General features: G+C 42.3%; 1 protein-coding gene and 1 non-coding gene across 3 annotated transcripts; both read right to left on the bottom strand.

The window, feature by feature from the left end:
- Window positions 1-30,142: 30,142 nt before the first annotated feature.
- Window positions 30,143-89,119, bottom strand: LOC126262597 (uncharacterized). Of its 2 annotated transcripts, XM_049959339.1 has the most exons (4): window positions 88,923-89,119; window positions 64,119-64,200; window positions 49,588-49,682; window positions 30,143-32,514 (listed from the first exon to the last, which is right to left on the bottom strand). In XM_049959339.1, the coding sequence occupies exons 1-4, from the start codon at window positions 89,096-89,098 to the stop codon at window positions 32,448-32,450; spliced, it is 420 nt and encodes a 139-aa protein (XP_049815296.1). In that variant the 5' UTR covers window positions 89,099-89,119; the 3' UTR covers window positions 30,143-32,447. The 2 variants fall into 2 exon arrangements, with proteins under 2 accessions (XP_049815296.1, XP_049815297.1); XM_049959340.1 differs by lacking the exon at window positions 49,588-49,682.
- An 11,537-nt stretch (window positions 89,120-100,656) lies between these two features.
- On the bottom strand, window positions 100,657-100,728 carry Trnat-cgu (transfer RNA threonine (anticodon CGU)). The gene has a single exon. It is a non-coding gene; the product is annotated as a tRNA-Thr (tRNA).
- Between the last annotated feature and the right edge of the window lie 21,454 nt (window positions 100,729-122,182).

The following is a 122,182-nucleotide window of genomic DNA, read 5'->3' as shown; positions in this document are numbered from 1 at the left end:
GTTGCAAGGGCAGCAGTCTGGATGTTTGACTGGTCAGTCATCATTGGCCAACATGCGCTAGCTGCGATGGTGCTGCTGACAACTGACTGAAAGGAAAAACTACAGCCATTATTTTTCTTGAGGAAATTCAACACTGCTGTGTGGTTTATTGATGAGAGAATCCTCTCGGGTAAAGTATTCCCGCATTCGAATTTCCGCGTGAGGACAACTAAAGGACACCATTTAGATGACTTGTGTCCCAGCAATGATGAAATGATGATGAGGATAACATCTATTCTCCGAGGGGAAGAGCAAAGAATCTACTCGACGTGGCCGAGAGTCGAGCCCGGGCCGCATTGGTTGGTATCCAACCACGCTAGCCCAACAGCTACCGGGGCAGATAGAGGTTAGAATGTTAGATCCTTTAAGTGGGTTGTTAAGAGAGAGAATTTAAAAAGGGCAAAGGACAGGCCTAAGTTAGATATAGTGGGATTTAGTGAAGTGCTGTGGCAGGAGAAATACAACGCCTGATTAGGTGAGTAGAGGGTTATAAATTCAGAATGAAATAGGAGTAACGCAAGAGCAGGTTCAATAAGAAAAAAAGAATGCGGGTAAACTACTCTGAACAGTATAGCGTGTGCGGTATAGTTGCCAAGATAGGCACAAAGCCAATGACCGTCACAATGGTGCGTGTTAACATGCCAACTGCCTCCGCAGATGATCGAGAGATTAAAACAATATATGATTAGATAAAATAAATTATTCTGACAGTTAAGTGAAAGGAGAATTCAATGGAGATGGGAACTGGAATTCGATGGTAAGAAAAGGAAGGAAAGGAAAAATAGTAGGGGAACATAGAATGACTGAATGTATTGAAAGAAGAAACCGCCTTGCCTAAAACGAAATTCAGTAATTGATAACCCTGTATTTAAGGATCATGAAATAAGGTTGTATATATGCAAGAGACCTGGTGATACCAGAAGCCTTCAGATAGATTATATAGTGATAAGACAAACATTTCGAAACTAGATTTTAAATTGCAAAATATTTCCAAGGGCAGATGTGAACTCTGACCATAATTTATTGTAGTGCATTGCAGATTAACATAGGAGATGGGACATGTACAGGGTGATTATAAGTAAAGTTAAACTTTCAAACCACTGTAGAAATAACACCAGAATGACGTCAAATTGCAACGGAATGTCATCCGAGAAGTGGGAAAACGTATGGCAGAAGAAAAATAAATAGTTACAAAATGTAGCAATAGATGGCGCTGTAAGCATCATAATTTAATATGACAAATGAATCATACAACATTGCCAAAGGTGTACGTTTAATAGTAAACAAACTGTACTACCCAGTGTGCATGGGTGTACAGGTGTGAAATAGGATTTTAGTTGTACTGAGGCCAAAAACCGCATAAAAAGCGTAAACCACATCTGTTTTTAATTGTCCCTAAGTCAAAAACCGCTTAAAAGCATTAAATCGGATTTATTAATTTCCATGTGGCTGGCGCAAAATATGTTCAATATGCTGTCCACCGTTTTCTGCAACGAGTTGAAATCGAGAAACAGCATGTTCCACAACTGATCGAATTGTTTCCGCCGTCACGTTCAGATTGTGTTGCGCAATGCGTGCCTTCAATGCAGCTAAGTTAGCAATCGGAACACTGAACACAACATCTTTCAGGTAGCCCCACAGCCAGAAGTCACACGGATTAAGATGAGGTGATCGGGACGGCCAGGCTGTAGGGAAATGACGGCTGATAATTCTGCCATTTCCGAAATAGCGCTTCAGCAGCTGCTTAACTGGATTTGCAATGTGCGGAGATGCGCCATCTTGCATAAAAATGATCCCATCCACACTTCCACGCTGTTGGAGAGCTGGAATGACTTGGTTGCGCAAAATACACTCACAGCGCTTACCAGTGACGGTACAGGTAATAGGATAGGAAGCACCTGTCTCTTCGAAAAAATGTGGCCCAATGATAAATGATGCCGTAGACCCGCACCACACAGTGACCTTTTTAGGATGAAGTGGTACTGGTTGATTATAAAGCAAAGGTCTCTCTTGCTGGCAGGTCAGGTCAACAGGAAGCAACTCGTGCACATGGATAATTTTGAATGGATAGAAACGAAGGATGTTTCGTAGGATTTTATGCACATTGCTCACGGCTATGACCAATGTTCGGGCAATTCTCCGTGCACTAAACGTTCGCATACCACCACTCGTCTCCTCCTGCATTGCTGTGGCCACTGCTTCCACTGACGTCGAATCAATTCGTTCTTTTCGAATTTCCGAATCATTTTCTCCAGACCCACTGCAGTCATCGGACCAACGCCTTTTTTCAAACCCTTCAGTACCCGGAACTTCTGCAGAGTGGCGTGTTCCCAGACATCAATCTTGTAATACAGCTATACAAGCAGATCTCGCCTTGAGACAGTCCCGGCGAATGTCGCAGAGGCTAAAGGAGGTAAAGTCGTGTACCCGGCTTGTTTATACCAACATCCATGGGTTGTGCGCATGACAGGTGTTTTCATTTACGTACTCCGACATATAGACTATTCTTTTCTTCTGCCATACGTTTTCCCCCTTCTGCGATAATACTCCGTAGCAATTTGACATCATTCTGACCAATGGTGTTATTTCTACAGCGTTTTGAAAGTTTAACTTTAATTATAATCGTCCTGTATATATTGAAAGAACCGGAAGGTGTTGAGAGTTTCAAAGGTAGGCAGTGATTAACGAAGACGAGGAAAGGAAATACAGTGAAGAAAAACTGGTCAGGTGCGGACAGGACTCGAGCTCTTAGGGTTCCGTAAAAACTTAATTATGTGTATAGTTAGTTCATCTCTACGTGAGTTTGCAGGTATCAAAATATGTAACACAAATTGCAGTATGTTTTGATCGCGTTGACTTTCATTGCGTATCAGTGAGTTTATTATGTAAAGAACAATAAATTTTTAGACGCTGAATTGGAAAATGACAATAATGCATGTTTTTTAGCTCCCGTTTTCTTGCTTTATGAAGTTTGTTACAGCCTTATTTCTGTTTTTTTTAGCTCTGTTTTCTTACTGTGTCTGGAATGCCACAGAAATCACAAGGTGAGTATACTAAGTAGTGTAGCTCCTTTAGTGAGTGGGTTAGTCGTGCTAAGGACGTAGATTACAGACTAAAGGACTGGCCACGATTTAAATCATTATTGCATGGGAAGAAAACTGTTTCACAGGAGCCACTTGTAAATCCCAGTAAAGTCCACTTAGCACAATTGCATGTGAACCTGATGAAGTCATTTGCACAAAAGAAGTGTATGGGACAAACGAAGGAGTATTTGAATACTTGCCTCGAAAGTTCCCCTGGGTGAGTGCTGAGATCAAGAAGGAAGTATTCATTGGTCCACAAGTACGTAAGGTATTGTATTCTGTCCTGATGAGCAAAATGTGTCGCAATACTTTCAGAAAGTTACGTATTGGTCTTGAGCAAAAAACTAAAAATTATATTGAACTTGTGAATGACCTTATTTGTGCTTATGACGAACATATATGCAACGTATCACTCAAAATGCACTTCATTCACTCACATATCGTCGTTTTCCGTGAATATTGTGGGTAAATTTAGCGAAGAACATGGTAAGTGACTTCACCAACAAATCTCTGTAACGGTACATCGATACCAAGGAAGATTCAATGTTTCTATCTTGGCAGATTTTCGTTGCACTTCGGAAAAACACTCGCATCTTCTCCAGAAGCGGCAGGCGAAGAGGGAATGTGTGTTGTAAACAAGGTAGGTCTTAATAGGGTATCTTTAATTGAACTAAATTACCTGTAGCTTTTCACGTACTGAGTCTAAAGTATTTTGATTTACTGTTCCGCTTGATTTGTGAATAGGCTAAACTTTACGATTTTGCATTGCTCATATGTTTCAGTGACATAGCATACCAAACTTTAAAAAAACGAGAGCCTATCTGACAAAAAACTAGAGCCGTTATGTAAAAACTGATTCCATATTTGTGATCAGTGTATCGAATTAAGCCCAAAGCCATTGCCAAAAGTTCTCTGCGTAAATGTATGTTGGGAAGTGCTACACTTGTTAGACTATGGCCTATTGTAATTCGTGAATAACATAAAAGTTTGTCATTTCCAAAATTGAGCTAATCTAGATTTTAAATTGACATTTTGAACTTCACCACATTCAAATCCATGTAAATCAACTATTTTGGACTTTGTAAAAAACAGGAAGTTAAAATTTGTTGTCTAATGTTAGAAGCTTAAATTTTTGACACTGCCAAGGGAGCATGTATCTTAGTATCTAACATTAATTTCAGCTTGATACCTTTACGTGTTCCTGAGAAAAGGGGTCTTAACAGACAGACAACAAACTTATCCTATAAGCGTTCCGTTTTTACCGAATGAGGTAGGGAACCCCAAAAATGGGCATCTTTGAGAAATGAAATAATCAAGGCAGCAGACCATCAATTAGATCAGGGCTTAACAACTGGCCGGTTTTGAGCGCGAGTACTCGCGTTTGCTCAGGCACGTGCTCGCGAGCAGCTGCAAGGTCGCGGAATACGGAGGGCGGGGAGGGAGGGGAAATGCGCGCGCACGTTTGAATAGGGCCGCAGCGTGCCTATTGAATTCGCGCCGACTGTGTAACGTTTAAAGTACTACGATCAGCTCTTAACAGTCACTTCGCTGGTTAAGAATCATGTGAAGTCGCCGTTGTGTAACCCCAACCATGCTTTCGCAGTTCAACCCCCATTGGGAGGAATTTTATCTGTTTACTGAAAAAGATGGTGTTGCAAAATGTTTAGTATGTCACAAAACGGTGAATTATTTTACGAAATTTAATTTGCAGCGACATTATATGTCGTACCATGCGAAAGACTACGGACGTGGAAAATGTGATTGACCAGACCGTGCACAGGAAGTTATTAAACATAAAAGGAAGCTATCCGAAGAAGATCTGGACGACAAAGAAAAATCAACTGAGGCAGCTCTCAGAGTGGGTTACAAAATTGCTTTGCTTTTAGCAAAATCCCTGCGCCCCTTAACTGATGGCGATTTAATAAAAGAATGTTTGGTAGTTGCAGCGGAACATTTGTGTCCATCTCAAGTTGAGCAGTTTCGGATTTTGCCATTATCTAACATGACCATTATGCGTCGCATACAGGACATGGCAGACGACGTCCAGAGCCAGCTTGCAAATATCTGTTAAGATTTTATGGCGTATTCTCCAGCTCTGGACGAAAGTGTTGATATCACTGGAACAGCGCAGCTTGCCATATTTATTAGAGGTGTTAACAGAGACCTTCAGGTGAGGGAGGAGCTCCTCGGTGTTGTAGCCATGAAGAACACTACAACCGGACGTGATATTTTAAGTAGTGTTGAAGAAAGTGTTGAAAATATAGGATTGTCGTGGAATTCTTTAGTTTCAGTGTCTACAGATGGTAGAGGCATACACTAAGCTAATAAAATTATGTGGCACGTGTACATTCTCCTTTATTTGTTTCATTTGTCGCAGTAATAATTCGTGAGTGATATCCCTGCAGCTGGCCGCGGATTTACATCGACTGGCGGCAGCTGTTGTGTACCCCACGTGACTCTCCCCACTCTCCGCTGTGGTCCGGTAGTGGGGGTAGCGTGCTCGCGCTGCTCCGTGCTCGCGCCTTGCTGCTCACAGTTTGCTCCGCGAGCACGTATGTTGTGAAGCCCTGAATTAGATGAAAAGTCAAGACCCAATAGAAATTCTTGGATAATACGAGACACATTGAATTAAACAGACGAAAGGAGAAAACACTTGTACAAGCATTGAGGAAAGCGAAAGCGAATACATAGTCTAAAAATAAGTTTAGATAGAAAGAACACGATGTCTAAGCAGGAAGGGCTAGAAGACAAATTCAAGGCTGTAGAAGTACGACTATAAGAAAGGCAGATGCCGCCTAAAGTCAAATTTAGAGAGACCTTCCTAGAAAAGCGAAAGCAGCTGTATGAAAATCAAGAGATCTTAGATGGCAACCCAACACTAAGCAAAGAATGGAAAGTTGGAAGATGGAATAAATATATAGGAGGAATGTACAAGGGAAATGAAGAGAACGTTAAAGAAACGAGAGAGGAAGTAAACAAAGATCAGGTGGTAGAGCTGATACTGCGAGAAGCATTTGACAGAGCAGTGGGAGTTCGAGGGTTATAACAAAGCTCTAGGAACAGACGACATTCGCACCGAATTATTGTGATTGCTGGGAGAAGGTACCGTAACAGAATTATTCCACCAGCCCGAAATATATCTGAAACAGGCGAAATAATGAAAAACTTCAAGACGAATGTAATAACCCCAACTCCCCCATCTCCAAACAAGCGAGATACTGGCGGGTGCGAATACTACCCAAATATCAGTTTAATATGCTGTGATTGCAAAATATTCACACGACTTATTTACGGAAGAATGGAAAGCTTGTATAAGCCGACCTCGGGAAATATGATAATAGGAACATGCGATGCAATACTGACTTAGAAGGTATCGAAGAAGATATATTAGAGAAAGGTTAAAGAAAGGCAAACCTACGTTTATATAACCTGTACATATTGAGAAAGCTTTTGAAGTACAGTCTTTCAAGTTCTGAAATTATCAGGGACCAAATACAGGAAGCGAAAAGTTATTCACTACTTGTACATAAACAAGATTACAGTCCTAAGAGCCGAAAGACATGAAAGAAAAGCAGTGACTGTTGCAGCCTATTCACAACGTTATTCAGTCCATGCATTGAGCAAGCAGTAGATGATACCAAGTAGAAGGCGAAGTAAAGTTCAGGGAGAAGAAATAAAAACATTGAGGTCTAATTTTTGGTAATATGCTGGGAGACAAAACAGGGATCTGTTGCAAATTATCACTCACTGAAACGGTCAAGATTGCACACAATCATTTTTTTCAAAACGATGACCGGTTTCGGCCGTTATGATGGCCATCTTTGTGGTGTCACTGCCAGACACCACACTTGCTAGGTGGTAGCTTAAATCGGCCGCGGTCCATTAGTACATGTCGGACCCGCGTGTCGCCACTGTGTGATCGCAGACCGAGCGCCACCACACGGCAGGTCTCGAGAGACGTACGAGAACTCGCCCCAGTTGTACGACGACGTTGCTAGCGACTATACTGACGAAGCCTTTGCTCTCATTTGCCGAGAGACAGTTAGAATAGCCTTCAGCTAAGTTAATGGCTACAACCTAGCAAGGCGCCAATTGTAACAGTGCATGTATCTTACGAGTCTCATTTGTATAGTCAAGAGAGATGTATCACAAGGAGTGATTAAAATTTAAGTATATTCTAAAGCTACGTATTTTCTTTATAGCAGTCATAACGTATCCTGTTCCAGACTTGACGCCAGTCGGCGTGTGTGTACGCGTGCCTTTCGGCTCCCTTCTCAGTGTGGCGTAGCTAGCTTGTTACGCCACAACAATCTTCATATCAGGGCAGAACCGCTCACAAGGGATTGTTTTTGAACACTATGGAAGAAACGGAAATATTCATGTACTGTAAGAACAATCCTTCAGCTCTTCCGCATGAAAAGTTAGCCTTCTGTGAAGAAACTCTTTTCGATCTATTTCCAGGTCTTGTTTAATAAGGAGGATAGCTACTTTTTCTTTTAATTCGTTTTTTACATGATCTTTTACTCTATTGTGTTTCATGAATTTTCCCATTTTTTACTGACGGCTATGATGCGGTAGCGAATTGCCCTAACAACCCTTTGTCTTAATTTCCTCGTTACTGTGAAGAAATGTTCTTATTTCACCTATAGTTTAATTGTTCTTTTGAATGGTGATAAAAGCCGTATTTTCACCAAGTTTAATGATCACATCTCCTAATTCCCATTTACTCTTATGAAAACTTCAACTGTTAATATTTCTGTTTTTCTGTTTTTAAGCGTTTTCAATATTTTATATCTGCCGTTATCATCTGTTAGTTATCTTTATGATATTATGAACTAATATGATTTAAAACTAAAGTAAACTAAACTTCGCCCGAACACGCCATGATGACCCAACGGTACCGACCGGCCGCTGTATTATCCTCAACCCACAGGCATCACTGGGTGCTGACATGGGGGGGCATGTGCTCAGTACACCGCTATCCCAGCCGTATGTCAGTTTACGAGACCCGAGCCGCTACTTCTCGATCAAGTAGCTCCTCAGTTTTCCTCACAGGGGCTGAGTGCTTGCGAATAGCGTTCGGCAGTCTGGATGGTCACCTATCCAAGTGCTAGCCCAGCCCGACAGCGCTTAACTTCGGTGATATGACGGGGCCCTCGTACTTCCTTTGGCCACATTTTATCAGAGGTTTTATTGATTTTAATATGTATTTAGAATTGCTTTTACTATTTTTTATGTTCGCATTATAATATAATTACTGTACTGATCGACCTTCTGGCTTCGTTTTGGACATCCAGCAAACGTCTTGGCCTGGCGACAGCAGTGAAACAGTACAGCCATCTTGAGGACGATTCTCTATGGAAACCAGAGATGGCCACCCTGCTCCTGAATTGAGCCGGCCGCGGTGGCCGAGCGGTTCTAGGAGTTTCAGTCAGGAACCGCGCGACTGCTACGGTCGCAGGTTCGAATCCTGCCTCGGGCATGGATGTGTGTGATGTCCTTAGGTTAGTTAGATTTAAGTAGTTCTAAGTTCTAGGGGACTGATGACCTCAGATGTTAAGTCCCATAGTGCTCAGAGCCATTTGAACCATATGAACCTGAATTGATTCAGAGAACCAGATCTTTCTAAAGAGTGGATAAGGGATGATTCGGAATAAATGAATGGTAGCTCATCTCATTTCAAAATGCGTTTCTGGTGGCTGTAATGAGCGGGAAGAAAATTCTGCGTTAGACTGCTGCAACGGCGCGCAAGTCACATCCTTAAGAAAACGTTTCCCATACTACAACAAAAAATGTGTTATAGACCATGTGCACATGTGGATTTGCAAACATTATTAGTACATGAAGCTTTTCTCATGCATGAAAATAAAAAATAAAGAAAGCTCCGTTTTTATTGTCAATTTATTGGCTGTCGGTGAGTATCCATTCAGCCATTTCAATATTAATGCCAATTATGACGATACAAAAGCAAGCAAGACACAACACCCACTGTGTGAATGGAAAAAAATTTCGACTTTGATGGGATTCGAACCTGGGAATCTCCATTTCGTATTCAGCCGCGCTGACCACGCAGCTACCGAGGCAAACAAAAATCGACTTCTTCAGAACGATACATTAATGTCGAAAACACTTCCAGCATGTTTCTGTTCTTGATTTCGAAAGAATATCTCAGATTTCAGGAGCTCAATAAACGTTTACATGCTTCTGAGCGAGTTGTTACTTCTTACCCTTTGACTTAGCATCGCACTCGTAATGTGTTGTAAGCGATCATAAAAGCTGCGGCCTTCAGGCACCGCGCGGTCGGAGAGTGTCGCAAAGCGATCCACGCATCACTCCCTCCCAACAGCTCAGCGCTTGCCACCACTCTCACCGATCGGACCGTAGGCTGTCTCACTAGCTCACCAACACTCTTAGGGATCAGCTTGCAAGGCAGCTCACTGCTCCCCACCATTCTTAAGGATTGGATTGCAGACTAGCTCAATGCTCCCCAAACTAGCTCTCACAGATGAAATCGCACAGAGCAAACCGCATAGCGATTTGAGGCGTCACTTCGTTCTCTGATCTCTTAGCACAGTGAAATAGCTTGGAACTCGCTTTCATGACTGAGCACGTCTTCACCCGAGTTCAGCTTTTAATTCTTTGTACCCTTATTTGATCTGTTCTAATCGTCATCTTCTTGTGTTGTTTTTCTTCTGTTTTCTTGTTGTGTGAGTGGTATGGTTAGGTGTACTATTACCTTTTCTTCTGTGTCTGTTGCATCTATAATTGCTTTTGTTGGTGTGTCAGTAGTCTTCATGCACCTTTTAATTACTTTAGGCGGATAGGATACTAAATGTAACGGTAATTTAAAATACACGATAGTCCATGTATACAGGTTGTCTCAGGAGGAACGGTCAATATTCAGAAATATGACAGGAGCGATCATCTTGAAGCAAAAAACTAAGTATGGACATATGCCCTATTCCAAATCATTTCTGAGACGAAACATATTTAAAGTTACTTTCGCATGTTTTTCTTGAGTAACACGAAATCCGCGGCCTCTAGCGAAAACTTGTCGCAGTAGAAATTTAAACGACATTGAATTTCCTTCAAAAGGGTCCTATTCATTTTTTCTCAAGGTTGCATGAAGAGAGTGAGGGAATATGGAAGTTCTTGCGCAACGCGCATGCATTGAGGTGTAGGTAAGCCACTTTGAGCTAGTTTCTCGACTTGATAGACCACGTGTCCTATATCAAATTATTCGTCTAGAATGGGTCTACACTTTTATGGTAGATTGTAAGCAATGACAATGTACTGAATAATAGAGAAACTAAGTAACAGTGTACATTAAATACACGTTCTGTCTCGGAAACCATTCAGAAGAGTGCATATGTCCACACAAAGTTTTTTGCCTCAAATGATCGTTCCTTACTGTAGCGGCACCACCGTTTAGGATAGGGAAAGTTAGTTATGTGCAATATTCTGAGCACAAGTTACAGCCAAGTGCGAGCCGTATTGCAGTGAGTTACGCATACCAACAGTTCCAAAGTACAGTAGAAGGCACAGGGCCGTCACATTGCTGACAGAGTATATGTAAGCAGTTTTGCATGTCACAAATCAGTCAGAAGGGGCCCACTGGCCAGCCTAGCGTGTTATGAGTACGTGACTTGAAACGGTGCGTATGGCAAAACAGAGGCGCACAGCCACATGTAAATAGGTGCAAGTTTCTAATGAGATTCATTCAAGTGTGACAGCTCTGCTGGATGGCGGGGCGAGTCACACCACCAGCTACACGCAGCAGAAGATGGAGCGCCAGCGTTCCAGTCCACAGCGGGTCGCTGGTTCGACCCTTTGAGGCTGACGCAGGGTCTGTAGCCAGCCAGCGGCGGGCCACTCTGTGGCTCGCTACTGCGGGCAGTCGTCCTGGTTTCCAACACATGCTGGAGGCATCCCAAGGCGAGGGCCGCAGATTCAGACTCTAGATCGCGGGCGCTTGTCGTCGCCACGATATTAGCCATGCTGGCGAGAAGCACGCAGCTGGCCGCCTACAGCTCACACTGAGCGGCGCTCAGTCGGCATGAACGCAGACTGTCGGCGTCCTGACGACGCCGCAACTCCGCTGGCATACAAGGCCGACACACAGTGTGTGTACGGGTTGCTGAGGCAGCCATTCCGCGCCAAGCCATTTAGCAGGCAGCAAAGTGGTGTCCTCAGCATTGTGGGACCCAGTGACGCAGATAAAGAGGAACGGGGCCACTGTAGTTTGAAACAACAAACTGCTTGGAAAGCTTGGACGAGTCTTAATACGGTGCCTTCTACCTCTTCCCACTACATTTGGTGTTGTTGTTACATTCGGTGGCAGAAATATTGACAACTCATCCTCGGACAACATGCATATTATGTTTAATTTTTTATTTATTCATTTAACCTGAGCAGATTAATGCTCTCACGAGTCCTCTTACATCAAATCAGAGTTTTATATGTAATTACAAAACTTATTAAAATCACAGTTACCTAAAAAAAGCATAATATTTTTAATATGATGGCTCTTCTTCTTCTCTCTGCATGTAGTAGGCATTTACCTGTTAGCCCTCTTGGCTGAAACTGTTGATTTTCTTCAGTCTTCCTAAATATCTTCTATTCACTGGGTAATAATTAGCATCAATTTTGGAAATTTGTCGTCTTCCATTCTTTTGACATAATTCTTCCAGTCGTTTCTGTATTCTCTAATCTGCTCATTTAAGTTGTTCACTCTCAGCTGTTTTCTGATGTCTGCATTCACTCTCGCCTCAGACAGAATGTACCCAGCTACTCTTCTTAGCAATTGGCTCTCTAGTGTTTGTACTTTGATCGGAACGAGAGTTTCTACTGTGTTGTTCAGGAAAGAGCTTCAAGGTCTATGGAACAGTAGTTATTATGAGCAGCAGCGAATCAACAATAGGCCTGAGTATTTGGATTGCGACGCCGTCCTGTACAGTAAATGCTGAGCTGATTTTTCGTCAGCATTGTCAGCTCAAGAAAGAATTTTTCGCAGCTTCCGTTATTTACCTCTGCGAAATAATTTGTAAGTCTATGTTTTGTTTACGGTTCAAAAGTTAAGTACTGGTGTAGTTCCTTGGTTGGGGCAATGGAATCAGCTGTAGATTCTACTTTGCTTATTCTTCCCTATATCACACAAGCTTTTCCATAGAGTATCTGGTCTTTATGATTTATATTAATGCACTGCCATGTTTTAGTTATCGTTTCTTTCAGTTTGATTGATTCTGTTTACTTTCTGCATGTAATCAATTTTACTTACAAGGGTAGGCGGCCATTTGTGAGACCAACGTGCAATGTCTCTGAGATTCATGGACTGTTTTAGCTCTTCTGTTAGCTAAGCTGCAGGTTTTCCCTTCAGGTTTCTAGTCTTTTGGGGGAGAATATTTATTATGTAACAGAGTTAATTTTGTGATGATGATGTAAGCTGTTATTCCAGGTATGAATTTCTTTGCTTGTGGATTTCGTGGCAAATGTATGTATGAAGACATGACTATAGGTTGCATTATGGGTAGGTGCAAGCTGAAATACCGTTGCATGTGAAGAAGAAACTGCACATTTGAATTTCACAGTGAAGTGGCAGAATATTTATGTTAGAGTTCCTAGCATTATTTGTATGATCCTAAGTCGAATCGAATTTTGAGAGGTCAGTTTTGAAACAGGCTATCCCGCCTACTTTCGGAGGTCTGTAGAGGACACACACTAGGCAAACTTTTTTTTAAAAGGGATTTGATATTTACAAACATATATTTGTCTTGAAACTTCCTGGCAGATCAAAACTGTGTGCCCGACTGAGACTCGAACTCTGGACCTTTGCCTTTCGCGGGCAAGTGCTCTACCAACTGAGCTACCGGAGCACGACTCACGCCCGGTACTCACAGCTTTACTTCTGCCAGTACCTCGTCTCCTACCCTCCAAACTTTACAGAAGCTCTCCTGCGAACCTTGCAGAACTAGCCCAAATTCGGGTATTACATTATTAAAAATTTTTATCTTTCAACAGTGAAATCCTCGCATATTGTCAGGCTTGTGTTTTGCGTGTTTCTTAATCTCTATGACCGTTTCAGAACTTTTCGTATGTGATATGAACTTCACGATTGTGGCTCTAGGTTTCGCAGATCACAACTTCCCACATCCTACTCTGTAACTTCTGATTATAGAATTTGCTGCATGTATATTTGTTCTCATTTTAAGTTTTTACAGTGTAAAATGGCTATATTAATAGCAAATACTTTAATTTTACCAGTGTACTTTCAGTGCTGCCCAACAATATGTTATCCACATTGCCTTCGCCTAGAAGAGTTACGACCGATGTTCGGTACCCTTTTACCAAAATGGAAGAAATAGGAAAATGCCACTACTGTGAGCACATAATTTTCATGGCTTCTGGCTCATCATCAAACCTGAAAAGACATCTAAAATCGAAGCATCATACAGTACCTCTGGAACAATGTGGGTCAGGAAGCCAATCAAGGTCGCCATCAGTCGATGCAGAAATTCGAAAAATCATTTCTCGTGAACTGTCCTCATTGACGTCTGCTTCCACCTCGGCTGAAGGTATCCTCCCAAAAAGGCAAATCGAGTCTCAAGCAGTGTCCAGCCCACTGGTACCGTCAGGTTCTGGACCAAGCCCTGATTTATCTCCTTTGTGGTGCCCGCATCTTCAACTGCTTTTCATTTACAGCAACCAATAAGTAATTTTTAATATATTATAAATCCGTTCGCATTAAGTAAATGTGTGCCATTAGATGTACAGCTTTTAAAAAGGATTTGCAGTAAAATTAAAAATTTTTCGCCCACCGAACAGGCAGTCTGCCGTACATCTGATGCGTGGACGAGTGTAAGTAACATTAGTTTGAGAAGAGTGAACTAAAGTCATACCTACTAGAGCGCTCACAATTCGAAGACAAACAGATTGCAGAAAACATCTCAAACTGGGTAAAGTCTGTTTTCCCAAACACAATATCAATTTTAAAATCACTTCCAGAATAACAGAAAATGGTTCAAACACTAAATTAACTGCATGGCTTTTAAAACTTCCACATATCCATGCTTTGAACATTCTTTAAGCCCCACTGTACAACACGCAATTCAAAAGTCTATACAGAAATCCGTTGATAAGTTTCTTAACAAGAAAACCTTTGGTTGAAGAAGACTTGCTGAAACAGAAGGAAATTAAAAAAAAAAGACTGACTGAAATTGAAACAAGAAGACACAACCAGATGGAACCGATTACGAAATATTGGAAAGATTTACTTTAAATAAAGATCCCAACAATTTCTTACCTCGCTATTTTAGATGGAAAATCGATCACCTTAAGCTTGAAAGATACAGACTGGCAGATAATTCAGCAGGCTTTACAGATTTTGAAAGTTTTTGATGAGGTAACCGAAGAGCTGTCCTCAGAGAAATAAGTCTCAGTTTCAATAATCAAAATCTTGCCAAAGTTAATGGAATGGCAACTAAACCTTTTCAAGACAAAAATAAAGAATATCTTCAAGATATAGTGTCATTGGTTGATAATTTGCCTAATGGGTAATCATAGTGGTTTGGTGTTATCTCTCGCCGCACGAAATGATGATTAGTCAGGCAACATTACTGGACCCCCCCCCCCTCCCCCTGATTAAAGGCAAGGATTTTCAGATGACAAAACATTTCAAGATTGCTACAAGAAGGCTGTTGCAAAAATTAATGCATTGATTGAAACTTCCTGGCAGATTAAAACTGTGTGCCCGACCGAGACTCGAACTCGGGAACTTTGCCTTTCGCGGGCAAGTGCCCGCGAAAGGCAAAATTCCCGAGTTCGAGTCTCGGTCGGGCACACAGTTTTAATCTGCCAGGAAGTTTCATATCAGCGCACACTCCGCTGCAGAGTGAAAATCTCATTCTGGAATGCATTGATTGTTCAATAAGAAAAGAAAAACAGAGCTCATGTCTCAACCAGTTTACACCATTACACATGAGACTTCTTCAATCTGGTAGGAGTTCAATGAAACTATTAGTCAACTTCTAGCAAGTCCCAACCCAGAAAATGCAGCAATTGTCGAATTAGATAAATGTTTAGTGGAGGGATATTTGCCTAGAAACAGCGATCCCTTAAACTGGTGGGAAACAAAAAAATTGCTGTGGCCAACGCTGTATCAATTGGTTCTAAAAAGTATTATATATCACAGCAACATCATAGGCCTGCGAACGAATATTTTCAAAAGCAGGACTAATATGTAATGAGAACAGAAAGAGACTCACATCGACTAAAATAGGTCAAATTATATTAATAAATGACAATATTGATTAATTTTTTTATGGGAATATATATGATAATTCTGAGTGTAAATGATGACTGCACATACACTTCAAATACAGTTGTGGTAGTTCTTTTATTGTGTTTCCTCCAATAGAAATATCAAAATACAACAAGGCTCAGTCTTCATTCTTAAACGTTTTCCACTTGATTAAAAATATTTTGGATTTTGTTTTAATATTTATAACTTTTGCAGTAGACGAAATTTGAAACTTTTGTTTTTGAAAATTAATAGGGACATAACACAAAATTATTGCTCCTCTTCATATGTTCTTTCAAAATAGGGCCAAATCAGATAAAAATAAAGGTTTAGTGACCTGAAGTAAAAAGGCAATGTACCTTCCTTTTACTTATTTTTGTGAGTGAATGGTGAGTTGTAATATTTAGTGCCAGAATCCTGACCATAGCAACAGCCCATAACAATCCATGCTAATTTGGGAAAATAATGGACAGGCATTTTATGTGCCTGATGTAGACTGCACACAAAGAAAGAAAATTCATCAGCGAATTAGTTACTAAATGTGTGACACAAACTGATGCCAAAAAGTATTTCAAGCAGGTATCATAAAACATTTGTTACTCCATTTCCACGTGTTGTGAAGGAGCCTCACAACCATTCTGTGGATGAACCTTCAGGCACTCATCGTTAGCCACATCATTGCTTCAGTCTTTCAGTACCCATCTCAACTTTCCAGATTCAATTGGTGTTATATCCAAGTGTGTAGGTTTGGGTCCTAACCCAACAGACACTTCTAATCTGCCACAAGGGTGCATGACAACTGATAATCCTCTATGGAAAGAAAGATGTGTACTGAAGAATAGTTTTTGCTGTCATCTCTGCTGCAGTATTTGTCCTCAGCCAGCATTTGAAAAATGACTTATATGGTTTGACACAAAATTTAAAAAAGAGATAATAATAAATAAATATAGTTAATGCACATGTGAATTGCCGTTTCTGGCAACGTGTTACAAGGATGTCTACTATAGTTATGATTTGAATTGTTATTAAAATTTTTTATTTTCTTCCTTAACAATTTTTCTGATGCACTGTGTCACATAATGTAACACCTAATGAAAAAGTAATACTTCTGTTTAGTTTTCATTTAATTATAAGATTGTTGGCGCTTTAGATATAAAAGCAGTTTTCACAAACTTCAAATTTATTATTGATGTTAATCTGAGGAACAGTTTTCAGTTCGTATTAAAGTATCGCACTGTGATTCAAACAATTTACATGATGATTTGTTGCCATCACATATGCTTAAGGGGAGATGTAATGGAAAATGTAAACATTTATTTAAAAATAATTGTTTTGTAAATGAAACTGCCTTTTCCTGCTGCCACTTAATTTATTTATTCCACACGCGTTCCGACTTTTTCTTATCCTAAGGTATCGCTAGTGGGATCTATAACAATACACTTTTGTTATTTTTAGATTATTAAACAGTTCACATCACGATTTTTTATGGAAAGAGTAATTACTTACGATTTGCTGATCTGTGTTTTCTCTCATCTTATCTAGAGGTCGCACTAAAACTTTATTACTGATAAATAACCACAACTTCGCGTTCTGACCTTCACTCTGTTCACCATGTTTCTTCTTCTTTTTTGTGTGTTGTACAATTGTTCTTCTGCCGCTCGATATAACTATTTCGTCGGACACTGCTTGTAACAATGTAAATATTGCAACTCCACTACGTGTTTCCTCCTCTTTGGCGTATTTACCTACTTGTTGCCAAGCTAATAAGCATATGTTCAAGACTAACTTCTATTCATGATGTTTATAATGTGTGTGTGTGTGTGTGTGTGTGTGTGTGTGTGTGTGAGAGAGAGAGAGAGAGAGAGAGAGAGAGAGAGAGAGAGATGGATGAAGAGAGTTTTTTTTGGGGGTTTGGGGAGGCTGGTGGTTTGAATTGTATGGTGTTGACTATGAATGTATGAATGTACTAGCTGTTAGCGAGTGGTTGAAAGCTTTGATGACAGCTGATTTGACTTTTCGTTTCAATATTTTGTGGATGGGTTCATGGATAAGTGAGTGAAAAGATGGTATTATTATTACATATGGTGGATTATTGTATTCATTCTCTTTGGGAGCATTATTATATTGTTTTATCTATTAGTGTGAATAATGAATTGCTTGGCATGTGTACTTGATCATTCAAAAATGGTGCAATGGCTCTGAGCACTATGGGACTTAACATCTGAGGTCATCAGTCCCCTAGAACTTAGAACTACTTAAACCTAACTAACCTAAGGACATCACACACATCCATGCCCGAGGCAGGATTCGAACCTGCGACCGTAGCGGTCGCGAAGCTCCAGACTGTAGCGCCTAGAACCGCTCGGCCACTCCGGCCGGCACTTGATCATTCAACAGGGTTTTCCTTTCTGCTTTGGTTTTCTGTTTGTGGTAATTTTCTTGCAGGGTTAGTAGGTGTTTTTATTGTTGATTCTAATTATTTTCATGTTATCTTCTCTGGTGGTTGGTTTGTTTTCGTATTCTCTTAGGTGTTCTGCAAATGTGGAGTGCTTTGCCCCATATTTCCAGGTTCTCATGTGCTCTTTGTATCTGCCTGTATTTGCAGGTAAGACAGCGATCTGTTAGCTTTCTTGACCTTGCTCTCGTCGATGGTGAGAAATGCTTTTGTCGTAAACACACCATAATCTATGCCAATTCTCTTCAGCACTTCAGTTCTGCCATTATTTTCGTTATTGTAACACAAAGCTGCATCATAGACACCTACTTTGAGTACTTCAAGTCCACAGAATGCCCTTTTTGAACCTCTAATCCAAATTAAATTATTGAGCCATTTTGCGTCTTTCCGTGAAGACACTCTCTCAATAAAGCAGGGTTTGAAAGAAACCTGAATGCGGGCTTAATTGCATTCCTAACAGATTCTGGTAATGAGTGTTTGTGTGAATACGTCTAATCTCTGTTGTTGAACTTACACCAATCGATTTTCGGACACAGATTGTGCATTGGTGTTTGGTAAGTGATAAGTTTGTGGAAAAAAATTGCTCACACAGTATGCCTCATTGCCTCTAAATGATGTTTGTTTTTCCTGATAGCTCTCTCATAAAATAAGTGAAGAGAATCAATTTCTTTCAGAGTAGGCCTGCCTTTTCCTGCTAGTGGTTTTCCATCCTCAAGCACTTCACCTATCTTCTCTTTCAGCAAGCGACGAAGCCTACCACCAAGCCTCTTCTGGATGTGGCCAACACATTTTAACTTTTCTATTGTTGGCCGGCCAGAGTGGCCCAGCGGTTCTAGGCGCTACAGTCTGGAACCGTGCGACCGCTACGGTCGCAGGTTCGAATCTTGCCTCGGGCATGGCTGTGTGTGATGTCCTTAGGTTAGTTCTAGGGGACTGATGACCTTAGCAGTCCCATAGTGCTCAGAGCCATTTGAACCATTTTTTCTATTGTTGTATTGTACGGATTTTTATCTGTTACAGCTTTGAATGAAGAAGAGACCCTATCAGAAAGGTATTTAGTATATCTAACACCATACTGGTTCTAAGATCTGGAGGAAATCCTCACAACTGCAGCAGCCTCCATGCCCCCACCCGAGCCACTATAATTTTTAGAGCATGCTTCTCGTGCTTTTCTTGACAGTTTCTCACTGTCTTCATTGTTGGACATTGTCCTTGTTGCTCACTGGTGGCAGTATTTAGACATAATTTGTACATCTAAAACTTTACCTGAGTCAATACCAATAACAGATGCAGCTCCATACAGATATGTGTGACCCCTTTTCATCCAGGTCACATCTACAGACACACACAGGTCAGTAACATTTGTAGGAGATTCACTGCCATGAATATTTACCCCATGATATATTTCTTTTTGGCTTATTTCCAGCAGTTCATCCACTCATTTTTTTCATAGAAATTTTGGCAGTATCTCATACAGCATCAGACATTTCTTAATTTATTTTTTCAAGCCTTGCACAAGATGGAGGTATGTTCAGAAAGCCACACAATAAATTACCTCCTTCCCTGCCCTGTCCAAAGCATCTCAGAGCATATGCTAACCATAAATTTCTTTCATAGATACCAGTGTCAGTTCTTTTGGAAAATAAAAATGAAAATTCATACCCAAACGAATTACAGATTAATTTAAAATCACAAGCTATTCCCACTCTTCTTTCTTTAACAGCAATCATGCATTCCGTATTTTTACAGCTAACACATGTACATGAAAGCTTTATAGCTTGGCAGAGAAGCTCTAAATCAATAGGTCTGAATCCAGTGGAATCCATATCAGCATCATTCACGCACCTGTGCGATTCTCCTGTTTCAACTTTCGATGCTGAAGCTGAGAGCATATGTTCTTCATTTCGAGCTGCTTCTTCTTTTTTGTTGGTAAACCGATTTCCATGAAACCTCCATTTCCTAATCAGTTCTTCCACCACCCATTATGCGTAAATCTTGACTTCGAAGTAAAGGTTTGCGAATTTAACCTTCAACCTACTAACATATGTTAATATTTTTAAAACATAAATAAACGACTTGCAAGAAAGTTTTCAGGAAAATATATAGATGTCAGCCAGAGATACAGATGTCAGCCACAGATATCGAAAGAAAATAGCTTTCACACTGACAAAAATTTCGCTGAAGCAAGCAATTTCTTAATGTCAGAAAAGGAGGGAGTGGCCACAAGTGCAGAGTTAATCAGTTTAATTTAAAGGCATTTATAAAGCTGCTATCACGATAAAATTCACTCACAACATAGATTAAACTGAGTAGATCAAGAAAATAATGTTTCTGAAATATCGATTTTGTGGACCAAACTCCATTACATCCCCCCTTAAAATATTTGATTCCATGGAAAACATGTTTTATCTTTAAAAGAACTAATGGAATCTATCAAATGTCTTAATATAAACACCTTAAAATCAAAGTTTTCAACATGCTGCATGAGATTGTGGAGTGATAAATTGTAATTAAATATTGGGTTGTGCCATAAAAGTTTCTTTTAAATTATAATTTCATAATACATAACTGAATTAGCTGTTGTTGTTGTGGTCTTCAGTCCTGAGACTGGTTTGATGCAGCTCTCCATGTTACTCTATCCTGTGCAAGCTTCTTCATCTCCCAGTACCTACTGCAACCTACATCCTTCTGAATCTGCTTAGTGTATTTATCTCTTGGTCTCCCTCTACGATTTTTACCCTCCACGCTGCCCTCCAATGCTAAATTTGTGATCCCTTGATGCCTCAAAACATGTCCTACCAACCGATCCCTTCTTCTAGTCAAGTTGTGCCACAAACTTCTCTTCTCCCCAATCCTATTCAATACCTCCTCATTAGTTACGTGATCTACCCACCTTATCTTCAGCATTCTTCTGTAGCACCACATTTCAAAAGCTTCTATTCTCTTCTTGTCCAAACTGGTTATCGTCCATGTTTCACTTCCATACATGGCTACACTCCATACAAATACTTTCAGAAACGACTTCCTGACACTTAAATCTATACTCGATGTTAACAAATTTCTCTTCTTCAGAAACGCTTTCCTTGCCATTGCCAGTCTACATTTTATATCCTCTCTACTTCGACCATCATCAGTTATTTTACTCCCTAAATAGCAAAACTCCTTTACTACTTTAAGTGTCTCATTTCCTAATCTAATCCCCTCAGCATCACCCGATTTAATTTGACTACATTCCATTATCCTCGTTTTGCTTTTGTTGATGTTCATCTTATATCCTCCTTTCAAGACACTGTCCATTCCGTTCAACTGCTCTTCCAAGTCCTTTGCTGTCTCTGACAGAATTACAATGTCATCGGCAAACCTCAAAGTTTTTACTTCTTCTCCATGAATTTTAATACCTACTCCGAATTTTTCTTTTGTTTCCTTTACTGCTTGCTCAATATACAGATTGAATAACATCGGGGAGAGGCTACAACCCTGTCTCACTCCTTTCCCAACCACTGCTTCCCTTTCATGCCCCTCGACTCTTATAACTGCCATCTGGTTTCTGTACAAATTGTAAATAGCCTTTCGCTCTCTGTATTTTACCCCTGCCACCTTCAGAATTTGAAAGAGAGTATTCCAGTTAACGTTGTCAAAAGCTTTCTCTAAGTCTACAAATGCTGGAAACGTAGGTTTGCCTTTTCTTAATCTTTCTTCTAAGATAAGTCGTAAGGTTAGTATTGCCTCACGTGTTCCAACATTTCTACGGAATCCAAACTGATCTTCCCCGAGGTCCGCTTCTACCAGTTTTTCCATTCGTCTGTAAAGAATTCGCGTTAGTATTTTGCAGTTGTGACTTATTAAACTGATAGTTCGGTAATTTTCACATCTGTCAACACCTGCTTTCTTTGGGATTGGAATTATTATATTCTTCTTGAAGTCTGTGGGTATTTCGCCTGTCTCATACATCTTGCTTACCAGATGGTAGAGTTTTGTCATGACTGGCTCTCCCAAGGCCATCAGTAATTCTAATGGAATGTTGTCTACTCCCGGGGCCTTGTTTCGACTCAGGTCTTTCAGTGCTCTGTCAAACTCTTCACGCAGTATCTTATCTCCCATTTCATCTTCATCTACATCCCCTTCCATTTCCATAATACTGTCCTGAAGTACATCGCCCTTGTATAAACCCTCTATATACTCCTTCCACCTTGCTGCCTTCCCTTCTTTGCTTAGAACTGGGTTGCCATCTGAGCTCTTGATATTCATACAAGTGGTTCTCTTCTCTCCAAAGGTCTCTTTAATTTTCCTGTAGGCAGTGTCTATCTTACCCCTAGTGAGACAAGCCTCTACATCCTTACATTTGTCCTCTAGCCATCCCTGCTTAGCCATTTTGCACTTCCTGTCGATCTCATTTTTGAGACGTTTGTATTCCCTTTTGCCTGTTTCATTTACTGCATTTTTATATTTTCTCCTTTCATCAATTAAATTCAATATATCTTCTGTTACCCAAGGATTTCTATTAGCCCTCGTCTTTTTACCTACTTGATCCTCTGCTGCCTTCACTACTTCATCCCTCAGAGCTACCCATTCTTCTTCTACTGTATTTCTTTCCCCCATTCCTGTCAATTGTTCCCTTATGCTCTCCCTGAAACTCTCTACAACCTCTGGTTCTTTCAGTTTATCCAGGTCCCATCTCCTTAAATTCCCACCTTTTTGCAGTTTCTTCAGTTTCAATCTGCAGCTCATAACCAATAGATTGTGGTCAGAATCCACATCTGCCCCTGGAAATGTCTTACAATTTAAAACCTGGTTCCTAAATCTCTGTCTTACCATAGCTATTAGAGTAAAAAAAATTAGCCAAGTAAAATTTTTTGTATGCACTTTAATGCTTTGCTTTGATAAATTTATGTTTTTAAGGATATGTCATAGACATACAGATGTGTGTCAATATTTTTACTGCATTTGAAGACAACTGATATTTTTGTAGCATTTTTACCTGAGTATTTTACAGTGTAATGTTCACCACCTGCATATTTAAAAATTGAATAAAACAACGAAAAAAGTAAGCTGACATTAACAGGAGAAAAGTTTTTGAATAAAATTATTTTGTCTTAGTATTTTGTGATTTAGTGTCAGCGACTATGGGAGTGCTGTTAATTCATAGTTAAAGTTAACTCATTCATAAAAACAGAAATTCTTCATCTAAAAAAAAGTCTTTCAATTACACAACTTACCTGTTTACTTACCCTTCATGTCATAAATCCTGTAAAGGAGAAAACTTGCCGTTCATTCAAAACTAGAGGGTTAATAACACATTTAGAAATACAGAAGTCATTAATTTTTTTGTCAACTTACATCTTTACTTACCCTTGAGATCTCAAAGTTTGTCAGGGAAAACGCCAACACTTGTCTGAAAATCAGGGAAATATCAAAGAATTTCACTTTGGGAAACTTGTGACAACCCTGAACGTGCTTTCATAGTGTCAGTCACCTGTTGAATGTAGTTTAATGTTGGAGACTACCTTCCTTGGAATGTTTCTTATATGAAATACCGCGCACACAAAATCTCAGTGGCCAATGCTTGTGACCCTACTAATTTAAACACTGACCACGAGTAGCGCTCACAGTCACAGTCTCACAGAGAGGCCATGCAGAATGAAAGTGACATTACATTACAGACGTTGCACCAACAGACCAATAAATACGATGTGTTGTTTTGTGCCAGTGTGCAGCTTGGAAGGAAGGGAATAAGTAAACATTCAGTAATACGTTCTCGTGATATAAATTTCATATTTTTTCCCATTATTTTGTAATGAATTCGTGTTAGCATTTTGCAACCATGACTTATTAAACTGATAGTTCCGCAATATTCTCATCTGTCAGCACCTGCTTTCTTTGCGATCGGATTTACTACATTATTCTTGAGGTCTACATCTACATCTACATTTATACTCCGCAAGCCACCCAACGGTGTGTGGCGGAGGGCACTTTACGTGCCATTGTCATTACCTCCCTTTCCTGTTCCAGTCGCGTATGGTTCGCGGGAAGAACGACTGTCTGAAAGCCTCCGTGCGCGCTCGAATCTCTCTAATTTTACATTCGTGATCTCCTCGGGAGGTATAAGTAGGGGGAAGCAATATATTCGATACCTCATCCAGAAACGCGCCCTCTCGAAACCTGGCGAGCAAGCTACACCGCGATGCAGAGCGCCTCTCTTGCAGAGTCTGCCACTTGAGTTTGCTAAACATCTCCGTAACGCTATCACGCTTATCAAATAACCCTGTGACGAAACGCGCCGCTCTTCTGTGGATCTTCTCTATCTCCTCCGTCAACCCGATCTGGTACGGATCCCACACTGTTGAGCAATACTCAAGTATAGGTCGAACGAGTGTTTTGTAAGCCACCTCCTTTGTTGATGGACTACATTTTCTAAGGACTCTCCCAATGAATCTCAACCTGGTACCCGCCTTACCAACAATTAATTTTATATGATCATTCCACTTCAAATCGTTCCGCACGCATACTCCCAGATATTTTACAGAAGTAACTGCTACCAGTGTTTGTTCCGCTATCATATAATCATACAGTAAAGGATCCTTCTTTCTATGTATTCGCAATACATTACATTTGTCTATGTTAAGGGTCAGTTGCCACTCCCTGCACCAAGTGCCTATCCGCTGCAGATCTTCCTGCATTTGGCTACAATTTTCTAATGCTGCAACTTCTCTGTATACTACAGCATCATCAAACTTAGAGAAAGCTTTTGACAGTTTGGATTGGAACACTCTTTGGAATTCTGGAAGCAGCAAGGCTAAAATAGACGGTGCAAAAGGCTATTTACAGCTTGAAACTCAGTGGCAGATTAAAACTGTATGCCGGACCGAGACTCGAACTCTGGACCTTTGCCTTTCGCGGGCAAGTGCTCACCATCTGAGCTGCCCGAGCACGACTCACGACCCGTCCTCACAGCTTCAGTTCTGCCAGTACCTCGACTCCTACCTTCCAAACTTCACAGAAGCTCTTCTGCGAAACCTGCAGAAAGGATATTGCGAAGACATGGCTTAGCCACAGCCTGGGGGATGTTTCCAGAATGAGATTTTCACTCTGCAGCGGAGTGTGCGCTGATATGAAACTTCTTGGCAGATTAAAACTGTGTGCCGGACCGAGACTCGAGTCCGAGTCAGTCCAGCACTCAGTTTGAATCTGCCAGGAAGTTCCATATCAGCGCACACTCCGCTGCAGAGTGAAAATCTCATTCTATTTACAGCTTGTACCGTAACCAGATGGTAGTTATAAGAATCGTGGGGCATGAAAAGGAAGCAGGTGGTTGAGAACGGAATTAGACAGAGTTGTAGCGTATCCCCATTGTTATTCGAACTGTACACTGAGTACGCAATAAAGGAAACCAGAGAAAAATCTGGAGCAGAAATTAAAGATCAAGAAACAAAATAAAAACTTTGAGATTTGCCGATGACAGTGTAATTTTGTCAGAGACAGCAAAGGACTTGGAAGAACAGCTGAACGGAATGGACAGCGTCTTTTAAGGAGGATATAAGACGAACATCAACAAAAGAAAAACAAAAATAATAGAAAGTAGTCGAATTAAACAAGGTGATGCTGAAGGAATTAAATTAAGACACGAGACTCTAAAAGTAGAATATGAGTTTTGCTATGTGGACAGCTAAATGACTGATGATGGCTGAATGAAGTGGAGAATATATAAAATGTAGACTGACAATGGCAAGGGAAGCCTTTCTGAAGAAGAGAAATTTGTTAACATCAAATGTAGATTTAAGTGTTAGGAAACTTTTTCATAGGGTATTTGTCTGGAGTACGTGGATGATAAACAGTTTAGGCAAGAGAGAATATGGGCTTCGAAATGTGGTGCTACAGAATAATGCTAAAGGTGAGATGAGTAGATCATGTAACTAATGAGGAGGTACTGAATAGAATTGGGGAGTAGAGAAATTTGCGGCACAACTTGACTAGAAGAAAGGATCGGTTAATAGGACACATTCTGAGAGATCAAGTGATCACCCGTTTAATACCGGAGGGAAGTGTTTGTGTGTGTGTGTGGGGGGGGGGGGGGCAAGGTGGGGGTAAAAATCGTAGAGAGAGACCAAAAGGCGAATACAATAATCAGATTGAGAAGGATGTAGGTTGCAGTAATTGTTTAAAGCTAAAGAGGATTTCAGAAGAAATAGTGGCATGCAGCCGAGTTGCGTCAAAACAACCTTAGGACTGAAGACCGCAAAAGCAACACCCTACATCTACATATATATTTCGCTAGCCACCAAGCGGTGTGTGGCGGAGGGCACAATTCGCGCCGAAGTCATATCCCCCCCCCCCCCCCCCCCCCCCTCTGTTTTAGATGCGGTTGGCGTGAGGTAAAAACTACTGTCTGAACGCTTCAGTACGAGCTCTAGTTTCCCTTATATTTGAATGGTGATCATTGCGCGATTTGAAAGTTGGTGGTAATAATATATGCTCTACATCCTCGGCGAAGATCGGATTTCGGAATTTAGCGAGCAGCCCCTTCCGTTTAGCGCGTCGTCTATCTGCAAGTCTGTCCCACTTCAAACTTTCTATGAGATTTGTGGAGTGGCGTTATAGACAGGAATGGCTGTATTGTATACCGCTGTAGTAACAATTGCCATAGATATTGAACGTGCTATTATAACACTGTGTTCCATTTCATCTTTACATCATTTGTAAACTCCCGTTGATGGAATATCGTTATTGGACATGGCGCTGTACAGTAAAAGAGAATTTCAGTACCGATAATAGGAAACCTTGAAGCATTTCAGCTCTGCCTTGACTGGTGCATGGGCATGGTGCCCGCATCGTGTGAGATTGATGAGCACTGCTGTGTTCACAGCAAACGTCCCCCGCAGTATGTTTTGTGCTGGAGGTAGCCGTCTAAAACTAGTTAGTTTCAGTGCGCACTGAATAGTGAAGCCTTGTAAATTTCAGATAGAGCAACATGTTACTTTCTACTCCTTGAGAAAAAATGACTAACATGTTTTTTTCAATGAATATTTGAGGGTATTTTTTCTTTAAAAAATTCTGACAGTTTTTCAGTATAGCGACTGAGTAGTTGCCTCTACACAGCTCGAGACATGTAAGTTGAGACATCGAAATACCTGGAGAACTATGCAACCGCTAAATAGCAGTAATGATCAATTCCGTATGAATGACAGCAACCAACAAGATGGCTCTACCCACTTTTTACTAGTTGATGAAAGAGAAAAGGAATTCTCTTTTTAATATTGGATACCCTATTTTAATTGCATATTAGTTTTCTATGAGAAACCATAAATAACTGTAGCTAAAACATCTTTTTTTCAAATGGAGGACGAAACCGAAGCTATAAACACTAACGCATATAAGGAGTTTATTGTGAGCAAGCACCATGCTGCTACCATGCTGTTTTGACGTACATGAAAACTAAGATCTTCAAATAACAACAGTAATTTTTTTCCAAAATATTTGCATGCTTTTTCAATCCAATATACCCCGCAAACAACGCAGATTAACAAGTCTGACACATATTATTGTACAGCAAATATTAACTGACCAACGATACTCACGTTCAACGTCAAGCAGCCAATGTCGCTTTACCAGGATCCAGTGATGCATGTTGCTCTTATTGACGTTATTACGATTTGGAACACTGATTTATCGTAAAACAATACATGTTGAAAACACTCTGGATTTGTTTCTATTTGGTCACTGACAAAAATTAAGGTAATCGAGATGATCTTCACTGTAAAGTTCCTCACGCATCGAAATACAATAGAGGTAGAATTTGTGAAGAGAAGGTTGTAATGGTCCAGAATCGTGAACAATATCCTAATAACTTATGCGAGGGCTTACAGCAACAGCAGCTAACTTAGAACCCTCACTGCGTAACAAAGGCCAGTGGCAGTTTGGACACAATACATCCCTAAACAGCAGGTATGTCACTGCATTTGTAGAAACGGTGAACTTCATTTTCTAACATAGCTGTGGAAGAGCAACAACATGCAAAAGTAAAAGAGGATCTTAAAATCCGGTGATTAGCCAGGCCTTCACGAACTTCACTGCCGACCAAACCATAACAGGGCAACAGATCAACAGCTCGAGAAAAAGAATTGTCTCCTGTGCCGGACTGGAGTTTTAGTTTAGTGTCGAACTCTTTGTCTGTTTGTGCATTTTAAAGGTGCTACATACAAATCAGGCGCCAAATAGCTCACCTAAGTTTCTTACAACACCTTTATATCGAAGTTTTAAAAGCTGCACATTGTACAGAATCCATTAAAGGTGTTTATTCCTATTGAAAGGCGCATATTATAGGTGCCATCTCCTTTCATAGGCGCTCAAGCGCGCCGTACATCAGTCAGTCGTCTGATTTATCACCAAAGTATAGCAGCACTGTATGCCTACAGTCATCTCTGTGTAGCCGCGAGTGGAACGTCTCGCGGAGTTGAAGGACTTTGGACAGCTGGGCCAATGAGGGGCTCCGAGTGAAAATTCAGATTTGAGACAACGTGGTCGAACAGGAAGCTTTTGATTGATGTTGACGCTCTGATCTTTGTTTTCAGACGGACGACGCGAATATGTAGTTTCTCCATGCTGATCACATGTTTGAATGAGATCACTGTATGCTTTTGTCTTAATATGAGCATTTAAGGCATTATAATTTTCTTTTTTTGCAAATCGGTTTTTTTTAGTCATGTTTCGACAGGATACTCTCTCGCGTCACATATATGTCCAAATTATAACGAAAACCAGATCCATGTCGCCGAACAGATAGCGATATCCAGATGCAATCATCACACCCATGAACACTGGTAACAATCAAATTCTCTGAGCCTCTCAACTAAAAGCAGGTAATGTTATATAGAAGCAGTACAGATGTATTTGAACCAAATTTTAATCAACTACTTGGGGTTATCTGTCCAGTACAGAATCTTATGGAGCTTTAGAATATCTTTCTAGCACCATTTGCGTTCATGTTTCCATTACTTCAAAGCGTTTCCTTTGTCTGTACTTGCAACCACGTAGCTTTATATGCTTGCATCAGAGCTGACTTTTCTTTATGGTAAATGTTCGCCTTTCTACAATTTCATTTCACTATAAATGCACATGCTTTATTTCGCCTCGCACACATCTGCTGTCTTTCGTAGCATTCACAACTCTCAGGTAAGTCGACGATTTACAGTTTGCTGAAGCTCGCAGAACGGAGCGGTGACACTGTCAGATCAGTCTCTTCATCATAAATTTCGCCATTATTTGTTATGATTTGAAACTTCATGTTCTTAGAGCTTAATTTCACAGTGTACAGATGGCGAATATATAGACTTGCATGGGTTTCGTTTCAAAGATGAAGCTCATTACATAGTCATGCCTGATTGTGGTTTTTGGGCGGATTTCCCCATTCGCTTAGGAAAATTCTAGGCTCGTCCCCAATCTCCGTCTTAGAAAATACTGTAAACCAAGAGCCAACGTATGTGAACACACAGAACAAAGTTTACACTGTTCTCAGACAAATAGCGCATGTGGCGTTCCTTCCTTGGGTTAACTGGAGCTGCAAAGTTAAAAAAAAAATTGTGGTAAGGACTATGGCACCAAACTGCTAAGGTCATCGGTCCCTAGGTTTACGCACTACTTAATCTAACTTAAACTAACTTATGCTAAGGACAACACACACACTCATTCCCGAGGGAGGACTAGAACCTCCGACGGGGAGAGCCGCGCGAACCGTGGCAAGAAGCCATCAGACCGCACGGCTACCCCGCGTGGCTAAAAATTAGAAGAAAATAATGTTACCAAATTATGGAAAACGGCAGGATAAATGCTAGAGATGAGAGAGAGGAAGAGAGAGAGACAGAGACAGAGAGAGAGAGAGAGAGAGAGAGAGAGAGAGTTCTCTTATGTGTACTTTGCTACGACTGTACACTTCCTCCATAACAGGTTCGTTCAAAACGCAGTAAAACGAAGCATAAGGCAGTATTCTTGCCGGAAAACATTTGCCATAAAGGATGTTAGCACTTGTGGTGTTTCATTTCCAATCGCCACAGATTAAAATCATTTGATCTTTTTAATGAACAGAATACATTTTATTCACTGTTTAAACTATCGATACCAGTCGAATCTATCGATACCTGTCAAATTAGATCACAAAATAAAAATTGGAATAAAGGACTATTGAAATTCTGTCGTATGGTAATGTTCTACAACACAGGATTAACATAAATACAAAAAAAAAAAAGAAACCACATAGACACACATCTTATTGATGAATGGGAACCCCCATAATAAACACACAGCACATGACAGTGTTACACAATACTGAAAATTGAATTGTAGTAAGACAAACACACAATAACGAGCTGTTTGATACTAGTATTTAAATAACCACAACTTTCTCCCCTACACAGTGGTGTCACAGCATATACAGGTTAAAATAGTGATTCCCCGAATGGAGTTACTCTCTGCTAATTTGACAACAGTCCCCTGCTGTAGAAAGTGAATATTTTAATTTTTTATACTCCTGTCATTCAGTAGGATTATCCTTTACTATTTTATTGTTTGTCGCATAGTCTCTCGACATATTTTGAAGTCTTAACTCAAATGAGTCCCTACGTATGGTCGCACATGGCAGCGCCTTTGAGAGACGTAAACTGCAAGTGATCTGAGGAGTCAATTCTCTCCTCTTAACTGTTGTAAGTAGCTCTCCTTGAAATTGCAGGCTGGTGCTGATCATCACATTCCTATTTGTACAACTAAATTCCTGACTGAAATATTTTAAGTGCATGGCAGGATGTTTGCATCGAAAGAGACCGATATTTTGGCATGCAAAAACGCTTCTACCAGTAGCGTTAATGTTTTGATTGGTGATGAGCGAGTGCGGGCCTTTTCCCACAGCGTTGTGCTTGACTGATGGTTCGTCGGACGCTAATCAGGGCGACAGTGCTATCATGATTGAATATACGGCGTGTTCGAAACTTCCCGTTCCAAACTTCTAGGACTTGTAGAGGAGAGTGAGTACATAATACTCGTATTATCATTGGGAACCCCTGTCCAGAAACGTACTGTTTGCGTTCTACGACGGTTTCACATCGGGTGCGCAACGCGTCCACGTCTGCTGAGGGAAAGAGAAAAGTCTCAGGGCTGGAATGCAATAGGATAGACAGGATGCTGTGTACTACGCCAGACGGCCACCTGATGTCACTTAAGAGTCTGCCTTCTACGAGACTCCTGTAGAGACAGAGGAAGATCTGCTAGCAGGAATTTTGGTCGCTGCGGTAGAAATTGAAGAGACACCAGATGGGACGGAGAGTGTGTAGCAGAAAGCGCTTCGTAGGTACAATGTCAGTAACGACGCTGGGCGTCGCCAGATCGAGCCGCTGGGGATCTTCTCTGCCTGGGGACTGGGTGTTTGTGTTGTCCTCATCATTTCATCGTCGTCATCACCAGCGGTCGTGACAATGGCTATCTTGGACTGTGTAAAAGAGAAGTGGACTGTATGAAAGCTGGGACTTTCATACGGGCTTTGATGACCGCGCAGTTGAGCGCCCCACAAACCAGACATCATCATCATCATCATCATCATCATCATCATCAACAACCACAACAACAACATCGAACCGCTGTTGTAATGCAGCAGTACTGTTCTGTACGTACAGTATGCTGGGTCCTTTTTCGCTCTGGTATAATGCAAACAGGTAATGTTTAAGTGTCAATACAAACAAATGTGCTTAGGTGAGAAATTGATTTTCCCTTATGTTTTCTTTCGAACTCTTATCTAACAACTGTACTACGTCACAGCTAATTCAGCTCCTCAAGCAGAAGTGGATGAGTTAAACATCTGTTAGGATGGAAACGGTACGTTTCCGGACATGGGTTCCTATTCAAAATATTATGTACTCACTCCCCTCTACAAGTCCTAGAAGTTTGTAACAGGAATTTCCTGATTTCCGAACACCCTGTATAGCGAACCTGCTGCTTCAATAACAGTTTCAACGAGTCACCAACCGACATATCGTCTCTAGACCCCACTCTGCGACTAACAAATCTTTGTCACTTTCATCTGTCCCGGGTGCGCTTGTCCAGCGATGAATGGAGAAGTAAAGTGAAGTTGTATGAACAGGGAGAAAACTATGTTCTTCATACAAACCTGAAGTTCGTTGGATAGCTCAAGTAATACTACGTTAAATATTAAAAACAAATGTATCGATTCAAATCCCAACATGGGACACAGTTTAACACTTTCAAGAAGTTCAAAGTCCATAAAACAGTTTGCTATGACTACACCAAAGTTCTCCACCTTGTTGTCCAAATAGCATTAGTCAATACCCTTCCCAAAGCGATGGTCTGCTTGAAATGCTCAAGTTATGGCTCCCGCGCACGGTTTTCTCTAGTTGATTTGTCGCCTCAGCAAGATTAACACTTCCTCCGTTATCCTCGACCTCCTTATGGTTCGTATGCAGAAATACATAGGCTTCACGACTTGCTGAGGCGAGACGATGTAGAGCTGATGTCCTGATGAGATCCATACGTCACACGGTGGTCGTGACTAAGTGGCGAGGTCTCCGTGCAGAGGTCGCCATCACCGCCTGTGGATGGTGTCGGAGTCGGAACGACGGCAGGTAACCTCAGTACTCGGTTGCTGGCATCTGGAACAACAGACATCATTCTGTGTCTTCCCTTAAATGGAACTGGTTGCTACACTTATATCAGTCTCTCAACACATACAAAATGCTGATTTGACCAGATACTGAATATTGCTTCAGAGCAGCCTGGAGTCTGCGAAACTGAATAACAGGGAAAAGAAAAAGCCAAGGAACAGCTGAGAACTTTGTCACAGGTACATATCATCTAAAGTTTTCCGGACACAAAAACGTGCAGTAAGAGTTACATGTGGTGTGAACTCAAGAACATCCTGCAGAAACCTGTTTAGGGAATTAGAGATACTAACTACTGCTTCCCAATATATTTATTCCTTAATGAAATTTGTCATTAAAAATATATCACTTTTTCAGACCAACAGCTCAATTCATGGAATCAATACTAGCAATAAGAATAATCTTCACAAGGATTTAAAGTCACTTAGACTTGTACAAAAAGGTGTGCATTATTCAGGAACACACATTTTCAACAACTTGCCAGCAGCCATAGAAAGCTTAACAACCAATGAAATTCAGTTTAACAGAAGCCTAAAGGATTTATTGGTGGCCAACTCCTTCTACTCCATTGATGAATTTCTCACAAGGGAACCTCCCCATCGCACCCCCCTCAGATTTAGTTATAAGTTGGCACAGTGGATAGGCCTTGAAAAACTGAACACAGATCAATCAAGAAAACAGGAAGAAGTTGTGTGGAACTATGAAAAAAATAAGCAAAATATACAAACTGAGTAGTCCATGTGCAAGATAGGCAACATCAAGGCCAATGTGAGTTCAGGAGCGCCGTGGTCCCGTGGTTAGCGTGAGCAACTGCGGAACTAGGGGTCCTAGGTTCAAGTCTTCCCTCGAGTGAAAAGTTTAATTTTTTATTTTCAGACAATTATCGAAGTTCTGGCACTCACACATAATCAACTTCGCTCTCTCCAAAATTCCAGGACATGTTCAGATTTACTTGGACATATGCAGGATTTGACGGTCTACACACGGAAAAATTTGAAAACGTTAAAAACATATGTTTTGACAGAGCACAGGGAAAACTGTGCGACTGTGAAACTGTTGCATTCATTTGTTGCAGTTTATGTGACAAACTCTTGCGTTTTCATCACTTTTTTGGGAGTGATTATCACATCCACAAGAAAACCTAAATCGGGCAAGGTAGAAGAATCTTTTTGCCCATTCGCCAAGTGTACAAGTTAGGTGGGTCGACAACATATTCCTGTCATGTGACGCACATGCCGTCACCAGTGTCGTATAGAATATAGCGGACGTGTTTTCCTGTGGAGGAATCGGTTGACCTATCACCTTGCGATCAAATATTTTCGGTTCCCATTGGAGAGGCACGTCCTTTCGTCTACTAATCGCACGGTTTTGCGGTGCGGTCGCAAAACACAGACACTAAACTTATTACAGTGAACAGAGACGCCAATGAACGAACGGACAGATCAAAACTTTGCGAAAATAAAGAAAGTAAACTTTTCACTCGAGGGAAGACTTGAACCTAGGACCTATCGTTCCGCAGATACTCACGGTAACCACGGGACCACGGCTCTCCTGAGGTTATATTATCCTTGATGTTGCTGATCTCGCATAGACTACTCAGTTTGTATATTTTGCTTATTTTTTTCATAGTTCCACACAACTTCTTTCTGTTTTCTCGATTGATCTGTGTTCAGTTTTTCAAGGCCTATCCACTGTGCCAACTTATAACTAAATCTGAGGGGGGTGCAATGGGGAGGTTCCGTTGTCAGTAGAACCAACTGTGTGTATATATATATGTAAGTACAATATAACTTCTGCACAATTTCAGTGCAGTAATGTGTTCATTGTAAATAAGTGTGTGTGTTTAAGTACAATCTAACTTCTGCACCATTTCAGTGCAGTAATGTGTTCATTGTAAATAAGTATTATAGTAGTTCTGTTACACGTTTATTACCTTATAAATAAATAAAAATCTTTTTTATTTTAAATTCAATGCATTAGTATTTGTAAAGTGATTCTTTCTAATAGTGTTCATTAAAAAATGACGATCACTCCCCTTGGGACCTGTGCAAAGGTACATTAGCTTATTTGTTTGAGTTGTAAATATTTGTCATGTATTGTTGTTTTTCTGACAGTTATACATGTAAGTAGGCTGTTTATGTTTTCTTATTGGCAACGCTACATAGCGCTCTATATGAAAATCACTGGCTGTGCTGTGTGCAGTCTGTGGCTAGTTTGCATTGTTGTCTGCCATTGTAGTGTTGGGCAGCGGCATGTGGATGTGAACAGCGCGTAGCGTTGCGCAGTTGGAGGTGAGCCGCCAGCAGTGGTGGATGTGGGGAGAGAAATGGCGGAGTTTTGATATTTGTAAGAATGGATGTTATGAACTCCTATATTTTTGATGACTATTAAGGTAAATACATTGTTTGTTCTCTATCAAACTCTTTCATTTGCTAACTATGCCTATCAGTAGTTAGTGCCTTCCGTAGTTTGAATCTTTTATTTAGCTGGCAGTAGTGGCGCTTGCCGTATTGCAGTAGTTCGAGTAACCAAGATTTTTGTGAGGTAAGCGATTTGTGAAACGCATAGGTTAATGTTAGTCAAGGCCATTTTTTTTGTAGGGATTTTTGGAAGTCAGATTGCGTTGCGCCAAAAATATTGTGTCAGTTTAAGCAGAGTTGTATATAAATTTTTAAACAGGGGACGTTTCATATGTCGACCCTTAGCCTAGGATACCTCACTGGAATCTTCTGATTTTTTTCTTGTAGTTTGTGTAATTAGTGTAGGTTTTGTTTATTGCTAGCGCATAATTGTAGAGAGAATTTCCTTTAAAGTGTAGTTTTTCCTTCTTGTACAGTAAAACAGTTGTGGCATGCATGTAGATTTGCAGCAAGTATTTCGCAGCTGCGCTTGCGATTAACTAGATATTATTTTCAGTACTATGTTAATGTGTTCTCTTATTTTTGCTCTTCAAATTGTGCTTTTCTGTGTTGTCGAGTGAAATATTGTGACAATAATGGCGTGTGAAAAACGTAATACTAGGCTCCAAAGTAAACTGAGAAATGACAGTGAAGACGAAAGCAGTGTGTTAGCGCCACCGTGTAATGAATTAACTAATGTTCAAAGTAGTAATTTGGTAATTGTGCATAGGGAAATGGAGCGGGCGGCAAATAATGGCGTAGACAGTGAAACAATTAGTGAACAGGGAAGCATTATCGATCGACCGGTCGGCAACAGCTCGCCTCAGGAATCCGAAATGACAGGACACAATCTCGCAAATACTGTAGATTCAGGTTTTGGGTCCTCACCGTTTTCTCAAATAAGTCAAGACACATTTTCTGCTTGTCAAAATGTGAATGTTGCCGGTGCAAAATCACTGCCGAAAAGCACTGAGGAACATGTTTCAGACACCAGTGCATTGTTATTACAATTAATGCAACAAATGGGACAAAAGCTTCAAAAGTTAGACACAATGGAACAACACCAGAGACAAACACAGCAACAGTTAGACACAGTGGAACAAAATCTTAAAACGTTAGGCACAATGGAACAAAATCTTCAAAAGTTAGACACCACGCTTGAACAAACACGTGAAGATTTAACTACTGAGTTACATAACATTGAATCGAAATGTCAAAAAGTCTGTAATGACGTAAAAACACAAATTTGTGAGCATTTTCAACCTATTTTTTCGCGGCATGCAAATGCATTACAGAATCACGAAGCAGCCATAAAAGAACTGCAAACTATTGTTCATGAAAATCATGAGACCTTGCAAGCTAAAATTGACTCAGTTGCATCTACCGATTTGGTTACGCAACTTGCAAAAACTCAAGAAAACTTAAAGGACACAGTAGATACTCTGAAAATTGGTTCAGAAAGACACATGGAGGAAATTAGTTCATTATCAGAGAAAGTAGTTGAACTTTTGGATCAGCTAAATAATTTATCTACTAAGGTAGATGATAATCTGAATGACACCAAACCGGTAGTCTTTAATGACACAGAAGAGTGTGAACAAATTAGAAAATTCAAACAAAATCAAAATCAAATCAATACACAGTACAAAAGAGGAATCCGGGAAGTACAAGATCAGCTGACACAGGTAATACAAGAATTACGTATTTTAGAGGACACTCGCGCCCCAATACGGGAAGAGGGACTTAGAAATACGGAACAACCACAAAATAATAACACAGGACACTTCGGAAATTATGAAAGAAATTGGCAATGTGCACCGAATTTTGAAACTGAACCGCCGACACGACGTAACAATGACCGACATGCGACTCGCCGACATGATGATTTTGACTATAAGCTGTTCATTACTACATGTAAATTCAAAACGTTTAAGAATTCTGGCACCGACATTCATCCACAAGCGTGGCTCCATCAATTCTCTCATTGTTTTCCTCCCAACTGGTCATTAGAGCACAGATTAGAATTTATGTGTGGCTATTTAGAGAATGAACCAGCTGTAAGAATGCGATCGGTCATTCACGATTGTCACAGTGAAGGAGAATTTTATCATGCCTTCCTCTCAGCATATTGGTCTCAAGCTACACAAGACCGAGTAAAACATAGCATCATAATGATGAAACATTTCGAACAATCTGAATTTTCCAGTCTTGTGAAATATTTTGAAGACATGTTGCACAAGAATCAGTACCTGTCAAACCCATACAGCCCCTCAGAACTCATCCGCATTTGCTTAATCAAATTGCCTGAACATTTAAGAAATATTTTGGCAGGACGTTGCAAAGACGACAGTGAAGCTTTTCAAGGACTGTTACAAGAACTGGAAATTGACACTGACAATTGCGGAACGCGAAAACAGGAGCACAACAATTACAGATCACATCCGTCAAAATTCCGCCATGAAAGAAATAATAACTGGACACGACAAGGCTATTCTTACAACGCAAATCGTGAACAAAAGAGACACCACCCATATGACAACCACTGGCAGAGTAATAGTTACAGAGAAAGATCGCATTTCCGTAGTAATGAATATGACAGAGACAATCATAGAAACAGACAATTTGGCAACCAGAACTATTATTATCACGGGAGACAGAATAACTTTAGACGCAATGGTCCAGCGCGCAGTTACGAGTCAGGGAGAAATTCTCCACCTCGTGACCGACAAGAAAGAAACTATGGAATCTACCGACATGACGACAGACGATATGATCGTAACGACAGACCTGAAGTGCATCAGAACTGGCGGGATTCAAACAGAGCAGGGTCCTCTCGACAAGGTGAATTTGTAGAAGTTAGGTCTCCAAATCCCAATAACGACACACGCCAACAAAGAAACAGACAATGACTCGCACCGCAGGCATCCACCTGCGCCGGCTGGCTCAGGGAAAAATAGCATACACGCTAACCTTGAGAAAAATTCCAGAATTCTTTACCGACGTATACCACATGATAATTGCGTTAAAGTTGAAACTCTGCGTACTAGGAAGAGTAAAGGTTTACACCACATTTCACATCTAAAACCGTTTATTGAAAGATAATCTGCTTTTTAACTTTGTCTTTGCCATAAAACTCTTCACTTCACATTTCTAGTATGCATTGTTAGACTTAGAAACTGTTATCATGCAACAGTGTTTGAAGTTAACTATCCAATCTAGAACCTAGGATACATATTTAGACAGTAGTTACGAGTGCATTGTTATAGTGAACAGACAACACAGTGTTACTGTGTGTGTACATTCTTGCTTGTTAGTTGCACGATCACTTAACGACTATAAGGCTCGCATACTTAGAACATATACTGGCACTGCTAATGAGATTTTCATGCAACATTTTGGTTTACTTGAAAATACATTCTGGATTTAAAGTACTTTCTGTGAGATACCAGATGACACAGTGGTTAGTTTATGTGACAGCTACACGATTTTATCACGACGCTACTAATGAGTGACAATATACAATGTTGCTTTTGCAGTGTTTCTGTTTTATTTCTGCACAGTTTTTCTGTATTATTCTGGAAAGTAAAACATGTTTTAGTAGTAACTTTTGTGGTATAGCTACAATGAGACAGCCTTTTCTGTAGCACAACAATACGTTACAGTACAGTACTTTCTTCATCACAACAATAAGCGTAATAACTACGATATCTATACACAAAGCATCTCACTTTTGTTTATCATGAGGTAAGTACATTGACTTCTGCAGAACTTAGCTTTCGGAGAACGATAACTACGACATTTCCACAGAATTATCTTACAGCAAGATGCACATTTAGCGCTACAGGACACGCATTTGAGGGATTAATTTTGTACTTAAGCCATTTATTTTTCAAGATTTTTGAATTACAAAGAAAGTTTTCCGTGATACATTTCATTCCATTGCTGTAATCTGTAACACCTGAGGGTATAATTACATTAATCCTCAGGGGGGTACACGCCTACTTTGTGTACCATGTGTTTGGCAAGCACAAGGAGCCCTAGCTAATATGGTATTTGCTCATACAACTTTACACATCGGTACCATATTTCTCTAACACACAATTACACAGCTATCTGATCATTTAACTGAGAGATAAACATCTTTTTTTACTATATCAGTGACACATGTTTACGCAATTACACAGTTGGGAAACTTCACACTTTTGGGTTTGTATTTTGTCTGTACTTTGTGAACTGTTCATATTTTTTCGGAACCATTGTGATACTATGAGAGCTTTGAATGATGTATTTGGCATGGGATCATGATTTTCAAAGTACGTTTGAGGTAGATGACACTATTGAAATGAGCAGAGAATTTTTTTTAGGTTTTGAAATTATTGGAGGAAGCTACGACGATTTTGAGAGTTGACTGAGGTGTTATGATGTTATTATTACAATGACTATGTGTATTATGCTGTTGCGGTATGTTTATGATCAATAAGCTGATGCTATATGAGTTATTTGAGTATGCTACGTATCTGTTATGATGAAATATTGAAGAAGTGTCGACGAATAAGGTAAGGAATAATGAGTAGTGGTTAGGGACTCTGGTTTGTGAAAAAGGTCGTTGCAAACCAAGAATCGTACTTTAAGAGTTATGAAATGTATGTAAATGCGTGAATGTATTACAATGCCGACGAAAAAGATTTGGACAGTGTTATATTCATAGGATTTTGTTTCTACACATTTGCAACGGAAATTCTTGACCTGTGAAATATTTTTATATGAGACTGCCACTGTAGCGGAAACTGCTGTCGTAAATATTTCCGTAAGAAAGTTAAGTGACCACCTGCACGTAATGAGTCGTGGGCATCCAGCTGTGTCAGACGCCTGGAGAAAAAGCCATTAGTGCGTGCCTTTTCAGAGGCACAGGTAGAAAAAAAAAAGGGAGGCCATTATCCTCGCTATCGACATTCCTCATTCCTTTGTAGAAAGCATTGTAAATACGACACCTTCAAACTTGAAAACATATGATTATACTGTGGAGCTCTTAATTTATGATATTTCCTAAAATGCCTAATGAAATGATGAGAAACATTTCACGGCTATTGTCTTGCTAGTTGAGAGAAATGCCATATGGCTTGCTTTATGTATTTATTTACTCATTTTGTGTAATATCTAGTTTCTAGCTGCACTGCAGCATTGTTTAAAATAAAATTTAATAGATGTACTAATATAAATATTTTATGCCTACAGATCCAGTAAATAGTAACTTTATGATAGAATTAAAAAAAAAAGAAAAACGAAGGAGCACAAAAAAAAACATTTCCCTTCACAGGAATTGCATACAGAATTTTCTTTCCAAGTACTTGGTAATTTCTTTTGTAGAATAAGTTGTGGTGCACCACTTTAATTACATAGATATTAAGATGTGAACAGACATTTCCCTTATCTGCATTGTTGTCTTTAATGTAATATTTTTTCTGCTTGAGCTATGTCATGTTTAGATATAAGTTATTTCATTTGCTGCTCCTGTTTGCCAGGCATAATGTTACTGAATTTGACTTTGTATTACGCTGTTAAGCCAGTTTTATTACGCATTTATTTTTCTTGTTTGCTGCACAGTGCCTTATATTAGTTGTAATATTGCAATTGCTTTGCCAATTTGAATTTTTTGTCATTGATGTTTGTGTTAATTGTTTTGTGCTGCTGCATTGCCTCGTCCCTTAGTTTACCATCTGAGCTCAGTAGATTTAAGTTAGCTTAAGATGGGGTAGGCCATATAAGAGAACAAGTTGTGATGAATTGGAAGAAATACATTGAGAAGCTATAAGAAAATGGTTTGGCCAAAACAGTATTTTGAAAGAGGATATGAACCAAAAAAAGTAGCGTTTAGGGACAACAGGTTTAGGTACGATTTTCTTGGAAATAAATCATGAAGTAAGATAATGGAAAATAAATAATGAGGTAAGAAATATGTGAACATATATATACAGAAAGCATGCTTGAATAGCATTTTTTTGGTGGAAACAAATGTGGAAATAAGACGAAAGATCTATGGAATGAAGTTTTGGGTTGGACTGCAGTACCAAATGTTACACTGAAAACAAACCCTGTCCTTTCCTTTTGTGTTACGCCACTATGTGTTTGTGTACCCTTGTGTATTTGTTTTCTTCCTGTCTCTGTGTAGTTTCATAGAATTTTTTCTTCTTCTAATACTAAGCTACATTTACTATGATGAGGAATACTGTTATCCTCAAATATAATTTGCATTAACAATATGTTATTTACTTTGTAAAGATGTTAGACATTATTAATTCTGTTCTGTTTTAATGCCCATGTGTGAAGTTGATGTTTGAATAATTATTCTGATCTTTTGTGTATTTACTTATGTCATAATTCCTGTAACACTGATGTATATGTTATTTCGATTCTTTTGTAAAGCCTGTACTACAAATGTTCTCTGTATTGTTATGTTCTTTTATGATGTATTTTGTACCTTTGTTATTGTATTCTTATGATATAAAATTGTAATTGACAGCAGTTCATCAAATTAAGTAACTTGTAAGTTCCATTTCACTGCACACGTTTCTGTTGGTCATAGTATATGGACAATATGTGAGAAGTAGGGACTGTTAGTGTTTGCACGTGTGTTAATAATTTAGCAAGGGACTGGATAACAGCATTGCTGGTTCTAAGGACAATTCCAAAAACTGTGTTAGTGCACAAGTGGTGGTTTATGGACTTGCTATATTCTCCGCAAGACGCTTCGATGGTGATTGTGCACCTGCACAGTCGCAGCAGATGGCTGCTGGCTATCTCTACAAGGACTACAGTGGGTCTGCATCTTTGATGACCCACCAGTACCGTTATTTCTACAAGGACTACAGTGGGTCTACACCTTTGATGACTCACCAATACCATTATTTCTACAAGGAATACAGTGGGCCTGCACCTCTGGTGGCCCACCAATACCATACTCTCTACCAGGACTACAGTGGGTCTACTCTGTGATGACCTACCTACCAATATTCTTCAAAACGTCGAATGACTCTGCTGTGGGTTTGCTCTGTTGTGGCCCATTATCTGTCAGCATGTCAAGAGTCAGCACTGTCTTTCCGTTGGAAGGACAACACTACTTCTTCAAGACTGCATGGAAATCCACTACTTCCGTGTGCATTTTCATTTACTGCTCAGACTTTGAGAAAAACACTGCAATGTTACTGTGATGAATGATCAGGACTGTCTTTATGGACTGTGAGAAAATTTAAGCTTTTGACCAACATTGTATCAACAGTGTGTGCATTTGATTTCTTTGTTATTGTAATTATGAAAAATTTTATCAAATCATTATTGGCCACTGCCCAAAACAATTTGTAAAATTTTTTGTGGGGAGCGTGGGGGCTATGTAAGTAGGCTGTTTATGTTTTCTTATTGGCAACGTTACGTAGCGCTCTGTATGAAAATTACTGGCTGTGCTGTGTGCAGTCTGTGGCTAGTTTGCATTGTTGTCTGCCATTGTAGTGTTGGGCAGCGGCATGTGGATGTGAACAGCGCGTAGCGTTGCGCAGTTGGAGGTGAGCCGCCAGCAGTTGTGGATGTGGGGAGAGAAATGGCGGAGTTTTGATATTTGTAAGAATGGATGTTATGAACTCCTATATTTTTGATGACTATTAAGGTAAATACATTGTTTGTTCTCTATCAAACTCTTTCATTTGCTAACTATGCCTATCAGTAGTTAGTGCCTTCCGTAGTTTGAATCTTTTATTTAGCTGGCAGTAGTGGCGCTTGCCGTATTGCAGTAGTTCGAGTAACCAAGATTTTTGTGAGGTAAGCGATTTGTGAAACGCATAGGTTAATGTTAGTCAAGGCCATTTTTTTTGTAGGGATTTTTGGAAGTCAGATTGCGTTGCGCCAAAAATATTGTGTCAGTTTAAGCAGAGTTGTATATAAATTTTTAAACAGGGGACGTTTCATATGTCGACCCTTAGCCTAGGATACCTCACTGGAATCTTCTGATTTTTTTCTTGTAGTTTGTGTAATTAGTGTAGGTTTTGTTTATTGCTAGCGCATAATTGTAGAGAGAATTTCCTTTAAAGTGTAGTTTTTCCTTCTTGTACAGTAAAACAGTTGTGGCATGCATGTAGATTTGCAGCAAGTATTTCGCAGCTGCGCTTGCGATTAACTAGATATTATTTTCAGTACTATGTTAATGTGTTCTCTCATTTTTGCTCTTCAAATTGTGCTTTTCTGTGTTGTCGTGTGAAATATTGTGACAATAATGGCGTGTGAAAAACGTAATACTAGGCTCCAAAGTAAACTGAGAAATGACAGTGAAGACGAAAGCAGTGTGTTAGCGCCACCGTGTAATGAATTAACTAATGTTCAAAGTAGTAATTTGGTAATTGTGCATAGGGAAATGGAGCGGGCGGCAAATAATGGCGTAGACAGTGAAACAATTAGTGAACAGGGAAGCATTATCGATCGACCGGTCGGCAACAGCTCGCCTCAGGAATCCGAAATGACAGGACACAATCTCGCAAATACTGTAGATTCAGGTTTTGGGTCCTCACCGTTTTCTCAAATAAGTCAAGACACATTTTCTGCTTGTCAAAATGTGAATGTTGCCGGTGCAAAATCACTGCCGAAAAGCACTGAGGAACATGTTTCAGACACCAGTGCATTGTTATTACAATTAATGCCTCAAATGGGACAAAAGCTTCAAAAGTTAGACACAATGGAACAACACCAGAGACAAACACAGCAACAGTTAGACACAATGGAACAAAATCTTCAAAAGTTAGACACAATGGAACAACACCAGAGACAAACACAGCAACAGTTAGACACAGTGGAACAAAATCTTAAAAAGTTAGGCACAATGGAACAAAACCTTCAAAAGTTCGTTTTGATATTTATAAGAATGGATGTTATGAACTCCTATATGTATTACGACTTTTGATGTCTATTAAGGTAAATACATTGTTTGTTCTCTATCAAAATCTTTCATTTGCTAACTATGCCTATCAGTAGTTAGTGCCTTCCGTAGTTTGAATCTTTTATTTAGCTGGCAGTAGTGGCGCTTGCTATATTGCAGTAGTTCGAGTAACCAAGATTTTTGTGAGGTAAGCGATTTGTGAAACGCATAGGTTAATGTTAGTCAGGGCCATTTTTTTGTAGGGATTTTTGAAAGTCAGATTGCGTTGCGCTAAAAATATTGTGTCAGTTTAAGCACAGTCGTATATAAATTTTTAAAAAGGGGACGTTTCATACATCCTGGAGGACCTCCTCACTACGGATCAATTGGAATGAAAGTTAATCTAATCTAATCTAATATAATATAAAGAGTGAGCCGCAGACATGCTCAATAGCTTGCGATGGCACGTCTTACACGAAAGAAGTTGTGCACTGCGAGAGCCCACGTTACGAAACTATTCAGCAAACGTATTTTTTTCTCGAACATGTACCTCGTGTAGAGTGCATAGAAAACAAGTTGGTCGCATATTTCTGCAGACAGTGAGGTAGAGGGATGGAAACGGCAGTGGTGGGGGCTCAGTTGTGATCAGCTAGTGTGCTGTAGGGTAGGTGCAGTTAGATAGCTGAAGCCTCCGCGCAGATGCATATCTCGCTTAACTTGTAAGCTACAACTAACGATTCTGTAAACGATTGTGTAAACAGGTTATGCCAATACGAGCAATAGTTTGATATATATAGACAATGAAAGTCAATAGTTTCCTACTAGAGTACAAGAAAACAGTTATAGCCGGCAGGGGTGGCCGAGCGGTTAAAGGCGATACAGTCTGGAATCGCGCGACCGCTGCGGTCGCAGGTTCGAATCCTGCCTCGGGCATGGATGTGTGTGATGTCCTTAGGTTAGTTAGGTTTAAGTAGTTCTAAGTTCTAGGGGACTGATGACCATAGAAGTTAAGTCCCATAGTGCTCAGAGCCATTTTTTGAAAACAGTTATATGTACGATGGGTCATCTGAAACAAAACCGACGGATCATAAGGCTCCAGAAGGAAGTCATCTACATCTACATACATACTCCGCAATCCACAATACGGTGCGTGGTGGAGGGTACCTCGTACCACAACTAGCATCTTCTCTCCCTGTTCCACTCCCAAACAGAACGAGGGGAAAATGACTGCCTATATGCCTCTGTACGAGCCCTAATCTCTCTTATCTTATCTTCGTGGTCTTTCCGCGAAGTATACGTTGGCGGCAGTAAAATTGTACTGCAGTCAGCCTCAAATGCTGGTTCTCTAAATTTCCTCAGTAGCGATTCACGAAAAGAACTCCTCCTTTCCTCTAGAGACTCCCACCCGAGATGCTGAAGCATTTCCGTAACATATTTTAACTAAAGTTCAGTCTTGATCACAACACTTATGTCTCAATAACATAGATGACCGGTTTCGGTTATATTTATTACCATCTTCAGACCCATGGCTTCCTTGGAGGATGGTAGGCGGAACTTTCCTCAGCTGCTACGAAGTCAACTGATGACTGTGATCATTGCATCTATGTCCTCCCTCAATCCGACCTGATATTCTCATCAAACGATAGTGACAATGTGAAATACAGTATCAGATTCGATAAAATTGTTCTCGGTTTTAGGCCACAGTATCAACTATAAAATTCCGACGTTCCGGCGACTATGGTAAGAGGCCTTCCTCAGAGTGTATTGCTAACTGCTGAATGAGCACTAGTTTGGTTACTTATGTACTATGGAGGATTTTTTTTATTGTTATTTAAACACCTTACATAAGGTGGGCTGGCAGCAGCATACTACGCTGCTCTTTAGCCACAAGGTTTACAATGAAAATACAAAGAGACACATAAGATACTGAACAAAGTGGGGGCAAAAAACAGTAGACACAGAAACAAATAACATGAAGCGGTTCACACTCGACGAAAAAACACTAAAAACTGTGGGCACGGTACACAAACGCTGACGACTTCGACGGTACAGGTGAACGAAGGAGCGTGACGGCGAAGAACACTAAACACAAACACGATGGCACACACACGAGAAACTGATGTCGATGATCTCCGGCGCGCGAATGTCCACGTAGTGTGTGCGAGTCCGGGGACCTGCCAAGAGAGGAAGAAGGTGGGGGGAGGGAGAGGGGAGAGCAAAGATGCCAAGGGCAGAGGAGATGGTGGGAGGAATGAAGGTATGGGGGTAGGGGAAGCCTGGGGGTGGAGGGGGGAGAGAGGGAGGAGGGAGGGAAAGGGGAGAGAAGGGAGAGAGGATGCCCATAGGAACAAACACAGGAAGAGGGAGGGAGGATCAAAGTTGGTAGGAGGGGTAGATGGAGGGTAGGAGGGCATCATCAGGGAGGGGGAGCTGGCGGAAGCCACCTTGGGAGAGGGTATGGAGAGTGGAGAGATGGAGAGCAGGTGGGACGTGGAAATACAGGCACAGCAGCGGACGGGGGCGGGAGAGGATGGGAGAGACCAGCGGGTGAGGAGGATCAAGTTTATGGGAGTTGTAGAGGATCCGTATCCATTCGAGGAAAAGGAGGAGGTGGGGAAACGGAATAAGGTCGTACAGGATCCGCATGGGGGAGGGGAGATGGATGCGATAGGCGAGGCGAAAAGCATGGCGTTCTAGGATCTGAAGGGATTTGTAAAAGATAGGGGGAGCGGAGATCCAGGCAGGGTGGGCGTAGCAAAGGATAGGGCGGATGAGGGATTTATAGGTATGGAGGATGGTGGAGGGGTCCAGACCGCATGTACTGCCAGAAAGGAGCTTGAGGAGACCGAGTCGGGAGCGTGCCTTGGCTTGTCCGGCGGTGGGGACTATGGAGGAGTGCTGTCATTGATTATGAGAGTGAGGAGGAAGCGTATTAGATGTTCTTTTATTGGTCTTTGCATTGCGTGTTGCCATTGGCGGAAACAGGAGTTTTCAATTGGAGTTTCCTCTATTGTTTGCCATTGGTGGAAATCGGCGAATAGGAAACTGAGCGGCGACTGCAGCGTAGCGCTGTTGACTATCTGCCTAGTATCGACTAGGGCGCGTCAGTGCCAAGTGTACCCTCCGCCGCAGTGGCCTGCAGCACTCCTGTTGCTTTGCGAGAGCTGTCCTTCCGCAAAGCTGTCACTGCTGGCAGCAAAGACGCTGGGAGTCGGTACCCATCTTCTCTATTCATATTGTGCGGTCGCTTGGCTATTCCTATAGCCTCTCTAATCTTGCTCCTCAAACTAAACGACTGGTTTGCCAGTACGCGGCCCTCTCGAAATGCGATCTTCATCCTGCACTGTTCTTAATGTTCTACCACTGCTGATATGTTGTATTGTTTGAGACGGATATATCTCTCGTGTTCATGAATTTCGGCGGCATGAAACTTGTCAATTGTATCTTTCATCGAGTCCAGAGCGCCTTTTATTTTGTTGTTGCTACGAAGTGGAAGTTTACCGTAAGGCAGAGGGGAAGTTTGGACACAGAGTTTATAGGAAGCCTACCAAGACGGACAGGTACCTGCATGCATCCTCCCACCACCATCCTACGCAAAAGAAATCGGCGCTGCGAACTTTAACTAAGAGAGCCTACAGGGTCAGCAATGAACGCAATCTCAAAGCTGAACTACAGAATCTCAGGTCCATTTTTGGAGCTAATGGCTACGACATGAGGATGGTACATAAAACTTTGGAGCCGAAGTGCGAGGGCAAAAGGAAAATGCAGAACGAATCACGGAACACCATCCTGCTACCATACGTACAAGGGGTTACCGAACGTCTGTGCAAAATTCTCCGTCGGGCAAGTATTAAGTCGATTTTTCGTGTTATTCTGATTATAATTCAGCGTATTACTCCTACTTCCTTTTTTGGGTACTGGTTTGATATGTACAACTACCCATTACTCAACGAGCGATCGGGTTGGGTTGTTGGGTTGTTTGTGGGAAGAGACCAAACTGCGAGGTCATCTGTCTCGTCGGGTCAGGGAAGAACGGGGAAGGAAGTCGGCCGGGCCCTTTCAGAGGAACCATCCCGGCATTTGCCTGGAGTTATTTAGGGAAATCACGGAAAACCTAAATCAGGATGGCCGGACGGGGGATTGAACCGTCGTCCTCCCGAATGCGAGTCCAGTGTAACGAGCGATCGGTTTTCTTTCTTTTTTTTTTGAGTCATCAACCTTCTGACTGCTTTGATGCTGCCCGCCCCGAATTTCTCTCCTGTGCCAACGAAACTCTTCATCTCAGAATAGCACTTGTGATCTACGTCCTCAATTATTTGCTGGCTGTATTCCAATCTCTGTCTTCCTCTACCGTCCTTGCCTCTACAGTTCACTCTATTACCATGGAAGTCATCCCCTGATGTGTTAACAGGTGTCCTATCGTCCTGTTCCTTCTCCTTGTCAGTATTTGCCACATATTCCTTTCCTTCCCAATTCTGCACAGAATCTCGTCATTCCTCACCTTATCAGTTCACCTAATGTTCAACATTCGTCTGTAGCTTCACATCTAAAATGCTTCGATTCTCTTCTGTTCCATTTTTCCCACAGTCCATGTTTCACTTTCATACAATGTTGCGCTCCAAATGTACGGTTCCGAAAACGAGAGATGACACGACCAGGAAATGGCTCACGTAAGGTCGTCGATGTTTCATGGGCAGTATGGCAAGTGACACCGTCCTGGTGAAATCACATGTCTTCAAGAACAATTGGAAGTAACTGAGGCACAAATAACTGGGTTATCACGTTAAGACAATGTTCAGCGTTTACCGTTAATGCATTCATCCAGATCACAATGGACACCAATCAGTGACACGTTGGGCACGCATTTTCTTCTGATCAGTCATTCGTTCATTGTATGAATCTCAAATTCGACAGTTGTGCCTATAATGAAGCCATCAAAATGTAAGTGAGATTTGTCGCTGATGATGACTTTGCCCACAAAATGAGCATTCACTTCTTGTTCGGGAATACAGCTGACAAACTCCCTTCTGTGTGCATGGTCTGTTGGCGGAGTTGTTGAGTCAGTTGGATTTTGTAGGATTAAAACATTTAATGAGCATATGGGGAAGTGTCCAGTTCCTGCGCATGGTGAAGAATCGAGATCCATGGACTCTTCGTCATACTCTCGCAGAATTTTACTATCATTCTTTTCACAGTTGAGCCTGAAACATTATTTCCATCGAAAATTGCGCGCACTTTTCAAGTAGTAGGAATCAGTGTTGAACCATTTTGGCATTAACAGCCGGCCGGGGTGGCCGAGCGGTTCTAGGCGCTACAGTCTGGAACCGCGCGACCGCTACGGTCGCAGGTTCGAATCCTGCATCGGGCATGGATGTGTGTGATGTCCTTAGGTTAGTTAGGTTTAAGTAGTTCTAAGTTCTAGGGGACTGATGGCCTCAGAAGTTAAGTCCCATAGTGCTTAGAGCCAATTTTTTTGACATTAATAATTAACAATAAACACGCATTAGTGTATCGTGTGGCGCTTCATGTTTGCTCACTCTTATCTCTCGTCTGTCGACCTGCCAAAATCAATGGCATATCGAATAGTTCTAGGCAAAATGTCGTGCAATTCAAATCTTGCACTCTTATTGTAACACTCTTGCCTCTCTGACGCTCTGAAATGACCATATGAAACTCACCACCCACTGGTACAGTACATACCAAGTGCATAGCTGGTATTATGGAAAGAAGATTAGTTTTGCAGGTGATTGGCAGAAGAATAATACTTGCCTTGTCTTCTGGTCCTGCAACATTGGATACAGCAGAAAGCCACGCCTCCGAGTAGAAGAATGACGCCACCAGTTGCACCAGCTATCTCTGCGATTCTAAACAAAAATACTGTGACTTAGCTGTGTGCTACACTTAATTTCAACCCACAAAATTAATGAACACTTTTATGTAAAGTACACCAAAATTTTCACACACGAACATGGAATTTGGTTCTTAGCTGGGAAAGCAAATTCTTGACACTACATTTCGCTTTTAGTGTGTCGTTTCAAGCTATTGGTGCTGTGAAATTTCATATTTATCACTTTCTATTAAATACTAGTGACATGACAAGCTCTTCAGACCAAAAAATTCTCGTCCCACACCTCAAATTTCACGAATTTTCATCAGAGTTTGTGCTTTGCTTGCAGTTTCTACTTCGCGAAAATTAATTGTGTTGTGTTTTTAGCATTTGCAGCCACTCTGCCTGAGCTGCCACGTCAATGATACACTCTTGGAAATTGAAATAAGAACACCGTGAATTCATTGTCCCAGGAAGGGGAAACTTTATTGACACATTCCTGGGGTCAGATACATCACATGATCACACTGACAGAACCACAGGCACATAGACACAGGCAACAGAGCATGCACAATGTCGGCACTAGTACAGTGTATATCCACCTTTCGCAGCAATGCAGGCTGCTATTCTCCCATGGAGACGATCGTAGAGATGCTGGATGTAGTCCTGTGGAACGGCTTGCCATGCCATTTCCACCTGGCGCCTCAGTTGGACCAGCGTTCGTGCTGGACGTGCAGACCGCGTGAGACGACGCTTCATCCAGTCCCAAACATGCTCAATGGGGGACAGATCCGGAGATCTTGCTGGCCAGGGTAGTTGACTTACACCTTCTAGAGCACGTTGGGTGGCACGGGATACATGCGGACGTGCATTGTCCTGTTGGAACAGCAAGTTCCCTTGCCGGTCTAGGAATGGTAGAACGATGGGTTCGATGACGGTTTGGATGTACCGTGCACTATTCAGTGTCCCCTCGACGATCACCAGTGGTGTACGGCCAGTGTAGGAGATCGCTCCCCACACCATGATGCCGGGTGTTGGCCCTGTGTGCCTCGGTCGTATGCAGTCCTGATTGTGGCGCTCACCTGCACGGCGCCAAACACGCATACGACCATCATTGGCACCAAGGCAGAAGCGACTCTCATCGCTGAAGACGACACGTCTCCATTCGTCCCTCCATTCACGCCTGTCGCGACACCACTGGAGGCGGGCTGCACGATGTTGGGGTGTGAGCGGAAGACGGCCTAACGGTGTGCGGGACCGTAGCCCAGCTTCATGGAGACGGTTGCGAATGGTCCTCGCCGATACCCCAGGAGCAACAGTGTCCCTAATTTGCTGGGAAGTGGCGGTGCGGTCCCCTACGGCACTGCGTAGGATCCTACGGTCTTGGCGTGCATCCGTGCGTCGCTGCGGTCCGGTCCCAGGTCGACGGGCACGTGCACCTTCCGCCGACCACTGGCGACAACATCGATGTACTGTGGAGACCTCACGCCCCACGTGTTGAGCAATTCGGCGGTACGTCCACCCGGCCTCCCGCATGCCCACTATACGCCCTCGCTCAAAGTCCGTCAACTGCACATACGGTTCACGTCCACGCTGTCGCGGCATGCTACCAGTGTTAAAGACTGCGATGGAGCTCCGTATGCCACGGCAAACTGGCTGACACTGACGGCGGCGGTGCACAAATGCTGCGCAGCTAGCGCCATTCGACGGCCAACACCGCGGGTCCTGGTGTGTCCGCTGTGCCGTGCGTGTGATCATTGCTTGTACAGCCCTCTCGCAGTGTCCGGAGCAAGTATGGTGGGTCTGACACACCGGTGTCAATGTGTTCTTTTTCCATTTCCAGGAGTGTATTTATCGTGTTGATGAGAAAAAACATTATCTATGTTTCACAACACAATAAAAATTTGATTACGAAAAGCGGATAATATTTGTTATAGCCAAAGTCAAGCGTCGGCACTCCAGTCGGGAACGATAGAGAAGAGAAGGCAGTGAGAAGACGTCAGGCAATAGCACGCTGACCCACCCCTCTCCAGGACGACAACGTGGCAGCAGAGGCCCCAATGTGAAGAGGACGTAAGTGCCACGACCGACTGGTGACGGTCCCAGTTCAATAGCAGATTCAAGACTAGCAACTTGGATAGAAGGAACAACGATAGTTACTTCGCTTATAGTTTCTATGTAGTAGCGACTTGTAATTGTGTATACTAAAGAAGATTCATTATTTCGTATGTCGCCCTTTGCTTGCGACACATCTGTGTAATTGTCAAAGTTAAACACTGTCTCTTTTCATTTTGTAATAAAACTCATTAATACGATTTGTGTGAATGTTTTATGCTGGCTTCTTAGACACCCCATATTTGATGACAAGGTTGGACATAATGATATTAATTATTATCTACTTGATAACCATTATCGATTCCCTGGTCTTGCTACTCGCACCAGGAAATCTCAAAATTGGCGTGACTGTGGTAACTGTAAGAAGAAAAGAAGGTTGGGGTTCGGATGTCCTTCACACAGTGGTAGTTGTGATTTATTTTTTTCCTCAGGCTCGTTAGTTAATAGGGTTACAACAAAATTAATCCACGAAAAAAATCCTTAAAAAGGATAAACAAAAACGCGCTATGAAACTTCCTGGCAGATTAAAACTGTGTGCCGGACCGAGACTCGAACTCGGGACCTTTGCCTTTCGCGGGCAAGTGCTCTACCAACTTTTTTTTACATATTACGCTTTTTTTCTTTTTGTTTGTTTTTATTTTTTTATTTCTATTTTTTATTTTTTATATATTTTTTAATTTTTTTATTGCCTCAGATCGCTTTTTTACGATTACCACTTTTTATTTATTTATTTCCAATGTCAGGCTTACCACCTTTGCTGACATACATTGTGTTGTACTACCGCATAATTAGTGTCTACAATGTCCATATGTTGACAAATAGTGGCTAATTAGAAAATTAATTAATTAAGGAAATGAATAAAACTGAAAATGCCGAAATGAAAGACATGAAGACATTGCGGATAGTACAAATACAAAAGAAACATGCTCCTGTAGCAATGAAATGAAATTTGTGTCGGGGGCGACACCTGCTCACGACCCGATGTTCGATAGAGCAAGAGAGCCATCTATCGACTCGTTCTCCAGACGTTGGTGTAAGACTGGGTCGTCTTCTCAAAATTAACTAAGGGTCCGTAAGTGTGATCGATGTCTATCTCGGCTTCTTCGTCTATCTCATCTCTCACCCGTCACACCCCATCTGGCCGGCGGGTCGCTAAATTTAAGTCGCAAGTAATTAGTGAAGTCTTGCCCATATTTCTTACGCTGTTGCAGCTTCGTGTGTCCATCCAGGAGAAAATGCCAAAAATCAATTTTGTCCTTTTCCGATTCGTTATACACGTAGCCCAACACCATTCCCCGTACCAATGTCACTGCATTGGTTTTTTGGACCGGAAAATAAGATTATTGGGGGAAAACCAACTGAGCTACCCAAGCACGACTCACGCCCCGACCTCACAGCTTTAGTTCTGCCAGTACCTTGTCTCCTACCTTCCAAACTTTACAGAAGCTCTCCTGCGAACCTTGCAGAACTAGCACTCCTGAAAGAAAGGATATTGCGGAGACATGGCTTAGCCACAGTCTGGGGGATGTTTCCAGAATGAGATTTTCACTCTGCAGCGGAGTGTGCGCTGATATGAGACTTCCTGGCAGATCAAAACTGTGTGCCGGACCGAGACTCGAACTCGGTTCCTTTGTCTTTAGCGGGCAAGTGCTCTACCAAAGGCAAAGGTCCCGAGTTCGAGTCTCGGTCCGGCACACAGTTTTAATCTGCCAGGAAGTTTCATATCAGCGCACACTCCGCTGCAGAGTGAAAATCTCATTCTAAAAATGTGCTATTTTATTAATTATAATACTTTGAAGAACGATTCCTAATCGTTCTAAACTAGGGAGAACAACTCCTGTACAGAAAGAAAATATTGTGCTTCAAGGAAATCTTTCTTCTAAGATTAGGAAATTTCACTTTTACCCTTGTATTTTTCTTTTCTCTGGGAGACCGACACACAGAAAAAAAAGTACATGCTTCTGTGCCAAATTTAAGAGGGTATCATCAAGCGTAAACTGTTTTCCTTTCTTGAAGTTCACCTATCGAATGCTACATGTTCTTATAAATAAACAGAACTTCTTAAATAAAATTTACATATTGGGATACATTTACGGAACAGTACAGGAAGAAAAGTTCGCAAACGAACAACTCAGATCGCTTTAACACTTGTTTTATTTGGCTAGTGACGTCATGTGCCTGAACTTATTCCATAGGACTTATTAGGGTGTAAGTGACAAAGTTATCAAGTTTTTACCTTCGATGTCAGAGACAGTGTAGATTATTGTGATCGTAAAATCAACAACATTAAGTTTCTGCTTATGATCATGGGTGAAATGTTCCCTAAAAAATAACTCATCTATCTTCAGTCATAGAATTTATAAAATATTTGAATTCACAGACTATTTGATGATGAACTTTAACGGCAGTGTAGCTCTCTGTCAACCACTGACTGGACACAGTTAGCAACACGCACCTTTATAGGGCGGTATTTTGTAATTTTGGCAGATATGGCAGGCTGCACAAGAGCTAAGATGTGCCAGATGGACAGTAGACGCTTCAAGGCTCTTCTTTTCTTCTTTTTTAATTTCAGCGCAAATGAGGAAAGACTGTCAGTATAACTTTGCCACATTACATATAGAAACAATGTACAGGCAGCAACACCGATTTACGTAAATGTTAGGTAATATTTTATACACTGAAAGGGCTTTACTGATCATGGCCAGCAGTTTTTAAAGTAAATTCAAAATCTCACTTAAAATAATTCTTTTCTTGAAATTTGAAAGCATCTCCAAATAAAGAGTTAAGAAAGTAGTGTGTCAGAAATGGCATACGCTGTCTTTTGTTGTGATTACTTTTCTACGTGTTTTCCCTACCCTCAAATTTTCTAAATCGATTACACTACATTATATGTGTCGAATAATGGCTTTAGTGTTTTCTAGACATAAATAAAAGCTTCAATAAATTTTTTATCCATTATGAATGTGGAACATTGCAGCAGTGATGTTCATTAACTGCACTTGAAACTTCCTTTAATTTTTTATTGCTCCTTTTACCTGCATAGGTAGTGAAATAAAACTTTTAACCGTTATGGATATGGGGCACTATGAAGCTTCAATCGATTGCCATGCTTCATTAATAATAGGTAAAACAAGCGATGGGCCAAGAAGCCGCCAGTAGCTTCCACTTTACACAATCCCCCAAGTAGGGAGGGGAGCTAAGGTGTTGCTTTGTTAGTTACAAAAATAGAAATTATACGAAGGACAGAAGCTGCTGAACTTAGTAGTTTCAGCAACTCGGAGCCAAGTTTCTTCATTGCAAGTTCTCATTGTCGTAAACACTCCAAAAAGTGAAGTTTATCTCTGACTCTTGTTCATATACTGCATTAACTGTTGGTTTTATTGTGTTTTACAGAACTAAATTTGACATCTCTGAAAAATAGCAGATAAAATTTGAACATGTCATTTTAATATTGTTTATTATATCATGTAAACATACTGACAGGTGCCACACCACTCTCTCACTTTAACTACACTGTCGGTCAGATTAATATTCATATTTTAGGTAATGATCTCCACGTTCCCCAGTACTACATTTGCTATGTGTGGCTTACGACTTTTTTTACATGAGGAAATTGTAGGCAGAATATTCATATAACAGCGTGTGTAGCCTGTAGAGAACTTGTACCCGAGGGACCATAGTGGAGACGACAGAGAACAGGATGAAAGATGGATTGTGGGCCTTAAATTTTGTGTCCAGAGACCTGGCTGTGCGAGTGATTCGGGGGAGCAGCGCTCTGTGAATTGTACCTGTGGAGCGACCTCGGGCCATGGCATTCCACTCTTCCCACTTAGGGTCAAAGCAGGAGGGTTCCAGATCACAAAACATTTCACCTAGGCCAGGCAACGGTCTGTCGTGAAGGTGGCCAGTTGGCGGAAAGTGGGTGGAGGAAGCAATTTAAGAGACATTGTTGTAACACGAGCTTTTGTGCAACCAGTGGGATGGTCATGAAACAACAAGCGTTCTCCTGTTAGAAGCTGGTACGATACGAACAGAGTGGCTGGTGCAAGTGTTTAGTATAGGCAAGACTGTAACTACCCTGGCGCCAGGAAGTCGCCAGGTTCTTTTAGCGAGCAGAAACAACATGTATTTCCTGGGCACCACTGTCTGTGAAGCTTAACAGCCCACTCTCAGAAATTGGAAATGGTCGGCCTGGTAAGATTAGATCCCTCCATAAATCAGAGACTATGGTCGCGTCGAGGTAGACGTTTTCTGCCAAAACATGGACACGCTTAATGTGAGAACAGTGCCTCCCTAGTCTAAAATCTTGCAGACAAGAAAGATTTTGAATCGCTGATAGCCTTTTCCTAGGATATGCAAAGCAGAGGCTTGCTCCCCCAGCGTGGGAAGCCCGGTGCTGTGGATTGCCTACCTGGCCAGCAGAACAATCAAGAGGGGAGATTCAATCAGGAGAGGATAGTTCGACTGGTTTGTACAACGTGGAGCCGCTTTTTCTTCCCTGATAATTTGGCTCCCGTACTGATACTTGGTGGAAAATGATCGTGATTCTTTGCCTTTCTTCGTCTTCTGGTCCTTCCCTGGTAGAGAACTTCAGGTCTCTCCCTAGTGGGTGAGACTTGTGGTCTGTAACTTGTGGTGGACCAAGAGCCAGTGGCAGTTTCCAATTGTACCGACAGTGGAACTGCATATCATCTCCTACATGTCGTGTGTCATGAGGGTGAACTTATTCGTCCTGAGTTTGCTGTCGGACGTTTAACAATTCTAACATGCGCCGTCGTGCCTGTGCGTCAAATTGGTTTGGCCAGACCAGCGAACAGGTGCATCACACACTGAAATCTGTCGGTATTTCAGGGCTCTGATAGGGACGTTTCCTGTCCTCTAATGATCAGAACGCCAGTCCGCATAGTTCGTAAGTTTTCGAGGGCGCATCAGAACATTACAGCTGCCGCTAAACTCCGCCCCTTGCCCACAGCTTGCCGCTTTCTGCTGCCGTCTGAATCAAGATGAAAAGGTAAAGTATTGCTGCACCGTCGAAGGGCTATTAAATGATATTCACAGCTCCCTGTCCTCCATGAACCATAGTTTGAGGTGCACTTGGTCGCAGTCGATGCCATTTGAAAAGAATAGGGCCTCACAGTGGATGCATGTAAACATAGTCAGATGGCGTTGTGAGAGGGATTAATGCAGGGGAGTTTTTATATACACTCCTGGAAATGGAAAAAAGAACACATTGACACCGGTGTGTCAGACCCACCATACTTGCTCCTGACACTGCGAGAGGGCTGTACAAGCAATGATCACACGCACGGCACAGCGGACACACCAGGAACCGCGGTGTTGGCCGTCGAATGGCGCTAGCTGCGCAGCATTTGTGCACCGCCGCCGTCAGTGTCAGCCAGTTTGCCGTGGCATACGGAGCTCCATCGCAGTCTTTAACACTGGTAGCATGCCGCGACAGCGTGGACGTGAACCGTATGTGCAGTTGACGGACTTTGAGCGAGGGCGTATAGTGGGCATGCGGGAGGCCGGGTGGACGTACCGCCGAATTGCTCAACACGTGGGGCGTGAGGTCTCCACAGTACATCGATGTTGTCGCCAGTGGTCGGCGGAAGGTGCACGTGCCCGTCGACCTGGGACCGGACCGCAGCGACGCACGGATGCACACCAAGACCGTAGGATCCTACGCAGTGCCGTAGGGGACCGCACCGCCACTTCCCAGCAAATTAGGGACACTGTTGCTCCTGGGGTATCGGCGAGGACCATTCGCAACCGTCTCCATGAAGCTGGGCTACGGTCCCGCACACCGTTAGGCCGTCTTCCGCTCACGCCCCAACATCGTGCAGCCCGCCTCCAGTGGTGTCGCGACAGGCGTGAATGGAGGGACGAATGGAGACGTGTCGTCTTCAGCGATGAGAGTCGCTTCTGCCTTGGTGCCAATGATGGTCGTATGCGTGTTTGGCGCCGTGCAGGTGAGCGCCACAATCAGGACTGCATACGACCGAGGCACACAGGGCCAACACCCGGCATCATGGTGTGGGGAGCGATCTCCTACACTGGCCGTACACCACTGGTGATCGTCGAGGGGACACTGAATAGTGCACGGTACATCCAAACCGTCATCGAACCCATCGTTCTACCATTCCTAGACCGGCAAGGGAACTTGCTGTTCCAACAGGACAATGCACGTCCGCATGTATCCCGTGCCACCCAACGTGCTCTAGAAGGTGTAAGTCAACTACCCTGGCCAGCAAGATCTCCGGATCTGTCCCCCATTGAGCATGTTTGGGACTAGATGAAGCGTCGTCTCACGCGGTCTGCACGTCCAGCACGAACGCTGGTCCAACTGAGGCGCCAGGTGGAAATGGCATGGCAAGCCGTTCCACAGGACTACATCCAGCATCTCTACGATCGTCTCCATGGGAGAATAGCAGCCTGCATTGCTGCGAAAGGTGGATATACACTGTACTAGTGCCGACATTGTGCATGCTCTGTTGCCTGTGTCTATGTGCCTGTGGTTCTGTCAGTGTGATCATGTGATGTATCTGACCCCAGGAATGTGTCAATAAAGTTTCCCCTTCCTGGGACAATGAATTCACGGTGTTCTTATTTCAATTTCCAGGAGTGTAGTTTCCACTACAATAAACGCCTTGCCAATCAAACACCATCCCTTTTTCTGATTTGTGTTTGCAGTTTTTTCCTGCCTATTGTAAGTCCAAAAGGATTAACAAAAACTTGTCATTATTTTTATAAACTTAAATATGCCACTGTTCTCATTCATACTCCATCAACTATTCACTGTCTTTATTATTTTTTTTTTTTTTGCTGTAATACATGAGTACACCAGAAATTCAAGATACAATCTTACTAAATTAATTAATTTGATTACTAATTCCAGACATGGGCAACGAAAGTGCCACGAGTAAATTCACTGATTCCATATGTAAAAAAAAGTGTGTAGCTCACAATTTGAAGATTGTTGAGAAGATAATGCTTGTCTTTAAGTAAAGATAATAACATCTATCATCATTTGGACATATAGACTGAAGCGCCAAAGAAACTGATATAGGCGTACGTATTCAAATACAGAGATATGCGAACAGGCAGAATACGGCGCTGTGGTAGACAACGCCTGTATAAGACAGCAAGTGTCTGGCGCAGTTGTCAGATCAGTTACTGCTTCTGCAATGGTAGGTTATCAAAATTTAAGAGAGTCTGAACGTGGTGTTATAGTCGTCGCATGAGCGATGGGACACAGCATTTTCGAGGTAACGATGAAGTGGGGATTTTCCCGCACGACAAGTTCACGGAAATAACGTGAATATCAGGAATCGGTAAAACATCAAATCTCTGACATTGCTGCGGCCGGGAAAAAGTCCTACAAGAATGGGACCAATGACGACTGAAGAAAATCTTTCAACGTGACAGAAGTGCAAACCTTCCGCAAATTGCTGCAGATTTCCATGCTGGGCCATCAACAAGGGTCAGCGTGCGAACCGTTCAACGAAGCATCATCGATACGGGCTTTCGGAGCCGAAGGCCCACACTTGTACCCTTGATGACTGCACAACACAAAGCTTTACGCCTAGCCTGCGCCTGTCAACACGGACATGGGACTGTTGATGACTGGAAACACGTCGCCTGGTCGGACAAGTCTCGTTCTATCGAGCGGATGGACGTATACGGGTATGGAGACAACGCCATGAATCCATGGACCGTGCATGTCAGCAGGGGACTGTTCAAGCTGGTGGAGGCTCTGTAATGGTGTGGACCGTGTGCAGTTAGAATGATATGGGACCCCTGATACGTCTAGATACGACTCTGACACGTACGTAAGCATCCAGCATTCATTCATGTCCATTGCACATTCCGACGCACAATTCCAGCAGGACAATACAGCACCCTACACGTCCTGAATTGCTACAGGGTGGCTCCAGGAACAATCTTCTTAGTTTAAGGGCTTGCACTGGCCACCAAACTCCCCAGACAATGAACACTATTGAGCTTATCTGATATGGTTTGCAACGTGCTGTTCAAAAGAGTATCTCCATCCCCTCATACTCTTACGGATTTATGGACAGACCTGCAGGATTGATGGTGTCAGCTCCCTCCAGCACTACTTCAGACGTGAGTTGAGTCCATGCCAAGTCATATTGCAACACTTCTGCGTGCTTGCGGGGACCCTATACGATATTAGGCAGGTGTACCAGTATCTTTGGCTCATCAGTTTTTTTATGATAAAGCAAGCGACCCCTTGCAACATTTCGCAGCTATCAATGCAATACATCAGACTTATCCATTCAATATGGCTGCCATCAATCACACGTTGCAAAACTATCTAGAGCAGCCCAAAACCATAAACAAGCAAAACGTGTCTGCACTGCATCATCTCTCTACTCCAATTTAAGATGTAAATAAATCTGTTGTATAATGAATGAATTTTATCGCAGAACGCTGGTTAGATCACCACCTGTAATAATTTCACTGACCTTTCGCTGATGTTAGTGTCGGAATTCCCAACGGACCGACACACGTTCTTCAAGTACAGTACGCGCTGTTTTTAAATACATACCGTTTAAACGTGACCGCTGTAGTGCAGCTATCAGCGGTTCACGCTTGCGAGCTACGTAGCAACGTCAACTGGCTAGCCTCAGGCACAATAACGAAAACATTTAACTTTGTTTACGTTAGTTTGTGAGTATTTAAAATGCCTCAGATTTGCGATCTCTGAGTGGGACACTATGAGCGATGGGATGACCATTCTGTCAAGATATTCAAATTCATGATTAAATACGGAGTGGGTGACCAATAGTTATCACTGAATACTACGCGCAGAAAGCAGATGCGAAAGAAAAAGACACTTTATAATTTTGGTCTTACCTAACGAGTTTTACCAAGTTTAATGTTATCTGACAGCGAGCTTAAACAATCGGAAGTTGTGTTCTCTTGTGTTGTTGTTGTGGTCTTCAGTCCTGAGACTGGTTTGATGCAGCTCTCCATGCTACTCTATCCTGTGCAAGCTCCTTCATCTCCCAGTACTTTCTGCTGCCTACATCCTTCTGAATCTGCTTAGTATATTCATCTCTTGGTCTCCCTCTACGATTTTTACCCTCCACGTGCCCTCCAATACTAAATTGGTGATCCCTCGATGTCTCAGAACATGTCCTACCAACCGATCCCTTCTTCTAGTCAAGTTGTGCCACAAACTCCTCTTCTCCCCAATTCTATTCAATACCTCCTCATTAGTTATGTGATCTACCCATCTAATCTTCAGCATTCTTCTGTAGCACCACATTTCGAAAGCTTCTATTCTCTTCTTGTCTAAACTATTTATCGTTCACGTTTCACTTTCATACATGGCTACACTCCATACAAATACTTTCAGAAACGACTTCCTGACACTTAAATCTACACTCAATTTAACAAATTTTTCTTCTTCAGAAACGCTTTCCTTGCCATTGCGTCTACATTTTATATCCTCTCTACTTCGACCATCATCAGTTATTTTGCTCCCCTAATAGCAAAACTCCTTTACTACTTTAAGTGTCTCATTTCCTAATCTAATTCCCTCAGCATCACCCGACTTAATTTGACTACATTCCATTATCCTAGTTTTGCTTTTGTTGGTGTTCATCTTATACCCTCCTTTCAAGACACTGTCCATTCCGTTCAACTGCTCTTCCAAGTCCTTTGCTGTCTCTGACAGAATTACAATGTCATCGGGGAACCTCAACATTTTTATTTCTTCTCCATGGATTTTAATTCCTACTCCGAACTTTTCTTTTGTTTCCTTTATTGCTTTATTGAATAACATCGGGGAGAGGCTACAACCCTGTCTCACTCCCTTCCCAACCACTGCTTCCCTTTCATACCCCTCGACTCTTATAACTGCCACCTGCTTACTGTACAAATTGTAAATAGCCTTTCGCTCCCTGTATTTTACCCCTGCCACCTTCAGTATTTGAAAGAGAGTATTCCAATCAACATTGTCAAAAGCTTTCTCTAAGTCTACAAATGCTAGAAACGTAGGTTTGCTTTTCCTTAATCTTTCATCTAAGATAAGTCGTAGGGTCAGTATTGCCTCACGTGTTCCAACATTTCTACGGAATCCAAACTGATCTTCCCCGAGGTCGGGTTCTATCAGTTTTTCCATTCGTCTGTAAAGAATTCGCGTTAGTATTTTGCAGTTGTGACTTATTAAACTGATAGTTCGGTAATTTTCGCATCTGTCAACACCTGCCTTCTTTGGGATTGGAATTATTATATTCTTCTTGAAGTCTGAGGGTATTTCGCCTGTCTCATACATCTTGCTCACCAGATGGTAGAATTTTGTCAGGACTGGCTCTCCCAAGGCTGTCAGTAGTTCTAATGGAATGTTGTCTACTCCGGGGGCCTTGTTTCGACTCAGGTCTTTCAGTGCTCTGTCAAACTCTTCACGCAGTATCGTATCTCCCATTTCATCTTCATCTACATCCTCTTCCATTTCCATAATATTGTCCTCAAGTACATCGCCCTTGTATAGACCCTCTATATACTCCTTCCACCTTTCTGCTTTCCCTTCTTTGCTTAGAACTGGGTTCCCATCTGAGCTCTTGATATTCATACAAGTCGTTCTCTTTTCTCCAAAGGTCTCTTTAATTTTCCTATACGCAGTATCTATGTTACCCATTTTGCACTTCCTGTCGTTCACTTTTTTGAGACGATTGTATTCCTTTTTGCCTGCTTCATTTACTGCATTTTTATATTTTCTCCTTTCATCAATTAAATTCAATATTTCTTCTGTTACCCAAGGATTTCTGCTAGCCCTCGTCTTTTTACCTACTTGATCCTCTGCTGCCTTCACTACTTCATCCCTCAGAGCTACCCATTCTTCTTCTACTGTATTTCTTTCCCCCATTCCTGTCAATTGTTCCCTTATGCTCTCCCTGAAACTCTCTACAACCTCTGGTTCTTTCAGTTTATCCAGGTCCCATCTCCTTAAATTCCCACCTTTTTGCAGTTTATTCAGTTTCAATCTGCAGTTCATAACCAATAGATTGTGGTCAGAATCCACATCTGCCCCTGGAAATGTCTTACAATTTAAAACCTGGTTCCTAAATCTCTGTCTTACCATTATATAATCTATCTGAAATCTGTCAGTATTTCCAGGGTTCTTCCATGTATACAACCTTCTTTTATGATTCTTGAACCAAGTGTTAGCTATGATTAAGTTATGCTCTGTGCAAAATTCTACCAGACGGTTTCCTCTTTCATTTCTTAGCCCCAATCCATATTCACCTACTATTTTCCTTCTCTCCCTTTTCCTACGCTAGAATTCCAGTCACCCATGACTATTAAATTTTCGTCTTCCTTCACTATTTGAATAATTTCTTTTATCTTCTCATACATTTCATCAATTTATTCGTCATCTGCAGAGCTAGTTGGCATATAAACTTGTAGTACTGTAGTAGGCGTGGGCTTCGTGTCTATCTTGGCCACAATAATGCGTTCACTATGCTGTTTGTAGTAGCTTACCCGTACTCCTACTTTTTATTCATTATTAAACCTACTCCTGCATTACCCATGATTTTGTATTTATAACCCTATATTCACCTGACCAAAAGTCTTGTTCCTCCTGCCACCGAACTTCACTAATTCCCACTATATCTAACTTTAACCTATCCCTTTCCATTTTTAAATTTTCTAACCTACCTGCCCGATTAAGGGATATGACATTCCACGCTCCGATCCGTAGAACGCCAGTTTTCTTTCTCCTGATAACAACGTCCTCCTGAGTAGTCCCCGCCCGGAGATCCGAATGGGGGACTATTTTACCTCTGAAATATTTTACCGAAGAGGACGTCATCATCATTAAACCATACAGTAAAGCTGCATGCCCTCGGGAAAAATTACGGCTGTAGTTTCCCCTTGCTTTCAGCCGTTCGCAGTACCAGAACAGCAAGGCCGTTTTGGTTAGTGTTACAAGGCCAGATCAGTCAATCATCCAGACTGTTGCCCCTGCAACTACTGAAAAAGCTGCTGCCCCTCTTCAGGAACCACACGTTGGTCTGGACTCTCAACAGATACCCCTCCATTGTGGTTGCACCTACGGTACGGCTATCTGTATCGATGAGGCACGCAAGCCTCCCCACCAACGCCAAGGTCCGTGGTTCATTGGGGGGCGTTCTCTTGTAATAATCAAATTTGTTTGAAAATGTAGTCGCGTGCTTTTTAAAATATGAAAACAGTGCTGACTTAAGAAACAAGTGACGTATATCACGATATGTACATGCTTATGTATATGCTGTCGTGTGTAAGAAAGTGAGACTGATCGCATGACGCATGGGTAGCCATGGTTGAATGAGCTCGCTGTGGTACAAACCTCTGAGACCGCAGACAGCAAAGTTGATTGTGGCAGCACAGGTAACTGCCGGGGCACAAACCGCTTGCCGAGCATTTGATGCCTGGAACAAAGAAACGGAACCGCCCAATCATGATCGACCTCTTAGCAGAAGGTTCTCGTCTTAGTCTCTATAGTATCTACAGCGCAGACCGATAAGAAGCAACATGCTCACTGAGGCGAGGACGATGGACACGAAGAGCAGTTTTTACGAGAGCTGGAGACTGACCGAGCGTTCTTCGATTTACACTGTGATTGCGATATACACATATGCAGATGGAGGTAATATCGCGTACACAAGGTACAAAAGGGCAGTGCATTGGTGGATCTATCATTTGTACCCACATGATTCATGTGGAAAGATTCCAGACGTGATTGCGGCCTCACGAAGGTAATTAACAGACTTTGAACGCTGAATGATAGTAGGAGCTAGACGCTTGGAACATTTCATTTTGTAAATCGTTAGGGAATTAAAAAGTCCGAGATCCACAGTGTCGAGAGTGTGCTGTGAATACCAAATTTCAGGCTTTACTTCTCGCCATAGGCAATGCTGTGTCCGTGCCTTCACTTAACGACCGAGGGCAGAGGCGTTTAGATGAGCCACTGCAGAGGTGTAACAGGGTGAACTTTTTATTACGGATTGATTTGTGTGCCAGCTATTGGCAGACAGTGTTAGTCCGCGCATGCCAACAGTATGTAGCATTGTTCTGCTCACGAACCTGCTGTCAGTTTAGATGGCTTCCACTGAGTGTGAACGTGTCTACAGCTGCATTTATAAAAAGGTTAAACGCGTTACTGCCTGCCGAGTTAAGAGCACGAATGACGCTCTATGTGGCGATATTTTGTTCGTGAAGTGATGTTGGGCTAATCGTAATGAATTGTTGGATCGACTGCTGTATGTTTTTGGCTGGATGATGTGACTGTAAATCTCCATGACTTCTAATTTGGCAGTAAAAACAAATTTCTTTGATGCATCACTACAGCAGAGGGGATCCATCTTGACCCGGACAAAATTAAAGCGATTAGGGAATTTGCCATTCTCAAGAAACAACTCAGGGGAATATGTGATCTGTGTGTGGCAATCCCAAGTCCTCCAGTTGTTGCTGTTACAAAAGCCTTACGCACTGTGCGGTTCTTTAATGGATACAGAAGCGAGGAATGGTTGGTGTTCATGAACAAAGAATTCAGATGTTAATTTATTCTACAGTTAATATCAAACAGTAGAAATAATACATAACTTTTTTGTTACAGCTCCAGGATCAGTTACTAACAGTAGTTTTGAATGTTGAAACAAATACAGATATCGCAGATTTACAAATCAGTCGGTCTTCAATTCAGTAATTATTCAGTGGATCATTATCATTCGCCACTATGATATTCTGTAAATGTTATACAACTGGCAAACACACAACATGGGCTTGAAAGACTATGGTTAATAAAGTAAGAGATCCTGGCAGGGGACGCCAAATGAAAAGCTTCTACTTATGTTTCTAATCTAGACTGTAATAATAAAATGGTAAAGAACTGATAATCAGAAATCAGGGAGAACTTGTGATCTAAATGACACTAGATTTATTCATTCTTAACATTACAAGACAACAAAAATGACGAAAGAAACATTACATAATCATTTTTTATTTAACAAACGCTTTTACTAACATTGGGTCTATGGTATGCAAAGTGATCACCTGGGGATTGACACACGACACTGACCAGAACACTAATGGCTTTATCTGACTTCATACACATCAATCTGGGTTATCGCACAAAATTACGCCACCATCAAGCATCTATACTATTCAAAAACGAAAAATATGGTTCGAAAGAACAGGGTGCTGAGAAACATATACACTACTGGCCATTAAAATTGCTACACCACGAAGATGACGTGCTACAGACGCGAAACTTAACCGACAGGAAGAAGATGCTGTGATATGCAAATGATTAGCTTTTCAGAGCATTCACACAAGGTTGGCGCCGGTGGCGACACTTACAACGTGCTGACTTGAGGAAAGTTTCCAACCGATTTCTCATACACAAACAGCAGTTGACCGGCGTTGCCTGGTGAAACGTTGTTGTGAAGCCTCGTGTAAAGAGGAGAAATGCGTACCATCACGTTTCCGACTTTGATAAAGGTCGGATTGTAGACTATCGCGATTGCGGTTTATCGTATCGCGACATTGCTGCTCCCGTTGGTCGAAATCCAATGAGTGTTAGCAGAATATGGAATCGGTGGGTTGAGGAGGGTAATACGGAACGCCGTGCTGGATCCCAACGGCCTCGTATCACTAGCACTCAAGATGACAGGCATCTTATCCTCATGGTTGTAACGGATCGTGCAGCCACGTGTCAATCCCTGAGTCAACAGATGGGATTGTTTGCAACACAACAACCATCTGCACGAACAGTTCGACGACGTTTGCAGCAGCATGGACTATCAACTCGGAGATCGTGGCTGCGGTTACCCTTGACGCTGCATCACAGACAGGAGCACCTGCGATGGTGTACTCAACGACGAACGTGGGTACACGAATGGCAAAACGTCATTTTTTCGGATGAATCCAGGCGCTGTTTAGAGCATCATGATGCTCGCATCAATGTTTGGCGACATCGCGGTGAACGCACATTGGAAGCGTGTATTCGTCATCGCCATACTGGTGTATCACCCGGCGTGATGGTATGGGGTGCCATTGGTTACACGTCTCGGTCACCTCTTGTTCGCATTCACGGCACTTTGAACAGTGGACGTTACATTTCAGATGTGTTACGACCCGTGGATCTACCCTACATTCGATCCCTGCGAAACCCTTCATTTCAGCAGGATAATGCACGACCGCATGTTGCGGGTCCTGCACGGGCCTTTCTGGATAGGGAAAATGTTCAACTGCTGCCCTGGCCAGCACATTCTCCAGATCTCTCACCAATTGAAAACGTCTAGTCAATGGTGGCCGATGAACTGGCTCGTCACAATACTCCAGTCACTACTCTTGATGAACTGTGGTATTGTGTTGAAGCTGCATGGACAGCTGTACCTGTACACGCCATCCAATGTCCGTTTGATTCAATGCCCAGACGTATCAAGGCCGTTATTACGGCCAGAGGTGGTTGTTCTGGGTACTGATTTCTCAGGATCTATGCAGCCCAATTGCGTGAAAATGTAATCACATGTCAGTTCTAGTATAATATATTTGTCCAATTAATACCCGTTTATCACCTGCATTTCTCCTTGGTGCAGCAACTTTAATGGCCAGTAGTGTATTAGAGCCCTACGCGGCAGCAGCGAATACTTTATCCTCCTGCTGGTCAAGGTGGCACACCACGATGCGTTTGGAGACTGAAGTCGTGGACGGCGGCAATCTGTTATTAATGGCGCGTTCCTGAAAAATGTAAGTATGTGGCCTCACGTTCAGTTACTTCGGAACGCAGGTACTTTCCTATGATCCTCTGAAACCCCGGTAGATTTCAGTGTGCAGGTGCTCCCGTTTGCTGGTCTGCCAAACCAATTTGACTCCATGCCATGACTGTGCGTGACGGAATATGTCAAACGTTTAGACGGCTGACTAAAGACAAATAAGTACATCCACGCTTTACTCGTTGTGTGCGTGGTCATATAAGCAGTACCTCTGATGGTTCAGAAGGTGACTGGCACAGGCTCTAAGTGGCACACTAGCAAAGGACACAAGTCTCACCGTTTAGGTAGAGACCTGCAGTTCTTTACTAGCGAAGCACCAGTACAAGAGTTAGTTCTCCTTTCTGCTGGCTTCCTTCTCTGCTCAGTACCAAAAGCACCTTTACATTTTAGACTCCCCCCACTTTCGCACAAGCCAATCACGAGCTGGAGCCCAGCATTCTTAGCTGGGAGAGCGGCCTTTGCTCTGCAAACACCGATTTGACCAATCAGAGACTTTAAAGTTAACTGCGAGAAAAAGGAAAAAAGATTCAGCTTCGCAGCCTCTTTCCCACGCATTTTCCCTCTCTTTTGCTAAGAAAATGCTCAGGATGGAAGCACAGCCCTCCATAAACAGCTTGTTATCCCCCCTGTTGCATCCATTTCAAAGTTTCCAAAGAACGGCCATAAACTCGCTAAAAGCCTCGTGCTTTCACAAATATGTTTTGAAACAGAGTCTGGACGTCTGGGTGCCAGTCGCCCTGCCCCACGGAAATTCGCAGAACATTCACAGTTCTTTTGTCAGGGTCCTCCCTAACAAGGGCCCATCCTCTGCTTTATTGCCGGTCTACAACGCGCTGGCCAGTGCAGTGGCGACTTCTGCGCACTAGTCTGTATACCTGGACGCGCCTACCTCTCATCCAGCTCCAACTAAATGTGTCTTCACAATGAGACACCGGGACTCGGCCATGCGGAAATGTCTCCACACGTTCCGCAGAAAAAAACGCGCTTTGCTGGGTCCACCATTGCCACAGCTTTTACTGCAGTCGTTTAAATCGGCACTCTATTCCTTTGAACGCAGGTAAAGCTTACCGTCATTCCTTACCTAGAGCATGCAAACAAGACCATTAACTACTGCCCACCATTTCATCACAATGTATGAAGTCAAATCGCAGTAAAGATGATATTCTGTAATAACATGAAGTGGAATAACACCGAATCAGAAGTGAGAGTGGCCGTGTCTCAGGTTCACTGCATGAATGTTCGAACTTAACTGCGCCCGCCACTGGATCTCCGGGGAGGGGATTATTGCATCTCATTGACAGTATCGATCGTAGCAGCGATCTAGCGCCGCGGCGGCATTTGAAGCTGCGCCCGAGTTATTGACCTCATTCACGTTTTCTGTTTCCTGTGGTCCTATCGATTCTTTTACTGTTCTATGTCTGTGTGAGTGTGGCTCTGTTACTGTTTGTCTTCTTGTTGTGAGAATGCTTTACAGCATTTGCCACCTGAGAGAGAGAACGAATGTCCAAATGGTTCAAATGGCTCTGAGCACTATGGGACTAAACTTCTGAGATCATCAGTCCCCTAGAACTTAGAACTACTTAAACCTAACTATCCTAAGGACATCACACACATCCATGCCCGGGGCAGGATTCGAACATGCGACTGTAGCGCCGAGAACCGCTCGGCCACTCCGGCCGGCTGAATGTCCAAGTTAAAGATAATAAAATCAATCTCCACCTCAGAAACAAATAATCAAGTTTCATTCATTAGAACGTAATCAATTCTCTTCGCCAACGCTTACCAGTGTAGTGAAATATGCCCCATAGAAACAAGGATATTTAGAGGATCATCCATAACAATTTGAAATCCTGCTGAATTTTGTTTTGTATTGCCTTCGTCGTGTATATTACCTGAAGAAATTCCGTTCACTTTATGTGCTTTCTGTAAAAAAACGTTATGTTTTAACTTATTTCTTTACAGATTATCATTATTGTAATTATTTACTAGCGTAATAATGAGTTTCTTATTATTTTCAACTAAGAAAATACAGCTACATGAAACTGCAAACTAAAAAAATGAAAGTAGAACGCAAAACAACAGATTAAAACATAAAACAAATACAAGTGAAGTACATAGAACAGTAACGAATGTTTACATATCTTAATTAGGTACGTTGAAAATAATCTGACCGTGCATTACGTGCAGCTTATTTTCCAGAAATGATGTTTCAGGAATTACCTTTATTACACATGGATGTAGGTGGCTTGAAAACTAACTTATGTTGTAACAAAGGTCTTCATTTTTCAAAATTAATTAATTGTGGTGAGTGCCAACTCTTATATGGCAGCGTACTATCGACTTACTTATCCATCTGTATGTTCCAGGAGTCAGAATTTCCGACTATCACTTCGACGTGTAATGCGTCAGCTAGTGGTTCAAATGGTTCAAATGGCTCTGAGCACTATGCGACTTAACTTCTGAGGTCATCAGTCGCCTAGAACTTAAAACTAATTAAACCTAACTAACCTAAGGAAATCACACACATCCATGCCCGAGGCAGGATTCGAACCTGCGACCGTAGCGGTCGCTCGGCTCCAGGCTGTAGCGCCTAGAACCGCACGGCCACTCCGGCCGGCCGTCAGCTAGTGAACAATTATTATTATCATTATTATTATTATTATTATTATTATTGTCTTCTTGCAGGTGTTATCCGTCTATACAACTAAATAAAAGACTCTTTGTTTTACGCCATACCCGTTTCGCTCTCTTTTATTTATGCTCTCGGGGAAAAGAATCAAAGGAAGAAGACGTAACATTTGCGATTGTTCTCACTTAAGTTTGCCCTTTTCCCAAAGCAGTTCCCACCACACAATAACATACGCGCCAACATAACTAGCAAACAAATTTCGAACTACATACAGACACCGCAAATGAAACGAAAGACCGTAAAACCACATAGTGACAGTTTTATAACACAATAAACAATAAACGTACACAAGACAACACAGGCAAGACAACGACATACAATTACAGGATGATATATGTCGTTACAGAGCCAAATCGCTGTAATTACATATACAGGGTGGTGCATTGATAGTGACCGGGCCAACTATCTCACGAAATAAGAACGAAACTCCTCTAGCTTGAAGGGGGAAACCAGATAGCGCTATGGTTGGCCCGCTAGATGGCGCTGCCATAGGTCAAACGGATATCAACTACGCGTTTTAGGTAGGAACCCCCATTTTTTATTACATATTCGTGTAGTACGTAAAGAAATATGAATGTTTTAGTTGAACCACTGTTTTCGCTTTGTGATAGATGGCGCTGTAATAGTCACAAACGTATTAAGTACGTGGTATCACGTAACATTCCGCCAGTGCGGACGGTATTTGCTTCGTGATACATTACCCGTGTTAAAATGGACCGTTTACCAATTGTGGAAAAGGTCGATACCGTGTTGATGTATGGCTATCGTGATCAAAGTGCCCAACGGGCGTGTGCTATGTATGCTGCTCGCTATCCTGGACGACATCATCCAAATGTCCGGACCGTTCGCCGGATAGTTACGTTATTTAAGGAAACAGGAAGTGTTCAGCCACATGTGAAACGTCAACCACGACCTGCAACAAATGATGATGCCCCAGTCGGTGTTTTAGCTGCTGTCGGGGCTAATCCGCACATCAACAGCAGATAAATTACGCGAGAATAGGGAATCTCAAAAATGTCGTTGTTGAGAATGCTACATCAACATCGATTACACCCGTATCATATTTCTATTCACCAGGAATTGCATGGCGACGACTTTGAACGTCGTGAACATTTCCGTCACTGGGCACAAGAAAAATTGTTGGACGATGACAGATTTTTTGCACACGTTCTGTTTAGCGACGATGGGTCATTCACCAACAGCGGTAACGTAAACCGGCATAATATGCACTATTGGGCAACGGAAAATCCACGATGCCTGCGACATGTGGAACATCAGCGACCTTGGCGGGTTAATGTATGGTGTGGCATTATGGGAGGAAGGATAATTGGTCCCCATTTTACCGATGGCAATCTAAATGGTGCAATGTATGCTGATTTAATACATAATGTTCTACCGATGTTACTACAAGATGTTTCACTGCATGACAGAATGGCGATGTACTTCCAACATGATGGATGTCCGGCACATAGTTCGCGTGCGGTTGAAGCGGTATTGAACAGCATATTTCATGACAGGTGGATTGGTCGTCGAAGCACCATACCATGGCCCGCACGTTTACCAGATCTGGCGTCCCCGGATTTCTTTCTGTGGGGAATGTTGAACGATATTTGCTATCACGATCCACCGACAACGCTTGACAACATGCGTCAACGCATTGTCAAAGTATGTGCGAACATTACAGAAGGCGAATTATTCGCTGTGGAGAGGAATGTCGTTACACGTATTGCCAAATGCATTGAGGTTGACGAACATCATTTTGAGCATTTATTGCATTAATGTGGTATTTACAGATAATCACGCTGTAACAGCATGCGTTCTCAGAAATGATAAGTTCACAAAGGTACATGTATCACATTGGAACAAGCGAAATAAAATGTTCAAACGTACCTACGTTCTGTATTTTAATTAAAAAACCCTACCTGTTACCAACTGTTCGTCTAAATTGTGAGCCATATGTTTGTGACTATTACAGCGCCATCTATCACAAAGCGAAGAAAGTGGTCCAACTAAAACATTCATATTTCTTTACGTGCTACACGAATATGTAATAAAAATGTAGGTTCCTATTTAATAAAACGCAGTTGATATCCGTTTTACCTATGGCAGCGCCATTAGTGTCATGGCGGCTACAGTGTAACACGTGTTAAGTTCGGCTCGCGAAATTTAGTCGAATTCGAAGGTGTTCTCGCAGGTGGTGTTGTCTAGTACAAGTGGAAATCGTGTAAACAACAGTGTTCTGTGCAGTAGTGCTATTTTTTTCTGTGCTCCGCCAATATCTTCGAGAAAATGGTAAACAGAAGAGTCAACAGCAGCGCGTCCAGCAGCGGGGAAGCAGCAGGTGCGGCGGGCCCGCTCTTGGCGGAAGGTGCGGCCGCGGCTCCCGGTATAGCGGAGCTGGTCCGCTCTGATCTGATAGCAGGCACTATATCAGATACTGTAACGGCAGCAGTATTGGCCAAAATGCGTGAAACTGTTGAGGCCAATACTGCCGAAATTACAGCACTAAAAAAGTCTGTGTCTGAATACGAGAAAAAGGCACGAGAGTTGGAAGTGAAACTATCTGCCGCAACTGACGAACTAGAACAGTACCAAAGGCGAAATAGTCTACGACTGTTTGGAGTAGTAGAAAATAAGGAAGAAGACACGGACAACCTGCTTATACAGGTTGCGCGTGAAAAATTAGGCGTTGAAGTGACCAAGGCAGACATTGACAGGAGCCATCGGGTGGGACGAAAACTACCAGGTGCCACCAAACCTCGTCCAATAATAATTAAATTTGTCTCGTACCGAAAAAGGGCAGAGATCTTTACCCAGAAGAAGAAGTTAGCAATGACAGGGCTTACAATAAGGGAAGATCTGACACATGAACGGCTAAAGATTTTAAACAGTGCCATATCCCATTTCGGTCTTCAGAATGTGTGGACTCAGGATGGCAGAGTAATCATTAAGACAGCAGCTGGAAAGAAGACAGTCACAAACATGACAGAACTGAATAGTATTAAGTGAAGCTACTCGAGCCAAAAGTGCAAACTTAACACCATTTGCAAATTGTAACAGCCCTATACTCAGATATAGTCTTGTAATTTTATTAATTTTTTAATTATACCCATATTTGTACCTTCAACTAATTGTTTTTGTAACTGTATTAACTTTTCACTTTTTTGTGTCTGTAGCTCTAACCATTACTTAATTTTAGTTACTGCTAATACTTTTTTCATTTTCTCAGTTTATTCTCTTCCGTTCTGAAATAGTTCTATTGCAATTATTAGTCTCTCCTTTAGTTCATTAATCACCCATCTCTTCGGTTTAAATTGTTCATAACAAAAATAACTATCAGTATCACTTTAGCAAATTTTAATCTAATTGTAGCTTCCTACGATAATCACTACCAGTATCACTTTAGTAAATTTCAATTTAATTCTAGCTTCCTTCGATAATCTATTAATTATTAAGCTTACTTCTCTCTGCTGGCAGCATCGGCCTCTTAAATCACTCCCTTTTCCCTTATTTCCACCCTAAGCTGTTTCAAATACGCTAATTACATTTCTCCTCTTACGACAGAGGATACACAGTGACACACAGCCGTCACTATTTTGGTCATATTCTCCTTGCACCGAATACCACTAATCCATTTTCTATACTCCCGCAACCTCAGGAAATCTCTAGCAGTCGCCTTTCTTTCGGCACTCGCTGTGTCACAAACAGGGCGCGCAAAATCTCGGACACCCCTGTGTTATGTCACTTGGCGGAAGCAGCGGCCAGTGCCCCTCGCGGCAGGTAGTGCCTAACAAAGGGACAAACCAGTCTGCCACCCTACTCCAGGCTGCTCAGCGGAACGGGTCAGAGCTTTTAGCAGCTCACTGCAACATCCAGTCTTTACCTGCACATTACGAAGAACTTAGCCTCCTCTTCAACCAACTAAACTACCACGTAATCCTCCTATCCGAAACGTGGTTGAAACCACACATATCCTCTGCATCTTTTCATCTCCCAGGGTACACATTTCTTAGGGCAGACAGATCAAAAAAGCGAGGAGGCGGGGTCGGCGCTTATATACGAACAGATCTCAAAGCGAAAGTCTTATGTACGTCAAATCCTGCTGAAGAAAAAGAGGCTGAATTCATGTTCATTGAAATAAATATACAAAGTCGGAAATTCTTGACTGACGTCGTGTACAAGCCGCCAAAAATAAGCTCAGTGAGTTCCTTCCAGTCGGAATTACATTCACTTCAGTGTCAATACGAACATGTCATCGTAATGGGTGACTTGAACATAGACCTACTAAGAGACACTCCCTCCGCAATAAACCTAAGAAAACTGTTTAGTTGCAATAGCATGAACATTCTTCCATTACAACCTACACACCATACGGCGCACAGTCATACCCTTATAGACGTAATCGCAACGAAACAGACTGACAAAGTAAGAGATGTTGGTCAAACATCGGCCCCTGGCCTCTCAGCACATGATGTAATATTCCTGGCCTACTCTGTGCAGCCCCCAAGGATCAAATCGCGTTACATAACTTGTAGGAACATGAAACGTATTGACCTTGACGCTCTAACAGCCGATTGCTCAGAAATCTCATGGCATCAAATAATCAGAAAACCCACAATCGACGGCAAAATTAATGAACTTGGAGATAAACTCACTGCCCTCTATGATAAACATGCACCTGTGCGCACAATCCGTGTAAGAAAATCTCCTGCTCCATGGCTGACAGCTGAATTACGTCAAATGATGACTAATAGGGATGCTGCCCACAGGCGTTTCAAGGCAGATCCGAAACCCGAGCGTTTCGAAGAATATAGAAAGTTACGGAACAGAGTGAAACAATGCATTCGCAATGCTAAAATCAGGCACGCTCGCTCCCTTGTATGCAGCGATCTGACGCCCACGACTCTATGGAAGAATCTCCGTAGCTTGGGGGTCGGAAAGGCAAAATCGAAACTACTTTTCATGTGTCAGCTAACGAATTAAATGAATTCTTCTCTGCACCTCTGAATACCAGCACAGCTGATAATTACCGTCCACAAGAATCCCCAAACAGGATAACTAACAACGATACCTTCCATCTAAAACATGTAACAACAAATACGGCAAGAAAAGCAATAATGAGAATCTCTTCTGATGCAATAGGCAACGACAGTATCGGTATAACCATGATTAAGAATGTTGCCGATATCTTAGTATCTGTCTTAACTGACATATTTAATTTTTCTCTCGTGAACGGAATATATCCCACTGCATGGAAAAGAAGCCTAATTCGACCCGTCCCTAAGATCGAAAGCCCGCAACTGCCTAGTGATTACCGACCAATTAGCATACTGCCTGCTGTTTCCAAAGCACTTGAATATATTGTTCATGACCAAATCACTGAACACTTGCATGAATTCAGCCTATATGACAAATTTCAATCCGGTTTCCGTAAACATCACAGCACAAACACTGCTCTAATTAAAGTAACTGATGACCTGAAATATGCCATCGACAATCGAAAGGCAACAATTTTGACGCTACTGGACTTCAGCAAAGCTTTTGACACTGTTAGCTTTGACATATTGCTCAGAAAAATGCAACAGCTTAATTTCTCTGATAGTGCAATGAGATGGTTTGAAAGCTACTTAAAATACAGACAGCAATGTGTTGTCTGCGTAAATGAAAAATCTTCCTGGAAACATGTTTCCTCGGGAGTGCCCCAAGGATCAGTCTTAGGACCACTTTTGTTTTCTTTATATGTTAACGATATTTCGTCGGTTCTGTCCTCCTGCAAATATCATTTCTATGCCGACGACCTCCAGCTCTACCTAAGCGTCAGACCTGAAGATGTAAACACTGCAATCGCTCAGATGAATGATGATCTGTCTTCAGTAGTGACATGGGCGAAAAACCTGGGGCTTAAACCAAATGCAAAAAAGACGCAAGTAATCTTAATAGCCCATCAGAAATTAATAAGTTCAGATTTCCGCGAACGGCTACCTCCTATTCTGCTCGACGGTACTCCAATACCATATCAGAAAACAGTGAAGAACTTGGGTGTAACTTTGGATGAGCATCTCAACTGGGCGGAGAATACAGTCGCAGTGTGCCGAAAGACGTCTGCTTGTCTCTATGCTCTCAAAAAGTTTCGGAACATATTTCCACAGGACTTGAAACGCCAGCTCGTGCAAGCACTCGTTCTACCGAACCTCCACTATTGTGATGTGATTCAACAAGGCATGAGTAGTGAAAACAAAAGACGGCTAGAGCTAACCATGAATGCCTGTGTGCGTTACACCTGCAAAATTCGCCGATATGATCATGTTAGTGCTTCATACTCCGAGCTAGGGTGGCTGCGGCCGGACAAATTGCGTGACTACCACACTCTATATCTACTCCACCGACTCCTCGTCGCGCAAGCACCCCAGTACCTTGCTTCAGAGATTAAAAACCTGTCATGTCATCATAATCGAAACACGAGGTCACTCTTATTTGGTATCCTAACTGTGCCCACTCACAAAACAAAAACTTTTGCAAACTCCTTCTCAGTTGCCGCTGTCCGCCTCTGGAACAAACTGCCCCTTACCTTCCGCAAAATTCAATCTCCTGCTGCTTTTAAGAAGAAGCTGAAGCATTTCCTACTATCATCCTGATAAAGTTCTCCACAAAACTGATGTACAAGGCCAATCCTCTCATCCGTCAAATAGCAAAGCTAGCGCCTCCTATCTTGCTCCTGAGATGCCTTCCTCTTCATCTATCTCTATTAGCCACGCAATCTTCTTTTCTTTTGTATTTCCTTAATTATGTTTCATCATGTCTCTCTATTCTTCTCCTCCCGTCACCATGAGTCTCCCTCATACTCCCTGCTGCCAGCACTCCTATCTAAAAATCTGTCTCTTCAATAATGTCTAATTATAACAGTACTTGTGATCTAAGAATATAAACTCTATATGTATGTATTTTTCCAGGTGTACCTTTCAAATTGTTTATTTCACTTTTTATACTAGATGTAGTTTAACATGCCTACTAAAACATATGAATGTAAAATAAGTAGAATGCCTGGTTAGATGTAAGAGAGGGCCTGATGGCCCTAATCTTGCCAGGTTAAATAAATAAATAAATAAATCTAGCGGGCCAACCATAGCGCCATCTGGTTAGCCTGGACCAGCAGCCGTTTGTATAGCCATTCTAACATCTGTCGCACAGTACACAGTAGCTGTGTTACCGTATATTAAGCAAGGTTTGAACGACGAACCGGAGCTGGCGCCAAGGCAAATTGTACGAATCGATTAATTGTTTTTGTAAAAGATTTTAATGCTCACCTAATGGCGCCCTCTGCGTGTGCACTGTTGGAATTTTATGTGCAAAAACAGTCATCCTTAAATAATTCCGGACGACTGGAGCGAGACTATTGGTTCAATTTTGTCCATCGGTGTATCGGTCCTTGAACTAAGATAATTTTTCACTGTTTGAAAAATGTTGCTTCTTTTGCATATTAAGTGCAAAAAACACGTTTTTCTGGGAGATTTTTGAGGTCCTCCACTTCTATAAACTTACACGAAGCTAGATAAATCGATAAAGTCACAACGAAATTTTTTATGCATCAGTCCTTATTCGTTGTTAAGACACTACCGTTTAAAGTAGAGCTACCTGCAACACCTAAAATGCGTTCTTATGTGAATTCAATGCGCGGAAACGGTTTATAATCAAATAAAATTGAAAACTCGCTTATAAAATCTAGCCTTATTCGGATTTTACGTGCAAAAAACGTGTTTTGTGAGGTTTTTTCTCGCGCCCTGCTTCTGCTTTCCAGATTTGTGCAAATCTGTTCAAATTTTGTAAGAAGGTAGAAAAATAGATGTAATTAATGGTTGTCATGTTGTTTTATGAAAGCTGCATTTGTTGCCGTGATATAGCGGTCAAAAGCTACATGTAAATGGATGTAAAAATCAGGTTTTACGTGAATCGCACGTGCTATGACGGTATAAAGTGATATGGATGATAATAAAAAACACAGGGTGTTAATAAATTAGTTGCACAAAAACAATCTTGAATTGTGAAAAAGGGAAATAACTTAGAGAAATGTTTGGTACAGCACTAAACGCAGTAAATCTTCAAATTTTATTTAGGAATCTTCAGTGTGGCTACCTTTTGTAACACGAAAAATGTTTCATCTGTATGATCAGTTTCCTGCCGAATGCTTTGAAGCAAGTGTTGACGTATGATTGGCAGCTGCTTGTGTTAGCCATTGTCGCAGCCGTCGACGTTTCCCAGAATGTAACCCCATCCATATACATCAGGTGATCGTGGTGGCCTGGATATTGTTCCACCACGTCCAGTCTTTGTCGCTTTCTCTTAAAACTTGCGACAGTTCCAGTTTGTAAGGGTTGAATGACAGGCGTTTCTGTAATACCTTCCACACACTAACACTAGGCACATTCAATTCTAAGCCGGCACGTGTCGTCGATTTAACCGGCCTGTGATTATAAGACCACCGGACTTGTTCAGTACCTGTGTCAGATACTGCTGGCCGACCCTAACTAGGCGTCCTATGTTGATGCACAGTTAGTTTCGGTTGTTACAATTGTGTCAGTTAATAACAGTTTGCCTCTGAGGTGGTGGTCTCGATATATGGTGCTGAATTGTTTCTGAACTGTAGTAGCGGATCTGGATTCATGAAACCACCAACAACGCTGCCTACCCTCTGCACCATTATACGACCCCATGATGACCGCTTAACTCATTCGCGCACGCCACCTAGTGGGAAAGTCGAGAAAAGACGATGTTAGACAAGAGTAAAATTTAAAAAGAAACTCCAGTCACTGCTGTATCAAACACTTCTGTAAGTTATTTACCCTTTCTACAATTTAAGTTTACTTTTGCATAACTAATTTATAAACGCCTTGTATATTCTTACGGTAGTTATAAGAAGCGTTTGCAAGAACATTTCATAGTGCAGGTTTTAAGTGTGAAAAATCATGCGTTTGCACATGAAAGTGGTTTTCGTAGAAATGCGATGCATTTTACGCGCTGCATTTGAATATGATTAAAAACTGGTTATTGTAATTGATTATTGCTTCATTTTTAATACGTTGAAGATTTTATTCAATGGTGGCTTAAAATCATCGAAAAATCTTTGGGCGTACAGAGCAAAGCATGTAGCAAACCAGACTTATAATGTTTGATCCGGTAATTGAAGCTTTATCGTTGATCATGCAGAAAATTAAACTAACACGCAAATTTCAAATTTCCAGGGGTACTAATTTTTTTCCCGACATTGTAACTAATTTGAATTCATCGCTCTTAAACAGTCAAAAGCCGACGGAAAAACACGCGATCAATATCTGAGCTACTGTTTTCGAAAGAAAGCTCTTTGTTCCTTTAATGTACATTTTCATGTGTTCTTTACATATCTGTTTGACAGCTGTTATAGACTGTCTAACATTCGACTAGTCACACTCTCAAGGATGCAGTGTGTACCCAGTTTTCGCAGCGCCATTATGCTTCACACAAAAAAATAATCGCCGGCCGATGTGGCCGTGCGGTTCTAGGCGCTTCAGTCTGGAACCTCGTTACCGCTACGGTCGCAGGTTCGAATCCTGCCTCGGGTATGGATGTGTGTGATGTCCTTAGGTTAGTTAGGTTTAAGTAGTTCTAAGTTCTAGGGGACTGATGACCACAGATGTTAAGTCCCATAGTGCTCAGAGCCATTTGAACCATTTGAACAAAATAATCCGTTTCGTTAGAAGGACTGCTATATACTGGAATCATATTTTAGAATTATTCTTTCGATCTTCCCAGAAATGGTATCAGCGTATGGAAGGCAGGCGATTCGGCCTCTTCCCCTTCGATCCCTGTTCCCTCTTGCAGGTGACGTTAACCCGTGTTGTAGAGCACGCGCGATCTGTTGTTCTGACAAGGAAACCTCCCCATCGCACGCCCCTCAGATTTAGTTATAAGTTGGCACAGTGGATCGGCCTTGAAAAACTGAACACAGATCAATCGAGAAAACAGGAAGAAGTTGTGTGGAACTATGAAAAAAATAAGCAAAATATACAAACTGAGTAGTCTATGCGCAAGATAGGCAACATCAAGGACAATTGGAGTTAAGGAGCGCCGTGGTCCCGTGGTTAGCGAGAGCAGCTGCGGAACGGGAGATACTACGTTCGAGACTTCCTTCGAGTGGAAAGTTTATTTTTTATTTTCAGTTTATGTGACAAACTCTTATGTTTTCATCACTTTTTTCGGAGTGATTATCACATCTACAAGAAAACCTAAATCGGGCAAGGTAGAAGAATCTTTCTACCCATTTGCTAAGCGTACAAGTTAGGTGGGTCGACAACATATTCCTGTCATGTGACGCACATGCCGTCAACAGTGTCGTATGTAGTATATCAGACGTGTTTTCCTGTGTAGGAATAGGTTGACCTATGACCTTGCAATCAAATGCTTTTGTTTCCCAATGGAGAGGCACGTCCTCTCGTCTACTAATCGCACGGTTTTGCGGTGCCGTCGCAAAACACAGACACTAAACTTATTACAGTGAACAGAGACGTCAATGAAAGAACGGGCAGATCGTAACTTTGCGAAAGCAAAGAAAGTAAAATTTTCAGTCGAGGGAAGACTTGAACCAAGGACTTGTCGTTCGACAGCTACTCACGCTAACCACCGGACCACGGCGCTCCTGAACTCATATTTTCCTTGATGTTGCCTATCTTGTGCATGGACTACTCAGTTTGTATATTTTGCTTATTTTTTCATAGTTCCACACAACTTCTTCCTGTTTTCTCGATTGATCTGTGTTCAGTTTTTCAAGGCCTATCCACTGTGCCAACTTATAACTAAATCTGAGGGGAGTGCAATGGGGAGATTCCCTTGTGAGTAGTAGCTCTTCTAGGGCGAGGTTTTCCATATCTGCCAGCGCAACGTGCTCTGTTGATCACTGTTCCGAGGTTTACGCTCAGCACACGGAAAATCGCAAAAAGACAACCAAGGAAGTTGGCGAAATTACGAGTGACGAAAATGGAAGTCATTGTTCGGCTGCAAAACCAGAAGCTTGTAAATCAAGATAAATGTTTGTAAGTCGTTTCTTCGTGTTATCCTTCATTGTCTGGTATTAAGTTTTAAAGTTAATCACTACGAAAGGTATATCTACTAGGGAAAGTCCCGGGACATCTAACACTTCAAGGGGACTTCAGTCCGATAAGACTTTCCGTAGTAGACCCGTTTTCGAGTATTCCGACGAAATTGCACAAAAACCGTGTTGAGTGGTTTGCTTACAGGGAAAACACAGACTTTCTCAAAACTAATTCTTTATGAGTGTTATCTCACCTCTCACAATCCAAAGGTACGGCTTTAAGTATCCGTATCAGACATGTTTCCTCTTATCAATGACTTCCCAGAATATGGAAATATTTACTCTGCGTGCGTACGTAGCATCTGCAGCTTTGTGAAATCTCATCTTGGGAGAAAACTACCGCGTTTTACACAGAGGTTGTACGCAAACTCTTAAGAATACTTCTGCGGACAGTTAACCTCCTCCTGACTGGTAAAACTGTTCTGCAACGAAGTAACCATTAGTTGCTAGGAATTAGTGCAGCCAACGGGGCTAGACGAAATACACTGATGAGCCAAAACTTTATCACCAATGCCCACCACGACGTTAGATGCCACCTGGAGGCGTTTCGGGCACGTGAAGCGGTAACAAAAGTAAGCAATCGGAGCAGACACGAAGGTGGGATCACCCTGGCGAAGATATGGGCTGCAAATGGGGAAATCCGCTGCACAGGGTGCAGCCAACTTCAGGTGGTGGATCACGTCGGTACCAGTGATGTGTGTCACTTTGGATCAGAAGAGATTCTCTCTGGTTTCGAGCGGCTGACAGAAGTGGTAAAGGCTGCCAGTCTTGCTTGCAAGATGAAAGCAGAGCTGACCATTTGCAGCATAGTCGACAGGACCCATTGCGGACCTCTGGTACAGAGCCGAGTGAAGGGTCTGAATCAGAGGATCGGACGGTTCTGCGACCGTGCAGGCTGCAGATTCCTCGACTTGCGCCAAAGGGTGGTTGGGTTTCGGATTCCGCTGAATAGGTCAGGTGTCCACTATACGCAGGAGGCACCTACACGGGTAGCAGGGGCTGTGTGGCGTGGACTGGGCGGTTTTTTTGGGTTAGAGGGTCTCGGGGAAACACAAGAAGGACTTCACTCACAAGGGGTGCAGGCTGAACACAGGAAGAACATAGATACAGGAACCATTTGTATAACAGTTGTAAATTGTCGTAGCTGTGTTGGAAAAGTACCAGAGCTCCAAGCGCTAATAGAAAGCACTGATGTTCAAATCGTTATAGGCACTGAAAGCTGGCTAAAGCCGGATATAAGTTCAGCCGAAATTTTTGCGAAGAACCTAGCTGTGTTCCGAAAAGATAGGCTAAACACAGTTGGCGGAGGCGTGTTTGTTGCTGTCAGAAGTAGTTTAACTTGTCGCGAAATTGAAGTAGATACTTCCTGCGAGTTCGTATGGGCAGAGCTTACTGTTGGCAACCGGAATAAAATAATAATTGGATTCTTTTACCGACCTCCCAGTTCAGGTGATATAGTTGCTGAAAGGTTCAAAGAAAACTTGAGTTTGACTTCAAACACGTAACCGATAATAGTTGGTGGTGACTTTAATTTACCCTCGATATGTTGGCGAATATACATGTTTAATTCCGGAAGTATGCGTAAAATATCATCCGAAATTCTGCTAAACGCATTCTCTGAAAATCATTTCGAGCAGTTAGCTCATGAGCCCACGCGAATAGTAAACGGTTGTGAAAACACACTTGACCTCTTAGCAACAAATAATCTTGAATTAATAACGAATATCAAAACCGATTCAGAGATTAGTGAACACAGGGTTGTCGTAGCGAAACTGAGTATTGTAATCCCCAAACCCCCGAAAAATAAGCGAAAAATATACCTATTCAAAAAAGCAGATAAAAACTCACCTCACGCCTTCCTGAGAGACAATCTCCACTCATTCCAAATTAATAATATAACTGTAGATCAGATGTGGCTTAAATTCAAAGAAATAGTATCGGCAGCAATTGAGAGATTTAAACCAAATAAATTAACAAGCGAAGGAGCTGATCCTCCTTGGTAGAAAAAACGGGTTAGAACACTGTTGCAGAAACAACGAAACAAACATGCCAAATTCAAACAGACGCAAAATCCCCAAGATTGGCGTTCCTTTACAGAAGCTCGAAATTTAGCGCGGACTTCAATGCGAGATGCCTATAACTGTTTCCACAACGAAATTTTGTCTCGAAACCTGGCCGAAAATCCAAAGAGATTGTGGCCGTATGTGAAGTAAGTTAGCGGCAAGAAACAATCAATACCTTCTCTGCACGATAGCAATGGAAATACTATCGAAGACAGTGCTGCCAAAGCAGAGTTACTAAACACAGCCTTCCGAAATGCCTTCACATAACAAGACGAAGTAAATATTCCAGAATTCGAATCGAGAACAGCTGTCAACACGAGTAACGTAGAAGTAAATATCCTCGGAGTAGTGAAACAACTTAAATCACTTAATAAAAGCATGTCTTCTGGTCCAGACTGTGTACCAATTAGGTTCCTTTCGGAGTATGCTGATGCATTAGCGCCATACTTAACAATCATATACAACCGTTCGCTCGACGAAAGATCCGTACCCGAAGACTGTAAAGTTGCACAGGTCACACCAATATTCAAGAAAGGTAGTAGGAGTAATCCACTAAATTACAGGCCCATATCGTTAACGTCGATATGCGGCAGGAATTTAGAACATATATTGCGTTGGAACATTATGAATTATCTCGAAGAAAACGGTCTATTGATACACAGTCAACATGGGTTTAGAAAACATCGTTCCTGTGAAACACAACTAGTTCTTTATTCACATGAAGTGTTGAGTGCTATTGACAAGAGATTGCAGATCGATTCCGTATTTCTGGATTTCCGGAAGGCTTTTGACACTGTACCACACAAGCAGCTCGTAGTGATATTGCGTGCTTATGGAATATCGTCTCAGTTATGTGACTGGATTTGTGATTTCCTGTCAGAGGTCACAGTTCTTAGTAATTGACGAAATGTTATCGAGTAAAACAGAAGTGATTTCTGGCGTTCCACAAGGTAGTGTTATAGGCCCTTTGCTGTTCCTTATCTATGTAAACGATTTGGGAGGAATCTGAGCAGCCGTCTTCGGTTGTTTGCAGATGATGCTGTCGTTTATCGACTAATAAAGTCCTCAGAAGATCAAAACAAACTCCACAACGATTTAGAAAAAATATCTGAATGGTGCGAAAAGTGGCAGTTGACCCTAAATAACGAAAAGTGTGAGGTCATCCACATGAGTACTAAAAGGAACTCGTTAAACTTCGGTTACACGATAAATCAGTCTAATCTAAAAGCCGTAAATTCAACTAAATACCTGGATATTACAATTACAAACAACTTAAATTGGAAAGAACACATAGAAAATGTTGTGGGGAAGGCTAACCAAAGACTGCGTTTTATTGGCAGGACACTTGGAAAATGTGACAGACCTACTAAAGAGACTGCTTACTATGCACTTGTCCATCCTCTTTTAGAATACTGCTGGTCAGTGTGGGATCCTTACCAGATAGGACTGACGGGGTACATCGAAAAAACGTCAAAGAAAGGCAGCACGTTTTGTGTTATCGCAAAATATGGGAGAGAGTGTCACAGAAATGATACAGGATTTGGACTGGAAATCATTAAAAGAAAGGCGTTTTGGAAATTCCAATCACCAACATTCTCCTCCAAATACTAAAATATTTTGTTGACACAGACCTATATAGGGAGGAACGATCAGCAAGATAAAATAAGGGAAATCAGAGCTCGTACGGAAAGATATAGGTGTTCATTCTTTCCGCGCGCTGCGAGATTGGATTAATGGAGAATTGTGAAGGTGGTTCGATGAACCCTCTGCCAGGCACTTAAATGTGATTTGCAGAATATCCATGTAGATGTAGATGTAGATAAGTGACTTTGACAAAGGGCATATTGTTATTACGCAGAGCCTGTGAACGGGTATATCGAAAATGGCGAAGCTGGTAGAACACTCATGTGCTACTGTCGTGAGCACCAACGGAAAGATGTAGAAGGAGAGCAAAACTACCACCATGCCTAGATGACTGGACGTCCCCACAGCTCTTCACAGAATGCGGAGTTCGGAGGCTTATCTGCTCTGGAAACTAGGAAAGATGGTGGTCTGTAGCATCTATTCAGAAAGAGCACAATGCTGGCCCACGCACAAGTATTTCGGAGCACACCGTTCACCGTACATAGTTGAACATGGAGCTCCGCCGCAGACCATCCCTACGTGTTTACATGTTGAGCCAACGACATCGTCAATTACGATTGCAGTGGGCACGTGACCATCGGGATTCGACTGTCGTTCAATGGAAACTTGTCGCCTCTTCGGACGAATCAGGTTTTTGCTACACTAAGTCGCTGGTCGTTTCCACAAACGTCTTAATCGAGGTGGACGGCGGCTCGAAAAAGTGCAGCGTGCCACGGACGCAGGCTGGTGAGAGCAGTATTCTGCTTCAGCAAAGATTCTCCTGCGCTTGGATGCGACTTCTGGTAGCAATCGAAGACATGCTGACAGCTGCGAACCATCTGCATCCCTTCATGCTTGATGTCTTCCCCGACGGCTAGGTCATCATTCAGTTGTATAATTGTCCGTGTCCCGGAGCCAGAACCTTGCCACAGTGGGTTGAGGAGCATTATAGTGGACCGGCGATGATGTCTCGACAACAAGATTCGAGTGATGTAAATCCTACGGAACACATTTGGGTCACTATCGGGCGCGATCACCACGTACGTGAGTCAGCGGCCCGTTATTTATACGAATTACATGACGTGTGCGTAGACATCTAGTGCCAGATACCTCCACAAACCTAGCAACAAACTGTCGGATCCCCGATACTCAGAATCTGTGATGTATTTCTTTCCAAAGATGCAAAAACAAGCTGTTAAGCAGTTGGTCATAATGTTTTTCGCTCATCACTATATAAACGTCACCAGTATCAGACTTTTAACATCCGATGATGCATAAAGACCTGCAGAGTTCAACGTACATCAACGTTCTGCGGTGATGCTCATCAGTGCTGTTCAACAATGCTATTTTTCTGCGGCAACGCTGCAGGAAGCGTGTCCCTAAGCTTTTCTATCTGCAAAGTAGGTTCTTTACGATGTTGGAGAACTTAAAAGGTTGCCAACAATTTATCTTACGTTTGTAAATAGCATTTAATTCATTTTTTGATGTTGATAACAGCAATACGAAAGCTCCAGTACAATCTAACGTTTCGAAGGAGCAGGCGTCCATTCGCTACAATTGGATCACTAGGCAACCAGTGAGTGAGTCTGCTTTCTAGTTCTCTAACACGGAAATATTATCAGCTCGATCTCATTTTTTAAGGGGAAAAGGGCACACTTACAGGATAATAGCACCAGAAATCGATAACGCGCAAAAATTTGGGACACTTATTCTGACAATACGCACTTACGACCTTCCGAATGTACGACTTGTAAATTTCTGTCCTCCCTGTTGCAGCCTCTAGAGTGCGAAGTGCTGCAGAGCAGACTGAGTGAAAGTTTTGTGAAATACTGTTTTGACGACGGTAACATGTTTTGCTCACTGTGTCAAATTGCGCGGCTTTTAATCCGTTATTTTGTTTGGATTTTAAAGCTGACAATGTCAGCGTGAAGTACACACTCAGGAGTTGTGCTATTCGTCAACGTGACTGGCGTGATTAAACTGTAAATCGAAAATAATTAACTTCATTTCACAACAATTTTTATTGCTTAGGTTTACTGATTTGCTTTTAATGCGCATATATAGCTGCAGAATGTCAACGCGAGAATGCTGTAAATAATACTGAACGTAAATATTCGTGAGGTTGACATACCATACAGCATACTCGCATTAATTACATATTTTTCGCTTAGAATACCATGTGTCCGCGAACGAGATTTCATAACACGTTTGGTTCGGCAGACGTGTCCACGTCCCCACTCCTCTACCCCCGCCTTCAACATCCCGCTAATAGGAGGTCCCTGGTTGTCACTCCGCTATACAGTACTTGGCGCTCGGGCATTGGCCGGCGGCAGTGGCGCGGAGCGAATGACGGATAAACGGTGCGCGCGCAAGTTCAAAAGCTGTACTTTGAGAAGGTCATAACTCCGTACTGTCAGAATTATGGCCCAAAATTTTGCGCGGGATCGAACGCTGGACCTAATATCCTACAGGTGTGCTTTTTTTTCTCCTTGGTGAAGTTTCCATCGAAGTGAGCGGAGACATGGGACATGTCATACTGGGTTCTTCACTTACTGTAACTATTCCCTTCTTGTTGGCTGCGTGCGTGACTGTACAACGTATCCTGCTTTTCGTTACAGGGTAGCTTAGAGGTTAAGGTACGATAAGCAGGAAAATAATAATCAATTTTATTTGTTGTCATACATCTAGAAAGCTAAAACTTACCAATAACTGTTGTGCGAGAGAGAGAGAAGTCGGGAACTTTGTTGTCGGTGGGTGACAAAAGTGGAAACGTAAACGTGAATACTGAACCCACGTGTGAAAATACAATGAATGAACATGTGTTCGCTAGCAAACCAAATGATCGTCCAGAATGTGGGACTTTGGATCAAGAAATGGGATTTTGTGAAACAAGTGGTTGATCAATCGTTTCATACAAAAGAACGTGGTCGCAAAATTTGAAAGGACTGGAAAATATGGTCGTAGAAAGAAATAAACAAGATATGAACATTGCACAGTCTTGGGCTACCGAATGTGTCATGTTCGGGTGGTGCAAGAAACGAAGAGATGGCATTTTGCGGAAAAGATATGTAAACACGAAGTTCCGCTCGTCAAGATGCTAACCAACTATATAAGTTTTTTTGGTACAGCGAAGACTTTAGAAAGTGTTTTCCACTAACGTGTTTCAAAATGAACAGAAGGCGGCAGGAAATATATTTCGCACTGGTTTTGAGAATCAACCTTTCAATAACTTTGAGACCATTACTCACATGCAACAATCTAACGGAGTTGCCATCGGCCACATTTGACATTGTGGAAATGCATGTACTAACTTTATTAATCATATTACACAATAAATGAAAAACACAGTGATTGAAACAATTATTGAGACAGGATCATAGCTACCATTAATAACTGAGAGCACAACAATTAGCCAGTTATCATCTTTAAGTAATTATTCTAGAACTAAACTCCCTGACATGGAAAGCCCACAAATATTCTTATTGATATAGCTGAGGCAAATACTTCTGCTGCTGAAGGTATTTGTAACAACTTCTAAATTGTTTGGAACGCATGGAATTTTTTAATGAGTGCCTGAAGGAAAATATTATTCCAGTTGCAACAGATGGCGTACCAGTGATGATGGGCAGCAAAATGAGTTGTTAAAATTAATGAAAAAGTATTTTCGACATATTTTCGTTTGTCACTGTGCTAACCATGGACTTAAACTGTCAGTTGCTGATGTAACAGCAAGCGACTTGCATGTACACTACTCATGAAAAATACGCCAACTAATGTTCGTGAACACGTTTTTTATACTCCCCCAGTCTCTCTATGGCTCTCTCCCCCTCCTAACACACACACACACACACACACAGGCTGCCACGCTGCATCGACTTACGACAGGCGACGCCCGCAGGCTGCAGGCAGAACAGAACGAGCAACACCAACAGCGACGTGCCGCTGAAGCCGCAGAGGCGGCCGTCCTCCAGCATGCTGCGTACGCCCGCGGCTACTGCCGAAGCAGTACTGCAGCCGTGACTCACTGCACAGCGAGGAAGAGCGGCGGGCGCCCATTCTGACGTCCCCCTTCCAGGAACGCCGGCGAACAAGCCATGGCGTGCAGTCCCAGTCGGTGGCAGGGGCTTCTTCTTCCAGCCCCACCATGAAAACTCCGCCAATGAGGAACCAGTCCCGAAGTCACGGCTCCTCCTGACCACCAGCCACCATCTGTATAACCAAACGGCTAAACGGTGCTCTGTCTAACGACTTCCAGTGGCAACAAAAATTTAGCTTTCAGTATTTCGTGTAATTGTTGACCAAATTTAAAAATTGAAGACGCTGTTTTTGTCTCCTCATTAACAGATATAATCTTACGTTAATGGCTTAACACAGTAAGTCAACTGTTAGACTAGCTGACCCAAACAAAAACACACATCGAAAAAGTTTTTCATCACCTCGGTTCCGAGAGTTCCGGAACCCGTACAGAAAATTGGAATAGAGATCAACATAAACATCATTTCCGACCTTTTTATTACTCCTGAAAACCACACATTGCATGTTGTACCACCATACAGCGAGGCCTTCAGAGGTCGTGGTCCAGGTTACTGTACACACCGGTACCTCTAATACCCAGTACCGCGTCTTCTTGCATTGATGCATGCCTGTATTCGTCGTGGTTTACTATACACAAGTTCATCAAGGCACTGTTGGTCCAGATTGTCCCACTCCTCAACGGCGATTCTGGGTAGATCCCTCAGAGTGTTTGGTGGGTCACGTCGTCAATAAACAGTCCTTTACAATCTATCCCAGGCATGTCCGGGAGGGTTCTTGTCTGGAGAACATGCTGGCCACTCTAGTCGAACGCAGTCGCTATCTTGAAGGAAGTCGTTCACAAGACGTTCAGGATGGGGGCGCGAATTGTCGTCCATGAAGACGAATGCCTCGCCAGTATACTGCCGATATGGTTGCACTATCGATCGGAGGATGGCATTCACGTAGCGTACAGCCATTACGGTTTCTTCCAGGACCACCAGCGGCGTACGTCGGCCACACATAATGCCACCCCAAAACAGCAGGGAACCTCCACTATGCTGCACTCACTGGGCAGTGTGTCTAAGGCGTTCAGCCTGACCGGGTTGCCTCCAAACACGTCTCCGACGATTTTCTGGTTGAAGGCATATGCAACACTCATCGGTGAAGGGAACGTGATGCCAGTCCTGAGCGGTCCATTCGGAATGTTTTTGGGACCATCTGTACCGCGCTGCATGGTGTCCTGGTTGCAAAGATGGACCTCGCCATGGACGTCGGGAGTGAAGCAGCGCATCATGCAGCCTATTGCGCACAGTTTGAGTCGTAACACGACGTCCTGTGGCTGCACGAAAAGTATTATTCAAGATGGTGGCGCTGCTGCCAGAGTTTCTCCGAGCCTTAATCACTAGGTAGCGGTCATCCACTGCAGTAATAGTCCTTGGACGGGCTGATCGAGTCATGTCACCGACAGTTCCTGTCTCCCTCTGTATCTCCTCCATGTCCGAACATAACTACTTTGGTTCACTCCGAGACGCCTGGGATCCTCCCTTGTTGAGAGCCCTTCCTGGCACAAAGAAACAATGCGGACGTGATCGAATCGCGGTATTGACCGTCTAGGCATGGTTGAACTGCAGACAACACGAGCCGCGTACCTCGTTCCTGGTGGAATGACTGGAACTGATGGGCTTTCGGACCCCCTCCGTCTAATAGTCGCTGCTCGTGCATGATTGTTTACATCTTTGGGCGGGTTTAGTGACATCTGTGAACAGTGAAAGGGACTGTGTCTGTGATACAGTACCCACAGTCAACGTCTATCTTCAGGAGTTCTGGGAACTGGGGTGATGCAAAACTTTTTTTGATGTGTGTAATCCGCACTCTTTCCTGATCAGTGACTGATAGATAATATAGTATTGGAGAAATAAGTAAATGCAAGTATTTATTAATAAAATATACAGGGTGGGTCAAAAAGGGCCGTATAATTCTGGAATGATAAAGAAATTTGTTGAGATAACTTACAGATCGGCAGATGTGTCACTTTGTAGCTAACAACCTCAAGTGTCATACAAAAGTGACAAGTGTCACTTTGGTTCCATGTGACTACATTTGTTATGCGGCAAATTTCTTCCTACATTCGTCGCAACAAATCAGGTGTAACTGGCGCAACAGCAGCCTAGATTCGATTTTTCAGGTCTCCTAAATTGTTTGGTAGGGGGGGAACATACACACGGTCTTTAATGTAACCCCACAGGAAGATATCCAGTGGTGTGAAGTCTGGGGAGCGAGCTGGCCGTGTGATTGGCCCTTCACGGTCAATCCACTGAACTGGGAAGCGATTATCGAGGAAATGAGGTGCTACGCCGTCTTGCCAGTAGTAAACCATCCAATCTCGGTCATCTTCATCTACTTATGGAATTAAAAGGATCTGAAGCATATCCAGACACACAGTACCAGTGACACAAAGGCGGCCTGGTGTTTTATCGTGTCTACATCTACATCTACATTGATACTCCATAAATCGCACTCAAGTGCTTGGCAAAGGGTTCATCGAACCACCTTCACAACAATTCTCTATTATTCCAATCACGAACAGGGCGCAGAAAAATAGAAGACCTATATTTTTCCGAGCGAGCTCGGACTTCGCTTATTTGTTATGACGATCGTTTCTCCCTATGTAGATCGGCGCCAACAAAATATTTTCGCATTCGGAGGAGAAAGTTGGTGACTGAAATTTCATGATACGATTCCGCGGTAACGAAAACTGCGTTTATTTTAATGATTTCCACCCCAAAACCTGTATCAGGTCAGTGAATCTCTCTTCCCTACTTCGTCATAATACAAAATATACTGCTCGTCTCTGAAGCTTCTCGTTGTACTCCGTCAATCCTATCTGGTAATGATCCCAGACCGTTTAGCAGTACTCCAAAAGAGGACGGACCAGTGTAGTGTAGGCAGTCTCCTTAGCATATCTGTTACATTTTCCAAGTGTTCTGCCACTAAAACGCAGTCTTTCGTTCGTCTTCCCCACAACATTTTCTTTGTGTTCTTCCCAATGTAAGTTGTTCGTAATTGTACTTCCTAGCTATTTAGTTGAATTTACGGCCTTTAGATTTGAGTGATTTATCGTGTAACCGAAGTTTAACGGATTCCTTTTAGCACTCATGTGGATGGCCTCCCACTTTTCGTTATTTCGGATCAATTGCCAGTTTTCGCACCGTATATATATCTTTTCTAAATCGTTTTGCGATCGGTTTTGAGCTTCTGGTGACTTTACTAGACGATAAACGACGTCATAATCTGCAAACAACCTAAGACGGCTGCTCAGATTGCCTCCTTACTCATTTGTATTGATAAGGAACAGCAGAGGGACTATAACACTACTTTGGGGAACGCCAGAAGTCACTTCTGTTTCACTCGTTGACTTTCCGTCAAGTACTACGAACTGCGACCTCTGACAGGAAATCACGAATATAGTCACGTAACTCGGGCAATATTCCATAAGCACGCAATTTCACTACAAGTTGCTTGTGTTGTACAGAGTCGAAAGCCTTCTCGAAATCTAAAAATGCGGAATCAATTTGAAATCCCTTGTCAAGAGCGCTCAACACTTCGTGTGTGTAAAAAGATAGTTGTGTTTCACAAGAACGATGTTCCCTACATACGTCTTGACTGTGTGTGTCAATAGCCCGTTCTTTAAAAATGGTTCAAATGGCTCTGAGCACTATGGGACTTAACATCTGAGGTCATCAGTCCCCTAGAACTTAGAACTATTTAAACTTAACTAACCTAAGGACATCACACACAGCCATGCCCCAGGCAGGATTCGAACCTGTGACCGTAGCGGTCGTGCGGTTCCAGACTGAAGCGCCTAGAACCGCTCGGCCACACCGGCCGGCAATAGACCGTTCTCTTCGACGTAAGTCACAATGCTCTAACAACATATTCTCCAAAATCCTGCTGTATATCGTCGTTGATGATATGGGCCTGTAATTTAGTGGATTACCTCTACTACCTTTCTTGGATATTGGTGTAACCTGTGCGACTTTGCAGTTTTTGGGTGCGGATGTTTCGTCGAGCGAACGGTTGTAGATGATAGTTAAGTGTGGAGCTATTGCATCATACAGTGTGGACTGGAAGACTTGCTTCTCTCAAGTGATTTAAGCTGTTTCACTACTCAGAGGATATCTACTTCTAACTTACTCGTTTTGGAAGCTGTTCTTGATTCGAATTCTGAAATATTTACTTCGTCTTATTTGGTGAAGGAATTTCGAAAAGCTGTTGTAAGTAACTGTGCTTTAACAGCACCATTGCTACCATCGCTACGACGCAGAGTCGGCATTGACTGTGTCTTGCCGCTAGTATACTTTACATACGACCAGCAGAGAAGACAGCTCGTCGGTCGTGGGATCTTCTTCGGCGGATGCTGCTTTGCTGTCACCTTGAACCTGTCATTGTGTTTTTTATGGGATGCCAGTTGCCCATGGTAGTCTCCGTATCTACAGAGGGCAATATGTGTAGTATTGACAATGATGGTAGGCGACACTTCTCGTTACTGTATCCTGCTTTGTTATATTTTAAATAATCACACGTTTTATACTGTCTTTTACAATACTCGACATAGCTTTCTAAATTGTACGGTAACTTTTCTGACAACTTCCGATACAAAGTACGATAGGTACGTTCCTTCTGAACGACCGAAACATACTTGCGCGTCCGGCACTCCGGAAAGCCCGAATGTGACTAGAGTAGCCGAAGTACTTCGTCTCCCAAGAGCACCAAAGCGACACAAAGGTGTCGGAAACACTTCGGTTGTAATATCGTTACTCTTATGATTCTCAAAACTAGTGAAATTTAATTAAAAAAAAAAACAAGAGACTCGGTGTGTAGCCATGCGAGAGTGTCATACTGAAAACGGGTTAAATAGAATGAAAAGTATACAAATAATTAATAAGAGAAATTAGACGTTTTGGCGCCTAGTACCCGAACGTGCTGACCAATCAGAAGCAAGTTCAGTGCAATTTGGCGGAATCTCACTCCACTTTTGTACTATATGCTATTACACGTGTATCAAGCTGCATCAAGGCGAGCTTCTAGAAAAATAAAATACTAGTGGCCACAGCCAGGAATATCACACTGTGCTCCACATCAACATAGGAGATACCCTCGTTCTCACGTTCGCGTGCAGAAACACATCCACGTTATTTGCATATCTGCGTCGCAAACTGGCAATTACAGGCCAAACAAATCTAAATTGTATCGACGTAAACGACCTTATTTGTCCCGAGAACCTCCAACATCTACGTACTGAAAACAAAGGGGCAACCTGGACTATAGGAGATAAACTGACTGAGACAATACGGAACCGCTGCGCCAACTTCGACGATATGATAACTTATCTTTTATCTCGTCGCACAGCTAGTGTTTAGAACTGGTCACATTGCTTCACTATTACTATAGTGTACGTTCTACTTATAGACCTTAGCTCGACTTTCATAAGACAGTTATATGTGACAGTACATAGTGTTACTCTGATTAACTAAAAGGGAGCAGACATCATGTTGTTATGTTTGTATCATGATCGACACAGCATACACTACGTTCTACATGTCACATGAACTTTTCTCAACGTGTATGTACCAGCAGCGTGTAACTAAGTCACCTACAACGACATTCACTGGTTTTTGCAGTATTTTGTTGCTCTTAATGTCCACCATTAATATATAAATTATAAGTCCACTATTACATTTGCGTCCCAGACGCCCAACATCACTATTTCCACGAAGGATCACACCCTGCTTGTAAAGTTCTTTTACAAGAACGATGACTGTACACCTGTAGTCCTGCAGAAGTTCTGACACTCAAGGGTATGACAAAAGGCGTTGCTCCAATGTCTGATAAGGGCCCGGAGAAAATTATTACAATATTCTGAAAGGTACGTTCTTTTGTGTAATGTGGCAGTTGATCCGACATGTGTCGAAGATGTGGCCACAATGTTGCAGGAGGGTTCGAGCGGTGGTGTGCAAACGTGCAGCACACGGGGAATTGCCCGAACGTTGGACATGTCTGTTAGCATGCTGCATAAAATCCTACGAAAAATCCTGCATTGCTACCCCATACAAAATCATCCATTCTCAGGAGTTGCTTCCTGGTAACCAGCCAGAAAGACAAACGTCGCTCTAGAATGTCTTGCTCGCGGGGAGATGGACCATGAACGGCCATGGAAAGTTCTGTGGACAGACGAACCCCACTTCCATCTCCCAGGACATGTAACTACGCAGAATTTCAGAGTACGGGCAACGTAAAATTCGCACGCACATCAACCGGTACCACTTTTTTGTGCAAAGGTGACTGTGTGGTGAGGGTTGACGGTATCGTTTATCGTAGGGCGGTATTTTTTCAAGGAGATGAATCCTGTGTCCTGTACCGTCACTGGTAAACGCTGTGAGACACTCTTGCGCAACAACGTATTCTAACCCTTCAACAGCGTACATGTGTGGGTAGGCTCATTTCTATGCAAGATGGCGCTCCTCCGCAAACTGCACAGTCAGAGAAGCGGCTGCTGCGGAAACATTTCGGAAATGGTAGAATTATCAGTCGTCATTTGCTCGTAGCCTAGCTGTTCAGATCACCTGATACTAGCCCGTGGGGCTTCTGAGTGTGGGTTTATCTGAAAGATATTGTGTTCAGTGCTCCAATTACGAAAGTAGCTGAATTTAAGGCATACATCGCGCAACGCATTCTGAACGTGACCCCCGAGACACTCATATCTGTTGTGGAACATATCGTTTATCGATTTCAACTTTCGACGGAATATGGTCGACAGCATATTGAAAATGTCTTTCGCCAGTCTCAGGCAGTTAGAAACCGATTTCATTTTGCTTTTTATGCGGTTTTTGGCTAGTGAACAATTGAAAACCGACCTTTCCCATTCGAATTTTTGTACGTCCATTCTTTTGACTCTAGGTACGACCCTGCTGTGTATATGGGCTTATCTAACTAATAGTGCCACAACTGTTGACTGCCGATCTGGTGCAGTCCTGCACATTGAACAGTACGTAAGGCATAATGTGCAACTCAGACCATAGCAATCTGACACACACAGTGGTTACGGTTACTACAAGCCACACCACAAGTTGGGAAACGGGGCCAAATTTCTAACAGTTTACTGTCGAGTTGAGATTTTCACATATAAATATTTTATTCATATCTTACAGAAACTAACGGCAATCAAATCATTTATAGCAATACAACAATTTAAAAAAAATCTTTTTTTAAAAAATATAGAAGTACCAGTACGGCAATCAACAACCTTTCAAAACACGCTGCTAACGGCAATCAAGTAATTTACAGCAATGCAACAGTTTAAAAATTTCTTTTAAAAACAGCAATCCAGTCATTTATAGCAATACAACAGCTCAGAATTAAAAAAAAAAAAACACACAGAAGCTAACAGTACGGCAATAACAGCCTTTGAAAACACGCCGTTAATGGCAATCAAGTAATTTATAGCAATACAACAGTTTAAAAAGATTAAAGAACATTAGTAAACAGGCTACTAAAGTAAATACAGAACTTTGTTAATAAAGTACGGTGAGGTAGTGAAGCTATCAACACCGCCATTAAAAAAAATCAAAGGCCTCAGCAAACACACGATTACCGGCAGTAAAGGAATGGAGGAATTTAAAAAAGTTTTTAAACAAAGGTGTCCTGGAATATGATTAGAACATAACAGATATGAGGAACGTGGAAGGCGGCCCCAAATCACCCACTCAGCGATGCTCAGGCTAGGCAGAATACTGACCAATTTAAACACGCCCGTAAACACAATTGCCACTCTCAGGCTGGTCACTGCACCGACTTTTAGCCAGCGAAAACTTGTAATAAGGTGGCTTAACTTGCTGACAGAATTGGAGCTAACGTCGTGCAAGGAAACATTACACCACACAGTCCTGAGTGAGCGACCACATGATCAACCAACAAGAAGCATGAGTTTACTCATAACACACAACAAAATAGGGAAACAATTAAATTGCCAAAACTACACCTCCCATCGGGCAGTAACGAGAGGAGGAGGACACTGTCTTCAATTACACCGGTGCCGGGGACAGGAAACCCGATCGCCGGAGGCCACAAGGCAGAAGAGACACTGGTTACACAACATTATTACTTAATGATTAAATCTTCCACTAACTTAATTTGCAATTATGCTCGAACAGGCAGTACACGACCTCCGATGGCCAGGATCCACACATCCGACCGCGCACGCGTCGCCAGCGTACCCAACACGTCACGGTCACGCGACAACACGCTCTGTCACCGGAGTTCACGTCTTCTCTGCAACGTTGACGGGTAGTGAGCGCTCCTTCATGTTAGATGTCTTCTTTTTAAACTCCAGTGTTGAAACGGAGGACTTAAAGAAGCTTGTTAACGTCCCACCAAGGTGAAATGAACAGCAATTACTCGTGGGGCGATTCTGTGTACAACCAACTCGCGGGGAGCTCTTCCGTCAGCTCCACCCGCTCGTTACACACCACCGACATACATCACATGGCGACTCGGTACAACCGACCGCGCCTGGTCCGCGCTGGAGAGCCACACTGCCCTCCCGTGTCCACCAGACACTCTTCGCGCGCATGCCCCTACTTCCGCGCCACCATACGAAGTTACCACCGGTCAAAGATCCCACTTCCTCGATAGCAGTTTCCCGGAAGCAAAACGCCGATATCGATAGCAAAGGGAAAAGACAACCAAGCAGCCGCTTAATGACAGACAACATATCAAACAAACATGTCAGGGGAAGAAAACGAAAACCAATGCAATCTAAATACAAGGCGTAGCACGAGTCGATACACGGCTCACCATCGTACTGCGATTGATCTGCCACTTGTAGCCGACAACGTTTACCTTAAGACGATTACAGTGCTATCTGTTGATTAAATTTTCGTTAATTTTTTTTGTACCCCGATGGTTCCCCCTGCGTGAATAATATGCTGTTCAATTTTAACGTCATTCAGAGCAGTGGTTCTGAAGCGTTTTGAAACTTGAACTTTATTTATGGACATCCTGTTGGCAACATGTGTTGCTAGTTGTTTGCCTTGGAGGCTGGCTTTGCTTACAACCTTATCTCTATATATAAAAGACAGTGTCCCGACTGACTGACTTACTCACTGACTCACGGTCGCCCAGGTGTTTATCTTTTACTGTAGGCGTTGTTTAAGAAGGGATGTTTCGGAATTCCAGCCCTAAGAGAGTGAAATATGGAATGATTTTTTTTTTGAAAATGTGTCTCTATTAAGGCAATTTTGAAGCTAGACCTACGAAAATTCGTATTTGGTTTCTCGGTCAGAAATAAATATATTTCAGCAGTTTTGGAAATTAACCCCAACAGGGGTCAAATAGTAGGTGGAAGTCTTTTTTGAAAATAAATCATTATTAACAAACTATATAGCATTTTTAAAGCTAGATCTATGAAAAATTAGTATTTGACTTCTCGCTTACAAATAAAAAGTACATTTTTCGGTGTTTTTGAAAATTCAGTCCGTAAGGGGGATGAAAGTTTTTATGGAAATATTTCATTTTGCAATCATTTTTGAAGCTACATCTATGAAAATTGTATTTGACTTCTCTCACAGGCATGAGAAAATACGCTTTTCATTGCTTTTGGGAATTCAGCTCCTAAGAGGGTTCATTGTTAAAGCACTTTTGAAGCAGAAACTTCGAAGGTTACTGTTTCGCTTCTCGGTTAGAGACGAAAAATACGTGTCTCACTGTTTCTGGAAATTCAGTCCCTAAAGCAGTGAAATGGAGCCAGACTGACTGGCTGACTAGTCATCGCCCAGCCCAGAGTGCTAAGGATAGAAACTTGAAATTTTGGAGAGGATATGGATCTTATACTGCAGGCATCGTTTAAGAAGCAATTGTTCGAAATTCGACTCCTAAAGGGGTGAAATAGGGGATGGGAGGCTTTTTGAAAATATGTCGCTATTAATGCAATTTTGAAGCTAGAACTACGAAAGCTGGTACCTGGTTTCTCAGTCAGAAATATAAAAAAATTCGTGTTTCAGCATTTTTGGAAATTCAACCACTTAGGGGATAAACAAGTAGGTGAAGGTTTTTTTGAAAATAAATCATTATTAAAGAAACTACTAAAGCATTTGTAAAGATACATCTATAAAAATAGTATTTGACTTCTTGGTTAGAAAAAATACGTGTTTCAGTGTTTTTTAAAATTCAACCGCCTAAGGGTGTGAAACAGGGAATGAGTGGTTTTGCAAAATTATTTCATTACGAAAGCACTTTCAATGATAAATCTATGGAATTTGTACTTGGCTTCTCAGTTACATACAAAGAAATATTTGTTAGTGGATGAAAGTTTCTATATTACCCTAAGACGGGTGATAAACAAAACTTTAGACTTCAGCTACTAGAACCGCTTCTTGGTCAGAAGTACATTGGCAAAAGACCATCCTTCTATTGCCTTACTTATCATGAAAAGTTTAGAAGGTGTTGCAATTTGGGAACAACATAAAAATTCTATTAAATGAAAACAAAAAGATCTGTGCAGGCTGTAGAGTCTTCACGAGCGAAGCAGTGGGCGCTAAGGTAGTTACTTAATGAAGAAGAATAACCTTCTCAAGATTAGAAAAAAATTGCTCTGACTGCTATGGGACTCAACATCTGAGGTCATCAGTCCCCTAGACTTAGAACTACTTAAACCTAACTAACCTAAGGACATCACACACACCCATGCCCGAGGCACGATTCGAACCTGCGACCGTAGCGGTCGCGCGGTTCCAGACTGTAGCGCCTAGAACCGCTCGGCCACACCGGCCGGCTTCTGAAGATTACAAATGTTTTTTCTTAGTAACAGTTTACTGTGCACGCTGACTCTTCGAATACCGATGTAAAAGCCACGGCATGTTTCCGAACGCTTTCTAGAGTACTGTGGGACAAACTACTATAAATAGAGCGATAATTTTTACACTTCCACGTGGCTTTGGTTTTCTGTAATTGCAACGATGATGATTTATATTTCATCGAACAATAACGTAGATGATCATTACTAATGTACTCACATGCCGCTCTGTGGAACTTAGGTAACTGATTTTAATTGTACATAATTTTTTATGTTATCCAATCATTCAAATTTTTGTTTATATTGGTATACTTTGTCAAATAATGATAAATGTAAATGTCGTATTACTAGGACCTCCCGTCCGTTCGCCGGGTGCAAGTCTTTCGATTTGACGCCACTTCGGCGACTTGCACGTCGATGGGGATGAAATTATGATCATTAGGACAACAAAACACCCACTCACTGGGCGGAGAAAATCTCAGACCCAGCCGGGAATCGAAACCGGGCCCTTTGGATTGCCGTTCTCTCGCGCTGACCACTTTTTTTATAATTTTTGTTTCTTTCTTTTTTTCTTTTTTTTAAAAAAAGTCTCATTTTGTTCGTTTTCGTTCGTTGTATCTGCTCGGTGCGGACGTCGCACGACACCCGTTTCAGTTCGTCGTTGATCCATTAACTCAGTTTTTTTTTTTTTATTACAGAGGGCAGCTAGCCCTCTGACCGAACACGCTGAGTTACCGTGCCGGCAAATGAATGCCTTCTGTGAGGTTCGAACTCACGACCCCTGGTTTACGAGACCAGTGCTCTACCACTGAGCTAAGAAGGCGGCGACCACTCGGCTACCGGGTGGGGGCGGACGTCAACCAATGATTCACGTAGTTTATACGTTACTGCCACTTCCAATGTACTTGTAGTCCGCTGTGTGGCATTTAGGAAGTTTATTATGTTATCGATTCATTCCTATTATTCTTTCCTGTATTATGAACTTCCTTTGTGTGAGCCTTGACGCATGGCATCAGTTTGTCTTCTGCCTGTTACGATACGGGAACTTCCTTGTTTGCCGATACTTTGGGTCACAAGCAGCCCATGATGTTTACATTTCACAAACGCAGCAGCTTACTTATAAGGGGCGCGTCTGTGCGTCATCAACGATTTCGTCCAAATTTGTGCTGTGTGCAGGATATGGCCAGAAATGAAAGTGGCGGAAGTGGGAAAGCCAGATGGCCGGGCGGTCAGAAAAAAAGAAATAGCGTTTCCGGGGCGGGTCCAGCGAGACATTGCCATTTTGTGTTAGGGCAGTACCGAGAGAACGCCTGGTTCAGAGGAAACTGTACAGATAAGAATTCCTAAAAGGAAACATTCGTTCATATTTAATTTTATGTTACTTACACCGCAAAAAATCGAAGTGATGCTCAGTATGTTGTGTTTGTTGAAATTTTTACAAAAGATATGAAAAGGAAACACAAAGAAAATTTTGCGGTTGCAAATGAATTTTTGGGAAAGAATTGTACTTACAGCTAATGTAATTAATGCGTACAGGACTTCGTATTTCGTAAGTTTCATTCGAACAGTCCTCGGTATCTGCACGTGAACTGTAGTTTTCCAGTGCAGGTAAAATCAAAACATCGGCCGTTGGTATACGGCTACAGAGATCATTCACTTGCTAGCTCGATCGAGTAAAGTGTAAATTCTACATCTACATCTACATGGATCACATTTAACTGCCTGGCAGAGGGTTCATCGAACCACCTTCACAATTTTCCATTATTCCAATCTCGTATAGCGCGTGGAGAGAATGAACACCTACATCTCTCCGTACGAGTTCTGATTTCCCTTATTTTATCGAGGTTATTTCCCCCTTTGTAGGTCGGTGTCAACAAATTATTTTTGCATTCGGAGGAGAAAGTTGGTGATGGATTTTCGTGAGAAGTTTCCAAAGTGCCTTTCTTTTAATGATTTCCAGCCCAAATCCTGTATCATTTCTGTGACGCTCTCTCCCATATTTCGCGATAACACAAAACGTGCTACCTTTCTTTGAACTTTTTCGATGTACCCTGTCAGTCCTCTCTGGTAAGGATCCCACACCGACTAGCAGTATTCTAAAAGAGGACGGAGAAGCGTAGTGTAGGCAGTCTCCTTACTAGACCTGTTACATTTTGCAGATTGTTTTGCTCTTCTGATGACTTTATTAATCGATAAACAACAGCGTCATCTGCAAACAACCGAAGACGGCTGCCCAGATTGTCTTCCAAATAGTTTATATAGATAAGGAACAGCAAACGGCCTATAACACTACTTCGTGGAACGCCTGAAATCACTTCTGTTTTACTCGATACCTTTCTATCATTTACTACGACCTTGACCTCTCTGACAGGAAATCACAAATCCAGTCACATAACTGAGACGATATTCCATAAGCACGCAATTTTACTACGAGCCGCTTGTGTGGTACAGTGTCATAAGCCTTCCGGAAATCCAGTAATACGGAATCGAACTGAAATCCCTTTCAATACTACTCAACACTTCCTGTGAATAAAGAGCCAGTTGTGTTTCACAGGAACCATGTTTTCTAAACCCATGTTCACTGTGTGTCAATATACCGTTTTCTTCGAGGTAATTCATAATGTTCGAACACAATACATGTTCTAGAATCCTGCTCCATATCGACGTTAACGATATGGGAATGTAATTTAGTGGATTACTCCTACTACCTTTCTCGAATATTGGTGTTACCTGTGCAACTTTACAGTCTTTGGGTACGGATCTTTCGTCGAGCGAACGGTTGTATATAATTGTTAAGTATGCAACTAATGCATCAGCATACTCCGAAAGGAACCTAATTGGTATACAGTCTGGACCAGAAGACTTGCTTTTATTAAGTGATTTAAATTGCTTCACTATTCCGAGGATATTTACTTCTACGTTACTCATGTTGGCAGCGGTTTTCGATTCGAATTCTGGAGTATTTACTTCGTCTTCTTTTGTGAAGGCTTTTCGGAAGGCCGTGTTTAGTAACTTTGCTTTGGCAGCACTGTCTTCGATAGTATGTCCATTGCTATATTGCAGAGAAGGTATTGATTGTTTCTTGCCTCTAACATACTTCACATACTACCAGAATCTCTTTGGATTTTCTGCCACGTTTCGAGACAAAGTTTCGTTGTGGAAACTGTTACAAGCATCTCGCATTGAAGTCCGCGCTAAATTTCGAGCTTCTGTAAGAGATCGCCAATCTTGAGGATTTTGCGTCTGCTTAAATTTGGCATATTTGTTTCGTTGTTTCTGCAACAGAGTTCTAACAAGTTTTGTGTACCAAGGAGGATCAGCTCCGTCGTTTGTTAATTTATTTGGTATAAATCTCTCAATCTTTTACCGACCTCCCAGTTCAGATGATACAGTTGCTGAAAGGTTCAAAGAAAACTTGAGTTTGATTTCAAACACGTACTCAACTCGTACGATAATAGTTGGTGGAAGCTAAAAATATACCTACTCAAAAAAGCAGATAAAAATTTACTTGACGCCTTCCTGAGAGACAATCTCCACTCATTCCAAATTGATAATGTAAGTGTAGACCAGATGTGGCTTAAATTCAAAGAAATAGTATCGGCACCAATTGAGAGGTTTATACCAAATAAACTGACAAACGACGGAGCTGATCCTCCTTGGTACACAAAACGGGTTAGACCACTGTTGCAGAAACAAAGAAACAAAAATGCTAAATTTAAACAGACGCAAAGTCCCCAATATTGGCGTTCCTTTACAGAAGCTCGAAACTTAGCGCGGACTTCAGTGCGAGACGCCTAAAACAGTTTCCACAACGGAACTATGTCTCGAAACCTGGCAGAAAATCCAGAGAGACACTGGTCGTATGTGAAGTATGTTAGCGGCAAGAAACAATCAATGCCTTCTCTGCGCGATAACAATGGAGATACTATCGAAGACACTGCTGCCAAAGTAGAGTTACTAAACACAGCCTCCGAAATGCCTTCACAAAAGAAGACAAAGTAAATATTCCAGAATTCGAATCGAGTACCGCTGCCAACATGAGTAACGTAGAAGTAAATATCCTCGGAGTAGTGAAACAACTCAAATCACCTAATAAAAGCAAGTCTTCTGGTCCAGACTGTATACCAATTAGGTCCCCATCGGAGTATGCTGATGCATTACTTGCTTACTTAACAATTATATACAACCGTTCACTCGACGGAAGATCCGTACCCAAAGACTGTAAAGTTGCACAGGTAACACCAATATTCAAGGAAGGTAGTAGGAGTAATCCACTAAATTACATTCCCATAACGTTAACGTCGATATGCAGCAGGATTTTAGAACATATATTGTGTTCGAGCATTATGAATTACCTCGAAAAAAAAAAAAAACGGTCTATTGGCACACAGTCAACATGGGTTTAGAAAACATCGTTCCTGTGAAACACAATTGTCTCTTTATTCACCTGAAGTGCTGAGTGCTATTGACAAGGGATTTCAGATCGATTCCGTATTCCTGGATTTCCGGAAGGCTTTTGACACTGTACCACACAAGCGGCTCCTAGTAAAATTGCGTGCTTATGGAAGATCGTCTCAGTTATGTGACTGGATTTGCGATTTCCTGTCAGAGAGGTCACAGTTCGTAGTAATTGACGGAAAGTCATCGAGGAAACAGAAGTGATTTCAGGCGTTCCCCAAGGTAGTGTTATAGGCCCTTTGCTGTTCCTTATCTATATTAACTATTTGGGAGACAATCTAAGCAGCCGTATTCGGTTGTTTGCAGACGACGCTGTTGTTTATCTAGTAATAAAGTCATGGTTCAAATGGTTCAAACGGCTCTGAGCACTATGGGACTCAACTGCTGTGGTCATAAGTCCCCTAGAACTTAGAACTACTTAAACCTAACTAACCTAAGGACAGCACACAACACCCAGCCATCACGAGGCAGAGAAAATCCCTGACCCCGCCGGGAATCGAACCCGGGAACCCGGGCGTGGGAAGCGAGAACGCTACCGCACGACCACGAGATGCGGGCAATAAAGTCATGAGAAGATCAAAACAAACTGCAAAACGATTTAGAAAAAATATCTGAATGGTGTGAAAAGTGGCAGTTGAACCCAAATAACGAAAAGTGTGAGGTCATCCACATGAGTACTAAAAGGAACTCGTTAAACTTCGGTTACACGTTAAATCAGTCTAATCTAAAAGCTGTAAATTTAACTAAATACCTAGGTATTACAATTACAAACTACTTAAATTGGAAAGAACACATAGAAAATGTTGTGGGGAAGGCTAACCAAAGGCTGCGTTTTATTGGCAGGACACTTGGAAAATGTGACAGACCTACTAAGGAGACTGCCTACACTGCACTTGTCCGTCCTCTTTTAGAATACTGCTGGTCGGCGTGGCATCCTTACCAGGTAGGAGTGACGGAGTACATCGAAAAAGTTCAAAGAAAAAATGGTTCAAATGGCTCTGAGCACTATGGGACTTAACAGCTGTGGTCATCAGTCCCCTAGAACTTAGAACTACTTAAACCTAACTAACCTAAGGACATCACACACATCCATGCCCGAGGCAGGATTCGAACCTGCGACCGTAGCAGTCGCACGGTTCCGGACTGCGCGCCTAGAACCGCGAGACCACCGCGGCCGGCAGTTCAAAGAAAGGCAGCACGTTTTGTAGTATCGCGAAATATGGGAGAGATTTGGGCTGGAAACCATTAAAAGAAAGTCGTTTTGGAAACTTCTCACGAAAGTCCAATCACCAACTTTCTCATCCGAATGCGAAAATATTTTGTTGACACCGACCTACATAGGGCGGAACGATCACCACTATAAAATAAGGGAAATCAGAACTCGTACGGAAAGATATAGGTGTTCATTCTCTCCACGCGCTATACGAGAATGGAATAATGGAGAAATGTGAAGGTGGTTTGATGAACCCTCTGTCAGTCACTTAAATGTGATTTGCAGAGTATCCATGTAGATGTACATGTAGAATTGCTGCCGATACTATTTCTTTGAATTTAAGCCACATCTTGTCTACATTTATATTATTAATTTGTAATGAAAAGGCGATTGACTCTCAGGAAGGCGTCAAGTGAATTTTTATCTGTTTTTTTGAATTGGTATATTTTTCTCTTATTTTTCGAGAATTTGGGAATTACAGTATTCAATCTCGCTACGACAACCCTGTGTTCACTAATCCCTGATTCGGTTTCGATGCTGGTTATCATCTCGGGATTATTTGTTGCTAAGAGGTCAAGTGTGTCTTCACAATCGTTTACTATTCGCGTGGGCTCATGAACTTTCTGCTCGAAAAAATTTTCAGAGAATGCGTTGAGCATAATTTCTGATGATATTTTACGTGTACCTCCGGAATTAAACATATATTTTCGCCATCATATTTAGGGTAAATTAAAGTCACCACCAACTATTATCATATGTTAGAGAATATTCTGAGAACTAAGTGAAAATGTTGTTTTTCTATAGAATCTTTAAAACAACCGTGTAATAATAGTTCAGCAGCAACGTGTCCGAAAGAAGAAACACCACGCATTTATATAACTGACTCACCTGGATGGGCAATGGATTCACCTTCTTGTGTGTGGATGCACAAGTAGGTCCGACCTGCTGCGGGAATCTCAGAGTAGCGAGCATGGAGGAAATGGACAGGGCTGCGGACAAGCAGTGCTCGGTGTGGATGTGGGTCGGCCGTCAGGCGTGCCGGGACAGTCCGCGCAGCTGCGACAACGCTGTCTCCCTCCCGTAAGGTGCAGTGTTTAACGCACCTTCCTAATAAGCAGGAGATCCCCGGTTCGAATCTCGATACGGCACGCGTTTCCACTCGTCGCCGATGATTCCGAGTAATGTTCCGATGCATGTGACATCAGTAATCCCTTCCCATTTCTTTCCTCTCTCCCCCTCCACCTTCAATTTACAAGTAATGCAGCTCACTTACTTGCGTTCCCTGCTAACGCGCTTCCAGCGGCCGGCCTTGTCTCCAGGATACTGAATAGTTCAACGTGTCGCCACAGTTGCAGCAGCCCAAGGCGCCACCGTAAACTGATAGTAAAATTTGAACAGTTTATCTTCCTCTGTTCGGCGCTCTTCACATAGTAATGATGTTATTTTTCATATTTGTGTTTGATTAACACTTGGTCCATGGTTTATCGTCTGTGTAAATGCTTTTCTTAATCATTTTACATGGTTTTGTAAGTTTCTGAACTAAACTGCTTTCAGCTGTATGGTGTCTTTTACAGGAACACGGCCGGTTTCGTCATGTCAAATCACTTCTTCGTGCGTACAAATGTTTTGATTTGACATCATTAACCGGTTGTGTTCGTGTGAAAGTTCATATACAACTGAACGCAATTTATTTCAGAAACATGAATTACTTCAGCTGCGACTGCCCTCTGCAGAAAACTCGTTTCATAAAGTTTAAAGCTTTTTTGTGCTTCAATTGTTAAGACTTCATTACATTTTATATTTAAACTAGTGTTCCCATTTCGTATATAGTCGTGTTCAATGCCATTCGTGTCACCAATATGATTAGCGACTTTCGTCACACATACTGCATACGATTTGCGAGATGACAGTTAATTATTTGCTGCTCACTTTATCGCACACATAATATATTTTCAGCGATGTCCCTCTGTTTTATTGATTCTGTAGCAAAGCTATGTTGTGAGGCTAAAGCTTAGTTATTTTACATTTGTTTTAACAAACTTTTTTCACTTCAGCTGTTCAATCTTTGCACATTTGTTTTTAACATAATTGCTTTGTATATGTATATTTTGACAATCCTTTTCAAGAAACTACCGTCCGATTCTTATTTTGATGTTGGCTTACCAATGCTTTGGGCCTGTTTCACTTCTGAAGGTGACAGATTACACTGTCGAAACCGGTCAGGTGAACGTAATAAAGCTGTTCTCGTGTAGCTGACGACTGACTTTGAACGAAATAAAGCTGTTCTCGTGCAGCTGACGACTGACTTTGAACGAAATAAAGCTGTTATCGTGCAGCTGACGACTGACTTTTTATGTTTCTTGAAACATCTAATTGTAAGAATGCGGGAAGGTTCCCCTGAATATAATACCAAACGTGTAAATCATCAAATGTAAAAAAAAATGAAAGTATCTGATTTTATAGACGCAGTTCCCTGTGTGTGACTTACAACCCATTCCTGAAAATTTATTTGCAATCCCAAGTTTTCCTTTGCCTTTCCTTTTCATGTGTTTTATGAAAATACTAGCAGTACGCGGCCAACCTTTGCTGTGGCTTAGTCTGCTTCTACCGAAAAGAAAGGAAAGACAAAGAAGACGTTAGTAATTGGATTGGATGTGCGTCCTAACCTCCTCCTCTCCCCTGTCTCTCTCCATCTCCTCCTGCCCCTTTCTTTGTCCATCTCAACCTCTTTTTCTTTCTCTCTCTGGCTATCATCTCCTCCCCATATCTCTGTCCATCTCCTCCTTCCCGTTTTCGACGTCCGTTTCTTCTCATTCTTCTGCCTATCTCCTCTTCCCCCTCTTTCTCTGATCGTGAGCCTTGTTTATTGTCATTCCAAGCTGATATTCTGTAGTAGTATTCTAACCATAAACCAAAACTCCATAATCATAAACCAGTAAGCCATAAATACAACTTTCCTGCTCGCTAACAAGGTTTCGCTTTTGAATGTTTTATATACAGGGTGATCAAAAAGTCAGTATAAATTTGAAAACTGAATAAATCACGGAATAATATAGATAGAGAGGTAGAAATTGACACACATGCTTGGAATGACATGAGGTTTTATTAGAACCAAAAAAATACAAACGTTCAAAAAATGACCGACAGATGGGGCTTCATCTGATCAGAATAGAAATAATTAGCATCACAAAGTAAGACAAAGCAAAGATGATGTTCTTTACAGGAAATGCTCAATATGTCCACCATCATTCCTCAACAATAGCTGTAGTCGAGGAATAATGTTGTGAACAGCACTGTAAAGCATGTCCGGAGTTATGGTGAGGCATTGGTGTCGGATGTTGTCTTTCAGCATCCCTGGAGATGTCGGTCGATCACGATACATTTGCGACTTCAGGTAACCCCAAAGCCAATAATTGCACGGACTGAGGTCTGGGGACCTGGGAGGCCAAGCATGACGAAAGTGGCGGCTGAGCACGATCATCACCAAACGACGCGCGCAAGAGATCTTTCATGCGTCTAGCAAAACTTCCTTTTTTTTTAGTTCTAATAAAACCCCATGTCATCCCAAGCATGTGTGTCAATTTTTACCTCTCTATCTAAATTATTCCGTGGTTTATTAAGTTTTCAAATTTATACTGACTTTTTGATCACCCGGTATATATGTATTTAAATATTAACAAGTATATGGTCTATATGTCTCTAAAGGTTTATTACAGTAACTGTAAAAATTTGAAGGAAATCGGGAAGATAAATCTGAGATGCTTGCTAACAATGTTTTTACTTTATGTATATATAATTAGGTGCCTACAAACACCCCCACATTACGAGGGTAATCCTAAAGGTAAGGTCTTCTATTTTTTATAAGTACATAGACCTGTTTATTTCTACAACGGTTTACATCAGTTTACAGCTTGAAAATTTAGCTATTTTTCGACATAATCACCATTTCTGTCGAAGCATTTTTGTAGATGCTGTGGCAGTTTTCGTATTCCCATGTCATATCAGCTCACCGCCATGCTGTTCAGAAGGTTATGAACCTCTTCTTTCACCTCGTCGTCGGAGCTGAACCGATTTCCGTCCAAATGTTCTTTTAATTTAGGGAAGAGGTGATAGTCACAGGGCGCCAAGTCAGGACTATAGGGTGGGTGGGGTTGCAGTAAAGCGACAGTTTGCCGAGCCATGTGTGGGCGCCGGCCGTGGTGGCCGAGCGGTTCTAAGCACTACAGTCTGGAACCGCGCGGCCACTACGGTCGCAGGTTCGAATCCTGCCTCGGGCATGGATGTGTGTGATGTCCTTAGGTTAGTTATGTTTAAGTAGTTCTAAGTTCTGGGGGCCTGATGACCTCAGAACTTAAGTCCCATAGTGCTCAGAGCCATTTGAACTATGTGTGGGCGGAGCGTTGTCATGGGGAATGTGTGCGCCCTTGCTCAACATTCCTCTTTTCCGATTCTGAATTGCCCGTTTGAGTTTTTTCAGAGTCTCGCAGTACCTGTCAGCGTTAATTGTGGTCCCAGTGGGCATTAAGTCGACCAACAGTACCCCTTTCAGACGTCAAAAAACGGTTGTCATGACTTTACCAGCAGACTGTGTTTGTTTGAATTTCCGCGGCTTTGGCGAAGAAGGATGCCGCCACTGGCGTGTAAAGTGGTATGCTCAGGTTTCGTCAACCGTGACAATTGAGTCCAGAAAGTTGTCCTGTTCGGCTGCAAGGCGGTGAAGAAATGCGCGGGAAGCATCAACTCGTTGCCGCATGTGGTCCTCAGTCAGCATGCGTGGAATCCGTCTTGCGCACACCTTCCGGTAGTTCAATGTTTCCATTAAAATTCTGTGAGCAGTGCTTCGGGAAACCTCAGGAACAACGTGCAGAGATCATCCAGGGTGATCCGCCGATCTTCACGCATGCTTTGCTCAACCTTCAACACTGTCTCCTCAGAAACTGACAGTCTCCCGCTCCTTTGTTCTTCGCGAATTTCGGTCCGACCAGCTGCAAACTCTCTACACCATTTACTAACGTTTTTGATATCCATGCACGACTCACCATACACTTCCGTCAATTGGCCATGGATTTCAATCGGCGCAGTGCGCTTTGCGTTCAAAAACCGAATAACTGAGCGCAATTCGCAATTAGCGGTAACATCCAACGGGAGCTCCGTTCTCAACGGCTGCCAAGCCAAGACTGAGCGCCTCAGCGCGGCGTGCTCATGTTTACACACAGCGCGTGAAGCACTCTTCACAACAGTGTGACCGACTGCCACACAAACAGAGTTCTATACTTATAAAAAAATGGGAGACCTTACCTTCGGCATTACCCCCGTAGAATTCAACGTTGTCTCAAAATTTCAAAACAATCAGTCACAACGTTCGGAGGTTAACGATTTTGAACAAACCAACGTTTACATTTTTATAACGTTCCCATTTTATTGCATATATGTTACATATATAGGAGATGGCATTCCAATAGGTATATAAAAACACTTGAGTATTCAAATGCAATGTTGTGACAAAATCATAAAGCAATCTCTGAAGAACTCTCGGAGACCGAGATTTTGAAGGAACGAACATCTACGTTTGTAATTAAATAGAAAATGTAAATGTTCCTAATCGCAAATCCCAAGTTTTTGACCGACTGATTTAAAATTTTGACACAACATACCACTGATATACACGCGGGTTTTATTTACCTGTTTTTTTAATATTTAAATTTTTATAAATATAATAATAGGGAAGCGTTGTTACGAAAAAATCTCACAAATCTAGGTATACATATATTATACATCATTCATTAAGAATCAGATACCCAAAAACACGCCTTTATATGAGATCAAGTTTGAGTCAAAATTTCAAAGCAACGTATATATATAATTTGCAGATGTCTTAGTGATTCTAACCGACAGTGAATAAACAGCAGTAAAACAAATCGAGACACTCAAAGAATGTGCCGAGAAGATTGGCCTGCAAATCTCCTTTGAGAAGACTGATTTCATGTGTTCCGAGTTAGATATCCCGAAACTTGAAACAAATTATGGTGAAATCAACAGTCAAACACTTTAAGTATCTCGGTGAAACAATTGAAGCAACAGGACTTGGAAAAAATAGCACAAAAAACAGACTGGAGAAAATCAATCAGACTTGTTTTAAATTTGTGTAACAAAAAACGCCTGTCAAAAGGCTCTAAAACAGACACTACTTTTAATGACCGCCTTCAGGCTAGCTGCCCATCTCCAGATCATGTATTGCAGTTACAGAGTAACCTGTCAGTACAGAACAATTGGTTCGTTGTCATAACTAAAGTAATTTTGAATCTGTTAAAACAGATAAAACAGATTAAAAATTACTTTAGTTATGACAGCGAACCAATTGTTCTGTACTGGTAGGTTACTCTGTAACTGCAATACATGATCTGGAGATGGGCAGCTAGCCTGCAACCGGTCATTGAAAATAAAAAAATAGCGATCAAAGTCTGAAATGCTATATTTTTATTTAAAGAACGATCGCGGAAATCCGAATAAGACAATCATGTCTAGTGTTGATAAACCTAGACAGATTACCTGGAAACAGACAAAGTAAAGGTCTACTGGACTATGTGACATCCCTTAAGGCATCAATACCATGGGTAACTGACGTTAAGAAGGATTTGACAAAAGCAAAAATTGACGCAACAAACATATCAGACAGGGATACATTCACAAGCAAAGTTGTTATGTGGAAGTTTATTCCAGAGGTGGAAGCAAAACCATACCGACCAGAGTAGACCGATGAAAGAAAAGAAAGCCCTTTGGGGAGAAAATGAGGAAATAATTTGTGAAGAACTTCCACAGATTTGAGATTTTGTAAAAAACGAACATCTTCTTTTATACTTATATAGAAACAGTAAATGATTGTAATCGAAAATATCCGAAAGTGTTTGACTGAAGGCTTTGAAATTTCACACATCGTTAAATTGGAATATGTGTGTGTTTTTGTATGCTTACTTTTTAATATATGTATTATATTGAGCATTACTTCGGTGCATTTGCTGTATTCGTAGAGTAAAAACTAAAAATACAAAAAAATATTTCCCACGATCCGTACTCTTTGCATTACGGCATCCGCTGCCTAGACACGGCGATAACATAAACGACTCACGTCTCTCGCGACCTACATCAAAAATGCTATTTTATTCTGAACGCTTGGTCATTTGCAGCTTCGGGTACTGTGTCGATTTCATTCTAGCGAAGCGCTACATACGCCATAAATTTGGACGAAATCGGTGATGGCGAGTAGGCACGATCGTCTTATTGATAACAGAGTTGCATTGTGAATACGAAAGTCTCGTATAACGGATAACACAGCGTGTCAGTCATGTTCTTACCATGCACATGTGGAGAATCTTTAATCTTGTTGCTCTACATGTCACGCAAAGATCTCGTGAACTTGAGTAAGAATTGTAGCTCAACTTATACTTTTTGTGATGAACTCATGCACAATTTTATATTATCGTCATGGTTTAAATATTTCTTATAGGTAGTGTTACATTGTTGTTCCATCAGCTTATATAATAAGCAATGCAGATTAAACAAAATTACGACATTTTGTCCGGCCAATCAGTGACGAAAATAAACAAGAACTTTTTGTGGCATGTACTTTGTGACAGAACTATTGTATATTAACAGTTTATACAGTATTATTTTCTTAAATGCAGTTTTCTGTGCATCACGAGTCTGAAAATGGTTAATTAATTTAGCCGAAACTAGTAACCAAGAAAAATAACGTTTGCAATCTTGATTAATAAGGAATTTTTTCTGAGTCCTCACCTTTCTGTTGTTTGTCCCACATTAAATGAGAGCATCATAAAAGAAGAACCGAGGAAAATTATCTACAAACTGGCGATAACATACTACAAATTGTGATACGCGTATATCAGAGCCACTGTGTGTTAGTGACGGAATTAAAGGAAGTAGCAACCACGTCGACATAGCGTTAATGTTGTAGTCGACATGCTTCGTAAGCATCAGATGGTAACGGTTGCGTCGTCTCCAGTCACAGGAGATGTCGCCAACTTTTTTAACGTGTTAATAACTTTACAAATTATTACGGAAAGTAATATTACAACGGAAAGTAACATTCAGAATTAAAATACAAATTTCGCCTTGTGGTGTATTTGCAGTTTCTTCCATCATGTGACGGAAAACTCGACATTTGAAAATATTTGTCTTTTAAAGATCATTGTTACAGACTCCCTTTTCGCTTCTTATTCTTCCCTATTTCCCGGTCTTCTCCGTCTCCCTCTTCTTCTTCTTCTTCTTCCTCCTCCTATTAACGGTGGTTTGATCACTGTATTCCGTCAATTGCCAAATAATTCAGCGTAGTTCTTACGGAAGCTTCTTGTTTGATGTACTGATTGTATCATTAATAATAGTTGAAAATAACTGATGGATTTTAATGTAGCTGTGTATACAATTATCAAAATTGCTGCGTTGTTTCAGGATCGTGGGTGTCGTAGCTTTTGCGGCCTTATCATATATGAAATTTAGAATTGTGTGATCTACGATCTTAATCTTCTTGGGATAGAAGAACAAGTCTCAGAAGCAGGTCCCCAGGTGTACCTCTGAGATAACGTATCAACGAGACCACGTTTTTCACCTGTGAAAGTTGTCCTGAGGTGAATGTTGTATAAATTTTCATTAGTTGCTCTCTTTTCATTGATGATCATGTACCACATGGATTTAAGAACCTTTCTGCTGTTAAATTTCTCCTGGTAATATTCCTCTAGATGATTTTTCTTGCTGTTCTTCGTTGAACAGCTATGGCTCTGTTTGTTAAAACTTGCAGAGGTTTGTTGTTCTTGTGCACGTAGCTGAACTCGAAAAAGTATAACTCAGTATCTGTTAAGACTCTTGGTATCGTTGTTACGTCGGCTGCCTGCTCCATGATTACTGGCTCCCTTATTTGATAAAGGTCTTTGTAATACTATGGTTCCTGATTCCTGTGCCTTTGTGTCTGCAGTTAATCAGGAGTGATTTGAACTTTTTCCTTACGTCCGCGACGTTTAGACCACCCCTCGTGGTTGGCAGTGTCAGAGTGTCGGAATGTACTTGTAAAACATTCCACCTCATAATAAAGCAGCATAACACTCTTTGATGTTGTCTCTTATGGCAACAGGCGCTGGAATTATTTGTGCTAATTAAATCAGTTTACTTATTAAGGAGATTTTTACTGTTTGCACTTTTGTTATACGTTCAGTTGCCTGTCACTCTTCAATTTGACACTGCTTCTAATTTCCTTTGGCAGGTCCGTTGAAACGTACCCTTAGAAAAATTAATGAATTACTGTGCTCATAACCCCTTGCGTTATTTGATTTTCAAACAGCTGAGCAAAACTGAACGTACTCAGACATTTCTCTCTTTACTTATTCTGATCATCACTAAACTGACACACAATATTTTTAGCGCAACGCAGTCTGACTTTCAAAAATCCCTACAAAAGAATGGCCCTGACTAACAATAACCTATACCTTTCATGAATCACTTACTTCACAAAAATCTTCGTTACTCCAACAACTGCAATACAGCAGTTGATAGGCATAGTTAGCAAATGAAAGATTTTGATAGAGAACAAACAATGTATTTACCTTAATAGTGTTCAAAAGTCATTATATATATATATATATATATATATATATATATATATATATATATATATATATATATATATATGTATTATGAATTTGGCCAGCTATGGACCGCATACAACTTAAGACTTATGGTGTTTCTTTTTCTTCCGTTCTTCCCAGTACTTCTTCATTTTCTCGCCAACTGCTCGTCTCTGCTCATCTGTCCACACTCTCTTGGGTCGAGGTTTTGGCGCATCTTCTTCATAGTTTGCGTTTTCTATAAGTAGCTAAGGTTATTCTTGTCACGTATTATTTCTTCTGTAACACCTATTTTGTTGGCGTCTTTCTTTACTGCTTCTATCCATCCTACAGTGTTTTTCAGCTTACTAACGTAATTAAAAATTTTCTTTGTAATACGTGTTTCTTCCATTCTTTTTAAATGTCCATAAAATTTTAGCCGTCTCTTCCTCATTGTATCTGTGATCTTTTCTGTATTTTTGTAAAGGTCTTCATTTCTCCTTTTAATCCACCTATTTTCCTTGTTTTTCTCAGGACCTAGAATTTTTCTTAATATTTTTCTCTCTCTTTTTTTCTAGTTCTCTTAATTCGCCTTTCTTATTCAATGTTAGGTACTCTGATCCATATGTTGTGTGGTGTCACCGCTAGACACCACACTTGCTAGGTGGTAACTTAAATCGGCCGCGGTCCTGTAGTACATGTCGGACCCGCGTGTCGCCACTGTGTATTCGCAAACGTAGCGCCACCACAGGGCAGGTCACAAGACACGGACATGACCTCGCCCCAGTTGTACGGACGACATAGCTTGCGACAAGACGTATCAAGTCTTCCTCTCATTTGCCGAGAGACAGATTAAATAGCCTTCAGCTAGTCCATCGCTACCACCTAGCAAGGCGCCATGTGTATCATTGCTAATTGCTTACTACTATGCAAGAGATGTATTTCAACAAGAAGAACATCATTAAAAGTTAAGTAGATGACAATCTCTCTTCTTTTCTTTATAGTTTTTCATCCAGTCTCCTGTTTCAGAAATTACGCCCGTCTGCGTTAGTTTCGCGTGCACCTAGCCACTCATTGTGTCGAGACCTTCGGGAATCGACACAACAATATTTTGGCGCCGAGGAGTGGTGCCGCGCCCACGTTGCAGTCTTTGTGTTATACTTGCTCTAATTTGTTTGTGTCATGGCTTCGCCGCATTCTCCAGATGTACTGTCCGAATTTTTTCGCTTGCAGAATCAGCAGACGCAGGCGTTATTGGAAGCCCTTGGACAGCTCGTCCAGGGTCAACGTGCGCTGCAAACCGATGCGGCGGCAGCCGCTTCTTCGCTACCGCAGCCACACAACGCTGTCGCACCGCCATTTAGGCCCTTTGAGGCCACAACAGAAAGCTGGACTGAGTGGGCCGATCAGTTCAACTTCCACCTCACTGCTTATGGAATTCAAGGTAAAGAGCGGCAGCCGTTTTTGCTTTCTTGTGTCGGTGTGTCTACCTACCGGGTGATAGTGAAATTGTTTCCCCGACGCGACGTAGCAACTCTGTCCTACGAAGAAATTTTGTCTGCTTTGGATGCCTATTTCAAAGAAACAGTAAATGTAGTTGCCAAACGGTATACGTTTTTTCGTACAAAACGTACGGCCGGTCAGACTAATAGGGAGTGGGTAGCAACTTTGCAAGGCCTTACTAGAGACTGCGCGTTTGCCTGTGAATGTGGCCTCCCATATTCAGATACTATGGTGCGTGATGCAATTGCACAGAACGTTTCTGATGTTCGCATAAGGGAACAGATTTTGAAGCTAGTTAATCCCTCCCTGCAACAAGTGATAGACATATTGGACAGGCAAGACACACTTGACTTTGCTCAGGAATCATTTGAACCTTCGCCTGCAGTGTGTCACATTAATCGGCCCGCCCGGCCCGCTGCACGGAACGCTAAGCGGCCCTCGCGCCCGACTTCGCAGCGGCAGCCTCGCTTGCAACCGCGTGCGCCGCGTAAGCCAGCAAATGCAGTGAAATCTTGCCCGCGGTGTGCAACTAGACATTCGCGTGAAAATTGCCCGTCACGCCAAGCTATTTGCTTTTACTGTCAAAAGAAAGGACATGTACAAAGTGTTTGCCGGAAAAAGTTAAGATCAGACAATCGCACAAATTCCAGGCCCTTTGCTTCGCGCCGGAATCGCACCCAGGACAATCAGGCTCGTGGACCTTCGCCCATGGACATTCATGTAGTTCATTCCCACCCGTCCAGTGACACTTTAGCTAACAGTGACTGTGTTCGTCCCACCCACAGTGTGCGTCGGCGTCGCCGGAAATCCCGTAAAGTTGCAAGTGCTTCTGGACCTGTATCAGTTCAAATTGCACGAGACAGTCGCTCTTGTCGTCAACAGGACAATAAACTTTTTGTGGACTTAGACTTTGCAGGAAAAGTGATCCCATTCCAGCTCGATACCGGAGCTGCTGTTTCATTGCTCAATCACGACACGTACAAACAACTGGGCGCCCCGCCATTGCGTGCCGCAAATGTTACGTTAACTAGTTACTCAGGACAGCATATACCTGTGTTCGGACAGTGCAGCCTTATTGCAACATACAAGGGACAGACAAAACTTGTGTCCTTTTATGTTCTTCGTTCCTCTAGTGCAGTGAACTTGTTTGGTTTAGATTTGTTTCAATTGTTTAATTTGTCTATAGTAAATCAGGTTCTATCAGTGAATCAGGCTGTGCCTTCCGCCAGTGTTTCTAGTCTTTGTGTAGAATTTGCAGACATTTTTGCACCGGGCCTTGGTTGCGCTAAGAACTATGCTGCACATTTGGAATTGAAAGACAACGCGCAACCGAAATTTTTCAGAGCGCGCAATGTTCCCCACGCATTGCGTGATGAGGTCGCAAGAACATTGGCCGAGTTAGAATCTCAAGGTGTAATTGAACGTGTGCAGGCTTCTCTTTGGGCCTCACCCTTAGTAATTTTGCCCAAACCTTCCGGAAAATTGAGACTTTGCGTGGACTTCAAGGCAACTGTGAATCCACAACTTGTGACTGCTACTTTTCCTTTGCCCCGCCCGGAAGATCTTTTTGACAAACTGTGCCCGGGAACATATTTTTCAAAATTGGACCTAGCAGATGCGTACTTGCAGATACCTGTGGACGAAGAATCCCAGCGCGTCTTAGTGGTCAACACGCATCTTGGCTTGTATCGCTTCACAAGACTGCCATTCGGGTGTGCATCCGCCCCTGCTTTATTTCAGCAATATTTACAAACTATTTGTGCGTCGGTCCCTACTGCTGCGAACTATCTGGACGATATTGTGATCTCAGGACAGACAGAAGCCGAACATTTGCAGAATCTCCGGACCTTATTTCAGGTCTTGCGTCAGAATGGTCTTCGCTTGAGGAAGGACAAATGTGTGTTTTTTGCTCGTGACTTACCGTACCTGGGGCATGTCATAAACGCCCAAGGTATACATCCGAGTCCAGAGCACCTTCGTGCCATTCAGGACTTGCCGTCACCGCAGAACTTAAAACAGCTACAGAGTGTGCTGGGTAAGGTAAATTATTATCACCGATTTGTGCGCAATGCTTCTTCCATTTCAGCTCCGCTTCATCGCTTACGCCGTAAAGGTGTTCCGTTCGTCTGGACGACGGAATGCGAACGCGCCTTTCGTCAGTTGAAATCGGCGTTACTTTCAAATACTTGCCTTACGCCATTCGATCCCCGAAAACCCCTTTTGTTGATGGTTGATGCATTGGATTTCGGGATCGGTGCGGTGCTTGCGCACAAAGATGGTTCGCATGATCGCCCTATTGCCTTTGCGTCAAAATTGCTCTCATCTGCGCAAAGAAATTATTCACAAATAGAGAAAGAAGCTTTAGCTCTCGTGTTTGGTGTTTCAAAGTTCCATGATTTCTTGTATGGTCGTCACTTTACCATCATCACGGACCACAAGCCTTTGACATCGCTTTTTCATCCGAACAAGCCTGTACCTCCACGTACAGCGCAGAAATTCATTCGCTGGTCACTTTTTCTCTCGCAGTACCGCTACGATATCTTGTATCGGTCCACTGCTAAGCACGGCAACGCTGATGCGTTGTACCGTTTGCCTGTTGCTGAGGATAAAGCATTCGATTCTTCCGAACTTGCTTGCATGTTCATTGATTCGGAAGCCGATGACGTGGTCGCATCGTTTCCGATTGATTTTCGTCGTGTAGCTACAGCCACAGCTGCTGACCCTGTCCTTGCTCCCGTTTTGCGTTTTGTTGCTACGCAATGGCCCTTGTCAAAGTCACGGATCGAGGATCCTGTGGTTCGCCGTTTTTTTGCTCACAAGGAGAGACTTTTTGTCCGACGTGGTGTTTTGTTGTTGCGTTCCGATAATGATCAATCCCGAGTCGTGGTCCCACGTTCGTTACAGTCCTCTGTCTTAAAGCTTCTTCACCAAGGACATTGGGGTATAGTGCGTACGAAACAGCTTGCTCGTCAGCACTGTACTTGGTTCGGAATCGATGCTGCGATTACGAATATGTGCTCCTCTTGCGTGGCGTGTGCCGAACAACAATCCGCACCGCCGCGGAAATTCTTTGCATGGCCGAAAGCTACTTCCCCTTGGCAACGCTTGCACATCGATTTTGCTGGTCCATTCTGGAATGCTCGATGGTTGGTTGTGGTCGATGCTTTCAGTAATTTTCCTTTTGTTGTCCGGATGTCTTCCACGACGTCTTCTGCCACAATCCAAGCCTTGTCTGCTATCTTTTGCATTGAGGGTCTTCCGCAGACTATTGTTTCCGACAATGGCCCACAATTCATGTCCGCAGAATTTCAGTCGTTCTGCAAGGCCAATGGTATTCAACATCTGACATCCGCGCCGTTTTCGCCTCAGTCCAACGGTGCCGCGGAACGATTGGTCCGGACTTTCAAGTCACAGATGTTGAAATTGAAAGAATCGCATTCTCGGGAGGACGCTTTGTTACTCTTTTTGTCCTCATATCGCTCTCAGCCCCGCGAGGGTCGCTCGCCGGCTGCGTTGCTCCATGGTCGTCCTCATCGAACTCTGATGTCTTTGCTGCATCCGCCACATCAGGTTCCTGTGCAGCGGCAGACTCCTGCTTTTGCTCCTGGCGACGTTGTCTATTATCGCAACTATCGCGGTTCACAGCGTTGGCTCGCAGGGCGCATTCTTCGCTGCCTCGGCCGCGCGATGTATTTGGTTTTGGGGGCCTCTGGGGAGGTGCGTCGGCATCTCAATCAGCTGCGCCTCTGTCGTCGCCTGGGTTCTGCCGCTCCCCGTCTGCTTTCAGCGACGGAGCCGTCGGGTCAGCGCCTTGGGGACCCATCTACTGGCTCGCCTCATCCCCAGGTGTTGCCGACGATGCCTTCCATTTTGCCTCATGGCGTCGCGCCGCCGCAGCCGCCGCCGGCGCCGCCAGCAGCGGACGCTTCGCTGCAGCCGCCTCGCGCCTCCCTGGGTCACGCGCCGCCGCTCGCTTCCCGTGACCAGCCGTCCTCCGCCATGGACCTCTTGCCCGCTCCGGACCAGATGTCGTCTTCGCCCGTCGGGTGCTCCGACCACATGGAGGTCGACCCCGCGGCTCCTCTTATATCATTCCGTGCGCAAACACCTCATGTTGACGTGCACCCTGGACTAGGTTTGCAGGCGTTTCCTAGCTCCCCTCGGACCGAATGGCCGGGTGCGGGTGGCACAGCCTCGCCTGTTGTTAGGCTCCCCACCTCATCGCATACGTCACCATGGGGTCCTCCCCACGGCGGGCGGAAGCCTTATCTCACGACCGTTCGCCGATTTGCGGGGGAGGAATGTGGTGTCACCGCTAGACACCACACTTGCTAGGTGGTAACTTAAATCGGCCGCGGTCCTGTAGTACATGTCGGACCCGCGTGTCGCCACTGTGTATTCGCAAACGTAGCGCCACCACAGGGCAGGTCACAAGACACGGACATGACCTCGCCCCAGTTGTACGGACGACATAGCTTGCGACAAGACGTATCAAGTCTTCCTCTCATTTGCCGAGAGACAGATTAAATAGCCTTCAGCTAGTCCATCGCTACCACCTAGCAAGGCGCCATGTGTATCATTGCTAATTGCTTACTACTATGCAAGAGATGTATTTCAACAAGAAGAACATCATTAAAAGTTAAGTAGATGACAATCTCTCTTCTTTTCTTTATAGTTTTTCATCCAGTCTCCTGTTTCAGAAATTACGCCCGTCTGCGTTAGTTTCGCGTGCACCTAGCCACTCATTGTGTCGAGACCTTAGGGAATCGACACAACATGTTGCTTGTGTCCTAATAACTGATTTATATTGTTTAATCTTTGCTTGTATGGATATTGATTTCTTTTTGTAGTAGTTTTGTGTTAATTTATATGCAAATTCCAACTTTTTTATTCTTTCTTTATTTGTTGTGTTATCCAGTCCATTGGCTTGGATCCACTCCCCCAGGTATTTGAATTTATCAACTCTTTTAATTTTTCCATACTTTGTTTTCATAAACTTTTCTGTATTATGTGTGTGTTCTATATACTCGGTTTTTTCGTAGGATATTTTTAGCCCAGTCTTTTCAGCAATCTCGTGTAACATATCAAGCATAACTGTTGCGTCTGTTCGGTTTTCAGTTATCAATGCCATATCATCCGCAAAGGCTAAACATTTTACTTCAAATTTGTTCTTTCCTTGGCCCATGCTTATACCCTTTGTGCCTCTGTTTTTTAATGTGTTTTCCCATGTTTTTACTACTTTATCTAAAACCAAGTTAAAGAGAATTGGGGACAGTCCGTCACCTTGTCGAACTCCTGTTTTGATTTTGAATGGTTCAGAAATTTCGCCTTGAAACTTAATTCTTGATATTGTATCTGTGAGCGTTTGTTCAACAAGTCTTCTGGTGTTTTCATCTACCCCTGATTCATAAAGTATCTGAAATAGTGTTTGTCTGTCAACTGAGTCGTAGGCCTTCTTGAAGTCTACGAAAGTAACTACTGTATTTTTATTT

Source organism: Schistocerca nitens, chromosome 6 (genome assembly GCF_023898315.1).
Source record: "Schistocerca nitens isolate TAMUIC-IGC-003100 chromosome 6, iqSchNite1.1, whole genome shotgun sequence".
NCBI lineage: Eukaryota > Metazoa > Arthropoda > Insecta > Orthoptera > Acrididae > Schistocerca > Schistocerca nitens.
This window is presented reverse-complemented; position numbering and strand designations above follow the sequence as displayed.

Bases quoted from the DNA above. Each gene is read 5' to 3' on its own strand.
- LOC126262597 (XM_049959339.1), bottom strand. From the start codon at position 89,098: ATGGGCGCCCGCCGCTCTTCCTCGCTGTGCAGTGAGTCACGGCTGCAG. The intron at 64,201-88,922 runs GTAAGTCGATGC...TCTTTGTTCCAG, and splicing joins GCCTGCGGGCGTCGCCTGTC to GCATCAAATGCTCGGCAAGC. The intron at 49,683-64,118 runs GTTTGTACCACA...ATTTTTGTTTAG, and splicing joins TGCTGTCTGCGGTCTCAGAG to AATCGCAGAGATAGCTGGTG.